The 144,179-nt window shown below is 42.7% G+C and overlaps 2 protein-coding genes across 7 annotated transcripts; one reads left to right on the forward strand and one right to left on the reverse strand.

Annotated features, from left to right (window-relative positions):
- Positions 1–37,349: 37,349 nt before the first annotated feature.
- On the reverse strand, positions 37,350–94,250 carry LOC148020504 (transferases/nucleotidyltransferase). Of its 6 annotated transcripts, none has more exons than XM_087698266.1 (14): positions 93,886–94,250; positions 93,082–93,185; positions 70,377–70,472; positions 70,173–70,250; positions 69,910–69,990; positions 69,579–69,798; positions 39,700–39,758; positions 39,569–39,618; positions 39,379–39,466; positions 39,062–39,295; positions 38,876–38,971; positions 38,230–38,334; positions 38,038–38,154; positions 37,350–37,959 (listed from the first exon to the last, which is right to left on the reverse strand). In XM_087698266.1, exons 2-14 carry the CDS (start codon positions 93,157–93,159, stop codon positions 37,888–37,890), a joined length of 1,374 nt encoding a protein of 457 aa, XP_087554392.1. In that variant the 5' UTR covers positions 93,160–93,185; positions 93,886–94,250; the 3' UTR covers positions 37,350–37,887. The 6 variants fall into 6 exon arrangements, with proteins under 6 accessions (XP_087554392.1, XP_087554390.1, XP_087554395.1 ...); XM_087698264.1 differs by having other exon boundaries at positions 93,082–93,196; XM_087698269.1 differs by having other exon boundaries at positions 70,173–70,276; positions 93,082–93,196.
- Positions 94,251–95,586: 1,336 nt separating this feature from the next.
- Positions 95,587–98,694, forward strand: LOC148020505 (uncharacterized). The gene is made up of 3 exons (XM_087699376.1): positions 95,587–95,790; positions 96,325–96,513; positions 96,604–98,694. The coding sequence occupies exons 1-3, from the start codon at positions 95,587–95,589 to the stop codon at positions 98,692–98,694; spliced, it is 2,484 nt and encodes an 827-aa protein (XP_087555502.1).
- The last annotated feature ends 45,485 nt before the right edge of the window (positions 98,695–144,179 follow it).

Here is a 144,179-nt window from a genome sequence, read left to right on the forward strand (position 1 = left end):
ATGTTGACTCAGGTGCATCAAACCACATGATAGGTCATGCAGAATGGATGGATGATACAAGGAAAATGGAAAAACCAGGATTTGTGGAGACCGGTGATGATACTGCACATCCTATTGTGCAGATTGGAAAAATTCCTTTGTCTATGCAGGATGGGAGAAAGAAATACATGTCCGATGTATTTCATGTCCTGAATATCACCAAGAATCCGGTTTCTGTTGGTCAAATGGTCGAGCAGGGCTTGCAAGTCAGATTTAATCCTCATGAATGCTTTGTTGAGGATATGAAAAATAAAGTTCGCTTGATAGCAAAAGGAAAGAAGAAGGGCAAGATGTTTACGTTGGATGCAGACATGCCTGAATTGAGTGCAGCAATGTTTGCACATGGGACCGGTGTAGTTGCAGATATTGATATCTGGCATAAACGCATTGGTCATGTTAATGTACAGTGACTTAAATCAATGCAAGCCCAAAATATTGTTGCAGGATTGCCTAAATTCAAGGTTGCAGAAATGCATAAGGTATGTGAAGCCTGTCAATTTGGAAAACAGGCAAGGAAACCATTTCCTAGACATGTTCAAGAGAGTAAGAAGCCATTGGAATTAATCCACTCTGATGTGTGAACTACTAAAGCTGCATCTCTTGGAGGCTGTCATTATTTTGTCACTTTTATTGATGACTATAGCAGAAAAGTTTGGGTGTATTTTATGAAAAAGAAAAATTAAGTTTTTGGGCATTTCAAAACTCTTAAAGCTATGGTTGAAAAAGAAACAGGCCTACAAATAAAATACCTAAGGTCAGATGGAGGGGGAGAGTACCTCTCAAATGAGTTTCCAAGGTTCCTGCAAGAGCATGGCATAAGGCAGCAATATTCATGCAGTCATACCCCACAACAAAATGGAATTGCAGAAAGGAAAAATAGTCATATTGGAGAGGTATCTCGTGCCATGCTCAATGAAAAAGACTTGCCAGATTTTTATTGGGCTGAGGTAGTTGCTACAGTAGTCTACATAATGAATAGGACTCCCACTGCAGCAATACATGGGATGACTCCAGAGGAGAGGTATACTGGTAGGAAACCAGATATTTCTCATTTGAAAATTTTTTATTGCATTGCCTATGTTCATGTGCCAGATGAGTTGAGATCCAAGTTGGATCCAAAAGCTGAGAAGTGCATCTTTATCAGTTACTCTTTGCAGCAGAAAGGGTATAGATGCTATAACCCTTCTACTCGTAAGTTTACAGTGAGCAGAGATGTTATTTTTGACGAGATGAGTAGCTGGTATAAACCAGTAAATGTGATTGATAATGTAGATGCACAAAACAGTAATGCTGCACAGAATTCACAGTAGCAATCACAAGATATTAGTGGACCTGGAGCGTCCTCAAGCAGTGGTTTACATTCTTCGCCATGGACAGGCATATTGAGATCAGGAGAATCTTCTCAAAGCAATGCAGATAGTGGTATGCAGGTATCACGAAAAGGAAAAGAGAAGGTAGATCAGCCCATGTTTGATGTGAATGCAGGTCACTCTTATGTGGATGGTGAATCCAGTGGCTCAGAACAGAGCATTGATGATGAGTTGGATATTCCTTCTATTGTTACACCTGGAGTAAGGAAGACCAGGGATGTTTTGAGAGCCCCTGGGAGTGAACCTACTTTGCGCAGGTCTACCAGAGCTAGGTATCCTATGGATAGGTTGAAATATGATGGATTTACAGCCATTCACTATGCCTATATGGTCAAAGTGATATAGGAACCAGAACCCACTTCTTTTTAGCAAGCCATGGGAAAAGAAAAATGGGAGAAAGCCATGGATGAAGAAATGGATGCCTTGGAAGCAAATGCTACATGGGAATTGGTACCTTTGCCTAAAGGTAAGAATGCAATTGGCTGTAAGTAGGTTTATAAGGTGAAGCACAATGTAGATGGTTCTGTGAACAGATACAAGGCAAGATTAGTAGTCAAGGGGTATGCACAAACATATGGCATTGATTATGAAGAAACATTCAGTCTGGTTGCAAGGATGGCAACCGTAAGAGCAGTCATTGCTATGGCTACATCAAAGGAATGGTCTTTACATCAGATGGATGTAAAGAATGCCTTCTTGCATGGTGATTTGCAAGAAGAGGTATATATGGAGCAGCCACCAGGTTATATGCATGTTGTTCATCCTGAGTTTGTTTGCAGGTTGAAGAAATTCTTGTATGGCTTGAAGCAAGCACCTAGAGCATGGTCTAACAAGATAGGACAGTATCTTGTCACTATTGGCTTTCAGATTTTCAAGGCAGATTTCTCACTTTATGTGAGAAAAACAGAGAAATGTATTATGTTGCTTGTCATTTATGTTGATGATTTGATTATCACAGGTGATAGTGGTGAAGATATCCTTCATGTGAAAATGCTATTGAAGCAGAAGTTTGAGATGAAGGATTTGGGAGAGCTGTGTTATTTCTTGGGCATTGAGGTGATTAGAACACCAAGTGGGATACAGCTCTTGCAGAGGCAGTATGGATTGGACATGCTGTCCAAATATGGGATGACAGGCTGTAAGCCTATTTCAGTTCCTCTGGAGCAGAATGTGAAGCTGAGCGCAGATGCAGGTGAGCTTCTGGAAGACCCTACTATGTACAGACGCATAGTAGGAAGTTTGATTTATATGACTATTACCAGGCCAAATTTGAGCTATGCTGTTGGATTGGTAAGTCAGTTTATGCAAGCTCCAAGGAAACCACATTTAGATGCGGCTAGACGCATACTCAGGTATGTGAAGTCCACATTGCAGTATGAACTATTTTATGAGACTGGGGTTCAGATACATTTGCATGGATACACTGATGCGGATTGGGCTGGTAGTATTTTTGATAGACGATCTACTAGTGGATATGTGTTCTCTTTTGGGAGTGCTGCAGTCACTTGGAGCAGCAAGAAACAACCTACAATTGCCTTGTCGAGCAAAGAGGCTGAGTACAGGGGCGCAGCAATGGCTGCATGTGAGGTAGCTTGGTTGCATAAGCTACTTTATGATATGCATCAGCCTACATATGGGCCAGTTGTCATTTATTGTGACAACATGAGTAGTATACACTTGGCAAATAACCCAATCTATCATGCTAGAACAAAGCACATTGAGGTGCATTATCACTATGTGTGGGAGAGGGTTTTACTAGGTCTTATTGATCTAGTTTATGTCAACACAGAGGATCAGGTAGCTGACATATTCACGAAGGCATTGGGCGTAGAGAAGCTGCGCAAGTTCAGAGACCAGCTTGGTGTGCAGGCATTGGGATTGAGCTCGAGGGGGAGTGTTAAGATATCGAGCTCCACTCGTGATATGCCAGGGTGACCATTGTGCATTTATGTCACCGACTTGTCAGTTTTGCAGATGCGGTTGGTACACCGCCCATGAATAATAGCTAGATGACAGCTATCCTTATCTACTCTAGTTCGTGGCTCAGTTAGTATGCTACCTTAGTTAGTTGAGTTTGGTTTGAGACCCATATATAGGGTTCTTCTATTTCTATGTACTAGAGTTCTTTTTGGCTTACACAACTAAGAAGAGGAAAACTGTTTTCAGCCTCCACCCTTGTGTGTATTCCCCCATTGTGCAAGCAAGAAAGCTACAAGTGAGGCTCCTTCCTTCTCTCCCACAATCTTGACAATCCGTGGGAGATCTACATGATGCTGCATGAAGATTTGTTGTGCCTGGTGTTCTTTTTTTCATTGTGATCATATAAAACCTAATAAAAAATCTTGTTGATGTTACAAGATAGATTTTCTTGCAAGAGAATTCCCTTTTCCTTGGTGTTCCTCTTGGGGCTCCATAGATCTTCAATAATCTTGCCAAAACACGACCCCAACTTATCACCTATATTTGAGAGAAAAAACTACTAAAGGAAAACTTCATTATTCAATAACTCCTTGGATTAATCATTTAAAAGCCATAACAAATTTTTAAAGGATATAAGGGGTTCTCTTCATCTTTCCACCATAGGCTTTCCATCCACCAACAATCTTTTGAAAAGAGCGCTCGAACAAGTTATTCCCAATCAACACGAACTCATCACATACAATTAAGACAACACATACACAAACACTAATACAACCATCTGAATGACACCTCCAAAAAGAGATATATCATTAAAAATCTGCCAAGATACATTGCAAAGGCATCAATGAAGACGATCCCTTTTAAAGGCTTGGTGTTTTCGGAAGCGATCCATGGAGAAGGATTCATCTACAAATGTCTTGGCAGGATTTTGAAAAAATTGCAAGCAGCACATCCTTTCTAGCAAGACAAGGTATCTGCTAGGGAGACATAGGACATGAAAGTACAGGACATCCAACTGGTGGGAGTCAATGTTCACATTGACATTCATACAAAGTTTTGGAATGGCCTTTTGATCATTATGGGAATGCCTATGCATGTATGCTAGATACCAAGCAAAATGAGCTGTCAATCTCACCAAAGGATCCAGAGACTGTGAATATTGGTGAGCAAAATGGATATAGTTCTGGTATGGTTGACTGGCAGTGGTCCAATCTCCTAGAATAATTGGCCAGTTTATTTGAGGTCCTATAAGAGAATCATTTGAGCTCCATCCCCTTCTTCTGGGAATCTAATGATCAAACCATTCATATTCACTAACCAACTGAGGGGGTTGAGAGATAGAAGTGGCAGGAGATGGAAGTGGAATAAGTAAAAGTGGATGAAGAGATGGGTAGGAAAAATCATAAAAGGAGGAATAAGTTAAAGAAGGAGTGGCTGAAAATTTTAGGGAATCACTTAGGAAGGGTATTAATTGATAAATAGGAAAGGTAGAAGGTACATGGATAGAGGGAGAAGGGCATGGTGGAGAAGGGGAAAATACTCTATCTTCGATAAAAGAGCAATATGTAAATATGGGAATTTGAGGAAAAGATTGAGGTTGAAAAAGAAGGGGTAAGATGGCTATTGAATTGGTTTGATAGAGGGAAAGATATATATCATAACGATGAGCCATTTGTTGGTGATACAGTAGGGTAGGAACAGAGGGACCTAAGATAGATCTTCTCTGATAGGCATCAAAAAATGTGGAATAAAATGGATTATTTTTAGAAAGGTGAGCTAAGAGATCCACCCTCAGTTGGTTAGTGCTCTGTACATAGGCAAAAGCTGTGTTCTGTCTTTGATTCAGAACCACAGAATCAATCATGGAATGCCAGAAATTATCAGGGTAAGTAGCCACTTCGGAGGAGTAACTCTTAAACATGTCATCTATTCGCAACTCCAAATAGTTGACATACAAAACAGCTTGTAAAAGCACATCTCCCACATACCAGGCCATATCCACTTCATCTGGAATCAACAAGTCTCCTCGTAGATACATATATGATATCAACATGGTATCGGTTGTGACAGAATCTTCAAACACCATGCGGACCACTTCTGTCAGCAACTCAGGAGACCAAGCCCCACTCTAACCATCCTCTGGAAGAGGAAGATCCATCGTTGAAAGCTTCATGTAAAAGGCCAACTTGTGTAGTTGATAGTGGACAAAGAAAGAATGGTCCGGAGGAACATATTCCTGGAATTGCTCAAATGTAGACCATAGCAAATCTATCCTGGACTGCAATCTGTCCACTTTATCTTGGAAAAGAGAAGACAAGATAGCCTATCTCTGAAGAACTGCCAAGTCCTGCTGTGAGAGAGAAGGGATCAAGGGAACATTAGGGCTTGGAGGAACAGACCGTGACTTTGCCAGTTGGTCTTGCAACTGCTTGATTTGGGAAGCTTGTGATTCCACTGTGTCATTAGCAGTCTGTAAGGCTGAGAGTTTTACATCTAAGAGAGTTTGAAACTCTCGCGCTTCTTTGGATATCATCTCCTTCTCCTCTGAGATTCTAGTGACCTCTGATTGAGCCTTTGTTAACTGAATCTTCAAAGAAGATATCTCATCTCTTTGGGTTTCAATCAGTTGGGTTTGTTGCTTCTAAAGGAAGAACGAAAGGAGCTTCATCTACTACCCGCTTCAAGCGTTTGCGCTGTATGACCAGAGGAGGCGGAGAATCCAGATCCTCTATATCAATTGGTTCTGACTCATCTGAAGGTGGAGGAGAAGGTACGGGATCAGATGGAGGAGGTGGAGGCACACTCTTCTGTAAACCTGAATAGGTCAAGAAGGCAGACAAGTAGGATCCATAGGTGACATTTGTAACATTGCCCACGGTTACTTTTATGAAATGTTGATCCATCTTAGTGAGTAGCTAAGTGTTCCAATCAATAGCTACTCCTTTTAACACCATCCTTGAAGCTGTAAAGAGCTCTTTTGACAAGTAATGGGATGGTGTTTTTGCAAGCATAAATCTGTCTTGAAGGAACTGACAGACCAACTTCCACACAGGATCAATGATCATGGAAAAGGAGACTCCTGAAGTGTTGATCACCTTCTTTACATCCAGAATTTCCTTGGTCTGTTTTTGTAACAACTTCAAAATCTCCTCGTTAGAGAATAGCTGGTGAGCTGTAACAAAGGGTTCACCTTTGTAGGGAAGAGACAGAGCCTTCCCTAGGCCTCGAGGTGTCAAAGTCATGGAAGTACCCTGGACCAGTCCTGACTTCTTGCTATATAAGGCCAGGAACTCATCACACATCGAGGGATCCTCTGGAAGCAAAGGAAAGGAGGCAGCCACGAAAGTCGCAAGTCCCACCTTCATGAGAGGCTCAAAAGTGAGTAGGGAAGAGTAATCCCTACTAACCAGTGGGACATACTGGATAGGGGGAGGAGCGTGAGGCGCCATTCAGATGGTAAACACACACACCACAACATAGACAATCACAAAGAATGCCTACAAAACAACCAAAGGGCTATCAAAAAGGAATCAATCCAAAGGACACTCAGACAAATATAGACGTAACTAACCCAGGTACCACCCCAGACAATACACATTCTGGAAAAATTTTGGCATGATCTCTACACATATGCGACCAAAAGCTTCATGCGATGCAACATGCAAGCACCCAAATCCCCGTATCAGGTAATAAAGGAAAAAAACTACACACCGTACCCGTAATCGTAACACATGGACAAACCAGACTACCATAAAAATGGACATTAAGGCTGGACCATAACTTGACCACCATCAGTGTCAACTAATAGACTTTTACGTGCCCATCCCACGAAACGAGTTTATTAAAAAATGGAAAAAAGTACAGTGAGAGGAAAATATTTTAATGAAGGGTTCATTTTAAGAAATTATTAACAATGGGTGACATTTATTAGGTTATAAACCTTAATAAGAAAATGGAGGTTCATTCTTAAAATTTTAATTAAAAATTATTAAGTTGAAACGGTGCGTTAACGCAACTCGGACTTCGATGCCCAGACTAGGTCTCTAAATGTAAATTCCTTAATTAAAAATTAAGAGTGATGTGGAGCACTTTTTTGCCAGTGCGTACTCTTGTGACGACTAGTTCATTGTTATTACAAATTAAAGTTCCTCTTAAGTGCACATAGTGTGTGCAAAGTGAACGGCTAGTTAATTTTTATTATTATGAAATTGTGTGTTTAGCGCAAATGTGCATGGAAAATGTGGGTGAATAAATAATTCATTTTAACAATTAATTTATGATTAAGAAAAAAATAAAAATAAAAAAAGCACATAAAATAAATACCTGGAAGGGGTGTGTATGCAAGGCCGAAAGGTGCACAGAAGAGTTTCCCAAAAGCAATGAATCTAGTAAAACAAAAGGAAAGACCACTGATCGAACAACAAAGACAAAAGCTTAGTAGGTTTGTTGATTTTTATTTTTATTTATTTTTTTAATTATTGTATGATGAGTTATTATTATGCTTTTTGTTTTGGCTTTATTTATTTATTTATTTTTTGTTTTTTAGTTTTTGCTCGATATTTTAGGGGTATTATGTGTGGTGGTTGGAGTTATGTGCGTGGTTCGGGATTTGATTTGTAATAAATTGTATGGTTTGTTTATTTTTTTTAATTGTTTGTGTTTTTGTTTTTTTTTTAATGAACAATAAGGAAAGATGGATATGGGATGAAGGAAAAAGAAAATTACATCCAGTTAGCAAATATCCACAATATAGGGTATGAAAATCAGATGGGGATTTTTATGGTGAAGTTTTGTTTGTTGGTTTTTTTTAAATTGTTTTAAATAGGGGTACCGTGTATAAAAATATTTTAAAGTGAAAAATGAATGAAAAAAGATCATGGGTATGGGTGGAATTTTTTAGAATTTTTTCTGTATTTATTACTAATTTTAAATGAATTTTTTGCATTTTTTAAGGTAATTTGGAATAAATGGACAAATATTTAATTTTTTGAAAAATTAAGGGTGGAAATTTCCAGCTTACAAATTTTCAAAAATTTTCAAAAATCTAAGTTAATTTTTTAGAAAATTTTTTGAACTTTTTCTGAGGGGAAATGAATTTATAAATTAATTAAATCAGGAAAATCAGCTTAGTTGGGTAAGTAATGTCAAATCAATTCAGATAAGTCATGTTAGTCTGGGTAAGTCATGTAAGTCAGACTAAGTTAAGTCAAGTTAGTCAAAGAGAACTAGGTTAGTCTGGGTTAGTCAAAAATAGGTAAGTAAACTAAGTCAAATACTAACTAACCTAGGGTAGACTAAGTAACCTAGGGTTAGTTAGGTTAAGGTGGGGACTAACCTAAGGGGGGTTAGGTAACTAGGGGGATTAGTTTAACTAGAGTAGGGTTAGTTAACCTAGGAAAGACTTAACCTAACTAAATTAGGGTTAGTTGACTAGGGGGTTAACCTAACCAAAGTGGGGTTAGTGGATTAGAGGGGGGGGAGGGGGGGTTAAACTAACTACAGTGGGGTTAGTTAATTTGGGGGGGTTAAACTAACTACAGTGGCCACAGTGGGGTTAGTTGATTGGGGGGGAGGGGGGTTAAACTAACTACAGTGGGGTTAGTCTAACCAAAGTTGTGTTAGTTAACTTAAGTATGGTTAGGTTAAGTTAATTATGGTTAGATTAACTTAATTAGGGTTAACCTAACTAACTAAGGTTAGTATAACTAAACTAGAATTAACTAATTAACTGTAGTAAGGAAGTAGAACTAACCTAAGGAGGTGAGGAGGAGGGGGAGGAGGAGGGAGGGAGTGGCAGCGGCGAGGGCGGAGGCACGGTGGCGGCGCGGCGGAGCCAGCGGAGGCGATTCGAATGCCGGCTGGTGGAGGCGCCGAGGGGAGGCAGTTGGGGGCGGCGCTGGCGGAGGCCACATAGGGGATGGCCTGGGGGAGTCGAGTTATGGGCGGCGCTGGCGGAGGCCATGTAGGAGACGGCCTGGGGGAGGCGAGGAGGAAAGCACCGGGGTGGGAGGGCAGAGGGGGCAGGAAGGAGGGGGAGTACGCCCGGGCAGGAGGGCGAAAGGGAGGAGGAATAGGGGAGGAGGGTGAATGGGGAGGGGATGAAGGGCGGCCCGGTGGGAGGGGCAGAGGAGGCAGGAAGGAGGGGGAGTAGGGTGCAGGAGAAGGGGATGAAGGGGCGGCAGAGGAGAAGAGGGAGTGGGAGGAAGGTGGAGGGAGAAGGTGAGAGGGTGAGGGAGAGGGGGAGGAAGGGTCAGGGAGAGAGAAAGAGGGGTAGGAGAGAGAAATAAGAAGAAGAAGAAGAAGAAGAGAAAGGAGAGAGAGGGAGGGTGGTTAGAAGGCGGGGAGAGAGGAGACCGGTGGGGGGAATATTTAAATAATAATAATAATTAATTAAAAATGAATTAATAAATAAAGAAATAAAAAAAGGAAAAAAGAAAAGAGAGGGAAACATGGCACGCCCCTGTCCCGTGCGCATGCGAGGGGCGGGGGTAAAAAAATTTGCGGTGGTGGGACCCAACGGGACGGGGACATCGACACGCAAGTTGCAGACGTGACGGGGGTGTCTCGAGATGCAAAAAAACAAAAACGCACGCGTTCACGCGCAAGGCGAGGCACGCGAGAACACGAAAAAAAAAAGAAAATTTAATAACCCATAAACCGTTCGACGAAACCTAAATTTGTAAAAAGGAAAAATGGGCCGAGAGAGGAGGGAAAAATGATGGAAAAGTAAGACGGGATGTCCGGAGGAAAATGAGGGCATTCACATGGGAAAAACGAAAAAAAAACAGCCTGAAAACACATACGAGGATTAATATCGAAAAATTCGCTCACCAAAATGCAAGGCAAAAAGAAGAAAAAAGGTGCAAAAGAATATGACCAACAACCCTATCACGTCAAAACACAGTTTTGATCGAGATAGGATGCGTTCACATGGGAAAAACGGAAAAATGGCACACCAAAACGAGGTCGGAAATTAATAACAAAAAATCGATTCACCGGAACAGAGGGTAGAAAAAAGCAAAAATGTGCAAGGGAAGTGGTGGCACAAGGCTGTCACATCAAAACTGAGTTCTGGGGGAACTAGGAGGGGTTCACATGCAAAAAAACACGAAAAATATAGTAAAAAAACGCTCAGAAAAATTAATAAATAAAAATTCGGCAGTCAAAAAAGGGGGAGGAAAAAGAAAAAAGTGGGGGGAAGGTTGGCAGGACACGGTTGTCAAATCAAACTGGAATTCCGGTGAAAATAGGGCAAGTTCACATGGAAAATTGTGAAAAATAAGTACGAAAAAGACTCGACAACCCACAAAATTTAATAACGGATGCACCGTACATCGAAATGATACGGAGTAAAAAGAAAAAATGTCAGGGAGGAAGGGAAGGATAGGGATATCATGTCAGATCACCGGTCCGAAGCAAGCAAGATGCATTCACATGGAAAATGGTCCAATTTTTGTAAAATACTTCAAAAATTAATAACTTGAGAATCGTCTGTCGGAACAGGGGTTGGTAAAAAGGAAAAATGGTCTGTTCAAAGGGATGAACAGGGCTATAAGGTTGGATTGGAATTACGGTGAACGTAGGGTGTATTCACATGGAAGGACAGCAAAATCAGGGAATGAAGGAAAACTGCAAGGGAACGGCCCTAGGGGGGGTTGAAAATGGACGGGTGGGTGGGAAAGGGACCCTATCAGGGTAAAAGTAGGGCAATCATAGATGCATTAGCAAGTTAAGGCAAATGCAGAAGGGTATGCAATGTAGACGCGTAGGGACGCGTCCCCACACTTAAAACCTTAACGGATAGGGTTGACCGAGTAACAGGGACCTAGTTCCACACAACAGACCATCCGCTAACGTCCCCACACTTAAACCATGACCGTCACTGACAACAGAAGGTGTAGGGTTAGAAAAACTTGGCCCATGTTATCGAGAATCAAGATCGACTGTCGATGGCACGTCCACTATCGTTGTTGGTTGCAGGAGATACCAAGGTATCTTCACAGCACACATCCTTCGTGGCAGGGACCACACGGCAGCACCCGGGGAGGTAGCTGGTTGACAGAATCGCAGGAAATTCGTCGATGATAAAAAATATTGCACTCAACTCACGGTCACTCAATTGGAATGAAAGAGCAGTCACTCACCCCATGACTAATATCGCTCAAGGAAATCATGATGAAACCCATAGCTCACACCCGGGTTAGGAATCAACAAAGGAATGGTGCAGAGGGAGTATGCCAGGGTGCACAATTGATGGTGCATCAGTGTGTCCAACCCGTTTGGCATAGGTGCAAGGAGAAAGGCAAGGGAGCCTTGTAGTGCAATGTGTAGAACAAATTGATATGTCATGTGTTGATGGTAGAAACCCAGCCCGTGGGTGCATAGGGAAATGGGAACGTACCTGACTCCAAAGGTCGTAACATCCCTCAATCCTCACCTCTCGGTAATTGATTGAAGAAACTCCAGTCACACTCAACCCACTGTTTGTCTCACGCTCTGTTGAAAGATACAGAAGGCAGCCATGTCCTAAAACCCGTTGATGTAATCCTCATGATCACTTGTGCAAAGGTTGTATGCCTTATGCGTATTTGATGGTGCAACTGTGCATCCCACCCTGTGCCGGCATACAGTGCAAGAAGGAAAGCTAGGGAGCCTTATGGTGCAGTGCACAAGAACAAATCGTGCTTTGTGCATTGAGAGGCCCTTCCCGTACGTGCAACATACCATTCACACTTCTCATCCCTCATTTGATTTAAAGGGAAAAACAGGTCACTCACCCTACCCTCTGTCTCACTCTTTGATAGATATAGAGGGCAACCCATACTCACATCCCCATCCTATTAGGATGAAAGCTCACATCACTCAAGGGGTTGGTGATGAAGATCATGTCGACTGTTGTTGTCATGAGGATCTTGAAGATGAGGCGTACCTAGGGAGGCAGTCTACAAATCTCGTACTTCAATGATTTGTAAAAAGAGGTGTCTGTTAAGAAGGATAAACGAACTGATATTGTAGAGACAGCGCATCAAGGGAGGCGGCTTCAAATTGCTTTCTGAAGAGGTTCTGTTGGTGATGAGTCAGCTATCCTGAACTGCGGGGTGGTACCACCTTTTCCACAGTCAGCTTCTCGCCCAAGGGTGTTTCCACCTTTTCTTGGAACGAGGCCTGTTATGACAGGGAATTTCTTCCTTTTCTCCCATATCAGTTTCGTTTGTTTTTCTTTTCTTTTTTTTTCATTTCTTTTTCCTCTCTTTTTTTCTTTTGGTTTTTCTTTTTACTTTTTTTTTCTTTTCTTTTCTTTTTTTCTCTTTTTTTTTAATTTCTTAATAAAGGGAATGGTATAAATACCATATATCAGGACCAACCTCGGCACCATTGTTGGATCAGACGAGAAGAGAACAATGTCGGGTTGAGATGTTTCTGCAAGGGGGTAGCAAAACGAGACCGCCTCATGAGGAGAATCATAAGGGCTATGAGAAGCACGACAAGAAGGACAGTGCGATGCCCAAAAGGTAGGTCGACTGTGATTGTCAAGATCCCCAGGGAGGGAAATACTTCTTCAGGCAATATCCATTGATCAGGAAAGGATCATCAGAGACATCAATGGTCTGCACCTGAACAGAGCCATTAGGATTGACAGCCAGTACCTTGTATGGACCCATCCACTGTTGTTGGAGCTTGCTAGGAAGCTTGCCAAATCTCGAATCATATGCTAGAACAAGATCACCTTCTTTGAACTCCTTGTGCTTGATGAAACTGTCATGATTGTTAGAATATCAAGCTCGTACATGTGTGTTTGACCGACATGAGCTGGACACAGCTAGTCTGGCTAGATCAGTTAGGTGTATTAAATAAGTCGATGTTACTTCTAGTGTGAATGGTCTTTATGACCTTAGGTTGTATATGCACTATGTGTGTGCTAAATGAATAATAAGAAGAATAGAGAGAGGAAGCATGTTTCTTCACTCTGTGTTGCTCTCCTTCCTGCTTCCATGAAATCTAACATGGTATCAGAGCCATGAATGGGCTCACTGGTGGAATGCACTGAAGAAGAAGACTTGAAGAGTGACCTGTAGAGCTGGAAAAGGAAGAGGACTGACTGTCATTTCCATCAATGGTCACACAGAGGTATGTACTGTGAAGCATTGGATTCCTATTGCTTGAAGGAGGAGTTGTAGCTTGCTGAGGAGTCTTTCAAGGCTTGATTGAGCATTAGTGTGGGCCCTATCATGGTCATTATCAACAAATGGTGCTGCTGTACACTCCTGGCAGACCTACGTGTTTGCGCCTATTTTCAGGCTGAACTCCATGGCTGAGGCTCAGTACTACATGGACTGCTCACCAAGGCTCTACTGAGTATTACCAAGAGTGTGGCTTGTCTGGAGACTCAGCAAAGCTCCATTGAGCATCAACAAGTTGGCAAATCTGATCTGAATATACTCTGAACAGTTTGTGTGGACTGTGCCTATGAACAGGCTGCTCTCATTGGCTGAGATTCAAGAAGTATAGCACTTGTCAGGTGGCATAGAGCTTGGATGCATACCAAGGAAGGTTCTTGAAGGGTATACCTTGCTATTGCTCTTGTGGGAGCTCATGTGGGAGCTGTAATAGAGGTGTGCAGATCTGAATACACAGGGCTAAACTGTCATTGAAGTTACAGTGACATTATACACTTTGGATGTCTGCATTTGTGGATGCTCTTTGGCATGTACATTGAACTTGAATGTAGCACTTGATGCTTGGTAGAAGACATGTCATATTTCTTGGGTATTTTGACATAAACTTGGAGCATGGAATGGCCTAATATGAGAGCTTGTGACAGGCTGAAAACTGAGAAAATTTGCAGACATAAAGCACTAATTGGTTATTTCTGAAGAACTAGTTGGTTTGGTTAGTCCCACAGGTACTTGAAGACCTGGTCTGTGTTGACTGTTGAATGCTTGAGCATTGGAAACGGAAGTGATGCAAATGGTTTACGGGTTTTTGGGACTGAAATTAATCCCTGTTGCCAGTGCATTGGCTGTTTGAAATCTGGGAATTTATTTACGACATTCATATATGCTGGTTATATACTGTTTTGTGGTTCTATGTCTATGCATGGCTTGACACATGTACTAGCAGCTATCTATGGAAGTTTGGGACATGTATGACATGTATACTACTCAGTTTTGGGCTTGAAATCACTGCTGGTCACTCACAGAATTACAGTTTTCAGACTGCATATATGTACCCTGGCAGTGCGATTGCAAGAGTTCAAACCGAAGTGAATACATAGTATTTGCATTGACTGCTTTACTCACAGGTTAAGCCACTTGGTGTGAGCTGTTTTGGACTGTCAATGGGCTGAAATACCCTGGTTTTTTACTGCAATTAATTGCAGAAAACTGTCATAAACAGTTCGGGGCTGAAGTTGAACTGTTAAGAAGATCTTGGTTTGCAGGTAGTCAGGCAAGGTCTACAACATGGCAAATGCTGATAGAACTGATAATGTAACCCAGATTGTGGGAGAAAAGCTTGATAGCAACAATTATGCAATATGGAAGTTCCGCATGGAGAACTTTTTGATAGGCAAAGGATACTGGGACTTAGTGACAGGTGTTGAGGCTGAACCTGAAGTTCCAGATAGGAATCCTACAGCTGATCAAAGACGAGCGCATCGAGCTTGGACGGAAAGAGCTTGTAGAGTTTTACATTGGTTGTCATTATGTATCTCAGATGTTATGGTGATGCAGATCATGAACTGTAAATCCCCAGCAGATGCATGGAATATATTGGTCAAATACTATGGCACAACTACAAGTGCAAGGAAGATACAACTGAAGCAGAAATTCAATAACATGGAGAGGAAGAACATATCCATACAAGATTATGTTACAGAGGTTAAGACCATAGCAGATCAGCTGGCATCTGTTGGCTCACAGGTAGAAGATGAGGATATGGTTGCAGTGACCTTAAATGGCTTGGGTCCGGAGTACAAGTCTTTTGTCACTTCAGTATCTGTGCGAGCTGAGATGCCTGACTTTAATGAGCTGGTTGCATTATTGATTCATGAAGAGGTGAAGCTTGGCTTAGCTACAGGGTCAAGTAGCTCAAAGAATAAGGATGCAGTTTTTTACTCGAATCAGCGTGGTCGTGGTAGCCGTGGTAGAGGCTATGGATCTGGCAGAGGAGGCCAGCAGAATGCATCCTATAGTAATAGCAATCAGCAGTCATCAAATGCAAGAGGTGGTGGAAACTTTCGAGGCAGGGGGAGATCTAACTCCCGTGGTAGAGGCTCATGGCAGCAGCAGCATCAGTCAAACAATCCAAATAAAGATAAGGATTGTCACTACTACGAAAAGTATGGGCATATTGCAAAGGACTGCTGGAAGAAGTAGGGAAACCAGAAGGGCAAGCAGCATGGACATTATGCTACGTCCAGTCAGGCAAATGACTCTGGTGATAGACTGTTTGCCATGCAGTATGTCAAAGATAAGGCTGTTGAAAAATCATCTGATGATGCAGTGTGGTACATTGATTCAGGGGCGTCGAATCACATGACCCCTCACAGTGATTGGTTCACGGATATGGTGGCTGAAAAGCATGGCTATGTATGCACAGGTGATGACACGCAGCATAGCATTGAGCATAAAGGCAAAGTGCCTCTTGTGGTCCATAATGGTAGAAAGAAAAATTTGCATGATGTATTGCATGTCCCTTCAATTACGAAGAACTTGTTATCTGTTGGTCAGATGACGGAGCAGAACTTGCAAGTTAGAGCTGCTTTATTGAAGAATTTGGAAATGGCTACAAGTTGATAGCTCATGGTCACAGGAATGGCAGAATGTTTACTCTTGATGCTTCCTTGCCAGAGCTGAATTCAGCTATGTTTGCCCATGGTTCTGGCACTGTTAGGGATTTGGAAATATGGCACAAGAGAGTGGGGCATGTCAATTTGCAAAGGCTGCAAATTATGCAAAAGAAACAGCTGGTTACAGGGTTACCGAAGTTCCAATATTCAGATATTGGTCATGTATGCGAGGCTTGCCAGTTTGGTAAGCAGTCACGATTGCCATTTGTCAGGCATGTACGACAGAGTACACGTCCATTGCAGTTAGTGCACTCTGATGTTTGGGGGCCAGCTCATAATGTATCTATGGGAGGTTTCAGATATTATGTATCCTTCATTGATGACTACAGTCGATATACCTGGCTTTACATATTGAAAACAAAAGATGAGGTCTTTGCTGTTTTTCAGCAATTTAAAGCACAGGTTGAGAAGGAGGTTGAATGCTACATCTCTTGCTTGAGATATGATAGTGGTGGGGAGTATGTATCAAATGAATTTGATGATTTCTTACCTGAAAATGGCATTCGCAGGCAGCTCACCTGCTGCAGCTACACTCCGCAGCAAAACGGAGTAGCTAAAAGGAAGAATAGAATTCCGATGGAAGCTGCTAGGGCTATGATGAATGAAAAGCATATGCCACTTTACTATTGGGCAGAGGCTATTATGACAGCTGTATACATTCTGAACAGGACTCCCACTACAGGTATTCATGAGATGACACCGTTTGAGAAGTTGTATGGCTATAAGCCGGATGTAAGTCACATGAAAGTCTTTGGCTGTCTTGCTTATATGCATATTCCAGATAAGAAAAGGAAGAAGTTGGATCCCAAAGCACATAAGTGTGTTTTCATTGGATATTCGCAGGAGAAGAAGGCATACAAATGCTATGATCCCTCTACCAGGGAGACTTTGGTAAGCAGGGATGTTATCTTTGATGAGATGGGTTCTTGGTATGTATCACCAATTGCAGTGCCAGTGGATACTCCTTCCACTCATGCCTCTACAATTGATTTACAGCAGAGTACTGTTATGACAGGACCTCATAATCAGACAGTATCCCCATGGACAGGGAGGTTGAGGAGCTCGCCGTCCACTGACACCGGTATGTCAGTGAGGGGGAGACATGATGTCTTGGACAGCAAAGGAAAAGAGAAAGTTATTGAGGATGCATCTGGTATGGTGACACCTGGCAGAATGACTTCGGGCTATGAGTCTAGTGATACTTTAGACAGTGAACTTGGTATTCCGACTGTCTATACGCCTGGCACAAGGCAGAACAGGTATATTCCACCTCATGAGAGAGGGGAATCGAGCAGTGCACCACAGCTTAGACGCTCGCAGAGGGTCAGATACCCTGTTGACAGGTTGACATACAGTGGCTACTCTGCAAAGCATTATGCGTACATGACAAAAGTGATGGAGGTCAAAGAACCAAGTACATATGCTGAAGCAGTGAAAGATGAGAATTGGTGTGCAGCCATGGATGAAGAAATGAATGCCTTGGCTGAAAATAAAACATGGGATTTAGTACCACTTCCTGAAGGGAAAAAGACCATTGGCTGCAAATGGGTCTACAAAATCAAATGCAAGTCAGATGGCAGTGTGGAGAGATACAAAGCCAGGCTGGTCGCAAAGGGGTATGCCCAACAGTATGGACTTGATTATGAGGAAACATTCAGCCCTGTTGCCAAGATGGCAACCATACGCACTGTGATTGCCTTGGCTGCTGCTAAAGGCTGGAAATTACAGTAGATGGACGTTAAGAATGCATTTCTTAATGGTGACCTAGCAGAGGATGTCTATATGGTTCAGCCGGAAGGGTATGTTCACCCTGATTTTCAGCATTATGTATGCAGGCTGAAAAAGGCATTGTACAGGCTGAAACAGGCTCCGAGAGCTTGGCATGCTAGGATCAGTAACTACTTGCAAAGATTGGGTTTTACTGTTGGTAGGGCTGATCATAGCCTATTTACAAAGAAGACTGACAGAGGTTTAGTAGTGCTGGTTATATATGTTGATGATTTGATAATCATTGGTGATGATGACTTGGGCATACAGCATGCAATGAAGATGCTGAAATCTGAATTTGACATGAAAGACCTCGGAGAACTGAAGTATTTCTTAGGTATTGAGGTAATTCCAGCTGACAATGGGTTATGGCTGATGCAGAAGCACTATGCCATAGAGATGCTGAAGAAGTATGGCATGGCTGAATGCAAACCGTTGGATACACCTCTTAATCAAAATGTCAAGCTAGACATGAACACTGGGGCTGAAGTAGAGGATATGACTATGTACAGGCAGATGGTTGGCAGCTTGATTTACTTGACCATCACTAGGCCTGACTTCAGCTATGTTGTAGGGCTCATAAGCCAGTTTATGCATAAGCCTAGAAAGCCGCACTTGGATGCAGTTAGACGCATTATGAGATATGTTAAGTCCACTGTCGAGTATGGACTGTTCTATGTCAGAGATAAGCCCTTGATATTGACTAGATACACGGATGCAGATTGGGCAGGTTGCTCATATGATCGTAGATCTACGAGTGGCTATGCATTTGGATTTGGTAGTGGCATGATTAGTTGGAGCAGCAAGAAGCAACCTACGGTTGCTTTGTCGAGTACTAAGGCAGAGTACAGGGGTGCTGCATTGGCAGCATACGAGATTTCATGGCTGCTCAAGCTTATGGCTGATTTGGACATACAGGTAGATGCTCCAGTGAAGTTACTATATGACAATCTGAGTAGTGTACTCCTGGCTATGAATCCAGTCTATCATGCCAAGACAAAACACATAGAGGTACACTACCATTTCATCAGAGAGATGGTTCTTGCATGACAAGTTGATCTTATGCATGTGAAGAGTGATGAACAGGTAGCAGATATCTTTACCAAGTCCTTGGGTAAAGATAAGTTCTGTGGTTTTAGACAGCTGCTTGGAGTACATATGATGTCTTGAGCTTGAGGGGGAGTGTTAGAATATCAAGCTCGTACATGTATGTTTGACTGACATGAGCTGGACACAGCTAGTCTGGCTAGATCAGTTAGGTGTATTAAATAAGTCGGTGTTACTTCTAGTGTGAATGGTCTTTATGACCTTAGGTTGTATATGCACTATGTGTGTGCTAAATGAATAATAAGAAGAATAGAGAGAGGAAGCATGTTGCTTCACTCTGTGTTGCTCTCCTTCCTGCTTCCATGAAATCTAACAATGATAGGCCTTGTATCGCGCTTGAGTGGTTTCCATGCACTGTAGGGCCATCCGTCGAATCTCATCCAAGCATTCCAAGTGCAGGAGATGGTGTTGCAGTGACTCACTATCTCCCAAGTGTTCTTTAACTGCCACTCGCAAAGAGGGCAATTCCAGCTCAACAGGGAAGACGGCTTCTGTACCATACACTAGCTGGAAAGGGGTCTGTCCTGTAGCTGCTTTATGGGAGGTTCTGTATGCCCAGAGAGCCTCTATAAGTTGATCATCCCAATCGCGATGATGTGTGGCAATCGTTCTTGTCAGAATTGAGCAAAGAATGCGATTGGTGACTTCAACTTGGCCATTGGCTCTGGGGTAATAGGGAGTGGACTTACGATGGCGGATCTTATACAGTTCCGTCAGCTCCTCCATGATTTTGTTAAGAAAATGAGTACCTCTATCACTTACCAGCTCGAGGGGACTGCCAAAACGAGTGATAATATTCTCGTACATGAACAGTGTGACACTATTACCATCGTCCCGCTTCAGGGCTTTAGCTTCACACCACTTTATGACATAATCCGTACATACTAGGATGTATCTGTTCTACTTCCGTCTAGTAGGTGGATCAATGGGACCCAGAAATCAATCCCCCACTTCTCAAACAGCTTTAGGGGAAGAATGGGTTGAAATGGCATGGCACTTGTTTTGGTGGGTTTTCCCATTCGCTGACAAGCATCACATCTCTTATAGTAGTCATATACGTCCTTGTGGAGGGTCGGCCATCAATATCCTGCTAACAGAGCCTTCCTAGCTGTCGCTTCTCCTGCGAAGTGTCCACCACATGGTTCATCATGGCATGCTTTCAATACTATGTCGATTTCATCTCCTGCAACACATCTTCGCAGCACTTCATCTTTGCCTTTCTTAAACAAAGCACCGCCTAGCAAGGTGTAGGGGGTTGATTCTAACAGAAGCTTCTTCCGCTCACGACTTGAGATGCCAGGAGGATATTGTTGAGTTGCCAAGAGGTTGGCTATGCCTGCATACTAGGGAGTAACTGTTTCAACTAGAAACAAGGAAGCATCAGGAAGGTCTAGATCATCCTGTTCCTCTACTTCTGTTTGAGGGATCCGTGATAGATGATCGGCTAGGACATGGGAACGGCCAGGCTTAGTGACTACTTCAAAGTCGAACTCTTGGAATAGGAGCAACCATCTCATCAGTCGTCCTTTAACATCTGCTTTGTTCATCAAGAATGACAGGGCCTCATGATCCACATAGAACTTGAAATGTGTGGACAATAGATAGTGTCGAAACTTCTCCAGTGCAAACACCATTGCCAAGCACTCAAGCTCTGTCACATTGTATAGTTCCGTTCCCTATCAGTGACCTTTCGGCTTGCATAATATATCGGCTGATCTAATTTGGATGGGCCCTTTTGACATAGGACAGCACCTAGCCCTTAAACAGATGCATCTGTGTGCACATGGAACTCCTTTATCCAATCAAGAGGTTGCAAAATAGGTGCTTGGATCAGGCACTGTTTTAGGGTATTAAAGGCCTCTTCACAGTCATCAATCCAAAGGAAGTCAGCTTCTTTCCTTAGAAGCTTGTGCAGAGGGGCTGCTTTAGTTGCAAAATGTGCAATAAATCTTCTGTAATAGCCCACATGGCCAAGAAATCCTCTCAATTGCTTGAGGTTTGTTGGTGCTGTTAAGGCGGTAATCTTTTCAATCTTTCTCGAGTCTGTTGCAATTCCTTGTGCAGAGACAATATGGCCCAAAAGAACTCCTGAGGAGACGCCAAAGATGCATTTGTCGGGGTTGAGAGAAATCCCGTACTCTCGGCATCTGTCAAAACATTGCTCTAGGTGTCCCTAGTGCTCTCGGATCAAACTATAGACATAGAAGTCATCAAGATACACCTCAATGAAATCATGCAAATGGTTCTGGAAGGCAGCCATCATTACTTGTTGGAAGGTGGCAGGAGCATTATAGAGTCCAAATGGCATCACTCTGTAGGCATAGGTCCCCCATTCCGTGGTGAAGGTTGTTTTAGATTGGTCCTCTTCTACAATTTGAACTTGGTTATATCCGCTGAATCCATCCAAGAGGGAATAAAGCTCATGGCCTGCCACTGTGTCTAACAGTTGGTCTGTAAAAGGGAGAGGGAAATGATCCTTCTTCGTCTTCGAATTGAGCTTTTGAAAGTCAACACATATTCGAAGTTTCCCGTTCTTCTTGGGTACTACCACAATGGGTGAAACCCATTCATTGTTAGCCACAGAATAGATGAACTCTACTTCAAGAAGTTTCAATAATTCGGCCTTCACCAGAGCAGAATAATTAGGATTCATCCGTCTTTGTCTTTGCCTTACAAGTTTGGCGTCGGGCTCTAGATCAATGTGATGTTGACATACTGTGGGATCAATCCCCTTTAGGTCTTTGTAGAACCAAGTAAACACATCTAAGTTCTCTTTGAGTAGGTCTTGCAGGACCACTAGTTCTTCTTCTGGAAGATTGAGACCCACTTTCAAGTGACGTTCAGTACCCTCAGCATCTAGGAACGTTACTTGTCTTTCACCTTCCACTTCTCGGATAAATGCCCCACGGATTGCTTCTGGGTAGAGGTCTGACTCTTTCAAGAGAGTCTTATCCTCGTCTGATGTCCCACTAGAACCAGTGTCCTCCTTCTAAACAGATGACTCATTTGTCTGTTTAAGGCACTGGAAGGGTATCAGAGCTTTGTTTGCTTTTGTTTGAGTGGTGACCTCTTCAGGACTCAAGGCTTCATCTTCAGAGGATGCATCCAGGAATGTCACATAGCACGGACCTTCTAGAGGCCGTGGCTCTGAGGGCTTCGGCTTCTGTTGGCAGGGGGCATCATCATCATCTTTTCTTTGGACTGAACAGTCAGGACGACAGGAGCCACTGGTGAACTTAATTTTTATGCTTTTAATCCATTGCTTATACAGATTCTACATACTTTGTGGTCCATTGATCAACCTAAATGGAACCATGGTCATTCCATTGAGTACCCTGAGATATTCGGCCTTTGAGGTCTCTGTAGGGACATCAACCAGATCATCCTCTATCATAGGGAATTCTTCATCTGCCCTTTCATAGCCTACTTCATTTTCTTCCTCATCATTTTCATCCTCATCCTCTGGAGGCTCTGTCTCTGCTTGTTGAGATATGAGCTCCACTCGTGATATGCTAGGGTGACCATTGTGCATTTATGTCACCGACTTGTTAGTTATTGCAAATGCGGTTGGTACACCGCCCATGAATAATAGCTAGATGACAGCTATCCTTATCTACTCTAGTTCATGGTTCAGTTAGTATGCCACCTTAGTTAGTTGAGTTTGGTTTGAGACATATATAGGGTTCTTCTATTTCTTTTTATGAGGGTTCTTTTGTCTTACACAACTAAGAAGAGGAAAACTGTTTTCAGCCTCCACCTTTGTGTGTATTCCCCCATTGTGTAAGTGAGAAAGCTACAAGTGAGACTCCTTCCTTCTCTCCCACAATCTTAACATGGTATCAGAGCCTTGTTCGTGGTAAGGAGCTCAAGAAAGCAAACCAAGTTCGCGGTGTTCTAGTAAGAGGACCAGTGTTGCTTTCATTTTTCTATTTTGGGAGCAAGTCTCTGCAGGTAGCACAGCCGGAAAGTGCAAGAGTGCATTGTCTCAGATTGAGATGCCCTTCGCGGTGTAGCAAGAGAGTAGTATATGCTGCGAGAAAGGCCTTTAGCCCTTGGTTTCTCTGTTTTTTTAATTTGAGACCATTTCGGGGCCTATTTTGGAGGCGGAAGTTTTCTGCACGCACTCAGAAAAAGGCCCTATTTTATGTTGTGCAACCACTGTTCTACAGGTCGGTGAAAAGTTACCGTAGAAATTGCATCGTATGCCTGTGTGCAGAGACATTGGGAGTTACAGAATCATCCTTGTTGCCTGTTGATGCAAATTCGTCGCTAGGAAGTGACTGTGTGGTCAAATACCACTTTCGTCAGTTTTGCAGATTTGCCCTTGTGAGGTTAAAGCTGTGTTTTTTTACAGTGACAGAATTTTTTGCAGTGTTCTGTAATGGCGTCTGATTCTCTTTCACAAATTGTCACTGAAAAGCTTGACAAGAACAACTTCCAAGCATGGAAGTTTAGAATGACGAATTTCCTTATGGGAAAAGGATATTGAAAATTTGTTGCAGGAAATGAAGAAGAACCAGTTCTTCCTGATGTTCCCAATCAACAGCAAATGCAGGCATTTAAAGGATGGCATGAGAGAGCCAGAAAAGTTATGTACTGGCTGTCTATCAGTATTTCAGACTCTATGATTGTGCATACTCAAGATGCAAGTATGCCAAAGGAGGCATGGGATACTTTGTCAAAAATATATAGTACAAATACGCAAGCCATGAAAATGCAGCTCAAGCAAGAGTTGCACAATGTGCAAAGAGAAAGTATGAGCATCAATGACTACCACATGAAGGTGAAGAAGATTGCAAATGCACTTGCTTCCATTGGGTCGCCAGTGGAAGATGATGATTTAGTTTCCGTGACCTTGAATGGTCTAGGAAAGGATTATGCACAGTTCCAAACATCCATTTCTGTCCGTGAAAGATTTCCTGATTTTGAGGAGTTGATTGCTCTTCTAATTTCTGAGGAGCAGAGAAATGGTGGTGCATCTTCTTCAAGAGGAACTTCAAAAGAAACTGTCTTCTACTCAAATGGTGGAAGAGATAGATGCAAAGGTAGAGGAGGCCGATCTGGAGGCCATGGTAGAAATTAGAATATGCAGCAAACTCAAGAAAACCAGTCATATGGAGGAGGACGTGGTAACTCTAAAGGCAGGGGGAGCCAAAGAGGTCGTGGTGGATGGAAAAGAGGCCAAAATGCAAACAGAAATGAGCAGTGAAGGTTGTGAAAGAAGGTGGCTCTGCTATCATTCTCATAGGACTTGTAACTCCGCCAGGCTTCCGATCCCCACCCCACCGCACCCCCCTACGACGCGGCGCCTCCCCCCCCACCCCACCTCGAAAAACCCTGCTCCATCCACAGCACCCCACCACTCCTCCAAAAACCAGGCTCGACCCACCGTGCCCCGCCTCACTCCCCCACGACACGGCGCACCCTCCACCCCACCGCACCCCCCCACGATGCCCCCCGTTGAATGCTACTACTGTGGTAAAATGGGTCATATGGCTAAAGACTGCTATAAAAAGAAGAATGACATCATGAATGGAAAATTGCAACAAGGGAATTATGCATCTTCTAGTAGACAGGGTGATGACAGAAATGAGCATTTGTTTATGGTGCAGCACATGACCAATTCTGTGACAAGTGCAGAAGAAAGCAACGATGTGTGGTATGTTGACTCAGGTGCATCAAACCACGTGACAGGTCATGCAGAATGGATGCAGGATGCAAGGAAAATGGAAAAACCAGGATTTGTGGAGACTGGTGATGATACTGCACATCCTATCATGCAGATTGAAAAAATTCCTTTGTCTATGCATGATGGGAAAAAGAAATACATGTCAGATGTATTTCATGTCCCGAATATCACTAAGAATCTGGTTTCTGTTGGTCAAATGGTTGAGCAGGGCTTGCAGGTCAGATTTAATCCTCATGGATGCTTTGTTGAGGATATGAAAAATAAAGGTCGCTTGATAGAAAAAGGAAAGAAGAAGGGCAAAATGTTTACATTGGATGCAGACATGTCTGAATTGAGTGCAGGAATGTTTGCACATGGGACTGGTGTAGTTGCAGATATTGATATCTGGCATAAACGCATTGGTCATGTTAATGTACAGCGACTTAAATCAATGCAGGCCCAAAATATTGTTGCAGGATTGCCTAAATTCAAGGTTGCAGAAATGCATAAGGTATGTGAAGCCTCTCAATTTGGAAAACAGGCAAGGAAACCATTTCCTAGACATGTTCAAGAGAGTAAAAAGCCATTGGAATTAATCCACTCTGATGTGTGGACTACTAAAGCTGCATCTATTGGAGGCTGTCATTATTTTGTCACTTTTATTGATGACTATAGCAGAAAAGTGTGGGTGTATTTTATGAAAAAGAAAAGTGAAGTGTTTGGGCATTTCAAAACTCTTAAAGCTATGGTTGAAAAAGAAACAGACTTGCAAATAAAATGCCTAAGGTCAGATGGAGGGGGAGAGTACCTCTCAAATGAGTTTGCAAGGTTCTTGTAGGAGCATGGCATAAAGTCACAAGATATTAGTGGACCTGGAGTGTCCTCTAGCAATGGTTCACATTCTTCGCCATGGACAGGCAGATTGAGATCAGGAGAATCTTCTCAAAGCGGTATGCAGGTATCACGAAAAGGAAAAGAGAAGGTAGATCAGCCCATGTTTCATGTGAATGCAGGTCACTCTTATGTGGATGGTGAATCCACTGGCTCAGAACAGAGCATTGATGATGAGTTTGGTATTCCTTCTATTGTTACACCTAGAGTAAAGAAGACCAGGGATGTTTTGAGAGCACATGGAAGTGAGTCTACTTTGCATAGGTCTACCAGAGCTAGGTATCATGTGGATAGGTTGAAATATGATGGATTTACAGCCATTCACTATGCCTATATAGTCAAAGTGATACAGGAACCAGAACCCACTTCTTTTGAGCAAGCCATGGGAAAAGAAAAATGGGAGAAAGCCATGGATGAAGAAATGGATGCTTTGGAAGCAAAAGCTACATGGGAATTGGTACCTTTGCCTAAAGATAAGAATGCAATTGGTTGTAAGTGGGTTTATAAGGTGAAACACAATGCAAATGGTTCTATGAACAGATACAAGGCAAGATTAGTAGTCAAGGGGTATGCACAAACATATGGAATTGATTATGAAGAAACATTCACTCCACTTATTGCAAGGATGGCAACCGTAAGAGCAGTCATTGCTATGGCTGCATCAAAGGGATGGTCTTTACATCAGATGGATGTAAAGAATGCCTTCTTGCATGGTGATTTGCAAGAAGAGGTTTATATGGAGCAGCCACCAGGTTATGTGCATGCTGTTCATCTTGAGTTTGTTTGCAGGTTGAAGAAAGCCTTGTATGGCTTGAAGCAAGCACCTAGAGCATGGTCTGACAAGATAGGACAGTATCTTGTCACTATTGGCTTTCAGATTTCCAAGGTAGATTTCTCACTTTATGTGAGAAAAACAGAGAAAGGTATTATGCTGCTTGTCATTTATGTTGATGATTTGATTATCACAGGTGATAGTGATGAAGATATCCTTCATGTGAAAATGCTATTGAAGTAAAAGTTTGAGATGAAGGATTTGGGAGAGCTGTGTTATTTCTTGGGCATTGAGGTGATAAGATCACCAAGTGGGATATGACTCTTACATAGGCAATATGGATTGGACATGCTGTCCAAATATGGGATGACAGGCTGTAAGTCTATTTCAGTTCCTTTGGAGCAGAATGTGAAGTTGAGCGCAAATGCAAGTGAGCTTCTCAAAGACCCTACTATGTACAGGCGCATACTAGGAGGTTTTATTTATATGACTATTACCAGGCTAGATTTGAGCTATGCTATTGGATTGGTAAGTCAGTTTATGCAGGCTCCAAGGAAACCACATTTGGATGCGGCTAGACGCATACTCAGGTATGTGAAGTCCACATTGCAGTATGGACTATTTTATGAGACTGGGATTAAGATACAGTTGCATGGATACACTGATGCTGATTGGGCTGGTAGTATTTCTGATAGACGATCTACCAGTGGATATGTGTTCTCTTTTGGAAGTATTGCAGTCACTTGGAGTAGCAAGAAACAACCTACAGTTGCCTTGTCGAGTACAGAGGCTGAGTATAGGGGTGTAGCAATGGCTGCATGTGAGGTAGCTTGGTTGCATAAGCTACTTTATGATATGCATTAGCCTACAGATGGGCCAGTTGTCATTTATTGTGACAACATGAGTAGTATACACTTGGCAAATAACCCAGTATATCATGCTAGAACAAAGCACATTGAGGTGCATTATCACTATGTGCGGGAGAGGGTTTTACTAGGTCTTATTGATCTAGTTTATGTCACCACAGAGGATCAAGTAGCTGACATATTCACGAAGGCATTGGGCGCAGAGAAGCTGTGCAAGTTCAAAGACCTGCTTGGTGTGTAGGCATTGGGATTGAGCTCGAGGGGGAGTGTTGAGATATCGAGCTCCACTCGTGATATACCAGGGTGACCGTTGTGCATTTATGTCACCGACTTGTTAGTTGCAGATACGGTTGGTACACCGCCCATGAATAATAGCTAGATGACAGCTATCCTTATCTACTCTAGTTTGTGGTTCAGTTAATATGCCACCTTAGTTAGTTGAGTTTGGTTTGAGACCCATATATAGGGTTCTTCTATTTCTTTGTATGAGGGTTCTTTTGGCTTACACAACTAAGAAGAGGAAAACGGTTTTCAGCCTTCACCTTTGTGTGTATTTCCCCATTATGTAAGTGAGAAAGCTACAAGTGAGACTCATTCCTTCTCTCCCACAATCTTGACACTGCTTCTGTAGAGGCTCTGTAGGAGAAGAACAGATCTTTTGTGTGTATTTCCCCATTGTGTAAGTGAGAAAGCTACAAGTGAGACTCCTTCCTTCTCTCCCACAATCTTGACACTGCTTCTGTAGAGGCTCTGTAGGAGAAGAAGAGATCTTTTGCCTCTGCATCTGCTTCTGCTTCTGTCACCAGTTCTGACTTTGCTTCTACCTCTGACTCTGGCTCTGTATTCATTATTGTCTCTGTATCCGCTTTGTCTCTATTCTGTAGCCGCTCTATATCTACTCTGCCTCTGTACTGACTGTGCTCTATAATGTACTGTCTCTGTACTGACTCTGCTCTGTCTCTGCGACTATCATGTAATAGGGAGAACAGTACATACATGCTTCTATTTCACTGTCAGAGGTGATTTCAAAGGTTAATTCTAGTTGAGGCAGGAGGTATTCACCCATGGACAAGGATTTTACTTCCCTTGGCAGTTGGCTTACAGTGCCCACTGTTAGGGACTGTGCCTCTCTTTTCTTAGGAAAGATTTGCTTAACAGCTTCTTCATCTCCTGATGTACCATCTGTTACCTTGTTAGAGGAGTCAGTTATGACTTCAATGGATGTGGATCCATTGCCTTTTTGCGATCCATACAGCTTTAACACCGCTTTATTGGGTCCTCTTCCTAGGGTTAGGGTTCCTTTGAACCAGTCCATCCTGGCTCTTGCTTCAAAAAGCCAAGGTCTTCCCAGCAGCAGAGGGTATGAAGTCCCATAAGAATTTGGTTTGACCACCAAATATGTCAGCCAATAGTCTCTTCCTACAAGGGTTGTTTTACATATGGGAGGATGCCCAACGGTTTGACTCTATTTTGATCTACCAGTCTGATAAGCCACTGTGTAGGTTGAATTCCTTGCAACCCTAAGTCCTTCATTGTGACATCCGTCATTATGTTTACTTATGAGCCTCCATCAATCAATGCATCTAAAATGAAGCATCCTTCTATCCATACACTAATCTCTGGGTTCCAGGATCTAGGAAGGCATTAGCCACATCTACTTCCTTTACAGGCTCCGGGGCCTTATTGGTCTTAGTTGCTGTTGAAGGAGCGATCCTTAGTCCACGCCTTCGTGTCAAGATGCTTTTGAATCTCTTTCGACAACTGGGAAACAGCATCAACAACCAACTGCCGAAATATTAAGTTTGGTTTAAAAGTGTCTAGGTCCTTGACCAAGTCATAATCTTTAATAGGATCCACAGGCTTCTCCAGCCGGCTGGGGAATGGGGCTACACCCATCTTCATCTTTTCTTTTTCTTCTAACAACTGCTGCATCGGCATTTCTTCTATTTCTGGAAGTACTTCTGTATCATCCATCTCCTGGGCCTCTGGTCCTGTCTCTGGGACTGTCTCTGTATCCCTCTGTGGCACTGTAGTGCTCTATACTCTACTATTCTGTTCTGTACTGCTCTGTCCCTCTGTGTAGGTTGAACTTCACAGTCTTGGCAGGAGAGTTATTTCCATTCTGAACCACTGGTTCCTTCTTCTTGGTGCGCGTAACAGCGGCAACTTCCAACTCGACCAAATTGGAAGCAGGTTCTTGTACCTTCTGTTGGCTATCAGTGGCATTGGCCTTTACAGGGGCTGGACTGGGACAGTCCTTTGCAGTATGGCCTTCTCCTTTGCATCGGCTACATAAGGGCTTGTAATCCACTGATCTTCTAGGGTTTGGACAATTTGGAGAGATATGTCCCTTTTCTCCACACCTATAACATTCCACCTCTGATCTCTGACCAGACTGTCGTCCTCTGTAACTTTGAGAGGAAAACCTCCTTGGACCAAAATTAGGACCAAACTCTCTAGGATTGGGTCCAATATCTTGTGTTGTCATTTTGGATTCTAGTAAGTTGAATCTTGCATTTTCATCCTTCTGTCTTCGTTCATGCATCTCTTTCAAAGAGCAAATATCCTCTGTATGGTTCTTCCGCAAACAGTAGGAACAGAAGGCTCCAGGAATGGTTGGTTTTTGGGTACATTCAATGGCTAAATGTCCGGCTTGATGACACTTTCCGCACCATGTATTAGAGCGCATCACATCTCTTACAGCTCCCGAAGGAGTGGATATATTGGCGGTATTCACCTTCAGCATCTGTAGCTGCTCTGTAATCACATCTAGAAGCTCTTTCTTGATACTTGCAACTGAGTTGGATAAGTAATCCTTTAGATTTTCACCTCCTGAAGTGCTTGTGGTAGGGCTTTGGAAAGCTTCTGTAATTACTGTATACACTGGTTGAGTAGATCCAGAAGGTCCTCTGCTCTGGCTCTAATTCAGAGCTCCTGTTGAGACTTGGGGTTGTTGGTTCCAGTTGATAGGATTCCACTGTTGTTGAGTCGCCATTGGAGGAACTGTTTGAGGCCACTGTTGTTGTGGTTGAATCATCATTTGAGGCACTGTCGTCAGCAATGACCATACTGGATTAGATGCACTATACTGCGGCACCGTTTGCATCTGGGGATAGGGATAGGGAACTGTCCCTGGGACTACATTTGGTGGGTATACTATTCCAGGCATATGAGGGGGTAAGACTCTTCTTCCTAGAGTCATTGACAGCCTTGCTTCAACTTCGTCATACAATCTTGCACCTTCCATTGCAGCTTGCAGATTGACTGGTCTTCTCAATTCCACGAACTTGCAAACTTCTGATATAGGCCCCTGAGAAACACTTCATTCTGGATTCCTTCATCCAAATGATGGTTAGTCCATCTCTTCAGGATGGATTCCATTCGCGAGACATAAGCTTCTACTCTTTCTCCAGATGACTGACTTAGGTTCATGAACTCCTCTCGCATCCGCTCTTCAAAACTTTCACGCCTCAATTTAGTGAGGAAGGCCAACTTCAGGTCGTCCCATGTGCCAAAAGTTTCTGCTGCTTGTTTCTCATACCACTGAAACACTGCGCCCTTGAAAGTGGCGGGGAATATTGCTAACCAATGCTCATGGGTTCTAGCATTGTTAGCCACACATGCTACCATAAACTCTGCTACATGAAGATCAGGGTCTTCATTGTACTCTCCCTTAAAAACTGGCAATGGGACTACATTTGCTGGCCTGTCATCAATATTTCCAAAACGAATCTGACTAGGAAGGGGACCTTGAGTTGCCATGGGGACTTCTGTAAAGAGTGCTTTTAGGGCGTCAAAGGAGGCTTCTGTTGCGAGCTCGTTCTCAGCTTTGATTTTTTCCTTCTCTCTTCTCACGTATCTCTAGACTCGTTCCAATGCTTGCCTCTTTATTGCGTCATTCATCAGGGGGTTGGCTTCAACAAGTTGGTCTGGACTCAACAGGATAGTGTCAGAGGGGGCTTCAGTCTCTGATAGATTCTCTGGCCAACATCTCCTCTACTTCTTTTCAACATCTCTGAATTCAACTTTCAAACCACTACAGAGGGGTAGATATTCCGTTCTGAAAGTATCAAAACTCATTCTTCTTAAGATCGTTGTTGCGTCATTATAATGATGCCAGCTTCTAAGGGTTTCAACAGTGTATGTTGTGAAAAACACTCTGTCTACCAACTTCCAGTGGGTTGCTAATTGGACAAACAAAAGATTATCAGTGCACCAAGCATCCCATGTATCTTGCTGTTGAGCATCCACGAACAAATTCCAACTCTTTCCCTTCTTGTCTTCGTGAACCTCTACAGACCACGACTCCTGAAGCTTCTTCACAATCTCCCACTTGATGATGTCTGGAAACTTCTCAATGAATGCAAAATCTTCCATGGATGGTCATTCTCTCTGTTTCTGCTCTTCAGTTTGTTCCCAAACAGTTTGCCACCAAGATGCAAGTTTCTGCTGCTTCAACAGGAAGAGGAAACAGTCCACCACATAGAGCATGCATCATGATGGTGATATGTTTCCGCCATTGTGGGATGAACTTCTTGTGGAAAGTGGATTTGATTATGAGAAATTTCAACTCTTCAGTGGAAGAAGGAACTTTACGAACATCCATTGAATTCTTCTCTTCTTGGCAATGCCATTTCCTTCATTTTCAACCTCTTCTGGTGATTGTTGATATTTGTTCCCAAACAGTTTGCCACCAAGATGCAAGTTTCTGATGCTTCAACAGGAAGAGGAAACAGTCCACCACATAGAGCATGCATCATGATGGTGATATGTTTCCGCCATTGTGGGATGAACTTCTTGTGGAAAGTGGATTTGATTATGAGAAATTTCAACTCTTCAGTGGAAGAAGGAACTTTACGAACATCCATTGAATTCTTCTCTTCTTGGCAATGCCATTTCCTTCATTTTCAACCTCTTCTGGTGCTTGTTGATAGGGCAAGCTTCCCCGACTGCGCACCAAAAACATGGAGCCCCAAGAGGAACACCAAGGAAAAGGGAATTCCCTTGCAAGAAAATCTATCTTGTAACATCAACAAGCTTTTATTTCATTCTTTTGATCATCAAAACAAATAAAACAACAATTCTTCACGCAGCATCATAGTAGATTTCTCCCATGGATTTGATAGAATCAACCATATTCTTCAATATCTTCACAAAATCCATCAATATAACAAAGAACACAAAGGAATACACCATCTTTGAATGGAAATCAATCACATATTATTCTTCTTCAATGTCTTCATAATTCTCTCTCTCAATCTCTCATATACAGTTACACTGTTTTCATAGATTTGATTATCTTTGACTCTCTCTCTCTCTCTCTCTCTCTCTCTCTCTCTCTCTCTCTCTCTCTCTCTCTCTCTCTCTCTCTCTCTCTCTCTCTCTCTCTCCATCAATAGTACATCATATCCTCACTACAATACTCTCATAATAACCCTCAATAATCCTTCTTAGGTCGTGGATCCACCTCCCAAGAGGTATGTCTGATATGAAAAGTCACCAGAGTCACTACAGTGTCTTTTCACAGCTCACTACTGTCACTGTCACTTAGTCTTCTCTTCAGTCTTCAGCAGCTGTTTCTTCCACTTGTTTTAGCTCTTTCAAACTTAGATTCATCCTTTCCAAAGGTTAGAAAACTTTCCCAAAGTCACACATACATTCTATAGAACACCTACAAAAGGTCTACAGAACAGTCATAGTACAGCACCAGAACAGCTACAGTACAATTACAGTACAGAGACAGAGCAGAGACAAAGGCTCTACAGAGGATCTACAGAAGGTTACAGAAGGTCATCAAAACTCATACTCAAACCATTCTAAACTCTCAAAAACTATTCAATAAGCTTTCACAAGATCTCAATCTTCATCAATCATCAATCCATGCTTCATACAAAAGACAATCAGAACAAAACGGAAGCTATATAGAAGGTATACATAACCAATCAGAACCTATTAGAACATCACAGAACCTCATATCTCCACTGAGAATCATCATGAACTTCTAAAACATAATCAATATCATCCAAAACACTCTCAAATACTTCCCTTACAACCATACATCACTCTAAATCCATCAAAAATCAATCATTTAGACCTCAAAAACAACAAAAATCAGTCAAAAATTCAGTCTTTTTCCACTCTCAACAAAGTTGAACCTCTCTAAGTGCTCCTTGTACACCTGAAGGGCTAATAAATTAATGAACAAATTTGGAAAAGCTACTAGTGAATTTGTTGTTGTAAAGAGAACCCATAAATGCTAAAAGCTAAAATAACACGAGAGAAAGAAAGAAAGGTTTTCATTGGCGTCCAATTAAATGTGTCATCTTGCATAGGACAGAATGGCATACATCAAGTATCAAGTTTCACTTTGAGGTGCCAATGGCATGAACACACAAAAAACATATTACTAAAGCTACAACAATTACTAAAAACATAACAATCCTAAAGCAATTTAGTGCTTTAGCTCTTTAACCTCCTTTATAATGACATTAGAACCTCAATGAATTGCCATTTTCCCTCTTTTCTAACCACCTTCATATTGGCAATTTCACTTGGCCATCCCTTGAGTTGTGCTAGTGTAAGTTCACACACGTCTCAATTCCCTTGAAACACATTGATTGCTTTTAAATTCTTCCACTTTCTATTGTGTCTCCAATACCAATGTGCTTAATTATCCCATGTCTTGGTGATAATCCATTGCACTACCCAATGAAATCCTTCCTCTTCCAACAATGGTCTTATTTTGGTTTCTAAACATGCTTGGCAGTCTTCATCATCTGGTTTCTCTTGTAACCATTAGGAGGCCTCTTAGATGTGCATGGGATGCAATCTTCTTTTGCAATGTAGCTTCATTAACTACAAGAAAGATAAAATTTGATATCTTGTTTAACTTCGTGTTTTCTCATTTTGATTTCCATATGTGCCTCCTCCTACACTCTTAGTATCATTCCCTTGGCATCTTCAATCTTCCTATTAGTTATAGTCACCTTCGTCACACCAATTTTTGTTTTAGCTCAACCAAAGCATCTTCAATCTTCCTATAAGTTGTAGCCACTTGCATGAGAGAGAGAGAGAGAGAGAGAGAGAGAGAGAGGGAGAGAGAGATTTCCCAAGTATGATAACTCTGCACCTTGGCAAGTTGACACTTAATCTCAATGATTTTCTAAAGCACTCTACAACAGAGGTTTATCAAGAAACATGCCTAAAATGCAATCATACAAAGTGGGTTGTAAGATGTAGCAAGATAGCTTGCTTCACTTACAAAATTCATGGACATTGTGTACTTTGTGCTACCTCTCTAGAGACATCCCATCATCTTTTTGTGTCATGCTTGATGACTAGCCAAGCATAAACCTCTAGATCACAAAAACTACTAGCCAGTTGTGGAGCTTGGGAAATTATCCCTAAGTAGTGATTTTTGTTTCAATGACGTTTCCTTCAAACTAAAAAGTGGCTATTCTCCAAGGCCATTGCAACAATAGACTCAAAACATCTTTGCAAAGCTAATCCATTCAAGACAAGATGGTTTCATTAAGGGCAAAAAAGTCATGTATATTTTGAATGTCCACATGGGGATTGACTATGCCACAGCATTCGGTCAAGAGAATGCTATGATCTAGCTAGATTCTTTAAAGACCTTCAAGCTCATATTAGCTATTCTTTACTTCACTAATCAATATCAACCATGGGCACCTAAGATGTGATTATATGTATACAGCTTAGTGGAGGCATAATCAAAGAGATTTGCTCTTATTAGATCCCTTCATCAATGCAACCCTTAACCCTTTGTTATTTGTGTTGGTAATCCATCCAATGCTATATTTATTAGATAAGCTAGTAGTTGATGGATATCTTTCAATCTCTCTTCCTAGCAGGGCTAAGCTTCTTGGACAATCTCATGCGTATGATTTTGTCATGTTTCTCAATGCTAAAAAGTCAAATGTGGATAGAGAAACATAAGAAAAATGGCCATTTGTTTGGTTCAGCTTTGGGCCTCTACATTAATACATAGAAGTTCATTCTATAGGGTGGGATTCTTTCTGATGGAGAATCACTAGGCACTTCAAATGTCCCATTAGTGTCGATGTGGCTCCTAGAGTGCCACTATTAATTAGACATACATTTGTAAGAAATGCATGTGCTATAGGAATAGCCTCTATAGTTCCACCTCAAAGTATCCTAGACAATGATGATTAATATGGACACCTATCTCTTTCCTCACTCCCTTGGACATGATATAACTCATCCATTTTCAGTCATGAAACAAGCAAGGATGCCGTTTTGGCTTTGTCTACATCTCTTGGGAACATTTACTATGCCTAACTAATGGATGAGGTCACTTCGTTGCACATTAAAATACATATGGCAACATTACAAATGTCTCTATTACAATCCTTGTGTATCCGACCACACCTTTGATTAGACACTATTAGGAGTTACCAAGTAGTTTGGGATCTCAAAGGATTGTACTCAAACACAAGTATCCAACGAGGCATGTCCTGAATTCCACTTGAAACGTTTTGCAAACCTAAGTATCCAAGGAGGCATGCCCTGAATTCCACTTGATATATCAAAACACCCCAATCTTTTATGGTCCTCTAACTACTACTTCATAAGAGATGCAACACTAACCACTTGGTTCTACATAACTCTAAAAAGGAGGCTAACTCCATGCAAGATGACAGTTTGGTCACATTCAGTTGCTTGATTAGCCTAAGGCACATGGAACAAGAAAGTTTAATAGGGTGGCACAAGTGGGTTTGAAGATTATCCAAGATTTTGTTACTCCTTGTCACTTCAAGATAATTATTTCTTTCATTCCGTCAATGTGTTTGGATTCCTTGAGGTTATCAACTAATTTCAAACCTACTTGGAAGAACCACAAATTTCAAACATGCTTGAAGTGAATTCCCATTGTTTGCATTAGAGCCTTCAGCTAATTTTCAAAACAATCCTCCAACCAAGTTTATCAAAAGGTGGTTTAAACTTAGCCATGGGTGACTAAAATAACACACAATTTGGTCTAGCAAGGATAATAAGCTAAGTGGTGTGATCCACTACTTCAATTCTGGAGAAATGATCTTCCTTATTGACAAAATGTCTTTATTGGCAAGCTTCTCATAGGGGATCTACCAACCAATGATATATTGATATATCATAAGACCTCTGATAGATGGACTTTAGTGACACGTTATGACAGTAAAAATGCCATATAAAAGTAAGTGCTTTATCGTCAAAGCATCCCTATCTCTCCATTTGTTGTGTTGAATTGGCCTTTGGATGTACATTACTAAAACTCATGCTCCCCTTCAATGTATGGTTGAAAATGCCTACATAATTTCAACATACAAAGATAATTTTGGAGGTGTGGATTTACAAAATTTCTCCAACTGAGTCAAAAGTTTGAACAAAGTAGCTTTCTTGTTCTTAGTGCTATTTGGGCATTTACTTGTGATATATCCAGATTTCTAACATATTGCACTTCATCTTGTGAGAGTATTTTTTCCAAAATTTTCTCATCAACTGTCCTCTTCCATTGTAGAAGAAAACTTTGATGCTTGGACTATTTAGCTTGCTCTATAGGTGCAAATATATAGGCTTCATTAGAACTCACTTGAATATTCTCTTCATCCAACCATGTAACCCCTTCCAAGTGAGAGGTCTACAACATAAGTCAAGGTGGTGACAAGGGCAGGGTACACTTTCTTGACCAGCTTAAGTAAAATAGCAATGGTATCTTCATCACTTACGAGTGCCTGAACTGAAGCAAACTGTCTCATAAATCCATTATATGGGAGATGAATTTGCCCAAAGCATCCCTTCCCTTGTACTTCAGACTAAAGACTTCTATCTTCCATGAAATCTTGGGACTCTTTCCTTTTGCTCCATATAGTCTTTCTAATTTATCCCTTCTTGCCTTAGCAGTAGAAAGCTGGTCTATATATGATGGATGAGGGACTCATCCAAATGCAGCATGTCTTCATCTTTGTTAAGTACATTCTCAATTATGATTCATCCAAACCAATTTAAACTTAAAATATGAATTTTACAGAATGTCCAACTAAAACTATCACAATAAAGAGAAGAGACATTAGGTTGGAGCAACAATAAAAACTCTCCATCTTTTCATTATCTCAGGCCACATTTGTACAATTCATGCTTACCTGCCTAAACAAGTGTAGACAAATGTGTCTGCTAGTAGCAGCTCTTACAACAAATACGGAGGTCAAGTTTCTAAAGCCAAAAGACTATTCAATGAACAAAGTTGCTAGCATGCATGCCCAAAAATGCATTCCTCCCTAACTGCCTAAACAAAGAGAGGCAAATGTGTCCGCTACTAGCAGCCCTTACAATAAATTCGGAGGTAAGTTTCTAAAGCTAAAACAGTTTATAAAAGATAGTCTTGTAACCATACAGCTTTGGCTCATAAATCTTGTACAAAATACAGCAGCCAGTGGAAGTACCACAACTAAAAGTTTGACTTTGGAATGCCAAAACCTGAAGTAGCACCTGATGGAAGTGCATTAGAATCAGCTTGGAAATGGTTACCCAAGCTATTGCAGTAACAACATAGATGCAGCTTCAGTTTCAGCTTTGTCCATCTTGGACAATGGCGGGCATGCTATGAAGGAAAGATTTCACATCTTATCTCGTTTAGTGAGTGCCTCAGACTGATATTCACCTCTTGGGACCTGATAACCTTCCCCTACCTACATATATGACCAAAATGTTAGGCACGAAATTAAAAATCTTAAAACAGACCAAGACTCCGAAAAATCATTACATACCTGACAGTCCTTCAATATAACATGTTCTTGAAGCTTAGCATTGCGACAGATTACTGAGCCTTGAATATGGCAACCATCTTCCATGGTGACATAATCCATGACTACAGAGCTCATAATCTGCACAAGGACCATGTGTTGGGTTAAAGAAAGATTGTGATTCCTGATTTAAGGGCCATTCTGAAAGATTCTTACTTTGACTCCAGATCCAATCCGACAATGCCGACCCACAACAGATCGTTTAATGCTAGATTTATCACCCATTTGCGAACCTTCACCCAGCATACAATGTGGACCAACCTGAAGTGCATGGCGTTAGTATCAGCACTTGGATCATTCAGAGACATTCTCATTAGAACAAACAAATTAGCAGATGCAAAAAATTTACTACTCAGGCAAATCTTCTTTTACCTTTCAATCGCAGTAGTTACAGAAAAACCATTGCAAATACCAGATTAGATATGACCATCAAATCCTCAAAAGATTTATATTTGAACTAGGTAATATGAACTTGCAAGGAAATCTAAGACTGATGCAACAGGCCCATATATCCTACCACAGAAATGTCCACGCTATCTTTCAAATATGTAGGAAAGCAACCCCCCCCAAAAAAAAGAAGAAAAAAAAAGCCATCTGTAATCAATCCTTGTAGTAATTCTTGGCCACAGCTTTATGAGGAAGGAAAGAAACAAGTTTTCTCCTTGCATGAGCAGAGACTCCAACAACCTCGTAAATGACCTCTCCAGTATCACATATCGATGAATCAAAGCAACTCAATTGCACCATCAATATTAGCAGAAGGCACAAAGTGACATAAATACTATATTCAAGCATGCATTACCGTTGATTTGTACCCAAATTGAGCTGTAGGATGAACCACATTATTGTGTTTGGACACCTCATAGCTGGTAAGATGTATAGCTCTCTCCCCAGCAATCTGGCAATACAAAGTTTAGCCACTCAGTTTTGACACACATAAAAGAAACCTACTAATAAAATAGACATCAAAAACCTGGAAATACCATACATCATGATTTGCATCATTGAACGCCTGTATTGAATTGACACGAGCACAATATTTGTCATTTTTTGCAACATATGCACAGCAACTTAGTTGGTTCACTCCACCTCTTCCAGGCAATGAAAGCCCCTTTGATAGCTGTTCGTTAAATAAATAATTCAGTGTTCTGTCATCTTGCTTCCACACACTTTCAGCACTGTCCTCAATCTGTGCATCACCGGTTGTAGCTAATCCACATCTCTACAAAAGTTTCATTGGGTTGGTCAGATAGCTTGACCTAAAGTTTCTAGACAAGATGAGAAGTTGTAACAATTCGACATTACCAATTGTGTCCGAATAAGATAAGGCACCAACTCTTCTTTGATGCTATGAATTCCTGCGCGCTGATGCAAAACTTCTCTAAGCACAGAACTGTGAACTCAACACAAAATGAGAGTATAAGACTTGCAAAGCCACACCCAGAACGACTTCATTGACATGCACGCACAAAAAGCATAAATAGAATCACCAAACCTTTTGAAAATATAGAGATGGCCATCCATCAAATCTGTGTGCAGCTCTATCTGTAAAAAAAAGCCACAAGCAAGCATAATCAGAAAGGGGCTTCTACACAAAGAACAGAAACCATTCATACCCTACAGTACCTTGCCAAATGCACGTACAATAGACCTCTGCACTCTTAATTCCTTTTCAGCTTGGGAAGCTAAAATACAGCAAATATCAGTGAGTAATTATCCAGGTTTCCACAGTGAACCTACTTCAGCATTAACTTCACAAGACTTAATCAACGGCAATGTAGGATACAGAGAAATATAAAACGAAGTACGATGATCCAACAATATAAAGACTGAGTAAGGAAACACCAAAGAAGGTCACTCCCACTATCGGCCATCTCATGGGCTACCCATTGATACCGTTTGTCCCCTGTAGGGCCTCCTAGCTAGCCTAAATTGTCACTTAGAAGGTCAAGACACTTAGGACACGTAAGATAGTTAGGCTAGGGATTGCTAGGAGGTAAAAGACACTTAGTCCTGGGGTTTTCTATATGGACCGATTTTGTGCATTTTTAGCACATCAATGAGGTCATTATTTAGAGTTGGCATTTGATCAATGTACTTTCGTTCATTCACCGAGTACTATAGGTTGTTATTCATACTTGTGACATTAGCATGTGTAAAAGTGCATGTCTAGATGTCAATACCTCCTAGCATTAAGTAAGGGTCAAAGGTGTAGATGGATACTTCAACCTATATATTCAAGCCTTATCACTTGTACTATCATCAACCATTTTATCATCATCTATCTATCTTATTATTTTGGCTCTAGCATACATGCAAGTTCTCTCTCTCTCTCTTTTTTTTTTTTTGTAAAAGGTAATTGTATTAATTACGAAAAAAATACAAGATTACTTGATTACAAGATACATGACGACAATCCAAGCCATCATGTGAAGAGGTTCTAAGTACTACAAGTTACAATGTCATGGCAAGGGTGCGGAGGAAATTGCCATATGCCAGGGACGGAAGTCCTCCGTAGAGAGCAAATCAGAACGATGGAGAAGAGCTAACTGCCAATACAAGAGGCCCTTAAGCCTCACAATATGCCGCTGAACATTATAGGCGGAGTCAAACAGAAAAGCATTCCGAATGGTCCAGTTATGCCAACAGCCCCAGTATCGAAGAAAGTGATACATGAGCTTCATATGGGGGTGTGCGGAAGTAGGGTATTTGGGCTGGCCAAAAACCCAATCAAAGGGGCGTAGGGTTATACCAACCACCCCTCGCCAAACAGCCGACAAAAATAACCAAACTTTCTTAGCGACGGGGCAAGAAATAAATCGGTGGCGGGCGGATTCCATAGTAGTGGTGCAAAAGAAACAGGTGCCATTGGAGATTCGTCGCTTGGAAAGAGCTCTCTCTTTTTTTTCGTAAAAGGGAAAGAGCTCTCTCTCTCTCTCTCTCTCTCTCTCTCTCTCACGAGGACATGTATTTTTGAAACCTCACTTAACATGTGGATTAATTTTTAATCACATGGTTGAGTAAATGTTGCACATGTGAGGTGTAACTTAGGTTAGAGTAAATTTACATGCCCGGGACCCAAGGAAATCACAGGATGTCAAAGGCAAAAGTTGTTATAAGTTATGCCACATAGGTACTTGGTGGTATCTAGTACCAGTTGTTGGCCTAAGTCATTCATTTGACTATAACTGTCAATTGGTGACACTAGAGAAGTGGCACTTAATGGTACCTAACGCCAATCTAATGGTCAAAGATGACACAGAGACACTCGAGAATGAAAGCTGCCTAGCCAATTTAATTATTGGCTAGCCAAATTATTTTTCAAGGCACCGAAATAATTATTAAATTAATTTTTAATATTTCAAGATTAAAAATCAATATTTAATTATGGATAATGCTGAAAAAACATTTGGGAAGGCTGCCACTTCTAAAAAATGCCCATGCAAGATTGAAAAACGTCTTTAGAGACTAGAGAGAGGCATTTTAGTGTATTTAGCCTGCAAGAGAGAGGAAGGAGATGTTACTAGTTTGATTTACAGCCATTGGAGGATCTTCTAAGGCAGCCGGGGGTAGGAGAAGACCAATCAACATCAAGTGACAGCATCTACAGGCTGTTGAGACAGGGCAGCAACAGTAAATGACGGATTTTCTTCAGTTCTTTACATCTACAAGCTGTTGAGACAGGGCAACGGCAGTAAATGATAAATTTTCTTTAGTTCTTCGCGAAGAAAGTCTGAATTTTCTCTCTCCTCAGCATTCTCTCTCGTCTCTTAGCCTTGCTCCAAAGATTACACCATTGAGATCACCAGAGGCTGAGAAATTTCAGATTTCTTTGTTGTAAACCCTAATCTGCAACAAAAATTAGGGTTTATCAACAACCTTGGGAAGCATACCAAAAATTGGAAGCTCCAAGGCTTGGATTCAATAGGGCTAAAGCTGTTTTCAGTCAAATTCAGGTGGAGGAACCAGCAAAACAATGAATTTGGGGCATTTTCCATCTCCATCAATACGAGTGAAGGCCAATTGACTGCCCGAATCAAGGGGCAAATCACATTGAAAACTTGCTAGTTATTTTGAACAGCAAGGGGAGTTGGAATACTAAAAGGGATTGGGAGAATCCCATTGTACATCGACTTCTTCTTCAATTATTGCGATGTATCGTGAGCATAGCACACTTGAGTTGAAGAAGCCTTCTTCAACTCACTTTCCTTACATGTGGTTATTGCTGGAGCGCCTTTATGAGGTGCGGTCTGTCTTGTGCCAGACAGTAGTGTCCACTCTATGGAATGAGTGGGATGAGCACGAGACAAAGGAGGCCAAAGCCATGCAGTGCTTGTGCCTTAATGAGCAGTTTTGGCAAAAAATCCGTGCCGTTGTCATTGTCATGACTCCCTTTTATAGGGTGTTACGTATAAGTGATTGCCAGGAGTCCATCATGGGCCTTCTCGTTCACTTCTTTAGAACAGCATTGGCGGAGGCACGTGCTTATACAGTGATCACAGAGACACAACGTGCACATGTTTTAGAGATAGCAGAGAGGAGATGGGCGTGGATACATAAGCCCGTCCATGGTTTTGTCACATTGGTACATCCAGCCTATAAGTCACTAGCAGTCATGAATGATAGAGAGTTCCGTTCAGACCAGCTTGCTTATTTGACTCGTGTGATCCCTGTTGATGACCACAATGCAATGCTAGAGGAGCTAGGATACTATGCAGATCAGAGAGGGCATGTGGCTTTTGCTTCTCCCACTTGTTGGAGGAGAGAGTCACTTGTGAAGCCTTTATTTTGGTGGCAAAACTTTGGATACGCATTGGAGACTTTTCAGCCCTTAGCCATAAGGGTCCTTGCCCAAGATTGCTCTTCGAGTGCATGTGAGAGAAACTGAAGTGCATATTCTCTCATTCACACAAAGATTCGCAATCGGCTTAGCACACAACAGTTAAAGCAGCTAGTCTATTGCCGCACTAACTTATGCATGATGAGGGCTATGATGAGCATGGGTAGTCCGAAGCAGGTAAAGTTTAAACACTTAACCATAACATTTAAAATTTGTTGTTTTAACTTTTAAACTTTGAACTTTGAAGTTTAAACTTTATACTTTACGATTTAGACTTCAGCATTTAGTATCTACAATGAATCATGATCAATCTTACGTGCATCATTGCATTGATGATTGTGTAGGTGAATATTGATACATTCAAGTTAACGAACGACACTCTTCCGAGTAAACATAAGGAGGTGGACGAGGAGGAGGAGATGATTTTTGCAGAGCTCTATAGAGAGCTTATAGCAGCAGATACTCGTGACACTCGCAGTCAACATACTCGTGGGCGAGGAGTTCAAGTGGGTGGTAGTAGGGTATGGTCATTCGACACTCTCCATCATCAAGAAGGGGTGGTTTGAGTGGCTTGCAAATATATGTAAGGTGGGGCTCTAGTAGCTTACATCCTATGCCTCATAATGACATCCCCCCCTTGCCTACACAGCCGCCACCTAGGGAGCCATCATTTGATGATGATGGTAACCTCATTAGTGAGGATGAGTATGAGTCTGTCTCATCATTAGATACCAAGGAGTCATCTTCAGACTCTATTGATGAGCACTCAGATGGTTCTGATGATGATGATGATAGTGATGCCTCATCATAGATTCATCATTCATATGACATGTCACATAGGCCTCTCTTTTTTTTATATCAGATATACTAGCTGTAGTTGTATCGCATGTTTTATGTAGCCCATGTGACTGCGATGGTGACCCTTATGTATTCATCTTATTCTGTAATGAAATGGCTATTTCCACTTTAAAAATGTTTAGAAAATCATCTCAATTTTTTTCGTACTAATATTGTACCGTACCTTATAAAATCATAAGGTACCAATTAGTACCGTATTTTATCGTATCGTACCTTTTGTACCTGACAACTATGCCGCCCATGTATTCACCTATCCTCGCCTTGCACCTAACCTCACCTCCGCCCTTCATCAAGAGGATAAATACATGATATAGTAACAATGACAAAGACCACAGACTCAACTTAACACAACAAGAGTTTTTCCTCAAAATTTTAGATTGAAATAATAGGATTTTCCTTCAATTGGGTGGGAATGGAACAAATTGAGATAGAGCAAATAATCACAAACTATATCAACAAATTCAAAATGAAAAATGACAACGGTCTGAACACAGTGAATAGGCAGCTTGCTAAGCATATCAAAAAGTTGGACACAGAGTGCGCATCACTCTAGGCTAAAGTTGCAACACAAGATGAAGCAATTCAAAGACTTAGGAACATGTTAAAACAAGGCCCCAAACTAGAGGAAGATGAGATTAAGCCAAACGTTATTGAAAAACTCATCAAAATCAAAGAGGAAGTTCACCAATCGCAAAAAAAAAAAGGAAACAAAAAAGGAGGCAACCTCTTGGACGAAAGTACTCGAGAAGATGCAAAATCAGGTAGAAGAAGCTAAACAATGGATATAAGTAGCCAAGAAGGAAAAACAACAAATGACCCCTACTCCCACTACTAACATCATTAATGACACTTTGGAGGAAGATTCAAGAACAACGTAGGAGAACACATGCACTACACATGAGTGGTGGATCTAAACACTCATGGCACTTTGGAGCAAGACATTAAAGAAATCTATACAAATATGGGTATCAAGGAAATAATACATACATCAGCATGGAGAATAGGCAAGAGGCAAAATGAACAAAATGGAATGGGAGTAAAGCTCAAAAGGTCAAGCCCTCATCACATGCTTCCCCACACCGGTGGCTAGAAAGAATTTCCTCGCAAAGCAAACTACATTAAAGGAAACCCAAGTATTCTTAGGGGATGACCTCACCCCCATCCAACTAGCCCATGTGAGGGAGTGTATACCCAAAATTCAACAGTTGGGAAAGAAGGTAAAATGACTTTCTACAAGGGAGGGCGAGTAGTGATTATGGAGAGATGCACCAAATGATGGTGTAAGACCTATGCCTATGGGACCAGCCTTAAGCTCACCGTTTGGAATTGTAGCGGATCACTAGAATTGGATATAGGGGCTTTTGAGGACACTTTCAAAGACAAAGATATCACCTTTCACTTGAAGGCACAACAAGGCCCACATAGCACATTGCCACAAGTGACTCGATATAGATGGGAGTCATCTGTAATGAAGCATTCAACCAGGAAAAGAAATCTAACAAGAAATCTAACTAAACTGAATTAGACATAAAGTAACAAAGAACTATTGCACCAAGACATCTTGCCATGTATTGATGATGAGAATTCCAAAGAATACATGACAGCCATGGCTGATGCTTCATCTAACAAGAAGGAAGCTAACTTCAAGAAAGTAAACAGTAAGATTTTTTGAATGAACCAAAAAATGTCTTCTCTTAGCCTCTTGCCTTCTTTATCCTAACTCCTCATCTCCAAAGTTAAGGACACATTTACATAGGCAAGGGCTGAATTTACAAAGGCTGGAAATTACAAGGTATGGAATTAGCATAATTCCCAATTACAAAAGTATCAAGGTATTTTCTTTTATGACAAACCATCCCGTCCTAAGATGGTTTTGTCCTCAAAACCAAGGATAAATGGACCAAATCCAAGACAAGGATGATAATAATCATGTCCATGTAGCTCCAATACGATAGGAAAGCACTTTCCATATAAGAGAGACCTTTATGTATACCAAACTGTGAGTAAACTGGCTGCTGTCCAAACAGGGCTGATTTACAAAAACTGTCATAACTTCTTATAGAATGGTCCAAATGACACATATGAAGTATAGAAATGAAGTATACAATCCCTAGTATCACCCCATAACGTCAAAATCAATTTTTAATAACGTCAGAACAGTTTTATTGCCAACAGAAATATCTCACAGCAAGCTGTCCCTGCACAATCTGTCATGTATCATCCTGCAATAACCAACCAAATATAGTCCATAAAATCCGTGAGCAAGCTTATTGTTCCCACCCTTCAATGAAGCGTAGTGTGTCTTGGGCACTTTAAGAAACACCCAATCTCCAACTTTGAAGTCCAAATGTCTTCTCTTCTCATTTGCATAGGCTTTCATTACTTCTTGTGCTTTCCTTATGCTGTCCTTGCATTGTCTCATGAGTGATTCCATCATTTCTAACTCTTCCTTTGCTTGAGGGTTGACATCTTCATGAAACAAAACTAATGGGATTTGGACTTTGTACCCATAAAGTGCTTCAAATGGAAACATACCTATGCTCATGTTATAGGTGTTGTTATAACAAAATTCAGCAAGGTAAATCCAACGATCCCATAAAGCTTGTGTCATGATAATAATGCCTAAGGTACACTTCCACCCAGTGATTGACCCTTTCCGTTTGCCCATCAGTTTGGGGGTGATAGGCTGTACTAGGAGTAAGAAAAGTACCCATAGAAGATAATAGACTTCTCCAAAAGTTGCCCATTAATTTTGTATCTCTATCCGATACTATTCTCATTGGCATACCATGCAGCTTGAACACACCTTCCATAAATTGCTCAGCCACTTGCCTTGCTGAATATTGTATTTTGGTTGGAATAAAGTGGGCTGATTTAGTCAATCTATCAACAACCACATAGATACTATTCCATCCATGACTAGTAGTAGGTAATCCCGTTATAAAGTCCATAGAAATGTCAGTCCATTTGCCCGTAGGAACAAGTAAAAGCTGAAGGAGTCCGGCTGGTAATAAAGTGGAGTTCTTATTTTGTTGGCACTCTAAACACTTGGATACATGCTCCTTGACATCCTTCCATACACCCTTCCAATAAAAACTTTTATGGACTTTGTCAAAGGTCTTGAAAAGACCCAAATGTCAAGCCATTGGTGATGAATGCATCTCATGGAGCACTTTCAACTTGAATTTATTGTTAGGAACCAAATACACTTTACCCTTGAACCATAAGAGTCCATTATGCACTTTGAAATTCGGAAATTCTTCATCATGTCCTTACTGCAATTTCTGTAAAATCTGGACAGCATGCTCATCTAGCACATATTCTTCTTGGATGTCATTTATCCAATCCTTATAAATTGTAGACACTGTAGATAAACTACATACCCACATTCTAGATAACGCATCAGCCACAACGTTATCCTTTCCAACCATATATGTTATTTCAAAATCATATGACTGCAAGGTAGCCAACCATCTCTTTTGCTTGGGAGAAAGGTTGGGCTGTGAAAGGAAATACCTCAACACCCTATGATTGCTTTTGACCTTAACATGTGTTCCATAGAGATAATGATGTCATTTCTTGATCGCATGTAGAATAGCAAGCATCTCTTGCTCGTATACATGCATCTCCCTCTCTTTATCATCGAATTTTCTGCTCTCAAATGCAATGACACCATACTCTTGAACCAAAACAGCCCCTAAACCTCTACCACTAGCATCAACGTAGATGGTAAAAGTCTTGGAAAAATCAGGGCAAACTAGTATTGGTGCTGAAACAAGCAATTGCTTTAGCTCATTAAAGCTCTTGTCAGCAATTTCGTCCCAAAAGAAGGTCTCTTTTTTTAGTCGATCAGTCAGAGGAGCCGCAACATGAGCATAATTCTTCATAAACCTACGGTAAAAAGATGATAATCCAAGGAAACCTCTTAAAGAAGTAGCATTAGTTGGGGTAGGCCATTCTTTGACGCATTGCACCTTCTTAGGATCCACTTTGATTCCATCTTCTCTCACTATATGACCCAAGTATTCAACTTCCTTCGTCATAAACGAACACTTAGTTGCCTTGGCAAACAGTTTGTGCTTCCTCAATATATTGAAGACTTCTTTTACATGCTGTAAATGGTCCTCTTTGCTCTTACTATAGATTAAAATGTCATCAAAGAACACCAAAACTATCTGAAATAGCAAGGGCTGAAGTATCTTATTCATAAGAGATTGGAATGTGGCTGGAGCATTGGATAAACCAAAAGGCATAACCATGAATTGATAGAGGCCTCTTTCCGTCCTAAAGGCTGTTTTGAACTCATCCCTTTTCTTCATGCGTATTTGATGATACCCCGATCTCAAGTCAATTTTGGAGAACACCTTAGCATCCTTCAATTCATCTAACAGGTCATCTATTCTAGGTATTGGATACCTATTCTTGATAGTGACTTTGTTAAGATCGCGATAGTCGATACACATGCGAAAAGAACCATCTTTCTTCTTTACAAGAAGGACCAGAGAGGCAAAAGGCGATTGGCTTGCCTTGATAAGTCCCATTTCTAATAGCTCTTTCACTTGACGCTCTACCTCTTCCCTTTCCACCTTGAAGAGGCGATAAGGTCGTTTGTTAATAGGCTTGGTGTTGGGCAGCAAGTCTATAGGATGATCCACTTCTCTTTTGGGAGGAAGAGAAGAAGGTGGCTAAAAAATATCATCATAATCCTTCAGCAACTTGCAAAGACATGGATCTATGTCATTGGTAGAAGGAGAGGGCTGATCCTCATCAATCTTTGAAAGAAGAATAGTGAACATGCATGCCTTTGCATTTATCTCTTTTTTAATCTTCTTAGGGCTGATCACCTAAAAGTAGTTGAATACAGAAAATTTTGTAGACAGTTTACTGCAGCTATCTGGAAATTCCTGCACCCAATGAATGCTCTATTTTGATCATATAGTGACTTGTACCTTCAATTTTCATGTATCTATCAATCGTGTAGAACTGTAAGGGAATTCCATACATCTGCCAAAACTGAAAATACCCTCTGCAATAACCAGAATGAATGAATAATCCACAGTAAACTACAAGATTAATGGGACCCTGCTTGTATAACCTGTCCCAGAACCTCAATGCTGATCCACTATCAAAATACCATGCTGAAAACTGAATTCTTGTTCCCTTGAGTGGTGCCTGCACCTGAACTTTAAATGCGTGGGATCCGAGACTTGAGGGGTGTGCAAATTTCCCTCTCAAGCCGGTTTATGCTCCCCTTCAGGGTCCTTGTCAGTAGGGGAGGGTCACCTCTCTTTTGTCCTACCAACTCGCCCGGCACCCACTTTTCCTCGTGGGTATATACATGGCTGTTCAATGCTAGGTTCTAAAAATCAGCATGAAATGCATGGAATGAAAAGAATTTGATTGCCCTTTTGATGATATGCAAGAACTTGAATAGAATAGGCTGAAATTGAATTGGGAATAGGTAAGGGATCACCTCAGCAGTGACTCACTGCTTAACAATTCTTATTCCATTTACCATTGCGTAAAATTTTTACTCATGTCAATGAACAAAAGGAGCAAACAATCCAATATCAGGGTTAGGAAAATGAAATGAGAATTTGAGGCACTTGAAAATGGTTATTTCAGTGAATGAGATTGATTATGCTATAATCAATCACTAACATAGCTCTATGGATTTCCTCATGAAATGCATTTGATAGAATGAATGGGATTCTTTATCATTTTAATCCCTCTTTCATCAATTGGACTTAGCTCAGCAAAAGGATTTATAGAGAGATTAAATTTGATTAGAATACCTCTTAAGCTAGTAGAAGAAGAGTGTTGTTGATGAAGGAATCTCCCCAAATAGAACTTGACTTCAGTAATTAAAGCTTGATTTCAGCTTCAATTAATCCAAGAAATCCCCATTTTAGCTTTCCAATGCTAATATCCAGCTTCTTGATCAAGAATCTTCATGAAGAGTGCTCCCATTAACCATTGGAACAAAAATTTGATGAAAAAGGCTTCAATAGAGAAACCACTTGAGTTGAAGACGCTGATTGCTCTTCATTGTATAAAGTAAGCTTCAAGAACTGAAAGAGAATCCAATAATTCCCTTCCTTCTATTGCCATTGGCTGCCCCTTCCATGAATCCTTCAAGAATCCACTCCATTTTTCCACAATGGCTGAAAATCCATGCAATGTTGGTACTATCCTTTGTGTAGAGGCTTTAGGAAGTGATATTGACCAAAAGCCCCATGATCCTGATGAGAAATCTGAGAAAATAAGCTTGCTGTCCAAAACTGTCCCTGTTAGGGTTTTGTGAGAGAGGAAAAGACTCCAGATGGAATAAATATCCTCAAATCTTGGAAGAGACCAACTGCCAAAGGAAGTAGGAGCTTGGTATGGCTCAGCTAGAGCTTGTGAGCTCCAAATTTCACCACGTGATGCAGGAATATGATCAGGCACAGATCACACAGCCTGCATACTCTCATACCACGTTAAAAAAAATGAGTAATACACTCAAGATTGGTACTCCATAGAAAGCTCAAGTGGCAGGGAAGATGCTAGTGAGGTCAAATGGCAAGATAGAGTCCATGGCTTGAAGGTAGGATCAGAGATTTCCATGGTTTCCATGAGAGAAGCTTGTAGGAAAAGTGAAGAACCCCTGTTCTTGAAAAGTAATCACAATTTAAGCTCCACTAAGTCATGTAACACTCGTTCTCTTCAAACTTACCCCAATTTTGGTCCAAATCTTAGTCACAACCTGTCAAAATGGTTGGAGCTCGCCATTGTCCACTGGTTCATGCCAAGAACCTCCATCTTAGTCATGGTTTGTAAGGGTTCTCCATGTCAAACCACGGTTATGGAAGAACTAACTCTTGTGACTGAATTTTAACTACGGTTTTCACTCCCTAATCACTGTAACTAAATCTATTGCATGAAAATGACTTCTGACAAGATCTAAACTAAGCTCTGATACCAATGTAATGAAGCATTCAACCAGGAAAAGAAATCTAACTAAACTAAATTAGACATAAAGTAACAAAGAACTATTGCACCAAGACATCTTGCCATGTATTGATGATGAGAATTCCAAAGAATACATGACAGCCATGGCTGATGCTTCATCTAACAAGAAGGAAGCTAACTTCAAGAAAGTAAACAATAAGATTTTTTGAATGAACCAAAAATTGTCTTCTCTTAGCCTCCTGCCTTCTTTATCCTAACTCCTCATCTCCAAAGTTAAGGGCACATTTACATAGGCAAGGGCTGAATTTACAAAGGCTGGAAATTACAAGGTATGGAATTAGCATGATTCCCAATTACAAAAGTATCAAGGTATTTTCTTTTATGACATCATCATACACGATGTGAGACTTCACAATCTCCTCTGCTGATCCAAAAGCCCATTGCTGTACAACCAATCAGCAAAACAATTCAAGCCAATTGCCCCTTGATCTTCACCTAGGACTTGTACAAATGAAACCACAACTTGCCAAATGCTACCTCAAATCAAATGAGATGGGCTGGCATCTAAAATCTCTGATAATTCCTTGAATTTCAGCTATTAATTTCAACGTATGATGCCTTAGACTGATGGCATGGGTCCAATGTGGCTGTTAGACACTAGTTTCTGCAAAAATTTAGGGTTTACAGCAAATTTCTCATTGCTGTCCACAAATCTGACTGAAAACACCTTCAATTGGCTGGGAAATGCTGAGATATTCAGAGAATAGGCTGTAGAAGGTGAGAGAATGCTGAGTTCAGAGAGAAATCTGAGATTCTTTGCAGAAAGGCCCCAAAACCATCTACTGCCTCTCAAATTACTAAATGGAGCTGTCACCTGCTGTCTTGAGGCCCCCAAAATGATGTCGCCTGCTGTCCTTGCTGCATTAAATGCAGTCGCTTGGTTCCTCGGGCCTCCTGGCAGCTGTGGCTTGCCTCCAATGACTCAATTCTACTTCAGAATCAAACTAGCAGCACCTCCTTCCTCTCCCCCATAGCCTAGATGCATTGAATGGCTCTCTCTCAGCCCCAAACAGCCTTCTCCCCCATTGCGTGGGCATTTTTGCCAAGCAGCAGCCTTCTTATCCCATTTCCCAACAATTTTCAGCCAATTAATTATTTTTTAAAATTAATTAATTCTGAAAATTAATTTCAGCCCTTTCGACCCTACCCAAAAGTAAAAATGCCCATCCACAATTAAATTGGCTAGGCCACTTGCAACCCCGAGTGGTCCCCAACCCTAATCAACCCTTGGACTAGCATTAATTAAATAATTAATGCTAGTCCCTCGTGTCACCACTAACACTTAATTGCCAATTAATTGTCCTAGGACCAAAATTGATACCAACTGACATCCAAAACCCAGTTGGCATAACTTGTCACAACTTTTGGCTTTGGCATCCATTGCTTCCTTAGGGTCCTTAACCTGTAACCATGAAATAACTCCCATGTGCATCACATGTTCCTTGCAACCTCGCACATTTGATTATTAAACTAATCAAGTGTTACTAGCAAGATTAAAGCATCTCAAAAAGTTCAAGTCCCCGTGACACTATTGTCAAAAGTGGTGCAACAATGGAAGCATAGACAAGTGCTGAAAAAAACTGCTAAACGCAAGACAGAAGAGAAAGAAAACAAAAGAACAAAAGAACACTGCAAAGGAAGAGAACTCAAAGATGTGCTTAGGAAATGGAATCCATATACCAAACACGAGAATGACGCGTACAACAGTGAGTCACTGGCTGCGTGGGTACCGGCATTGGCTCCTCTCTCCAACAGGAAGACCACCAAAAGAATGATGATGACTGAAATGAGAGGAGGAGCAGCCACTGAATAAATAGGCCTAAAATGTGCCAAATATGACAGCTGGTTGGCCAGCATTTAATGCTAGTCAGCCAACAATAAATGCCTAAATAATCACTAAGGTGACCACCATAAAATGCCTAAAATACCCAGTAATATCAAACATAGCCCAAACTCACACATGAGTTGACTAGACTAATAACAAGTATTAGCAGCCCCCATGTTCACCCCACACATCCATGATGTCAAAGTATCTCAACGCCCCCATCAGAGTTGCAATTGACCATGCTTACCTCTCATTCACAGTAGATCTCTAACAGTTCTCAAACATCCGAGATACTACTCTAGAGAGATAGTATGCATTTATTCTAGAGAGAGCTTCAAACTACTATATGATGTCAACCCCCACATTCCACTACCAGAGCTTACTCAACATGTTAGTGAGGCTTTACACATGGCAATAGATAAACTTTTCCCCACTTACGACCCACGCAACAAGCTCCTCCCAAGATGATCCCTCAAAACAGATGGTATGATGAGGAATGCAAAGAGAGCAAGACATATCTATAGAGGGAGATAGCATTAGGAGCCAACACACACACGCAAGCAAGGATACTCCTTAGATGCCTCATAGAGTGGAAGAAGAGAGCTTTCTTATACAAAATTGGTGTGCTTAGAGAGCTTACATGGGGGGCATCCTAGCACTATATGAGCAAGTGGTTGGCAGAGTACAAACATTTGAGGGCCTCTCCACTCCACTATTGGAGTGAAGCAAGGATGCCCCATTTCAGTGACACTCTTTGAATTATACTTTGATGAGATCTCTAACTACATTCGTAGATGTGAAGACAGAGGGACCTCACTAGCTGGGATTTGGATACCCCTCTTATTGAGTATAAATGACATTATGTTCATAGTTGACTTCCCACAAGGGTTATCGAGATATCCGAATGTACTCTACTCGTATGCACAGGATAGTGGACTCTTAGTCAACCTTGGCAAGACCAAGGTTATGGTATTTAACACGACATCATAGTGGATCAAGAGATCAACACCGAGCTTTACCTATGGACAGCAATTGGTGGATTATCTTGACTCTTACACATATTTCAAGGTCCTATTTAGAGGACCTACTTTCTCTATGAGAGACACCAACAGAGACAAGACTTACAATGGGATATGCAGTACTTGGAGGGCTAGAGAGAATGTGCTCACACACACAATCCCAGGATCCTCACACAAAGTTATGGCTATTCAATATTTGAGTTACACCCACACTCTTATATGGAGTCCAGATATGGAGACCCAATCTTGACCATAGCACTAGATCAGAATGCGCATACAAGGGATGGAGATTGATGGAGAGGCCTACTTTCTAGGATTTCGAACATGATAAGATGTGAGGCATCAGCACCAAGCTTTACCTACGGATGGCATTTGATGGAGTATCTTGACTCTTACTCATATTTGGGGGTCCTATTTAGAGGACCTACTTTCTCTATGAGAGAGACAACAGAGACTAGACTTATAGGAGGATGTGCAGCACTTGGAGGGCTAGAGAGAATGTGCTCACACATACAATCCTAGGATCCTCGCATGAAGTTATGGCTATTCAATACTTGAGTTACACCCATGCTCTTATATGAAGTACACATATGGAGACCCAAACTTGACAATAGCACCAGATCAAACTGCACATACGAGGGATAGAGATTGATAAAGAGACCTAGTTTCCAAGATTTTCAAGATGATTAGATGTAAGGCATCACTCCTATACGAGATTGTCAAAGCCGAACTCCAAGCCCCCTCAATTGTCATAGAGGCTCTCACTAGATCAGTTGCATTCATAGCTAGCCTATACGAGCTTCCTCAACATAGAAATGCATAACTCGCCCTTGAGTTCTTACAATAGCTTGCCTCAAAAGGGTGAAACATCATACTAGTATGCCCCAATGGCACCATGGTTTGAGCTACATGGTCCTAGTATGCAAAGACAAGTTACCCCCCTCCAATACTCCCTCGATACACTGACTCTCACTTTGAGTCACTTGGATCTTGGCAGGATCATCATGCAAGATCTTATTCAGCTAGAGACCAAAAGGACATGGCTAACACCGTGCAAGAGATGGGAATGAAGATGGCCTTCTATTGAGACCATTTTCTCCACAATATTAAGGATAACTTTATTATACGTCCGAGATACATGCATACTCACCCATCACATGGGATTATGTGCTATCGGCCAAATACACACCTCCTCAGATCACTTAGAGATTGAGACTAGTAGATATACATCCATACCTCTAGCGAAACGTATGTGCCGAATTTATCAGCAAGAGTCAAAGACAAAGGAGCACTACATTTGTCAATGTCTGGCATTCTGTGATATACGAGGCTGCTTTCATTGTCTTTTCAAGGATAGATTTGGACCACTAGCAGGAGTTATGGATTACGCTGACCAAAGATGCCTTAGCCTCTATCTCTTGGAGATACAAGGATTATGAGAGACCATCCTCAAAGGCAAAGCACCAATATGTCGAGGGCCTAATCAAAGGCATCTCATAGACTTCTTTACGAGGAGCACTCAAATAGAGAGTCAATCTACACTTGAGAGGGGTATCAAGTGTTGAGAAACCACTTCTTCACTAGACAGCTTATGCTTATAAATAGACAATCACTTCATCCATTCTTTACCACTCTCTTCAGTCATTCTTCACCATCTTCTTCAGTCACCACCAGTTCCCATCTCTCACCAACCCCCTCCACTGCCCTCACACCCCTTCAAGAGGACATTGCGGTTCATGGCTCGTGGCTGCCTTCACCCTTCTTCTGCTTCAGGTGCTCTATTCCAACATCAAGCCTTGCATCTGAACTTAGTACCCCGAAATGGCATTTCGGGGCTGCCGAAACGGACCGGCCGTTTCGAACCAAAACAAAAACGGCAGATGCACTCTAGCTCCCCCCCCCCCCTTCTTCTTCTTCTTCTTCTCCTCCTCCTCCTCCTCCTCTTCTTTCGGGGCTGCCGAAACGGACTGGCCGTTTCGAACCAAAACAAAAACGGCAGATGCACTCTAGCTCCCCTTGAGTTCTTACAATAGCTTGCCTCAAAAGGGTGAAACATCATACTAGTATGCCCCAATGGCACCATGGTTTGAGCTACATGGTCCTAGTATGCAAAGACAAGTTACCCCCCTCCAATACTCCCTCGATACACTGACTCTCACTTTGAGTCACTTGGATCTTGGCAGGATCATCATGCAAGATCTTATTCAGCTAGAGACCAAAAGGACATGGCTAACACCGTGCAAGAGATGGGAATGAAGATGGCCTTCTATTGAGACCATTTTCTCCACAATATTAAGGATAACTTTATTATACGTCCGAGATACATGCATACTCACCCATCACATGGGATTATGTGCTATCGGCCAAATACACACCTCCTCAGATCACTTAGAGATTGAGACTAGTAGATATACATCCATACCTCTAGCGAAACGTATGTGCCGAATTTATCAGCAAGAGTCAAAGACAAAGGAGCACTACATTTGTCAATGTCTGGCATTCTGTGATATACGAGGCTGCTTTCATTGTCTTTTCAAGGATAGATTTGGACCACTAGCAGGAGTTATGGATTACGCTGACCAAAGATGCCTTAGCCTCTATCTCTTGGAGATACAAGGATTATGAGAGACCATCCTCAAAGGCAAAGCACCAATATGTCGAGGGCCTAATCAGAGGCATCTCATAGACTTCTTTACGAGGAGCACTCAAATAGAGAGTCAATCTACACTTGAGAGGGGTATCAAGTGTTGAGAAACCACTTCTTCACTAGACAGCTTATGCTTATAAATAGACAATCACTTCATCCATTCTTTACCACTCTCTTCAGTCATTCTTCACCATCTTCTTCAGTCACCACCAGTTCCCATCTCTCACCAACCCCCTCCACTGCCCTCACACCCCTTCAAGAGGACATTGCGGTTCATGGCTCGTGGCTGCCTTCACCCTTCTTTTGCTTCAGGTGCTCTATTCCAACATCAAGCCTTGCATCTGAACTTAGTACCCCGAAATGGCATTTCGGGGCTGCCGAAACGGACCGGCCGTTTCGAACCAAAACAAAAACGGCAGATGCACTCTAGCTCCCCCCCCCCCCCCCTTCTTCTTCTTCTCCTCCTCCTCCTCCTCCTCTTCTTTCGGGGCTGCCGAAACGGACCGGCCGTTTCGAACCAAAACAAAAACGGCAGATGCACTCTAGCTGCTGCTGCTGCTGCTGCTGCTCCTCCTCCTCCTCCTCCTCCTCCTCCTCCTCCTCCTCCTCCTTAGCCTTTACTTCTTACTCTTCTTCCTCTTCCTCCTCTTCTTCGTCTTCTTCTTTCTCTTTCTCATCCTCATCCTCATCTTCCTCTTCTTCTTCTTCTTCTTCTTCTTCTTCTTTCTCTTCCTCTTCTTCCTCTTCCTCTTCCTCTTCTTCCCCCCATTAGCCTTTACTTCTTCCTTTTCTTCCTCTTCCTCTTTCTCTTCTTCTTCCTCTTTCTCTTCTTCTTCTTCTTCTTCTTCTTCTTCTTCTTTCCCCCATTACCTAAAGGCTAATCATGGCGTTGGATCCATATTGGAGACACGTCACTCCAATCAAGGGATACAAGGGCTCCGGCGGATCAAAGAAGTGGTGGTGCAACTATTGTGGATTGGAGAATTCAGGGAGCGTAACACGCGTGAAAGAACACTTGGCATGCGTTCCCAACAAAGACATTGGGCCTTGTTGTCCAAACTACAATTCCCAGTCATTCATTGATATTGATACTTATTACTTAATAGTTACTAGAGTCTAGAGACTAGTACACAGTGCTCCGTGCTCACTGGACTTTGGAGTTTTAATTGATTATTCACATGACATAGTTACATGTATCATTGTATCTTGATTTCACTTATTATGCATCTTGATTCTTGTTCCATTATTCTTGATGTCAGTCTCCACTGTTCTTGATGTCAGTCTTCACTAATCCTTAGATCATAGATGATTTAGGAGTCATAAATTATAATTCATTTGTTGCCTTCAGTTTTGAAAATTGAGTCTTAATTGTGTTAAGCTGTCTTAAGTTTCAACCATTGAGTCTTACCTTTTCAATCTTCACTCGTGAGTCGTGACATGTGTAATGAATCATGATTTCAATCATATAACATGGACTCAAAAGTTTTGTATGAAATTTGGGTACATGTTATTGTAGGCATTGATATATTTACATACCCACATAATATTGTATTTATTTTAGTGTACAATCTGAAATGCCGTTTTTCCATTTCCAAAATTTGGCCGAAACTCCGGTTTTTCCCTTTTCCGTTTCCCCCGTTTCCGAACCTCCCCCGTACTATGCATCTGAAGCATCTTCCATCTAGTGTCACCATCCTCTACTTGGCATCAGCACCATTCTCCTTCACACTCCACCTTCACCTGCGTTTTTTAGTCTAGAGGTCTTCTCCTTGCCTAGAGTCATCTCCTCTAGCTTGGCCTCAGCATCCTAGCCTCTAGCAACAGTCTACACTCCCTAGCATCAATGATTTCATCATTCGTCTATCATAGGGGCTGTCGAGACCTGCGTTTTTGTAGCCTAGCTCCTCCTCCATCACCTGGCATCACTCTCTATTACAAAGACTATTGGGACCTACGTCTTTGCAGCCCAGCTCATCCTCCATCATCTGGTATCATCATTATCCACCTGGCATCAATATTTGGGCTACTCTCCAAACATTTGAAAGCTCCAACACTCTGGGATTTGCATTTTTGTCTAGGTCACTCCCTGACGTTAGAGGACGGTTCCCTCCCTCAATAGCTGGTAATCACCTTCCACATCTCGAACAGCATCAGAGGACTGCGGTCCGCTCCCTCGACAATTGTCTTTCACCTTCCAATGATTACTTCGATAGCCCACTACCCAAAGGACTACGTTTCGCTCTCTTCACTATGCAGATTCCCATAGCTACTGCTACCTAATTCAAACAGGATAGTACACCTATCTTTTGAGCTTTGGCTCCACTGTATCAACTTTTCTTCTCATAGCATGATTCAATGTATCCTCATTGTGTTCTTGTGTTTCTGAGTTTCTCTTCTCTCTCAATGTTTGCCGTACACAATCTGTGTTACTCTTCGCAAACGCTACTGTCTCTCTACACTGTTGCTTATTTTGACATGGTATCAGAGCATACATGTTATTTTTGACATGGTATCAATGCATACTTATTATTTTGGCATGGTATCCAAGCATATTTATTGTTCTGATATGGTATCAGAGTACAAGAGCTCAGAGAGCTAAAGACCATGTTCATCAAAGAAGGCAAAGATAGGTTCCGGATTCAACATCATCTACTAATTTCCCCCTTCATTTCTGCTACATCACTAGGAGACAGAGATACCCTTCACTTCCTCTTCCACCCACCCACCCTTTTACAGGTTAAGTCCGGTGCTATGACTTCTCCACAGGTAGATGGACAGACCATTAGGTGCTCCTCTTCTAGTATTACCGGAACCCCCAGCGGTGCTTGCTGCCATGGACCTCTGCTCCCTACCCCGCTAGAGTATATCTGTCTACACCCAAACACTCGTTGTGCCACCCCTCCCTTCTGGGCCACAGAGTTTATTCTACACGGACTCTCAGATTTTTATACTCAAGGCAATAACATACATTCAGTGCGCACTATGCAACCGGTCTATGACTCACATAAAGCAGTATTTCCTTCAATTAACACCTGGACTTTACATACACACACATAAACAGAGACCTCTCTCCCTTGCTCAACACCAGATTGGCCCCGAAGACCGGCGCCCCTCTCGGTAATTCTTTATCAATTAAAAGATAGAAAATTACAAAAATGGTAATGTTCCAAAATACATAACCTGTGAACAATTGGTTTTCATCTCTTGTAAGTAAATCTCAGCTGCATAGGAATAGTACAGCATGTCCAAATCAACATCCCTTACTGTCCAGCATGTGCAAGATTCACTATTCTTACTGTCCAACATGTGCAGAATTTATTGTTCTTGCTGTCCAGCACACTATTCTTACTGTTCAGCATGTGCAGAGTTCACTATTCTTACAATTCAGCATGTGCAGAGTTCGTTGTTCTTATTCAGAATGAGCAAAGTTCACTGTTCTTTGTGCAGAGTTCACTGTTCTTATTCAGCATGAGCAGAGTTCATTGTTCTTATTCAGCATGTGCAGAGAAAACACAGAATTGTACCTTCAATGGAATCAATCCATCATGCAAAGCATTTCTTCTGAGAATAGAGAGAGAGGTGATCAGAGGGAGCAAGCTCTACCTCCGTGCTTGAGTCAGAGACGTAGAAGTACTCTCCATGGCTGGTTTTCTTGCAACAATCTACCCTCAGCTCCTCCAAACTTAATTCTCCCATCTGCCCCTTATGCCTATTACGTTTTTTTTTAAATGCTCTCTCTCTCTATTTTGGGAATTTGTGCCACATGGCATACATGTAACAATTTTACCGTTTAAACCTTCCAATCTAAAATTCTCCATGATCGATGAAAAATTTGACCTCGGCACAGACCAAAGAATTAATCCTCGTGTAAAAACGAAGACAATGATGCAAACAGATTCCGGGGTCCAAAAATAGTAACTCTCTAAATTTTAGGGATGGTGACCCCTGCATTCCTTAAGTTGTTCTGTGCAACTTTTATCATTGCGACCACATCAAAAGTGTAATGTGGCTCAGTTATAGTGACTTTTATTCCGTGAGTATTCTCACACGTGCATCTTCTATCTTGGCCAGGCTTATTGTCCTGCACCATCTCCAGTGGCTAAGCACACAGTCCCAAACCATTGGCATTCTATTCCTCAATGCCCATTCAATATGAAACTGATCCTAAGGCTCAAACAAACCATTAGTCTAATTTGTCCCAATAGCTGTCTCTTCTGGCCATGCAAAGATCCTGCTTAATCCAAGAGAACTCTAGGGGTAAAAAAGCAACAGTAACAAAAGAAAAGAAAAAAAATATTTATATAAGTAAATAAGAAAAGCAACTGTAAAAAGTATCACCACCTGGTGACACACTAAGACCTTATAGCCACAAGAGGATCCACTAGTACCACGGCCTCCTCACGACTACCACAATGTGGTGGCCGAGGTGCAGTGAAGGTTCAATATTCAGCAATGGCAATGGCAAGAGAAAGACAAAAAGAGTGAGCAACAGTAGAGAGTGAGAGAGAGTGAGATGCACATCATGTGGGTACAAAGAGTTATACCTCTTTTAGGCTTTTTATGATAGTTATATGTAAAGTACTAAAGTACAAGTGCTAAGGATGCGTTCATACTCGAGCACATATAAAAGGCACGGTGGTTTTTTATTCCCAACAACCTCCCACCTAAAGGCAACGTGCCTTAAGGTTGGAAAAAGAATCAACTAAGTCTAAGTATGTGCAAAGCTGAAATACCTATAAATAGACATTCACTTCATTCATTCTTAACCACTCTCTTTAGTCATTATTCACCACCTTCTTTGGTCACCACCACTTCCCTTCTCTCACCAACCCCTTTCAATGCCCTCACACCCCTTTAGTAGAACATTGCGGTTCATGGCTCGTGGCTATCTTCACCCTTCCTTTTCTACTTCACGAACTCTATTCCAACATCAAGCCTTGCATTTGGAGCATCTTCCACCTGGCATCACGATCATCTACTTGGCGTCTGTTATGAGGACATGTATTTTTGAAACCTCACTTAATATGTGGATTAATTTTTAATCACATGGTTAAGTAAATATTGAACATGTGATGTGTAATTGGGTTTAGAGTAAATTTACGAGCCTAGGACCTGAGGAAATCACGGGATATCGAAGGCAAAAGTTGTTATAAGTTATGCCACACATGTACTTGGTGGTATCTGGAGCCAGTTGTTGGTCTAAGTCATTCATTTGGCCATAAGTATCTAGAAAAGTGGCTTTTAATGGTACCTAACGCCAATCTGATGGTCAAAGATGACGCAAAGACACTCGGGAATGAAAGCTGCCTAGCCAATTTAATTATTGGCTAGTCATATTATTTTTCAAGGCACCGAAGAAATTATTAGATTAATTTTCAGTATTTAAAGACTCAAAAGTAATATTTAATTATGGATAATGTTGGAAAACCATTTGAGAACGATGTCACTTGTCAAAAATGTCCATGCAAGACTGAAAAACGTCTTTAGAGACTGGAGAGAGGCATTTTAGTGTATTCAGCCTACAAGAGAGAGAAAGGAGATGCTGCTGGTCTGATTTGCAACCATTGAAGGACCTTCTGAGGCAGCCAGGGATAGAAGAAGACCAATCAACAGCAAGTGACAGCATTTACAAGCTATTGAGACAGGGCAACAGCAATAAATGAGTGATTTCTTCAGTTCTTTGCATCCGCAAGCTGTTGAGACAGGGCAGCAACAGCAAATGAAAGATTTTCTTCAGTTCTTGCCAATAAAGTCTGAATTTTCTCTCTCCTCAGCATTCTCTCTCATCTCCCAGCCTTTTTACAGCCTTGCTCCGAATATTACAGCATTGAGATCACTAGAGGCTGAGAAATTTCAGATTTCTCTACTATAAACCCTAATCTACAACAAAGATTGGGGTTTAGCAATAGCCTCGGAAAGCATACCAGAAATTGGAAGCTCCAAGACTTGGATTCAATAGAGCTGAAGCTATCTTCAGTCAAATTCAGGCGGAGGGACCAGTAAATCAATGAACTCGGGGCATTTTCCATCTCTATCAAAGAGGGTGAAGGCCAATTGACTGCCCAAATCAAGGGGCAAATCAGATTGAAGACTGCTGGTCATTTTGGAGGGCAAGGGAAGTTGGAATACCAAATGGGATTGGGAGAATCCCATTGTACATCACAGCTAGTTTTCTTTTGTTATCAACATTCAAATCTAGATTTCTCTTATTGTAATGTTTACTTCCCGAACACTTGTATCATTATATAGATGGTTACAACTTATGGTCTCATAGGTCATTTTGGCCTCTTGCAAACATTAATAAATCATTTCATTTCTCTCTCTTTTTTTCGTAAAAGGTAATTATATTAATTACGAAAAAAATACACGATTACTGGATTACAAGATACATGATGACACAAAGCCATCATGTGAAGAGGTTTTCTCTTTCTCTCTCTCTCTCTTTTTTCTGATTACAAGATACACGAGGGCCCTCGGCCAACATGTGGGGAAGCCCCGGAGTAATGCACTGAAAAAGTTACACCAATCATGGCAACGACCCAGAGGCAATTGCCATATGCCACGGATGCAAATCCTCTCGAGGGAGCAAGTCGGAGTGTCGGATGATATCCAACTGCCAATGCAAGAGCCCTTTAAGCCTGGCAATATGTCGGGGTACATTAGAGGCCGAATCAAAGAGAAAAGCATTGCGCGTGGTCCAAATGTGCCAGCATCCCCAATATCTGAAAAAGTGAAATAAGATCTTCTCATGCAACTGTGGCGGTGCGGAATACTTCGGGCGCACAAAAACCCAATCGAAAGGAGTTAGCGAGGATCCCACCACCGCGCGCCAAATGAGCGACAAGAGTGACCAGATATTCTTGGCGAGCGGGCAAGAGAGAAAACGATGTCGGGCCGATTCCGCCGGTGTGGTACAGAAGAAACAATTGCCATTCGAGATGCGACGCTTGGCAAGGGCCGAGGCCAGAGGAAGACCACCAATCATTACCCGCCAAAGAAAAACCTTGCATTTGAAAGGTGTCTTATTTTGCCAGCCCTCCATCAGCGTTTTGTGCCACCATGACAGCGATTTCCGCAGTCCCCAAACAGTGTTAGCTTTCTCTCCCAGCCATTGGTGATCTTGAACAAGAAGATGATACACCTGATTAGTGGAGGCCTTTTCCAGACTCAGGCGGCCTGCAAGATCCCAGTCCTGCCAAGGGCGATCCACCGTCAAGGCAGGAAAGGGTTGCCGACCCTGAAGCTTCGACGAAAGCTGCTCCCACAAATCACGGTATCCACGCGGGATCTTAAAGAGTCGCCGAGCAGTCCGAAATGAGACAAGGACATTGCGAGTAGCAAGGGTAGCATCCGCAACCGACATCACACCTAAACGGGCCATGCGATTAAATCTTGGTCTGAGTTGATGTTTATCTTCCCATGAAAGGAGTCTCGATACTGCCAACAATTCCAGCTGAAAGGAGTTAGTCTGCAAGCGGTCCCCCACTGGGTGCAAGCGGGCCTTTTGGAGCACCACTTTCCAAGAGCCGACCAAGTGCAGTAACAAAGAGGACGAGGGACTGGAAACACGAGAGTCAGCATTAAGGACATGCCACCAGGAGGCCCGAAGCCGTGTGTTGCCATGGCGGAGCCCGCTGTCCTCAAGAAAATAACGGGCTATGATGGACCAAGGGTGGCGATCCACACACATGGCACGAAAAAGGGACCAACGGAGAGCTAACATATGAGTGTGTGCATCCAAAATCGCTCCGCCACCCATGCGCTTAGGGGTACATGCGTGTGACCAAGAAATCCAGGAAATGCCGGCCTGCAGTGAGTCCTTCTTCCATAGCATGAAACGGATGGGATGAGTGAGGGCCTTCAAAGTAGTAGGAGTCCATGGCAACAATGGCAGGAAATACGTTAGCATTGGAAGCATGATTGTCTGGGCCACTTTGAGGCGGACATGGAATGGCCACGCTTGCGACTTCCAATACATAAACTTTGCTGCCAATTTTTGTGAAATCCACTCCAGCAGGGCTTTTGGCCGTACATCCACCCCCAATGGGTATCCAAGATGCCTGACAATGGAGCCACGGGAAACCACCTGGCCTTGCCAGCCTAAGGACTGCAAATCAGGCTCCGTACAACTGAGAAGGGCTGACTTAAGGGCATTGATGTGAAGCCCAGAGGCCTGACCAAAGAGTGTCCAAACATCTAATGCCCTTCGAATGTTGTCCCTGTCCGCCTGCAAAATCATAAAGGTGTCATCCGCCAAGGATTGGCTAACGAAGTGCTGACCCAACGGAAGAGACAGACCGGCCAGCTGGGCAGAGGCTGCCATGGAGGATAACATTGAAAGGACCGGGTGAGTCGCCAGGGCAAAGAAGAGGGGGCTCAAAGGACAACCCTGTCGGACCGAGCGTGCAAGGACAAATGGCTCTGTAACTCCACCATTAAGCATAACTCTGGAGGAAGCCTCAGCACTGATGGTGTAGATCAATCGGGACATTCGGGTACCAAAGCCCATGGCCGACATGAGGTCTGCAATGAAAGACCAGTCCACATAATCAAATGCCTTTTCCAAGTCCAATTGGATCAATACCACTTCCTGACCGGAGTGCCGCGCATAGTCAATGGCCATTTGCACATTTAAGATATTATGCAGAATGTTGCGGCCCTTAATGAAACCATATTGGAGAGGATGCACAATAGCTGGAAGGTGCTTGTGGAGCCGATTCGCCAGCACTTTGGAGTAGATTTTATACATGGAGCCCATCAAAGAGATTGGTCGCCAGTGTTGCAACTTTGACGGCGAAGGGACCTTTGGAATTAGTTTGATAAGGCCTTCTTTCCATGAGGAGGGCATGACCCCCGTTTCCCACACCTGCTGAAACATGGCCACCAATGGCTTCGCCAACTGCGTGGCCGAGGTCTGAAAGAATTCATTAGTGAGACCATCCCAGCCAGGGCTTTTATCATTCGGCAGGTGCAACAAAACGTCCATAACCTCGTCCTCGCAAATATCCGTCTCCAAAGCGGCTTGCATATCAACTGGAACCTGCTGGCGGACCAGATGATAGAAGACCGCACGGGCATGCGTAACCTGGCTAGAAGGCGAGGAAGAGGAACCAAGAAGATCCATAAAATAGTTTCTGCACATAGTGACAATGGTCTGCGGATCCGTGACCATGCGACCTTCCGAATCCTGGAGTCTGGTCATATTTTCGCGGGGCGGAGATGCATGCAAGGCGCGAAAGAACTTATGAGACTGGCAGGTGCTATCTTGCATTGTGTCCATCAAGTTGTGCAGCTTGGCCTGTTGATAAGATTTCAACTGAAACACTTGAATAAGATGGGCCAACCGCCTCTCCAGAGACAGCAGAAAATCATCATCAGGGGAATCCAGGAGCAAGGAACGGACCAAGGCCAGTAAGTCTTCTGCTGCATGTCGACGCCGGCGGCAAAGCGAGGCATGATGGATCCCATACTGGCGAGCAACCCGCTGCACATTAGAGAGCAGCCTTGCAAATGAAGGCCAGCCCTCAGAGGCGAAGTCCAATAAGAACCTCTCAATCAACTGCTGCATATAGCCCTGGAAAACTGAATGCTTCAGATAAGAGGAGTTGAAGCGTAAAGGGAGCCTATCCAGGAATTGCACAAAAGGTGCAATAGAGTGTGCCCGCATCTCAAGCTGGAGGGGGAAATGGTCCGACAACGCATATTGCCGCAAGACCTTCATTTCCAGCATGTCGGGAAGAAAGTCATCGCCCTGCATGATATACATTCTGTCCAGCCGCGACCAGGTAGTTGCATATTGTGCGGAATGAAAAGTAAATCCTGAAAAAGAAGGGTGAAGCCACGACCAAAGATCTTGCTTGAGCACATGCAAAGCAAAAGAACTCCACACCCGGCTTTCCGGCGTATCCATTACCGAATGCCCTGAAGTGGACTGAGAAGAGTCGACACACATATTGAAATCTCCCATCAAGAATCCCCTTCGGCCGAGTGACATGGAGCCCTGCAAAGTGGACCAAAGATCCCGCCGGGATGCGGGATCATTCGGAGCATAGAGGCCCAACAGCCATAAAATCTCGCCTTCAAATAAGACTTCGATCACCAGAAAGCGGCCCTGCACATCATTTTTAACAAGGACAGGCTGATATTTCTCATGGACAATCATCAGCACGCCCGAATAGTGCGTAGCATGGGTCCCTGCATAAAACAGGCGGAATCCATGACAATCCATCACTTTTCCTGCTTCACCGTGACTTTTGTGCTCAACTGCACACAATACATCCCACTGGTTCTCGTGCAAGACGGTCCACATGGCATGTTGCTTATGGCGAGAGCAAATGCCTCGCACATTCCACGTGGCTATCTTCATGTATCCTCAAAGACGGAAATCAGGAACGAGGCACCTGCTGCCTCGATTTCACCTTTTCCGCGAGAGCATCCAGGACACCCTCATCCAGAAAATCAGCCAATACTGCAAAAGAATTCTGGCGACCTGCGTTGGAGGTAGAAGGGCAATCCACTGCCTTGGGAGAGGGGCGGGGATAACGCCGATCCCAGGGTGTAATAACATTTCCTTTGGCATCGAACGCCAGCTTGGCAGGTGGGCCTCTGGGGCCGTCGGTATAGGCTCTCCTTGGAGACTGATTGCGGGGGCCCGACGGGGCCCTAGGACGCGGAGCCTGCTGTGAAGTGGCCATTTCTTTCTGGCGCGTATACGTGCGCACAGAATCCTGGGAAGCGGGAGGCCCAGGATCCGCCAAGCCTGTATCCAACTTTTTACCTTTTTGAGGACGTGCCTCAATCCAGTCAGTACGACGGGAATCCATACTTCGGACCTGTTGTTTGCCTTTGTCCATGACATGAGGAGACTGAAGGGCTTCCTGGGGCGTGGCATCAAGCACCATGTCGTCCTTGGGCAGCACAACCTGCGCATCATCCGAAGACGAGTGCTTTTCAGGGCATTCGGCCATGAAATGCCCCAATTTTCCACATGAAAAGCAGTGGCCCACAAAGTTGCCCCATTTTAAGCGAAAATACAAAGGATGCATGCCCGAACAATTGAGGCGAAGCCACGCGGGCCTTTTCCTGGCCGTGTCCCATAGCATGCATAAACGGTTGCGGTTCATCGCCCTGAGGCTTGGGGGAACCAGCACTGTTCCCACAACTGCCATCGCATCCTTCAACATAGGCCAATAGACCGCCGGGCAGTTTTCCACCTCTACCCACACCGGGCATTCGCGTTGAAGCAGACGCTGGAAGTCGGCCATGGGGCGCCATGGCACAACATGAACCAGGCGGCGATCAAAGAATAGCGGCAACTTGGACAGGAGCTCAACACGATGCGTTTCCGATTTCAGCAGGACCTCATAAAACCCGCGAGGTCCAAGGAAAATCTCCTCAACCGACTCCCCTTGCAATAGATGGTGCAGCCACTGGCGAATATGCGAAAGCATTGGGATCCTACCAGTGAAGAAAAGAATAACTGCACGGTCATAGAACACCGAGAAAGATCGCAAGACTGATTTGGGGTCCACCGTGGCTTCCAGCACATCATCCGTTCCCGCAACAGAAAAAGATTCGGTATTATGCTGGACATAATCGCCAAGTAGAGTATTGGCGAAGTCCAGCAAATGCTCCCAGTCGATTTCCTGCGAATCCACCGGATCAGAGGCCACTTGCGCATAGGAGCGTTCCGGAGGACTCATTGGCTCATCAGGCGTAGGCTTGGAGCGTTTGCCGGCAGGTGGCTGTTCAGAACTCGGCGGCAACTCCTCCGTGCATGGCACCATATCTTCCGGCTCCTCTGCATCGGAATCAGGGCCAAGGGCTGCCACCGTCCGGTCAAGAAAGTCCAAATCCAGGCCAGCCATACTGCTGTCTTCACACAGAGGACGAACTCTCTCTCTCTCTCTCTCTCTCTCTCCCTCTCGTTGTCTCTCTCTCTCTCACGCGCTGTGCAGGTCCCGCAGTCCTGCAAAATCAGTGCACCACCCGGCTGCAGCAACAGGACTGCAACGACGAACAGGACAGACACGCGCCGATGAACCGGGGCGCCGTGTAACGGGTCAAACACAGGAGGCGTAAACGGGGCTGCGTCAGCCCTGCACGCTGACGCAGAGCGGTCAACCACAGGCGGCGCACTCTGCACAGGTCAGACATCGACAGGGCAGGTGCCACGGGGTCAGGCCCAGGGCAGGCGTCGATGGTGCAGCAGGGCAGACGTCAGACGTCGACGAAGGCGGGCACACCCAGGCGCAGCCGACGTCCGGCGAGCAGGCGTGAGACGTGGATGAAGGCGGGCGCAGGTCCAGACGACGGGCAGAGACTGACCGGCGCAGGTACCAACGGGCGGGCGTACCTGCGACAGGCGTGGCGACGGCTGGAACAGGCGGGCGCAGCCGCGGCAGGTACCGACGGGCGCAGCAGCGGCAGGCACGGACAGGTATCGACGGGCGCAGCACGGCAGGCAGCGGCAGGCACGGACAGGTCCCGACGGGCGCAGCACGGCAGGCAGCGACAGGCGCGACGGTCGCTAGGTCACGGGGGTTGCAGGCCCGCCATCGATCATCTTCTCTCTCTTCATCCGCCTCTCTCTCTCTCTCTCTGTCTCTCTCTATTCATTTCTCTCTCTCTCTCTCTCTCTCTCTCTCTCTCTCTCTCTCTCTCTCTCTCTCTCTCTCTCTCTCTCTCTCTACGTTTATTTATTTATTTATTTATATTTATTTGTTTGCTTGTTTGTTTGTTTGTGTATATATTGATGTACGTGTGTGTGTGTGCGCGCGCGCACACGTGTGCGTACCTTGATGCTTCAGCTTATCCAAGTTAGATAGACCCATGAGATATTGACCCTCATATAAACTCCACATTGTATCCGATCCCTACCGTTTTTAGTCTTTTCAAATATTTGTTGTTTCCTAGCTAGGTGTTTCCTCTTAAATTATGGTTTCTCTGTTCTACTTGGAAAACATGCAGACCATCCCTGATTTGGTTTATCTAGTACTTTAGAACAGCTTAAGAAACACTTGGGCTAGTTCTTTTTGTAAGTGGGAACAACATATTTGGGATTTGTGACACTTATCAAGGATTTTTGGCATGTAGGAGCAACACATAAATATTTCTCTCCTCTAAAAAGACCAATGTATTAGGACATTTCAATTGTTAGTCAAAACCACATTGTTTGTCAGAAGGTAAAATATCCCAGATAGAACACTCCCAAGTCTTTTACAGCATCAATTCCAATACAAAAGGAGGTAAGCAGATCCCCTAAATGGAGCCATGTCAGAGAAAGGAAAGGTAGGAACAACACACCTGAGGCCATAAATGTCAGGAATTGCTGAGTTGGATCAAGGCCAACAATATCACTTATTTGCTGTTTTAGTTTGTCTTTTCCTCCAACTCCCGAGCTGCCATCAGAGACACCAGCTGATAATCGTGGACATAAGAGTGCTGTCATGGAAGCATTCAGTCTAGAGTGTGTAGCGGCCACTGCACCAAGTGGGACATCACACACTAGATCCCCACTCACAACCTGCCAAAGACGATGTGTCGAGCAGCAACCAGATCATGAAAGGTTTAAGGACCCATACAAACATAATTTGTGCTGAAATTTAACATATAGCTGTGGCAAATGTTCTAATACAAGAATGTGTTTTGCAGTAAAGTCATTGGCATGTTTCCTCAAAACATCTGCAGTTCCTGAATCCTCTTCAGATGCCTGGACCTGTAATTGGGGAGAAATAATGTAAGCACAATTGATCTTTGGGGGGAGATGGAATCACAATGGCTAATATTTTCTCTGAAGGAAAAATCTTATGTATGTTTTTTTACTGGACTGACATCCTTCACAATGAACTTTAACCCCATTCTGTGAGTGTATACAAGAATTTGCAGTGAATTCTTGACCTTTATCCATGCCCGGCCATCATATGTTCCCTCCATCCAACTCACAACAGCTGATTTAGCATCCTCACCCTCAACAAACTGCACCATAGTCCATTGAGCAAAACCTTATAAAATTCAGCAGTATTTCAGGTTTGTACTGACAGTGGTGAATTGAGTAAAGGTACTGATGGAATGCTCTTTCAAGATATGATTGTTGACACTTACGATTGTAATTCTCTTAAGATTGTTTTCTTCAAGAAGATTCAGCACATAAGACAGAAGAGGCCGGTTTCCAACAGGGAGCATTGCTTTAGGAAGCTTCTGCAAAGACCTAGCTCTTTTAGAAATGAACGGACCAAGTGAAAGCAGCAATTATCTTTTCTAAAATAACACCATATACTCAACACATGAACTCTTTAATTATCAGATATACATCTTGATAACAATATGAAGCATTGCTTCAGGAAGCTTCTGCAAAGACCTAGCTCTTTTAGAAATGAATGGACCAAGTGAAAGCAGCAATTATCTTTTCTAAAATAACACCATATACTCAACACATGAACTCTTTAAAAATCAGATATACATCTTGATAACAATCTGAAGCAACATTCAGACATGTAGCAATACGTTCCGATCATTTTACTATCTGAAAATATTGTTATCTTTGCCCCCCCCCCCCCCCAAAAAAAAGGGTGCAAGTCATCTCTCTTCTCCCTTGCATGTATTGCTAGCCCACCCCCTCCACTCACTGTTCCCTTCCCCCCCGCACCCCGCCCCCCACATGCTGCCTCCTAACCCCCTCCCTCTCCCCTTTCATGGCTCATCCCCTCTCTCCTACTCACATCATCACCCTCCCAGGCTGCCAATCTCAATCTCCCTTGTTAAGCAACAGGAAATTGCCACTTGATTGATGGTTTGCTGCACTTGAAATCCATACTTTGAGGATGGCCACCTTCTCTTACCACATTCCCATGAAAGATAGTGGTTGTTGGACAGCCTCCACAACTTGAGCCGACAATTGTATCTTTCTCTCATTGTAATGTACCCAGATTTCAATAATGAAAACCAACATTTCAAGACCATGCAACTCAAGATTTTCAACTTGTACTTTGCCCAAGATCTGATGGAATTTGTTGGTCAAAAGAACGGATTTGAGAAGCAACAGATACCACTTCCTTAGTAACAAGCCTTAATATAATTAATATATGCAAAATGGAGTTTTAAAAAATCATAAGTCTTAATGAAGAGGTTTAATGCATTAAAGATTAAGGCATATGCAGTCGTCAAATGGGGCAATTAATAGAAGAGGAGGCTGTCTGTCAAACAAGGTCGCCATTGTGACCATTGAATAGAGAAACAGCATTTATCTTGCCTCGAATGCAATGCCAATCTACTCATGGCCTCGTAAGCATCAATGTAAGTCACCATTCTTTTGGATCAAGAACACTGCCATAAATCTGCAACCTTATCATTTCATCATAATCAACATCAGTTACGTAACAATCATCCCCATTATACTCATAATCGACTTCCAGGCAAAAGGCATCTCAAATCAATCTTGGTAGGCTGCCACAAGTAATCTCTCTCTCTCTCTCTCTCTCTCTCTCTCTCTCTCTCTCTCTCTCTCTCTCTCCCCCCCTTGAAACTTCCATGCACACCTAGGGCTTGCCAATCAATAGACTCTCTTCTAACTAAAGGCATCACCTCTCTCGTTCATTATTTTAACAGCAATAACCCTTTATGCATTTTAACTTGGATTTTGAGACTGCCAATCAATGCAAATAATTCTCTCTCTCTACCTTTAAAATTTCCCATCATGCATGTGCCTAGGAATTGACAACCTATTACTCTTCCCCTTTTGCCCCAAAATTCACCTCGAAATTTACCCAACTAAAGCACTCTCTTCTCAAAACTAACTCCTAGGACTACATGCACCTGTTCGAGTTCTGCCCCTGCTGATCACAACCCCTATACAGCTCGGTGACCTGATTTACAGCCAGCCTACAACTGCATTTTTAGTTTACAGCTGCTGCCCTGCTAATTTGGGACTTCTTGCGGTTGTCGAACATCACCTGCTGTCTGACAACCAGTTTCTGCAGTAGAGGTTATCTCAGAGCTGCTACACCTGTGTTACACACTCCCACACCCGCTCCTTCTATAACATCCTTGGACATCCAGATGGGCACTAGTAGCATTAGTCACAATGGTCATGAAGTGACTAGTGCAAATGCACTAAGGGCACTTCGGGGTTAGGGTAGCCATGTCCTATTTATAGGACTCAAAGGCCCTATTGTCCATATCATTGTGTGATCACCACTCTTGGACAATTGAATGCAGAGACCTTTTACATCATTCTTTTGTTATTGGACCTGATACTCTCCACTCTCGAACACTTTTTGTCAATTCAAAACATAATAAAACAATCTCTTACTTACTCTTTCACTCTCTTCAACCTCTCATATCACCTTCACTCTCCACATTGCTCTCTTCTATTGTTGTTATGGCTCCTCACAGTGTACCTACTGCCAACGAACCTTGGCACCTGGAGGATGCCCAACGAACCCGAACACACACAAACATCATCCTCAAGGATCTTCTTCCATAGAGTTTGATGCACACTATCCCTTGTGGCAGTTTTGCAAACTCAAATTAAAGACATGCAACGGCAATTGACTGAGCTTTGCAGTCCTCACTTTCCATTTGTGCTTGTAGCCATGAGGATATTGCCTCTCCAGTTCCAACCCGATCCCTTTAAAGGGGAGAAGAAGGAATACGATGAGGCCAACATTGACTCATGGCTAGCCAAGCGGACAGCTTATGAGAGAGAGAGAAATTCTATTGCAGGGGAAGGCAACGCTTGGTGGGCAGGGCTACGCCCCAAACTAGAGACATGGGCGGATTTTTACTCCATTTTGGGAAAGTAGTTTGTGGCCAATAATCGGATTTAAAAATTTTGCAAGTTGTTTGAGCTCAACATGGGAAAGAAGACCTTGGACATATATTCACAAGAATTTAAAGACCTTGCACTATCTCTTTGGATTGCCACTAGACTACCCAAATTAGGTGCTCCGCAACCCTTTATATTCCATCTACAAGTTCGACATAAACTTTGACAATGTTTGAATTGGAAGTGCCTAATGTTTTAATGTGTGGTATGGACGCAACTATGTTAATAAGTTGTGTCACTATTTCTAGAGTATTTAACTCCAATTGATTTAGGGATAGGTCTAACTTACTTAAGACCTATTATACTTTCATTTTATCATTCTAGTACTTGCACCTATTGACTATGGAATTGCTACCCACTCTTACTATCTTCCATTGTGTGTGTGTGTGTGTGTGTGTGTGTGTGTGTGTTCAACAATTGAGCTTGGTACAAGGCTAAACACACAGGTGCCATCTCACCACCGCTCAACCGGTGTCACCAACTCGAAGTCCACCTAACCGACAAAGGAAAAGAAGTAGTTGTTTTGGAAGAGGAGCTATTGTTTTGGAGAAGTTGTTGTTGTTTTTAGCTTGAACGCAGTTCCATATGCAATTTCACATGCAACCCTGCACATGCAGCCTCTCTCAACCCTACCTACCATTTTCTCAACCCTATCCATCGTTTTCTGTAAATCTAGAAGAAAACAAAAAATGCATAATTTTTGAATTTGGGGTTTTCAAAATTTTGGGCAATTTTCGGTCCATCTTGCCCATCTTTGCCATTTTCAACTATGCAAAAATACTCAAATGCCCTAAAATTGTAGAAACCCTAATTTTAGAATTTGGAGCTTCGAAAAATTTGTGCAATTTCTCATCCATCTTGCTTGTCTCATCCTGAATTTCAAAAAAAAAATCAACTTCTCACACTTATAGCCAAGAAATTTGGGGGTTTTTTACGGGCTTTACCCAATTTCTAAAACTTCTTGAAATTTCAATCAAAAAATTGGGGCTTTTACTCTCTGCCTTCAAAGGCACATTGTCGGTGGCACATCACTAAATCATTGTTCTGATCAGTTTGGGCACAGAAATGGAGGCATTCACAGCCATTGTTTGGCTACACAACAGTGATTCAGCTCTTGACAGTTTTAGTATACCAAGTACCCTTGTTTGCATTGGGATCCCAAGGAGGATTCATTTACGCCTCTTCTGTGTTGAAAGTTTTGGTTACAACTTCCATTCAATTTTTATTCAGCTATGGCAAGGAATAACAATGATGTTCTTGGCATCATTACTAGTGAGGACTAATTGGAATGTACAAATTACTCCCTCAGGAGTTTCATTATTCGAAACCTCCTTATAGAAAAGAAATTATAGGATTATGTCACAGGTGATGAAGTTCAACCTGCAACAAATGCTCCTAGCACACCTCCTCCTAGGCAAGGGAGAGGTGGAGGACGGCTTGTTACTACCCCCGTAGTTGTTACACCTAACCAAAAGAGATGGGATTCTAGAAGTGCACAAGCCTTTTCTTTGATAGCTCTATCAGTAAAAAGAGACATCATGCCTCACATTCAGCCATGCAAAACCTCACATGCAACTTGGGTTGTTCTAGAGCAGAAGTATACAGTCAAGACTAAGGCCCGCATCTCTTTCTTGTGTAGAGAGTTGGCCAATGCTCACATGAATGAAGGTGATTCTATGACAGATCACATCACATACATCCAAGATTTGCATGAGCAGCTGCTCAACATTGATGAAGTGATTCAAGTTGCTAAGATAGTGAACATCACTTTGAACTCTCTTCCAAAATCATAACTTGGTTTTCACGCTTCACTGAATTTGTCATTGAGGAGGGCAACTGAGCCCCTCACATTCGTGGAGTTGACTGGTCTCTTGCTTCAAGAGGAGCAAAATCTAAAGAATATGACCCTACATTCAAGCGATTCAGCCATGCTTTCTAGATATTGAGGCAAAGGGAAAGGGGAGCAAAATGCAAATCAACCCAAGACTGATATTGGAAAGTCTTCAAATAAGGGCAGCAATGATGCAGATCAATCTACAAAGAAGAGAAAATGCCAAGCCATTACATTGACGAATGCAAAAAATGGCTTGCAAAAAAGAAAAAAAAGGATTGTGGTATAGCTGTCCAAGAAACATCAACCAGTTGCACAACTAAGGGTGATGCTTCAGTCAACATTGTGGAGAGGAACTATGCTTTTCTTACATGCGGTTGTGATTCTCCTATGGATGGGTCAGCCTTTAGTGCAAGAGAAACTCAACATACTTGGTGTTTTGATAGTGGTGCACCACAACATGTTACTTCTAAAAAGTGTTTGTTCTCTTCTATACATTCAACCCCTTTTGGCAAGAAGGTATCTTGCACCAACAACACTTCTCATGCAGTTTAAGTATTTGGTGAGATATTGATTACGGCAGCAGATGGCACAAATTTCCAACTTTCGAATGTTCTGTATGTGCCCAGAACTTGCCTTCAGTGTCTGCTTTTTATTAGAAGTGGATTTCAAGCCGTCTTTGAGAATGATAAATGCACTGTTCATCACAAAGAGCATGATTATGCATCGAGGCTTTCTAGCATTTTGTACAAAGATATCTTTCTTTTGAATGTGTTCCATAAAGGCACCTATGCCTAGCCGCCCATGTATTAGTTACACTGACAGTACCTGCACACCTATACACTGCAAGTGGCCGAAGCCCATCACTATCACTTCATTCTTCATTCTTTCAATGACATTTGAATAAAGGGAAGCCGGTCACACATTGTGACTGTTGAAGTTCCCACATCTTGTGTCTCTCTCTCCCTTGCTCTTGCTCCTTCCACCATAGCTCTTGCTTCTGCTCCAAGCTTCCACTTCAAGGCTCACTCCCTTCAACTCGTATCAAGCCATAGCACCGGCATTGAGGAGCTCAACCCAAAATTGCTTCAGCTTGTGAAGAAAAGCTTTAGCTCAGAGTTTCAATGGCAGCCATGGATTCTTCACCCCGAGGTATGCATTGAGCTCTACCTTCTCCCCCAACTTCTTCCCATCAGCTGAGACTTGTCCCAAGGCTTCCCTTGGACCTACTGAGCTTCCTCGAGCCTTCAATACCATCAGCAATGGCAGCCACAACAGCAAGAACAGCCAACATGATTTGCGCATGGCTATCCTGCTTCTTCTCCAGCTTCATCCCACCTCTCCCCAATTGGAGGCATTGCTCCCCGCACCAAGCAATCATCCCCGACACTCCCCGGCATCCTTGCTGTCATAAACAACAAACCTACTATTATACAAGTCTGAACATAGTTTTCTTAGACATTGGAGCTTGTATATGCTTCCCGGGATGTCCATATTCCTATGTATTGATATCAGATACTTGGGGGATAATATGGCATTGATGTGAGATGGCATTGGACTGATTTGATCACTCTTTTTCTCAGTTTTACAGAGGTTTTTTTACTGCTGTAATAACCAGATCTGAAAGTTATTTTAGTATAAAACCGTATGCCTATAGCTCCCGAGTGCTTACCAATTATACCGGGTGATGTACCGATGCTTATGGTTCATATTACATGCTTTGTTATGCTTCCGGATTGCCTTTGAGCTGAGATTGGAGCTTTGAATCTTGACATTGGTTATCATTCACTGTTATGTATGGTTATTTGATGCTCTAGTACGAGCTTTGCAAGATACTTGAGTCCAATGTTCTCAGATGTATGCTACTTGAATCTTGGATGTATGGATGCCTTCCACATGATGTTTTGAGCTTTGTTTGCTCGACTAGCATTAGCACTTGACTTTCATCCTAGTGGGAGCCACTTCTTAATATTTGGAGATTACATTGAGCTTTTGGTTACACAGTTGAGATTAAGGGTCTTACAGTGAGACCATGGAACTTGGTGACATGTACATGCTCTTGTCATGCTTTATGTACGCAATTGATACTTAGTGAGCTGATCTAACATTACTTTTGGGCCAGCACCTATCTCTGTCACGATGTTGTCAGTGATGGCTCGACTAATAGTACTATCTTTAATATTGACAAGTTAAATGCACCAACTACAGCTACTGGAAGGCCCAAATCTGGCAAGTTTTAGTGTAGAAAATGCAGGTTAGACCCTTGAAACGTAAGGGTGCCAAGCCCAAACTTATTGATGCAAAGGATTGGGCTAAATTAGATTAGCTATATAGGTCCACCATCATATTATCCCTATCTAAGAAAGTATTCTATAATGGTGTCTGTAATGAGCAGTCCGCATGGGAATTATGGGAAAAGATTTGCAATGTCTATAACAAACAAAGCCTCGCTTCTCAAATGTATTGGCTGAAGCAACTCATGGACCTTCGCATGAAGGAGGGCACTTCTATGTTTACTCACTTAAATGAGATTCATTCCATTATCAGTCATTTGTCTTCACAAGGGATTGAATTCAAGGGCACTCTTCTTCCCTTGTTCCTCTTAGTTACATTGCTTGAATCATGGGATACATTTCGTACTGCTATGTGTGCCAACATACCTGCTAATGGGTTACAATTGCAGGATGTAGAAGGTGGGTGCACTCTTGATTGAAGAGGTTAACAAGAAGAATATCGATGCTTCCCACACCTCTCATGCTTTGACAGTTAGAGGCAATAATGGTAGGGGCGGTAATGACTGCCGTGGTATAGACTCTCAGCAATCCTACTCTCACTTGCGTGGACAGTCTCGTGCACTCTTGACTGAAGAGGTTAACAAGAAGAATATCGATGCTTCCCATACCTCTCATTCTTTGACAGTTAGAGGCAATAATGGTAGAAGCGGTAATGACCGCCGTGGTATAGACTCTTAACAATCCTGCTCTCACTTGCGTGGACAATCTTGTAGTAAGTCACATGGCTATAAGTCCTCATTGACTTGTCATTACTGTGGAAAAGCAGGGCATATTCAGCCGCAGTACCATAAAATGCGCAAGGACAATCGCAAAGAAAAGGGTAAGGGTAAAGCACATGACAAAAATGATGATCGTAGCATTGTCCCTAACAAGTCCAGTGTTAAGATTGAAGAGATTAATGTTGTGTAGACTAATTCTTTCTGATGATGATTTCATACTTTCAGCTTTTTCTCTTAATACTTTACAGCTCACTAATGCTTTGTCAAGGTATACTCAATGTAGGTTGATATATTCAAGGGCTTCTTTTCGTGTGACCCCTCATAGAGAGTGGTTTCACTCCTATCGCAATTTGATTGGATCTGTCCGTTTGGATAATGACTTGGCATTGCAGATAGTTCTTTGCTAGCACTTTGGATAATGCAAGTTATCTAGTTTCTTTTGGTGATTCCTCATGAAAATTTACCTGTGGGAATCTTCTCATTGCACGTGGTGCTAAATCCAATACTCTCTATTCCTTGCTTATATCTAACTCAATTAACCATGTTTGGGCAGTGCATGCAGTTCCACATGTATCTCTGTGGCATCATTGCCTTGGGCCCATGCCCTTGAAAGAAATAAAAATGCTTACTCGTTTACACCATCGTCCGCCCCTTGACTATAAGTACTTTGAGTCTTGTAATCATTGTTTATATGGCAAGCTGATATGTAATATACATAAAAAGTATGATATGACACGCATGGATCAGCCATTGGCTCTCATTCATTCGGATGTCTACCTCTACTTGTCACAAAAGGAGTACATCCGAAAGGTCCTTGAGTGGTTTCATTTGTAGGATGTTAAGCCTATTGGCTGTCCTTTACCTTCTCGTGTAAAGGTTAGTCAGACCAATTGTCCACAGCCTGGTGAGCAGAAGGCCAAGATGACCAAGATACCTTATGCATCCGCAATGGGCAGTTTGATGTATGCCATGATAGCCACTCGTCCTAGTATAGCATTTGCAGTGGGAGTTATGACACGCTATATAGCTACACCTGGCAGATGGTATCCCAATGCTGTCAAGGGTATCATGAAGTACCTAAAGGGCACAACAGTTATGTGCATATGTTATGGTGGCCAAGATACAAGAGTCGTGGGGTACACTGACTCTAATTATGCAGGACATGAAGACCGTAAGAAGTCCACCTCTCGCTATGTTTTCAATTTTGCTAGAGGTGATGTTTCTTGGATATCCAAGGTGCAGAAAATGCACGGCCCTATCTACTATAGAGACCGAGTATGTTGCAGCCACTGAGGCTTGCAAGGAGGCTCTCTGGTTAGGCCATCTGGTAGCAGACCTTGGCATTATTGATATGGTCCCTACACTGCATTCGGATTCTATGAGTGCTATTCAGTTGGCCAAGAATCCAATCTTCCATATGAAGATCAATCACACTGAGATACGCTACCACTTTATACGAGAGGCCGTTGAGGACAAGTCCATTGAGCTTGTCAAGATCTCAACTAACCAAAATCATGCAGATCTGCTCACTAAAAGTCTCTCAAAGGAGCGTTTTGCCTTCCTTAGGAAGTTGATGGGTGTTGGATGACATGACGTCTTTCCTCATCCTATTATACTTATGTACATTTATACTTTGTTGCTTTTTTATTTTTATTCTCTCCTCGCTAGGGACACATTCGCCTTTAAGTGGGAGGATGTTGGGAGTAAAGGCGCGTGTGCCTAGCCGCACATGTATTAGTTACACTAACAGTCCCGCATACCCGCACACCTGCACACTGCAGGTGGCGGGTATCCATCATTGTCACTTCATTCTTTATTCTTTCAGCGACATTTGAAGAAAAAGAAGGCCGATCACCCATTGTGACTGCTTCCCACATCTTGTGTCTTTCTCCTCCTTGTTCTTGCTTCTTCCACCATAGCTCTTGCTTCCACTTCAGCGCTCACTCTCTTCCAAATGATTATCTAAAGAGATCCGACATTGCATTTTCAATTGATACACTTACTCCATCATATGGTATGTTAAATATGGGCACATGAGTTTTGGCAATCTCATGACTCTTCAAAGGTGTGACATGATTGATACTTCACTTGCTTTGAATACTCCATCTCTCCATGCTTGTGAGGGTTGCATTCTTGGTAAAATCCAAAGGTTTGCCTTTACGAAGGATGGCGCACTGCGTGCTGTCCAGAAATTCCAGCTCATACACAGTAATATATGTGGTCACATGAAACCATCCTTCCTTCTTGGGAAGGCTAGCAATGACTTGATTAACATTTAATTACAGCAAGAAGCAAATTCACATAAAATAAAATACACAATTTACCACTTAAACTCATACAATCGACACCTAATTGGCCCAAAAACTTGGCAACCCTTGCAATATATATTTAACTTGTATTGTAAATGGATGGAGTACAACTGAGATTCTTCAACCTTCTACCCTAATCCAAGGGCCTCTTGCTGTCATAAATGAGCAACCCTTCAAATCAATTTGCCCCTTGATTTGTTAGGGGATTAGCCTTCACACATGCTCCTTCGGAAGTAAATTAGTCCCAAATTCAATGATAGCTGGCTGGCCTCTTGAATCCTCATGAAATACATTGATTTCAACTCTAAAAATTCAAGTCCAAAACCTCCAAATCTTGGCACCCTTCTCGAGGTAGTTGCCAAGCCCTAATTTTTGCCATAAAATTCATAGATTTGTCACCAAAAATTGGTGAAATTGACCTACTACCCGGTTTTCCAGCCCTAAATGGATACATCAACAACAAACAGAGCATCAGAGGCTGTACTCTTCAAGAGAAATATATCAGCCACAATTGCCTATTGAGAAACCACTTCTTCAGTTTACACACTTCATTGAGGGTTTTGCACTAACAACCCCAAAAAGGGTTGGTGTCCACATTCTAGTCACTTTTTTAGTGAGCAACCACTTAGTGGTGCACCAGCCTAGACAACTTATGCATGTAAATAGGCCGTGACTTCATTCATTCTTCACCAGCACCACCCCACTTCAATCGTTCTTCTCCCCCACATCCGCCAATAGGTTCTTGTTTACATTTTGCATTCCGAAGGCTCTTCCCCATCAAGCGTCAACTTCCATCAGCATGGCCGGTGTCCACATTCTACTCACTTTTTCAATGAGCGCCCACGCAGTGGTGTGCTACCCTAGACAACTTGTGCCCATAAATAGGCCATCACTTCATTCATTCTTCACCACCACCACCCGACTTCAGTCATTCCTCTCCCCCACATCTGGCAACAAGTTCTTGTTTGTATTTTGTATCTCTGGAAGCTCATCCCCAACAACTGTCAGCTTCCATCAGCCCGGTGTCTTCCTATGACCTGCATTTTGCATCTGGAGGCCTTCCCTCAGCCTGGTATCAACTCTCATCACCTGGCATTAGCTTTCTCCACCTGGCAATAATCATTTCTCTCCTAGTGTCACCTCATCCAGCCCCAAGTATTTGCCTTGCAGCCTGGGGGTTTCCTACACATCCAATATCATCATACTACATCTAGCATCAGCGTTTGGGCTACTTCCCCTGCATTTGATAACTCTGACACACTTTGGGATTTGTGTTTTGCTGCCATCTCCCCAGCATCTAAGGACTGCAATTCACTCCCTCAACAGCTAGAGATCATCTTCCTCATCTCTGAGGGCATCTGAGGACTGTGGTTCGCTCCCTCAACAGTTGTCCTTTGCCTTCCAGTGATTACTTCAATAGCTGACTACCCAAAGGAATGTGTTTAGCTCCCTTTACTGTGCGGATACCCCATAGGTGCTATTGTTTGATTCACATAGGACAGTGCAATCATCTTCTAAGCTTCGACTCTGTTGTTTTCTTCTCATAGCATGATTTGATGCATCATCAACATGTTCTAGTGTTTTTGAGTTTCTTTTCTCTCTCAGTGTTTGCCATGCACACTTTGTGTTTCTCCCCTCAAACCCTATTGTCTCTCTAGTCTCTTAGTCTTTTTTTTTTGGACATGGTATCAAAGCCAGAGGCACTCAATGAGCCACAAAGATCCTTTGCATCAGAGAAAGCAAAGACAAGTTGCGAATTCAGCATTATCTGCTGATTTCTCCCCTTGCGTTGCATCACCGCGGGACAAAGACACCTTTCTCTTCCTCTCCCACCCACCCTCCCTTTTACATGTTGCCACTTCAATGCTATGACTCTTCCACAGGTAGATGGACAAACCACTGGCTGCTCCTCTTCTGGCATAATCGAACCTCCCATCGATGCTTGCTGACATGAATCTTTGCTCCCTACACCGCCGAAGTATATGCGTCTACCCCCAAGCACTGGTTGTTCCACCTCCCCCTTCTGAGCCATAGAGTTCATTCTAAATTGACTTTCAATTTTTTATGCTCGAGGCAATAAGACACATCCGATTTGCACTAAGCCCTATCGATTAAGAGAAGGATCATCAGGCTCCAGGATTCCTTGCAACCACTGCAACGGGGTACGAAGGTTGCTTCTACTTTTTCTAGGGCTTCAAGAATTCCACCTCGACAACTTGTGGTTCTGCAATCCACTGCCCCGAGAGAAAGTGATTGTTGGATAACGGCCCCTTGACAGTTCGCTCCTTCAAGAGACAGTGGTTGTTTGACACCTTCCATTACCTGGACTCCACAATCCACTCCATTGAGAGAGACCTACTATTGCCCACCACCCCTCGCTCAACACGAGCCTCACCTTTCCCCACCCTCGACTACTCAGGTTCAAGAGGCTATCTCTGAGAGTTCTTCGACATCTTCGACACCCCATATACCTTCTTCAACACAACCAGCAGCACTTCCTTCATCATCACATTATTTCAAGTCTGTGATATACAAGATTTTAGATTCCCTCTCTCACACAAAGGAGGATTCAGAGGGGAATATACTCTTTGCCCACAGAGGGGGCTCCAACTTCTTTGGCTTCAGTGGGGGCCCTGCCTCTCCATCCTCAAAGGGAAAACCTCATTTCCTCATTCATAAGGTTCTTCACCACCCACTGTTTACTCTTTGGGAATGGCTGTCTTCAAGCAGTCATTTCTCCTATTGATACCCAAGATCTTCAAAGACCACCTAGATCGGGGCTTGGAGGTTCAACTGCGAATTGGTGACACGACCTTCGACTTTCTTCCAACATGGAGTTGCAAAGCAAGTGGCTTCTTTCGCAAGGTGGAGTAAGGTTATACAATTCATCCTGTCTACTATTCCTTGCTAGAGGTTACCTTTCATGTGGAAAATTGGAACTCCGAGCTCCTCTACCTCTTCTTCATAACTCTCTTCGCTCCTCTTTCTTCATCCCTTTTTGGGCATGAGAGGAGATGTTGAGAAACCACTTCTTCGATTTACACAAGTTATTTAGGGTTTCACACTGATAACCCCAAAAAGGATTGGCATCGACATTCTAGTCACTTTTTCAGTGAGAGCCTACGCAGTGGGGCGCCACCCTAGATAGCCTATGCCTATAAATAGGCTACCACTTCATTCATTCTTCACCACCACCACCCCACTTCAATCATTCTTCTCCCCCACACCTAGCAATAGGTTCTTGTTTGCATTTTGCACCTCTAGAGGCTCTTCCCCAATAGCCATCAGCTTCCATCAGCTTGGTGTCTTCTTGTGATCTGCATTTTGCATCTAGAGCCCTTTCCTCAGCCTGGCATCAACTCTCATCACTTGACATCAACTTCCTCCACCTTGTGATAATCATTTCTCCCTTGACGTCAACTCATCCAGCCCTAGGTATTTGCATTTTGCAGCCTGGGGGTTTCCTACACATCCAACGTCATCATACACCATCTAAGGTCAACATTTGGGTTGCTTCCCCTGCATTTGACAACTCTAACACACTCTGGAATTTGCATTTTGCTGCCCAAACCATCTCCCCGGCATTTGAGGATTATGGTTCGCTCCCTCGATAGTTGGTGATCATCTTCCTCATCACCAACGGCATCAAAGGACTAGGTTCACTCCCTCAAGAACTATCCTTCACCTTCCAGTGATTACTTCAATAGCCCACTGCCCAGAGGACTACGTGTCTCTCTCTTCACAGTGTAGATTCCCCACAAGTGTTGCCACCCGATTCATACAAGACAATACAATCATCTTCGGAGCTTCAACTCCACTGTGTCAGCTTTTCTTCTCATATTATGATTCAATGCATCATCTATTGGAAATAAAGGGTCACCGTGCCTTATATTATGTTCGGGTGTGAACGCACCCTTACACTTTGTACTTTATATATATTCAAAACCTAAAATGTGGTACACAAGTCATTGTACCGAACATCAAGTGTCGTGCTCACTCTCTCACTCTCTACTGCTCTCAACTCTTCTCATCTGCACTCTCAGCTCAGACTCGTTGTCTACAAACTGGTATCAAAGCACATAGGTTGTGCACGTTTCACAAAGCTTGTGACAGGCGAGCAGGAACTTCAAGCATCAATTGTCAGTGTCTGATACGTGCAGAAGAGACGGCAAGGGTGACAAGCCACAAACCACGGAGCAGGTTCGACAGTAGTCAGCAGGTCGTAGGCCGTAGGAAACAGTCGCAAGTGACCAAGCTGCAATCGCAGGCGCCCAGGCTACAGGCAAAGCGACCAGACGCAGGCGACACGAAACAGCACGAGAAACGGAGCACGACTGGTGAAGGCTGCGGGCCACACCGTGCAACCAGACGGGACGGGCTTCAGGGGGCATCCGACAAGTCACACGTGAGGGCCGTGACCAAGCGGGTCGTTACAAACCTGACGGTCAACATTTTTTTTCTCTAAAATTTAAAAGAAAAAAAGGAGGTTTCCTTTCCTTTTCCTACCGGACGTTCGCGCGTACAAGCACAAAATATAAATCCTTGCACAATTGCTCCTGAAAGTTTGGGGCTTTTCCCCGACTTGGGGATTTTAATACAAAAGTGAAAAATCTGACTTAGAAATTGCAAAATCAGTGCACAATTGCCCGTGAAATTTTGGGGTTTTTTCACATTTCTGTGAAATTTCTTCAATTTCAATGAAATTTATGCACATTGAACCCAAAAATTTTGGGGGTTTTGCAGAATTTCATCAATTTGTGCAAGAATTGCCTACTCTATGATTTTGGGTACTTGTGATGCAATTCGAACAGATTATCTTCTGAAAATTTGGGGCTTTTAACCCAAATTGTCAAATTTGTACTCAGGAATGCCCTTGGAGCAGAAATTGTAGTGAAAATTTGGGGATTTCACATGTAACTGGTGGCTTCGTCTCTAATTGTGTCAGAAATTGCTTGAGGAGTGCAGCAAACGACTTTTTTTTAAATTCTGAAAATTCATTTGCAGATCTGAAAATCTCTGCAATCTTGGGATTTTCATTGTTGGTTGGTACTCTTGTGCATTGTGGTCACTTGTCATATTTGGACTTACCTTTGGTGACTGGTTAGTCAAATTGGGGCTGCAAATTATGGCTGGAAACAGTGACAGCAGTAATCTTTTGCACATTAAGAAGCTTGAGGGTGCCCATAATTTTGCCATCTGGCAAAAACAATGCTACAATATCTTGATGCAGAAAAAACATGTAAAGCCCATCAAAACAAAGGGAATCAAACCAACAGACATGGAACAAGACGAGTGGGATGACTTGAACGAACTTGCTCGCTCTACCATTGAGCTCTGTGTCAAACAACTTGCTCTTCAACATTGAGAAGCTGAATTCAGCATATGCAATGTGGCAAAGGCTTGAAGAATTGTATGCTCAGAAAAGTGCAGCTAGTAAGGTTTATTGGCTGAAAAAACTCATGGACTTTCGCATGAAAGAGGATACAGCCATGTCTGTACACTTGCATGAGTTTAACTTAATTTTCAGTCAACTGATTGCTTTGGATTTTCATATTGATGAAGAGTTCAAAGCTACCTTCTTGCTATGCACCCTACCTGGAAGTTGGGATACTTTCAGGAGAGCTTTGAGTAATTCGAATGTTCATCTGTTATACTCTAATGTGGAGAGTACTTTGTTGATGGAAGAACTCAATAGGCAAAACAACTCAACAAACAAGTCTTCAAATGCATTACACACACAATGGGTTAAAGAAACGATAGTGCACACTTTCACCTATATGACTTGATTGGGTGCCTGTGATCGGAACTCAAGTATATTAGGGTCAAGCTCACACACAAAAAAGATTAATGCCTTGGAATGTGGGCTAAATCTGCCAAAACAAACAACTACAATCAGCAAAATGGCATGATCGTGAAATGTTTGTGCAATGTGCATGTGTAGACTGAAAGCTTAAAATGCATATATCTTTGCATAGAAACTCCTATGAAGATTTCAACATTGTTTTTGTAATGTACTAGTAAAGAGCTTTCACCTGACACCCATATTGGAGTATCCCTCAATTTTAAGGGATCCAAAATTTTTAGAAGCCTCGGATTAGTCTAAAAATGCTAGTCCTAAACAATAGAGATAACATTTTAAAAATAGTAAATTTTATGTTCAAGCACTGCTTACTGAATTTGATTGTTTCTATTCTTGACAGTACTCTACCCAAAAAGAAAAGCCATAGAGAATAGACAAGTGTCAAGACACTTGTCTAACAAGCTCCCAAGTATTCTCCCACTTGTTACACCTCATAACATGTGGCTGGACACTTGTCTTATGCTACTCCAATTTTCCTTTTTGCACTAGCTCTCCACTGTTCAATGTAGTATACTTTGATTTGCCACATTGTAGTGCAATAGAGGATGATTGCAAGGATTTCAAGAGGGAGGTCTATCCCAAGGACGTGAAATTTGAATGCTTTGATTACTATTTGATTAATTTAATAATCAAATGTACAATTGTTTAATGTGAAATGCACGTGATGTGCAAGCAAGTTATTTCACAATAGCAAGTCAAGGACCCCAAAACATCAGCCAATGCCATAGGCAAACATTGTAACAAGTTAGGTTTGCTAGGTTCTAGGTGGTTTTGGTGTCAAATATTGACCTAGAACACTTTAATTAGCCATAAGTGTCCGTGGTGACAGTAGAGACTTGGCATCAATCAATTAATCAATGTCAGTCTAAGGCTAATAAGTGCTCCGAGATACTTGGGAAAATTTTTGATATAGCAAATTTATTATTGGCTAGTTAGATTATATTTTTAGACACAAATATAAATATTAAATTATTTTTTAGTATATATATACTATAAATTAATTTAATGGGCTAGATAATATTGAAAATTCAATGTAGATGACTACCACTTGGCAAAACTTACCCATGCAAGTTGGGAAAAGCTGAATTGGGACTGAAGGGAGAAGGAAATCTCGGTTTTGCATTTTGGGATTGTTGGAAAGAGGTGTTGTGAAACCAATCTTTCTTTTTGAAAATGGTGGTCCATTTGAGACTGGAAAACTGGATCAGTAGCTCAATTTCACCAAATTCTCGCAACAAATCTTTGAATTTTTTCTCTACAACATTTTTCTCTTTCACCAATCATTTTTTAGCTGTACTCCAAGTTTTATGGCAACTAGTCATTCAAGGTGGAGATTTTGGTAAATCGATACTGTCACCTAGAGAAGCATGCCCAAATTTGAAGGCTTTGGACTCGAATTTCTAGAGTTGAAATCAATGTATTTCAAGAGGATTCAAGAGGCCAGCCAGCAACCAACCAGCATTGAATGTTGGGCTACTTTATTTTCCAAGGATCACCAATAAAGGCCAATCCGCTAGCAAATCGAGGGACAAATTGATTTGAAGGCTTGTTAGTTATTTGTGACAGCAAGAGACACTTGGATAAGTGGAGGAGCTTGAAGAATCTCACTTGTACTCCATCCATTTAAAATACAAGTTAAAGAAATACCGCAAGGGGTACCAAGTTTTGGGGCCAATCGGGTGTCAATTGTCTAAGATTAAGTTGTAAAGTATGTATTTCATTTTATGTGAATTTGCTTCTTGCTGTAATTAAGTGTTAATCAAGTCATTACCACCCTTCTGAAGAAGCAAGGCTAGTTTCACTTTGGTAGTGAAACCAACCTTCCTTTAGGGAAAGGGTGATAGTGGCATGATTTAACTCTAATTACAACAAGCAAATACATTTACATAAACTGAAATGCAAATTTTACTACTTAAGCTTGGACGTTCAACACCCTATTGGCACCAAAACCTATCGCCCCTTATTGTATTTCTTGGACTTGAATTGCAAATGGATCGAGTGCACTAAGATTCTTCAACCTCCTTTGCTAATCCAAACATCTCTTGTCACAAATAACCATAGCCTTCTTGTCAGTTTACCCCTTAATTCACCCAGGGTTTAACCTTCAATTAACCATTGGTGGGTCAAATGTAGTCCCAAATCTGATTGGGATTGGCTGGTTTTCTAAAATGCCTACCAGTTACTTGAATTCTAGCTCTTGATTTCAATGTACTAAGCCTTCAATCTTTGGCACGAGTCCCAAGGTGGTTGCTAAAACCCAATTACTATTGTAGACTAGGCTTTACAGCAGTAATCATGTAACCAGCCTTCCTTTCGTGGATGTGTGGTAATTCCCTAATTATAACTTAGTTATAGCAGTAACATTTATTACAAAACATGAGTGTCTCTGCGCCATCTTTAACCATCAAATTGGCATTGCCTACTATTAAACGCCACTTCTCTAGTGTCACCAACTCACACTTATGGCCAAATGAATGACCTAGGCCAACAACTAGCACCAAATACCACCAAGTACATGTGTGACATAACTTATAACAACTTTTGCCTTTAACATCCCATGATTTTCTCGGATCCCGGGCTCGTAAATTTACTCTAACCCCAATTGCACCTCACATGTGCAACATTTACCTAATCATGTGATTAAAAATTAATCCACATATTAAGTGAGGTTTCACAAATACATGTCCTCATAGCAAATCACTCTATTATCCACCAAATTTGGCCAAATTCTCCTACCAATGGCTAAGAATTGTTGAGATATGTTAAGGATAGACTGGAGAATGAGCGAGAATGCTGTAGAGAGAGAAATTTCAAAGTTCCATTCCATCACAAAAAACTGATCAAATCAGTTCCTCGTATGATCATAGCCTACCCAGCTGGTGTCGCCTACTACCAAGAATCCCCAAACTACTGTCACTAGCTCAAAGGCTGTTGCTTACTGCTAGGCACCCTCCTGGAGCTATCCCTTGCCCTTGGGCAGCCTCCTGCTAGCTGGAATCACCCTACAGCTGCTCGCACCTGCTAATACAACCTCCCCTCCCTCTCTCTCTCTCAACCTCCGCCAAGCTGAAATGACCGTTCTTCAGCCTCCCACAACCTTCTTCCCACTTGCATCGGTAAGTTTTGCCAAGTGGTGACCTTCCTAATCCATATTTCAACCCTTTAATTAAGGCTTTTAGAATTAATTATTTCTAAAAATTAATTCAACCCTTTGACCTTGCTCATAAAATAGGGTGTGTCCATCCATGATTTAATTGGCTAGGCCATTTTGACCCCCAAGTGAACCTACGCATTATTTAACCATTGAACACGCATTGATTAATTAATAAATGCCTAGCTCCTAGTGTCACCACTAATACTTATTGATCAAATAATTGCTTTAGGTCCAAACAGACACCAGGCACCACCTAGTATCTATCAAATATTACTTAATATAACTTTTGCACTAACTGATATCTTGTGGTCCTTGGCCCAATGTCGTAAAATAACTTGCTTGCACATCACATATACACCTCACATTTGCACATTTGATTATTAACTTGATCAAATGCCAAACAAAGCATAAGCAAAGCATCAAAATTTCACACCCCCATCACAGGTAGTCTTCTTCTCCTTTTTCTTGGTATCCTTCTTATCCTTATTAGGACAATCTTGCTTTCAATGACCTATTTTACCACAAATGTGGCAAGTGGACTCCTTGTCCTCCTCCTTGTTGTCTTCCTTTGTTTGCTTTTGCTTTCCCTTATTTTGGGGAGCTTTGACCTGTAAGAGCCTCAGATTTCTGAGAATTTGTACCATTTACTTGCTTATCTTAGTCCAAGACCATAGAAACCAGCTCCTCCCACTTAAGGGTCTTTGTCCACCTTGAAGCAATCAAGGCGGAATAGAATACACTAAATCTAGGGGGCAACTACGACAACAAAGTAATCACCATGTCTTCAAAGGGAATGGCCTTGCCTACATTCTAAATCTGCATATGTAACTCGTTAAGCTTGTTCACATGCTCACACATGGAAGCGAACCTGTTTTGGTTCAAAGTTTATATGTGCACCTCCAAAGATACCCACTTCATGAGAGTCGTCTTGTAATAAGCTAATCTAACTCCAGTTATATCTCATGAGCATTGGTCATATGCTCGATGTGGGTAATGGCAGCTAGTGTGCAAGAGAGAAATAAGAATGAGTAAATGTGGGCATTCAACTTATCACAGTAGGCCTATACCTTCACCAACTACGCTTTCTCTACCGAAGAAAGTTTGGAAGGATCATTGGTCGTCGGACGGTCAATGGCCTCAATCACAAGCTCTACCAAATCATAAGACTCCATGATGACAAGCATCACCACCCACCAAATGTAGTAGTTCTATCCATCTAGCTTTTGATCCTATGTAAGAGCCGGTAGCACCAAGACCTAATGATCCATGATAGGCTAAAACTTCATGTCAATTTCTAAAGACATGGCCGCCTAAATAACCTGCACAAGTCAATGGGTAGTCCCCCTTTGACTTCGAAAGGCAACCTCCTAGGGCTTCCTCCACTTGTCCCAAACCTTCTATAACCATTGTAGGTAATTAAAATTTGAAATCTGCTATGAAAGACTGAAAATGCAGCCTTTCCTCCTTCTAGGTCCACAAATACTACACAAAAACAGCAAATAAACTTCTCCACACAGCTCCACTCATTTCAGCCTTGTGTTGATGCAAGCCCTCCCACTCTCCCTCGAACACTAAAAACACAACTTTGGTATCGCACTAAAATCTGCTCTTTAACTCTGCCCACGATCAATTAGCCCTTCAAAACTGCTTGGATACCTTGTTAGAGTGCAGTGAATGTGGAAGCGAATGACTGGACTCAAAGAGGGAAGTGAGCATGCATAGAGAGAGAGAGAGAGAGAGACAGTGGAAAGCCGAAGACTACAGAGAATGAAATATGAATACTGAAAGCAAATATGTAAATGGGTTGCGTGCGTATAACCAACCAGAGATCTCTTTCAACCTGCAAACTAAAGTGATTGTGACCGGAGGGCAGGCCTGCCTAAATAGGAAAGAAATAATAAACTAATATGATCAAATCGGTCAATTTTGGCTGCTGCATTAAATAGGGTGACTAGACTAAAATGATAAAATAATCAAAAAAACTGCTGTGAAAAATGCAACCTGCCACATGGAAAATCTGTCCATCCTATCCAGCCTGCCCGGAATCCTGTCCAAACTGCTAGGGCGACTGCTAAACTACTGCCTAAACACGATGCAACTACATAAACTGCCCTAATCTTCCCTGTACATGCTTATGCCCATCCTAGAGGTGACCGAATCTCTAACATCATTTTTCCCACTTCATTCTTGAGAATATTGCTGAGGACAGCAATCATTCATAAGGGGGGAAGTGCTACATCCTTGGACGCCTAGATGGGCACTAGTAGCATTGGTCACAGTGGTCATGAAGTAACTTAGCGCGAATGCACTAAGGGCACTTTGGGGTTAGGGCAGACGAATCCTATTTATAGGACTCCGAACCCTATTGTGCATATCATTGTGTGATCACCATTGTTGGAATCTTGGCCCGTAAGCAGATGCATCTATACACAGAGATGGTGCAGACTGGTGGTATGGGATGCTAGTCCTTGGGACGTGGTCGCGTCCCAGAGTGCTGCTAGTTACCACGCTCTAGGGAAGAGCTCGTTTGGCTCTATGGCTGGGATGTGAATCAGATGTCCAGTCACCTTATATTAATCAATATAGCTTGTGTTGCCCCATGTGCAGGTTGGATCCTTGGTGGATGTTTCACACAGTCCTAGAGACACTAAGGTTCAAGGCCCATTGATTGTATTATCTTCATACTCATTCCTTAGCATTCAGCATTCTACAAATTGTGTTCTCCATGTTTTCATACACTCTTGTGTTTCGGTGTTTTCCATTCCATTTTCTTACACCTTCTTCCTTGCCATTTTAATATGGTATCCTCGCCAATGAGATTTGCTAAATTCTAGACAGCCACCTACGCTTTGTTGCACACCTCATCGCCAGCCCCTGGAGATCATCCCAGCCCTCACACCATCTTCTGGAACTTGTTCAGGACCAGACTTGATATGTTTTCTAATGCTGCACCTTGAAGCAGTTGCATTGTTCTTTGCTGCTGCTGCATTTTAGCAATGCGCTGCCCCCTCCAGCTTTGTGTGGCACCTGTGTTGCCATTTTCTGATTTGGAGAGCAGCTGTGTATTCTTTCAGTGAATAGCCCAAGCCTGCCATTTCATTCATAGCAAATGGGCTACTTGAAGACACAAGGGATTATCTTATATAGAGTGAAGCAGGAGCCAGCTATACTAGCCAGATCATCACTTTGCATCATTAGCATACAAGTCTCAGATAGGCCTACAGACCCCATACTTGCAACCATCTGGATTAAGATCATCCATACCCTGACAGAAGATGGAAAGAACATGCACTGCACTTCCCGATAGTGACAGTGGCAGAGACATACATTTTCCATGTTCATTGGACACAAGCAACTATTTTTCAACCCAGATATGCAGCTTCACAATGGAATTACTTTTTGTTAGCTTTTTTATATAAACTTCACTTAAATAGTCTCAAGATGTCACAAAACTGGCTATCTTGTACTACTTGGATAAAATCAGATGAATCTTTTTGTTTGCAATAAAATGCTGCAAGTGGCATCAACATGCCTACAAGCTCCTTGATGAACCTTTTGCACTTTCTACAGAAACAGCAAATAATCAAGACACACACATGGCGTGCTATTTATTGTCATGATTCTTTACTTATGACACGAGAGAACATAGGAAAGCATAGGAACCTCATAGGAACTTATACTAGCTCTGTTGAATCTTACGATTACATAAGCAGGCAATAATTCACAACTATCAACATTGTCAAATTGACAAAGATAAGGAACAGTAAACAAAACAAAAATTCACTCCTAAAAAGGGGGAAAAGCAGAGTCAGTTACCTTGCTCACAAGGGGAAAGAATCGTTTTGATATTCCACCAGCAAGCACCACTGCTTCAAAGTCCATGGTGCAATCCATGATAAGCTTCTCCTTCAAAGTAATTTCTGAAAATCCTCTAAAAGAGAAGGGACCATATTCAGTCCTGGTCGAACCGTCCCGGCATTACAAAAACCGAAACCAAAAACCAATAAACAAACAAAAAACAAGAAACTTTGAACGTACACAAAATCAGAATTAAACAAACCAAAGAAAAAGAAGAATAGTGGAAGCAGGTCAATCAGGCAATTAAAAAGGATTATTCTGTTGCTTTGAAAACAGGATCCAGCTTCTAAACGAACGCAGACAATCAGAATGCCTCTGAGACGAATTTAAATACTCTCAACGTTTTACAGAAAACAGACCAGCTGGATCCTGTTGTTTATGACAAATTTGATTGTATGACAGCTCCTGCCTCTTCCGTTCCTACTGAGAAACTTCTAGAGAAATCTGGCAGGACATGTTTGAGAGAGCGGTCTGATCACGCATTGCAGTCAAAATCTCACTGATGGAGGTTCTCCTCTGCTCGTGCTGTGGGTGTATATGTGTTTCTCATGGCATCATATGTTTGAAATGGAGGAGAGAGAGAGACAGTGAACACAAAACAGTGAGCTGGAATGGGCATCAGTCCCAAACTCATATAAAACGGATACGAGCTACCACTGTAGCAGAAACGCGGACTGCAGACGGACCTACCACAGTTACAAAAAAAAGGGGTTGAACGCACAAGACGAAAGGGGGTTCAATGCACAAGACCAACGGACCTACCGCCGCAGTAAATGGTTTTTCTAGTGAAACCACCCCTCTTGCCCCCCCCAGCCTGCTCGTTGTGCTGTTGACGCTCCCCTCTCTCCTAAGCCTTCACGCTCCTGCCGCCTTCACGGCACTCCTTCGACTATCTGTGCACCATATCCCATGTCCTCCAATTGTTTGCACAACCTCATGCCTTTCTTCAAGGACCGCTACTGTAAATCACGCCCCCTAATATTTTCTTTGGCCACTCAATGGAATTTTGAGACGTTTGGCTGCCATCGCTCGATTTTCTTCCTTTGCATCTTCGGAGGTCACAACGTGAACATGGACCAGTCTATGCTCTTAGACAGGGTTTTTTTTTGAGGGTTGCAGAGCCCTTCTAGAAGCATTTTGACCTTCGAGAGAAGGTAAATATTTTTAAAACCTTGTTATCGAAGGGCAAGGAAAAAAATTTGCCCTTCCTAGAAAAGGGCATGATTTTACAAGCGTTGCTATAGAAGGGCAGTTTTTTATTTTAAAAATTAATATATTTATATATTTATATATGTGTAAGGTATACGGTATACCTCCTGAGTCCTTGTGGCCGGCCGCCCGCGAGGTGCTATTAGCTTAGAGCTAGCTTGCTAAGACTAAAAACCCTAAATTCTAAACCTAAAAACTGGTTGAAATATTGACAGCGACCTCCGAGTCCCGACTCCCGACTCACATCGTGAGTCGACTCACATCGTGAGTCGTACCTTACTACCTAGTACCTACAGACTGCAGAGTCCAGACTGCATCGTGAGGCTCCAACTTCCAAGAGTCCAAGCTCGTGCCTTCAGGCTTCAAGCGCTCGAAAGACGGGTCATGACTCACGAGTATTCTGTTGAGGTATGTCCATTGTCACCGTATGAGCATTGAGCCTTGAGGTAGGCTGTAGCATAGTAGCAGTGTAGCGTTAGTTAAGCAATATTTAAAAGTCTGAGCCTGGCACGCTGAGGGAAAGGTAACAAGGTTGTGAATCGTGATAGGGCTCGTAGTAGCCCGAAGCGTGGATGAGAATCGGCGACATGGAGGTTGTGCGAATCGAAGTGCTGAGTAGTTTGGTGACAGGCGGGCTGGTGGTGCTATTGTGCTACGTTGTGTTACAGAATAGCAAGCGATGGAGCCTGGAGGGGATTACCGCCAAGACCATGGCCAATATGGCCAATGATACTGCACCTATGGGCCGAATCCCGATGCTGCACCTGCGCCGCCTGGGGTACGTCAACACGGTGGTAATCAGCAGTGCCAGCCCGTCCTTGGCCAGGGTGGTGCTTCAGGAATCAGCACCAGGGTCCAGGACACCCTCTTCATGGCTGACCTCGGCCCCGCCTGGCAGGATCTCCGTCGCTTTGCCAACCTCCACCTCTTCAACCCCGAGCGCCTCCTCTCCTTCCAGCCCGTCCTAGACCAGGAGATCAACCACGCCATCTCCAAAATCCAATCCTCCGCCAGCACCTGCCTCGACCTCACCTCCCACATCGACTCCCTGGCAGCTCGAGAACCTCGTCTATAGTTCCTTCCTGAGCGCTTCCTCCTGTCCGGCGATCAGGGCAGTGCATTGGACTTTCAAGGCCAGCATTTTCAATTCCTGCCCTTCCAGTGTCAACTGAGCGGAGACTCGTGAACCTGCAGGCTGCAAGCCACGGCCAAGGGGCCAATGCCCACTACTCATCTGGGTAGCTGGTGTGCACTATGGAGGCTGGAGCACTGTGGCATGACGCGTCTGGACAGTGGCGCGTGGGCACTAGGTGCCACTGGCCAGCGGCGGGGTCACCCATGGGCAGGCAGCGGGCATTGGACATTGGGCAATGGGGTTGGCCTGTGGCCATTGGGCAATGGGGTTGGCCAGTGGCCGCTGCGGGCGCCGGGCTTTTGCAACGTAGATATTTTAGTCATGTAAATTGTAATAGACTATTGTTACATTTGAGTAGCTACTAGCTATTAGACAATGCTTATATGAATTCATGGAGAAATATAACATTGTTAATTGTCCTTATTAACTAATGTCTATGGATTTGATGTGGTTTGAAAAGGTTCAATGGAGCATCCTTGAAGTTTGTTGGAGAAGTTGAAGAGTGCAGACTTAAGCCATTGTAGATCCAGGGTGAAAGTTTACTATCTTCCAAGACATTTAGAATTCACTGCTGGTGAGTCATCAAACTTCAACAAATTCATTCAAGGTTAAATATTTAAACAAGGTTAAGGTAGTCTTGATTAAAGCTAGTTGAAAAATAAGGCATGTATTTCAAGGTTATGGCTAGAATGGATACTAGATTGGTTAAGTGCGCCATGGTCCATATGGATGTGGAAAGTTTCTAAGTCCTTAGAACTAAGGAGCTGTAGATCACTTTCTAGGATTGTTAGAGAGAGTGGAAAGTTTTTATACATATTGTTGGATGTTTAAGCTCATGATATTATTGTTGTTGACAGCCATTAGCTACATTTGGGATTATGGCCTTTTCAACAAGAATTGGTCGTCCCAAAAAGGATTCTCAACAATTAAGCCTCTCAATGGCTTTTATGAGAAAGAGAAAGTCAGGAGATGATGTGTCTACTAGTAGTGCGGACATTGATGTTCCACATGCAAGCTCTTACACATGTACCCATCCGACAAGGAATGTGAGTGTGGACCTCAATGTGAGGTTAGAAGATGAGGAAGATGACAATGGCATGATGGAACAAAATGTCAATGTGATGCAAAATATATAGGAAATCAGAGAACAATATGAGACACATGTGGATGCAGTTTTGGACTATGAAGGATCCATTGCAAAAAAAGTAAAGGGCCAGCGTATGTATCAAGAACATTGGAAAGTATACTTTCCATGGAGTTATACCATACATGATGCAGATGGAAAACAAAGAATCCGATGTAAGATGTGCACGCATTTTAAGATGAGCAATGTTTTTGGTAATGTTGGTAGCACAGTTCTTCAACGACCATCATTGGAGGTGCATGAAAAATCTAAAGAACATTTGAAAGCAAAGTTCTTATGGGCAGAGAAAGAGCAAAGAACAACTTTACCCCTTGATACACATATGCAGATCATGGATCAAGCAGAGGTGGATAAAAGGGTTGCACGGATCAAGGTGCTACTCCAAGTCATGTACTTCATTGCTATTAGGAATAAACCACTTTCTGACTTTCAGAAGAATGTTGAAGAATTAGTGTTTTTTGGGGCACCATATGTTCCTAGTCAAGCAAGCTATGCATCATATCTTTCTTCAAGTTCAGCTCATATGTTTTTGGAGGCATGCTGCAAATACTTGCATGAAAAGGTAAAGGCAGAGATTAGTGAAAGCCCTTTTTATTCACTAATGGTGGATGAAAGCACAGATGTGTCTAATGATCACCACATGATCATATGTATCACATATTTATGTGATAAGGGAAATGGACATGTATGCAATAGATTTGTTGCATTGTTAAAGACACAAAATGGAACAGCACAAGGATTGTATGATGGCCTTTCAGAGTTCTTACAAAGCTTTGGTTTACCAAAGTCAAAGCTTGTTGGATTTTCGACTGATGGATGTAGTGTAATGGTTGGGCAAGAAAATGGCCTAGTTACCCGATTTTCTCGAGAGGTACCACACTTAGTTGGGGTCCATTGTATAGCACATAGAGATGCATTGGCTTCTAAGGATGCATTATCTACATTACCTATCTTTGAGGTAGTAGAAGCAGCAGCTCGAAAGTCTTACAAATGGTTCAATAGTTCTTATAAGAGGAATGCAGAATTGAAAGATTTAGCTGCTGAATTTGAGCTACCAGTTCATGAGCTTTTGAAGGTGCATGAGATTCGCTGGCTCTCTAGAGGACAAGTGGTGAAAAGGCTTGTAATACTTATGCCGATTCTATTGCGCATATGGATGAGGGAAAGTGTAGAGTTATATACACTTTTCACCTCATTTAAAATTCAATTTTTCCTTCATTTGTTAGCTGATGTGCTACACTATTTAAATCTTTTGAACAAAAAATTCCAAGTTGAGCAAGTCGACATTACTTCTATAGGAACTGAGCTTATGGTTACTATAGATATCCTTGAGGCACGCTTCTTATTGGGGGACTTTGGTCATGGGACACAATATCTCACAAAGTTTTATCAGGAGGTCAAAGATGGATATGCGTACTTTTCAATCAACAATGTAGGAGCTATGGAAAGGCACCGTCTTCATAACAACCAATTGGGACCTAAGGATAATTGTGTGCAATTGGTGACTTGGGATAGCTGCATTCAAATTGGCAAGCAATTTGTACAGAAGGTTATATTTGCACTATATGCAAGGTTTACTGATATAAAGTTGTTTGAGGCTGCAAAGATATTTAGTCCAAAGGATTATCCACATGATGTTCGTGGATGCTTTACAATGGGTGCAATATGGATAGATGCCTTATTAGAAAAGTTTGGGACACTTGTTGATGTTGATGCATGCAAGCTTGAGTATGGAGACTTCATGGTGAAGTTAAAAAGAACATGTCCAGGGCAAAGTATGCATGCTGCTTGGCAATTGTGTGGGCATGATATTGAGTTTGAGCAAGTCTTTGCGGAGATGAAAAAGTTATGGCGTGCATGCTTGGTCATTGTTGCAAGCACGGTTGATTGTGAGAGAGGTTTTTCCAAAATGAATCATATCAAGTCCAATGATCGCAATAGATTGTCACTCGAGAGCTTGAATCAACTCATGTTCCTTTCATACAATGGTGCTAAGGACCCGACAGATGTTGATTGGGATGCCATCTATGCTACATGGGATGGATTAAAAGCTCATCACAATGTTAATGTGGTGGCAACATAGTTGATATAAGAGAGTTTAAGTAATGGTGTACTTTGATTGTATTGCTATTTCATTCGAGACTATGGATGATTGTAGAACTATCTTGTTGCCTTTCTAGACTATCTCAATTGATTGAGCTTCAACCTAAACATGGCATTGCAATTTTATTTTTGGTGTTGGCATTATACATTTTTTAATTCTTAAGTAAGTACTCATATCATATATGTTATACTAAGTTTTGAATATTCTATCATCATATCATACCGATATTAGATTTTGGTAAATTAATGGACATGAAAAACCAAACAAATGGCTTATATAAATGTTACAGTTATTTTTTTTTCTCAAATACTATTCTATTAGCTAGAAATGCGAATTTTAGAATACATGTCTATCGAAGGTCAAAATTTTGAAAAAGCCCTTCCACAAGAAAGGCACTTGTTCATGAGCCCTTCAATGGAAAAAACCTAGGGGACTTTCAAAAATGAACACTGATGCTCTATGGCTGCGCTTTTAGAGTTTCGTACAAACCTGTGAGTAGAAGACGGTGGGACCTTGGCCTTTCCTCTAGGTGCCCTTATGTATTTCTTCCAATCTTTCCAGTTCTCTCATCGCAAGCGTTGTTCTGCGGCGGCGGCATGTTGGCAGCCCACTACGGTGTGTTGGAGTTCCCAGCTCACAAAAATTAAAGTAAAGACATAAAGCCAACGGTAGTGATTCAAAACATTTTGGTGGCTTGAAACTATATTTGAAGGAATAGTAAGGGGTTCCAAACTCTAGAGTGCATCCGAATTTTCAAAATAACTCTAATTTTTAAACCTTCTCTTGTCGATCTTAGTTTTGTCATTTAATAAATATTTTAAACATAATAATGAGAAAAATACATTTAGTATACATCTATAGCAAATGCAAGTCTGATAACTTCAAAACTTAACCATGTCGATAAAATAAGTGTTTTATTTTTTAAAAATTAATAGTTCATGACTCTTAAATTTTAACACCAAAACTTGATTGGCAAAGACTTCAACATTGTAATAACTTGGGATCGAATTACTAACCTTTCATGTTAATATGAAGCTTTAAGCACCAAGCTAAGTACTTACAAGTGCATACTATTGTGTTCTACTCATAGTTAAGGTATTGTTTTTGGATGGGCAAACTTGTCGCTCGATAAATCTCTCCATTGACTAATGCCATGTATAAAGGTGGTTTTGTTCTCGCACGGGCCCATCACACTAAACGACAATAGTACCCACTCTTGAGATCTATCCAAAGCCACCCTGCCGTATAACTGGATTTATTGCATTTTCCTTTTTCCTTGAATTGCAACATGGATAATAGAAGCGGCACCTGCAACATTGCTAAGGTATCACCTCCTTCTTGTCAACGAGACAATTAGACCTAGTTGGTGGAGATAATTCCATGTGTTGGGTAGGAAGCTAGCCTCTCTCTCTCTCTCTCTCTCTCTCTCTCTCTCTCTCTCTCTCTCTCTCTCTCTCTCTCTCTCTCTCTCTCTCTCTCTCTATGCTCCGATGCACTCATCTCTCACCTCAATCAATCTAATTAAAGTTGAGAAGCGAGTACCAAGAGTCCCATACATCATTTCCAAGCTTTTTGCCATGTGCCCTCGCTCTAGCTCCTAAGGAAGAGGTCTCCCAAATGTGATGGGATCATAACCCTTACATGATGTGCACATAAGTGCAACAAAAAGGTTAAAACGCTTTTTAGGTTTAGGATAAGAGATTAAACATTGAATGTTGATGTGTTGGCATGGGATTGGGTGTGGTAGGCTTTGTGAGTGGCACTACACTTAAGTGGGTGGCTATGCTTCTAATACATAGTGCATGCAATTCTAGTTTAGTATTGGTTAGTGATTTTCATTAATAGCTAAGATGGATAGAGTTTACCTAGCAAATAAGGCAAGTGTAGTGGGTCCACTTGCCTTCGAGAATGTGATGATGAGCATCTCTACACTTTGAGGTGAAGTCTAAACTTTCACTATCCTTAAATTGAAGTAGCTCTAAGCTTTTCAAGATCAAGATGGTGAGTATGACAAATTATATTGGCCATCAAAAAATATGCTAAAATAGTTGTTAATGAAAGAAAATATCAATTAAAACTAATTAGTATTGTCAATTTAAACCTTTATGGATCTATTTTGTTTTTTAGGCAATTAGACTTTACATTTTTTGCATCAAAATTGATACATTGACCCTGTGAGTGAGCTCTAATCATATCCTTTATTGATCTAGCATGCAATGCATTGCCATAGGTAAGGAATCAATAAGGTTTGTTAAACAAAAACTACTAAAGCATAGTGCGAGCTATTCATGTATTACAATAAGCAATGGCAACCAGTATAAGTATTCTTGAGTATTCTCATAGTAGCTAGAGGGTCTTGACAACTATAATGTATCAAATGTACAGAAGCTCTCGACTTAGTGAGACCACCTAGCCTAAGGGAGGATTTGTTAGGAATCTCACCCTTCCACTTCTCTCAATTAGATAGCTTTAGTTATCTACTTGCCTAACATATTTATGTTGCAAAAATAAAATAAACTCTCTTAATAAGCTCTTTTAGTCACAGTGTTTATTCACATAACTTAAGTCACAACACATAACCATGAAAATAATCCTTTGGAATACAAATTTTTTATTTATTAGAGAATCTTATACAAGTATTCATCTTTTGTCGATATGGAAGAATGACCCCAATGCCTTTATTTTACCAACATTTAGCCCTAACTAGTAACGCGGTCCCTCAAGAAATCCATATTGAGTCACACAGTAGTTTGGTGGATGGTTCTTAGGAGCTTAAGAGTTTATTGGCTAGAGCCCTCCTCCCAGTACCCTCAACTCCTCCTACTCAACGATCCCCTATAGAGTTATCTCTCACCATTGATGTCAGCCCAAACTCTCCAAGGCAATAAAAACCAATCCCCCTTGCTAAAGGGATCCTTAGCTAGCCTCGTGGGAGGTCTAGCACACTTTCCTTTTATCTTGTTGTAAATTTGGCATATTAGGGTTTTGACTTATAGTTCAATCAAACCTTCTAGCTACATCAAGTAAACTTGTATGCACCATTGCAAGCACAAGCAATTCTTTTCATACAATATTTCTACCCAATAGGGAGGCAATCAGAGAATGATTTTTAACTTAGCAAAAAAAAAAATCTAACTTAGTCTATTCCCTTTTGGATTTTTCTAGGCTCCCTTTGAAATCTCAATTCTAATTAGTCTTCTTTATTCACTTGAGTAACAATTAGTGTGTCTAGTCTCAGTCATCTTGCTTCTTGTCATTGACTTTGGTCCTGCATAGCTAAACCTTGCTCAATTCTTAACATTTTTTTCTAATTTTTAAAAAATATTTACTAACAATATTTCTCTAGCTAAACCTTCACTGAAGGTTGATTGATTGAACTTATTAGGAGTCTTGAGTATTTTTCTAGATTGCTATACGTTAGGATAGAGCTAAGATTTGTCTTAACTTGTGAAAACTAAGTTGAACATCATATTAGAGAATGTGAAAATTTTCAACTTTTAATTTCAAATAAGTGATAAATATTTGACCACGTGACTAAATCTTGATCCATATTTTTGAAAGTGGAATTTGGAAAGGTAGCTTATATAACATTTAAGGTAGACTCCACCTTTAAGTAGTAAGACAACAATATTTGACCATGTGGTCAAATAATAAACGTATTAGGGATTACCAAAATGCATGGAAATTCTCAAATTCCCTAATATAGTGTTGTTGGAAATCTTGAAATCTTGATTTTTTAATCTTGGAAGCTACGTAAGCTAACAATTCAAGTATTTTCCTTAAGAATTTTAAGCTTCTATTCTCTCGAAGGAGGATCGTATTGGCTTTTTGATTGCTTCATGAACTAGAATTTGTACTTCACTTTGTTATGTTGGCAAAGCGAGTCGATTCAAATATACTAGGATTCTAATGGCTATGAACGTAATTCAATAAATTTGACTTAACTGATAACAATGGGATTTTTTCTATCAAAGAGGGCACTTTTTCTCAACAAATTTAATTACCTACTTTTAACTATCTTAATTCACTTTTTTTATATTTACATGATTTATAAATGACAATAAAAATATTATTAATGCAATTACTTGAATTTTAATTCTTATTGAACTTTATTGTGGATTTTTTAATGGACCTTTTTGAATGAAATTTTGATTTTTCTGATGCGCTTTGCTTATATGTATCTAAACTAAGAGTTTAATTCAATGTATTGTGATGTCATGCAATTTATCCTACCTTTCAAAATTTATAATCTAAATAAATAGTTTCCTACTTTATTCTAACATTCCTTTCTTGTCAAAATTTTAACTAGCCTTATTTTCTAATTACAAAAATTTCATTTAAATTTTGTGGGATATTCAATAAGCCTATGAAAGGAGCCTAGGATGGTATTGCATGAGATGCTATGTTATCCACATTCGCGATCGCATTTGTAACTCCTGCGCTCCTCGCTCCATAATATTGCCTCTTCGGGGCCATTGTGAGTAAGGGGTCTTTGTATGCTAGCCTTCCAAGCTTCATCAGTCTTGAAGGGATATAATTGGAAACTTCACATCGAGATATCATTTTCTTTGTAATTCTTCTCTTCTATTTTCTTACTACACTCTCTCTAACTCTTCTCTCTTCTTTCTTCTCCTACTCTCTTCCCTCTATTATCCTTCCATTCCTCCTCCCCCTATCTCTTCCTATCTCTCTTTCCTACCTCCTCCTTCTTCTCTTATTTTTCTACTATCCTCCTCCCTTACCTTCTTCTTCTTTCCTCCTACCTTCTCCTCCTTCTTCTCTTTTTCTTATATTCTCCTTCCTTACGCTTTTTCTTATTTCCTCCTACTTTCTCCTTCTTCTTTTCCTCTCACTCCTCCTATATTCCTGTGTGTGTGTGTGTGTGTGTGTACAATGGCAACAATTGGCAAGTAAAAAGAAAATCAACTTCATTTAGGTTAATATTAAGGCTCTTTATAGCCTTAACTACTAAGGCTTTGTGGTTAATGATTGTCGCAATGGGGAGATGAACATATGGTTTTGATTATCATCAAGATAAGATTATTAATCAATGATTACGATGCACATTCTTGATGTACAATTTCTCAAACTTCGAGTTAGCACCAAAAATGAGGATGATGGTGGAAAATTCGAGGGAAGCTACCAGCGTCCATTAGTCCGACAATCAATCCATCAGCAAATTCTTCTAAGTTTCTCAAAGACTAAGGTTTTATAGCTTTGTGAATTTTCCTTCCTCTTAAATCCCCTTCATGCAAGGGGACTACTAAAGGTCGGGACATTACAAATGAATCTCATTCAATGAAGAGCTTTTATAAAAGGAGGAGTATTACTTTTTATAGGATCTCTAGGGTATAACCTTCCATTCAACCAAAGATCAATATTTCTTCAAATTGAAACACATGTTTTATGGACTTTGATGATACATTGTTTTCTTTTGTTCTCTTTGTGATTGGTTCGTACTCACATTCTACCTCAATGTGAAGATGATAGAGAGCTAGTTTACCACTGTTATTTGATGCAGGATTGAGATGATCAAACTTGAGTAAAAAGTGTGACTCATGATCAAGATGCAGATATTTAACCTCTAGATATGTTCTATACTCAAGGCCCTTAGACTTGGGGTAGAATCTACATGGAAGCCTTTTAATCATAACAAGCACTAGGAAATCTCTCTAGGCTTCAACATGCTTGCCAAACATTTTCTTCACTTATTGAGATACATGCTCCATTGACTTTCACATCCTCTCAACATCATCAATGGATTACATACTTGATTTTGAGATGCCTTGCAAAATGAAACTAGTATTCAAGTGTTTCATGCAGTGTTAAAATCCGCATAAGAATTTCCAACCTGCCATTGTGGTGGTCACAATAGGAACTCATGTTATCAAAGAATTTGCTTCAACTAGTACTTTGCCTCTACAAATGCTAGAAAATTCATGGTTTCCAGAACTTATGATCTAGGTTTGTGGGTGTAAGAGAATTAGATATAAGATATTAGGAAGTGTTAAGGGAAAAGTTAAGGTTGTCTCATATATTTTGTTAAGGTTAAGGTTAAAGTGTGATTAATCTTATAAGATCAATATTGGCTTTAATGTACAACATTGATTGCAATCCACACTCATATTAGGAGATGATAAGAACACTTGTGATAAAAATGGACCTAGCTCTAAACACATCAGAACATTGCCTAATGAAGATTATGTTGGATAGTACATTGGAACCTTGCAAAATGAGAGAATATTGATGGTTAGATTATGCTAGACCTAGCGGCACCCATCAAAGAGATGGGGGGGGGGGGGGGGGGGGAGAGGGGGAGGGAGGGAGGGAGATTCTGAGTCATAGAGCTTGGACTCGGTTGTGGGCCAATAGCTTGTATCCTAAGAAAAGAGCCTTTATTGCAAATAACATCAAATTTGTTTTTCTACATAAAGATTCTAAGGTTGTTCTAAAGAATAAAGCTCTTAAGCTTTTTCTAATCATCTTCACCTTCTTTATATATCTAACTCTTTTAACTAAAATCTCATCTTAATGGTCATATTTTTTCCTTCTTTAGTGTATTACTAGATTAATCTATTTTTAATGGATCTAACTTCTTTTAATTACAATTTCATCTTAGTAACTCTGTTTTTTCTTCTTTAATATATTAAGAGATCCAAACTTTTCCTTTTTTAGTATGTCAATAGATCTAACCTTTCCCCCCCTTCCCTTAGATTGCACCTTATACTTTCAACAAAAATTGCCAATTTCATGTGAATACTCTTCAAATCAAGTCATTCATTATACACATCTTGTTAAAAACCATCAAATTCTATTGAATCGTCCTACTAGAATTATGAGAGTGAGTTAGGGAGTTTAGAAAAAATAATATTACATATATATAATATCACTAAGATATACCATCTTTTGATGGTTGATACACATGTGATCACACATTTTCGACGTATTATCGTATAAAGGTATATGTGATCATGTCCAAGACAATATGTTGTTTGAGTTTATATATTAAAATCATATATGAATGCATGCAAATGAAGGACTTAAATCTTTGTATGCAATGATAATCCATATAACAAATCTTACATATGTGCTCACGTATATATAAGTGTCATGTACCTTGATGCGCACAAGATCGCCTAAGCATAGTGGGTAATAGTAGAGCAATAGCATATTATGTGCAAAAGCAAAATAATATCATGCACTACATAGTAATTCAAAATTTATTTAGTGTGAAGGAGAAACTCCAAAATCTAACGTAATGTGAACAAGGAAGAGAAACTCCAAAATGTGAAACAAGAGAATCAATGTTAGTGCATCCCACACATATTGAACCCAAATTCTTTACTTTGTTACATAGGCATCCAAATGCTAGGTTTTTTTTCATTCAATGATAATTTTTAATTGGTTAAATTAAATCAAATCTCTATCATCCTCCATTGGCTCATGATGTGGCTAAAAATGGACAGCTAGCTTGATGGGACCCGCATGGTGTCACAACTCGCCAATAGTCATTGTAAGTTGTAACATGTGCATGGGCCCTGTACATGAGTGGGGCCCATGCGTATATGTATCCATAGCAGTTGTAGAGTGGCATGACATCAAGAATATAAGGCTGGTTACACACCAAGTAATGGACGGCCAACCCCCGCCCAGAGTGTGGGCATGCACTTTTTGAAATTGGGCGCAAACATGGGCGTCATACCTTTACACACCAAAGGGACACAGTTTGTAAAAAATAAAAAAGAATAAACTTATAAATCTTTTGATTGGTTGCAAATGCAAAAAGTACACCCTTGTCCGCCACTTTATAAAGTGGGCAGGGGAGACTCCCCGTCCAAAAGTGGGCGGGGAGTTCACCTGTTTAATAGGTAAACAACAGGTCATGTCCTCTCCAGTGTGTAAAGGACTGCGGACGCCAACCTTTAAATAAGTGTTTTGATTGGTCAAAGTTTAAAAAGTGGGCGGCCCTTTTTTGGTGTGTAACCGGCCTAATTGTAAACAAAATCTTGACACATGTTGCTTGTCACTCGCCACCTCCTCGGACGCCATCATGTGTGGCACAAGCATGTGCAAGGTATATTCTCATTTTTGTTGTGAGAGTGTAGCTCAGGATTAATAGCGTCGAGCAGGTTAATATTAGGACTGTCACTGCTTGCACTCCGCATGTCATCTGGGCATCAAGCCTTCTCATATTATTACATGCTCGCGGATCTCTCTCCAGCCTAACAAACCTTTATGGTAATTTAAAAAAAATTAAACTAATTGCGTGAGACTGTATGTGTGTGTCATTTGGTCATCTGGTTGATCACACTTGGCAAGCCTGTGGTATGGGTTGCTTTGGGACAGAACTCGTGTGCAGGGCAGAAGTGACAGAGCAACAAGAATCTGCAAGGCTAAAAGTGATGCACAGGGGCCAGGGCAGTTGAGTACTCCTGCATTGTTGCTGACCTACAGTCGTGATTTGGCAGCATCAAAGAGAGAGAGAGAGAGAGAGAGAGAGAGAGAGAGAGAGAGAGAGAGAGAGAGAGAGAGAGAGAGAGAGAGAGAGAGAGAGAGAGAGAGAGAGGGAGGGAGGGAGAGAGGTCCTGCACTTGAAAGGGTGCAACCCTCTTTTTCTAACTATTCATCTTATTTTAGATTTATTGTTTTATTTTTAAACTTCAGTCATTTTATTTTAAATTGTCCAGACTCCACAGTGCCCTCCCACAAAATACCATATAAGAAATTATTGGCAAGTGTTTCCAACTTCTTGAGTCCAGATTTTGAAGGTCTCCAGCAGGCTAAGAAATATATTGTGGAGGGTATCATAATGTGTTTCAGAACCACCATTCTTCCAGCAAAGGAGCACTGAAGTCCATTGAGATATTCCAGCTTTTTTTTACCGTTGGTCAGCACCCATTCCCATCTTTGTTTCATTGAGACCCCAAACCCCATTGGGATTCCCAGCAATCTGAAAACCTTACCATCTTCCAGCTCCTTGCATCCTGCATCAACCAGCCATAAAGGAGGGGGATTAATTAAAGTTTTAATTCAAAATTCCCAAGGTTGTTTGGGAAGATTGCACTCTTCCAAAGGAATTGGGAGGACTAGGACTCCCAAACTTAGAAAAGTTAGTCAACACGAGGTCAACCAAATGGATCCCAAGGACTTTTCAACACGAAAATGAAGACTAGGATGTACTCATAAAGGCCACTTGTAAGACTTTCTCTATCTTAAACTTTCCAAGATGGAAGGAGATGGATCCCCTAACGGTTGCTTTCAACCAAGTCAAAGTCAAAGTCAAGATTTGATGAGAAACATATGGCTAGCATGGCTTACCTTCAAAGATCAGGTTGGCATCTCCCCAATCAATAACTTCACACTGCCATGGAGTGCATCGAACTCTATCTGGCTTAGCATATTTCATGGCTTAGTGGAGGAAGAGCAAATTCCTATAGCATTTAGGATGCTAAAAAAAGGAATTAAATCATGGTCAGACATATGGGATTGCTCTCAAGGGGACTGGAAAGAGTTGGATAATCTAAATAACCCTGATATTGCAGAGAATAAACTCTTGGGGGCCACACATTTACCGTACAATTCAGTTGATATAATGAATTTAACTTCAAAGGGATCTACTGGTCAATTGATAAACCACTTCTACCCATTTAAGAGAGAAAAGAGTCTCCCAGCAAGCTAGTCAATAAATTGAATAAAAGATGGCACATCAATTGGGGTCAACACCAATGGTTATACAGATTCCTTATGATTTGGAACTCTAGCATTCAGCCAAAAAAAGCCAGTCTTTTATGGCTGATTCAGTTTAAAGCAGTTTGGACATGCTCCAGAGCTAAAAAACTAGGTATTGCACTGCTCTCTGCCCACGGTGCAACAAAGACGAAGAAACCATCCCCCATCTCTTCTTCTTGGGTCAATCTAACCTAAATGCCCTTAAGTTTCTACAAAAAATGATTGCCCCTTTTCACCCCTCAACCATTACATGGAAAGAACTATTGCTTGGAGAAATCTATGGACTGCATCCAGTCATCTGGACTGGCTACACAGTATACTACTGTGGTAGATATGGGTTTCACGTAATAAAAATTTATTTGAACAAGTCATTGTTGATCCAATGCATAGTTTTAAAGAGGATTTTTTGTTTCAAGTCAAGTCCCAAAGGAAACGACTGGCTAAAGACTGCAGCAAGCACCCCTTAGCCAAGAAGAAAAATAAGATCCGTACGAAGGACTGTGTATTGAGCTTAAGAAGTTCCTCATTCATGAGGAAAGGAGAAAGAAAATGGAGCACATGGAAGCTTGGTTTATTGCAATGTATGCGAAACCTATTGACAACACCCTTGATGTAATGGAAGCTCAAGCAAGGAAATGAAAAGGATTTCAAATGTAAATAGAATGTAGTCTAGCAACTACATAGACTTCTCAGGTGGACCCCTACTTATGTCCACATCATGTAATACTCCTTTTTTTAACTTACTAATACAACTTCATGTTTCATCAATAAAATAAAACAAATAAAATAAAACAAAGTTCAAATTTGTTCTAGTCCCGGACAACAGAACACTGCAAGCATTTAGCTTGTCTCCTGAAAGAGATTTTGTAAAAAAATCAGTTGCATTCTCTGCATCTAATTTATTACAACACCCTTGGTGTAATGGAAGCCTAAGCCAGGAAATGAAAAGGATTTCAATTGTAAATAGAATGTAGTCTAGCAACTACATAGACTTCTCAGGTGGACCCCTACTTACGTCCACATCATGTAATACTCCTCTTTTTTACTTACTAATACAACTTCACATTTCATCAAAAAAATAAAATAAATAAATAAAACAGAGTTTAGATCTATTCTAGTTCGGCCAAAACACTGCAAGCATTTAGCTTGTCTCTTCAAATAGATTTTGTAAAAAGATCAGCTACATTCTATAGTTGGAACTTGGAACATATTACAGCTTTATCTAGTTTTCCACTTGTTGTCAAATGAAATGGTCTTGATAGCATGATGCCTATTTCTACAAGGGGAGAGAGAGAGAGAGAGAGAGAGAGAGAGAGAGAGAGAGAGAGAGAGAGAGAGAGAGAGAGAGAGAGAGAGAGAGAGAGAGAGAGAGAGAGAGAGAGAGAGAGAGAGAGAGAGAGAGAGAGAGAGAGAGAGCATGTGCTCATACAAGGGTGCCAACCATGGTGCTCCGTTGTTTTATATTATAAATAGCAAGGGCAATATGAAATAAAGATTACCATGCAACTCGCCAAGCCATCAATTTGACATCTTTACACATGGCATGTCACTAGCTCACTACGTCTTTACACGCGGCAAAGTGCGACAGGACAGTCAGAGAGACATGCACTCACTCACTCACTCACTCCCTCCCTCCCTCCCTCTCTCTCCTCTCTCTCTCTCTCTCTCTCTCTCTCTCTCTCTCTCTCTCTCTCGTCACGTAAAAACTATTCTTCTCCCCCTTCACATCCCGTTTCCTCCAAACAAATGCAAAACATAAACAATGCGACAGTAACATGACAAAAGAAACCCATACACTGTAGAAAATGCATCGTAGCCTGCCAAGGGAAATTTAGCTAGTAAGGGAGCGCTAGTTTTTGTCCATGTTGCACACATACCCTTACTCCCCGCCCTTTCTCGCTCTTCATGAACAAAGTGTGATATGGATGTCGGCTTCGGTTCAGTCTATCTAGCAGAAGCAAATGCGTGAAGTTCAATGCTAGTTAATCTAATAGGTGGCCTTAGTTTAGAACTTGAAATTTAGGTTAATTCTTGTGGTAATGGCCGAGACTTTCCATTGTGAAGTGGATTTGAGAGAGTCTAGGTAGCAAATCTCATGTAATTTGAAAGAGTATCGAGCATGACTAGAAAACATCTTGATGGACCACTAAATCATGCCCTTGAGGATATCTCAAAGTGGGCACGCCACAGGTGGTATGAAAGAAAAAATTGAAGTAATACATAAAAATATTTATTTACAACCTTGTTTAAGAAAAAGTTGGATGCAAATAAGATTCAACCTCTAACAATCGATGGAACCTCTTTTAAAATAACAAAGAATGACAAAAAATCTTTGTGTTTCAAGCAATGTTTACCTCTGCAATGCATTCCCTTGATTTTGATTAGCATGATCGCTTCATGAGAATCCTAGAGCATATGTATAATCCCTTGCCATTGTATTAGGAGCATCAATTGATAGGAAGCATAGTCTAATCTACTACTTCATCAATGCTATACAACTTGGGTATCTTCAAAACAATCTCAAAAGAATCAAGTGGATGGAAAACCTTAAGCTCGTTAAGCTATTTATCTTTAAAGAGTCGTGCCTAAATCCCATCCTCAATATAGGTGGTCAAAACTATTATCTTTATGACCATGTACTCCGCATTCTCCCAGCCAAGCACATTGCCATTTTAGAGTACTCATGTCTTAATAATTATTGTAAAGATGGTTTCTCAAATCTCCCCCAAAAATACAAAGTCCTAAATAGATTTGATTAGACTCCAACCTACAAATTATTAATGTATCTGAATTTCATAATTAGAATGTTGTAATAACAAATATTCTCACCTTGATCTCAACTATCATTACTTGATGTAATAAAGAAATTTGGCTAGCATTATTGTAGTTGTGAATAATAAAAGAGTCTCAAATTCATTGCAAAGATCATGTACTTTCATCCCAGACTTATGTTGTAAATTTGAAAATAGTGGATTCAATTATGAAAAACCTTAGAGAGAAAAGTTGTAGCATATAAAATGTACAACTAATCTTGCGAATAGGATATTATACTTTCCATGCCTATGCTTAGCTCAGTTGAAGGGCAAGAGAACCAATTTCTTCTCAAGCAAATCAAACCACCCGATTTTGATGGCAAAGGAAAGGATGTTGAGTCTGAAGTAGAAATTTGGATTGAATCTATGGAGGATTACTTCGCTATTACAACTGTTGTTTCTCCTAATTAGGAAATGATAGCTAAGCTAAAGTTGATGGGTGAAGCTCGACTTTGGTGGAAGCAATGGTACAAGGATCAAGGCTTTTTGGAAGCAATTATTACTTGGGAAAAGCCGAAGAAAGCTGTATGTGGGCGATGCATCCCATCGACATATTACACCTTAAAGATGAATGAATTCTTTAGTTTGAAGCAATCTAGTTTGAGCTTGGAAACCTATTATTCTAGATTTGTATCCCTTTTAAACTATGCCCCGCCCTTGGACATCACCCAACATGTGTCAAAGTTTTTCCATGAACTAGATGCTCCATTGGATACCCCTCGTGAATCAATGTTCCCATCTCACTTACAAGGTACATTAATTTGAGTAAACCCCATTATCTTGGAGTTTCAAACAACGTCCAAGAGTGGCAAATTTTGGGGATAGGATTCTCCATACAAAGGACCATGTGGATATGTCAAAAGGATCCAAGGATAATACTAGACCAGTCAAAGAAAAAAGGCCAAGACAAGTGCAGTTGGAAACTTTGTACTTGTAGTCGATAACATAGAGGTATCAAGGTGTTTTCATTACAACAAACCTAGCCACTTCAAAAGACAATGCCTAAAGTTAGGCCAATCAATCTGCCAAGGACAATTTCATGGCAAGAATCGAGCACTTTTAACAACAAAAAGAAAAGTTGCTAGAGTAACCTTCAAGGGAAAGGATAATGGAATAGACAAAGATGAAGGCCCCACTTTAGAGGCGAAGACCGAAAGAGCAATAGTACATGCTACTCTCAACAAGAAGGGCCCAAATTGCTAGTTCTTAGTGATCCAAATCCCCACAACCTATCAAGATAAAGCCTTTAAGGTTTTTATTGATTGTGCAAGTACCCACTCATTTATCTCACCAAAGTATGCAAAAAGCCTAGACATTGCATATATATCTAAGTTATTAGTAGAATTATCAAATGGGAAGGAGGCAGTGCTAGAAACAGACTAGAAGAGTGGAATTTAACCTAGAAGGCAATCTTTCCAACAAGGGGTTCAAAGTTATGAATGTAGGAGCTTACGAGTATTTGCTAGGGATGGATTGACTAATCCACAATGCTCATATTCATTGCGGGAAGGGCCAGATCACATTCCAAGATAAAAAAGGAGAGTAAGTAACCACTCAAGGAGAAGTTGACCCTAGAATCCAATTAGCAAAAGCTTCTCAAATCATGAAGGCACTAAGAAGAGGATTGCCTATCTATCTAATTAAACTTAATAAGATTGAGCAAGGGAAGAAAGATGATGAAAAACCATCTTGGTTAAAGGAATACACAGATGTGTTTTTGGAAGAGCTGATAGAACTTGCTCCACCAAGAGAAGTTGATCATGAGATTAAGTTAACACCAAGAGCGAGCTACTCCAATAGTAAAGGGACCCTATTGTATGTCTATTCTAGAAGCCATTGAGTTAGAAGAACAACTTAAGCAACTCTTGGACCAAGGATACATCAGGCCAAGTAATTCACAATGGGGATCTGTGGTGTTGATCCAAAAGAAGAAGGATGAAGCTTCTGTCTTTGCATCAATTATCAAGGACTAAACTATGTGACGATCAAGAACACGTATCTAATTCTAAGAATATACAAATTACTTGACTGTCTTCGAAGTACAAAAATATTCTTAAAAATTGATTTACGATGATGTTATTATATCAAATAAGGATCAAAGAGAAGACATTCCAAAAACTCCATTTAACACAAGGTATGGCCATTCTGAGTTTATCACAATGTCTTTTGGATTAACTGATGCACCTACAACCTTCAAGAGGCTAATACATCTTTTGGCCCTATATTGACTACTTTCTCCTTGTCTTCTTTGATGATATCCTAACCTACTCATATAAAGAGGAGGAGCATGAGCTACAACTCTAAGTTTTCCTTGAAATAATGAGGACGCACAAGCTTTAAGCCAAGAAGAAGAAATGTGCACTCTTCAAGAAGCAGATTGAGGATCTTGGATTTATAGTATTTGACGAAGGGATTGTGGTAGATCCTATCAAGGTTAAAGATGTGCAATAATGGACATCCTCAACAATGGTTAAGGAAGTCCGAAGTTTTTGGGGCTTAATAGGATGGTATAGGATTTTTATTAAGGAATATGCCTTGATTTTCGCACCCTTGACTAACTTATGGAGCCCCAAGAGGAACACCAAGGAAAAGGGAATTCTCTTGCAAGAAAATCTATCTTGTAACATTAACAAGCTTGTTTATCATGTTTCATATGATCACAATGAAGAAAAGAACACCAGGCACAACAAATCTTCATGCAGCATCATGTAGATCTCCCACGGATTTTAATAGAATCAACCATATTCTTCAACATCTTCATAAAATCCATCAATAGAATAAAGAAAGCAAAGACATACACCATCTTTGAATGGAAATACATCACATAGTATTCATCTTCAATATCTTCATAGTCTTCTCCCTCAATCTCTCATATACAATCACTCTATTTGAGTAGAATTGGCTATCTCTGACTCTCTCTCTCTCTCTCCATCAATAATACATCATGTCCTCACTACAATCTCTCAACAATCACTCTCAATAATCACTCTTAGGTCGTGGATACCCCTCCCAAGAGGTATGTCTGATATGAAGAGTCACCAGAGCCACTACAGTGTCTCTTCACAGCTCACTACTGTCACTTCACTCTAGTCTTCACTTGAGTCTTCAGCAGCTACTTCTTCCACTTCCTCCAGCTCTTTTGCACTTGTATTCACCTCTTTCCAAGGCTAGAAAACTTTCCTCAAAGTCACACATACATTCCACAGAACACTTACAGAAGCATACAGAACAGTCTACAGAACAGTACCAGAACAGCTACAGTACAGAACAGAACAGAGACAGAACAGAAGCAGAAGCTCTACAGAAGACCTACAGAAGGTTACAGAAGGTTATCAAAACCTCATAACTCACTCTCAAATCATTCCAAACTCTCACAAACCATTCAATAAACTTTCACAAGCTCTCAATCTTCATCAATCAATACTTCATCCCTCCTTACAGAAGACAATCAGAACAAAACAGACCAAAACAGAACAAAACAGAAGGTATACAGAACCAATCAGAACCTATCAGAACATCACAGAACCATCAAAAAACATCATGATCTTCCAAAACACAATCATTATCATCTAAAACACTCTCAAACCACTTCCAAATCAATCAATCATCTCATAAAATCAACCATTCAGCTCTCAAAAACAACAAAAATCAGCCAAAAAACAAGTCATTTCAACACTCAACATATCCCCACACTTAATAAGGAAGCGTCCTCGCGACCCAGGAAAAAGGGAATACAAGTTTAGGGAAAAGCTCCACTTTGATCTTCAATATCTTCTCACAAAGAATCCATCCACCACGACCCCAACTTATAACCTGTTTCTGATATAAAAAATATAAAGAAAGGAAAACCCTTTATACATTAATACCTCTTATCAAACTAAAAAGCACAACAAATTTGTAAAGGATATAAAAGTTTTCTTCTTCTTCATCTGCATCTTCTGCAATTCGCCATCCACGACCCCATCTCTACAAATTTCCAAAACATAGCTCGTACACGAAATCCAATAGGAAACTACCACGTTCGTTTGACATAAATGAACTCACAACACAAACACTAATACACAACACAACCATCTGAATGACTTCTTCAAAAAGAGAGGTGTTCATTAAAAGCTTCCACCATACATTGGAAAGGTATCAATGAAGATGATCCCTCTTAAAAGATTGATGTTGTCGGAATCGATCCATAGATAAGGATTCATCTACAAAGTTTTTAGGAGGATTTTGAAAAAATTGGAGACAGCACATTCTTTCCAATAGGACCAAGTATCTGCTAGGCAAACAGAGGGCATGAAAATACAGTATCTCCAGCTGTTGGGAATCAATGTTTACATTGACATTCATGCACAACTTTGGAATAGGCTTTGAATCAGTATGAGAGTGCCTATGCATATACGCCAGGTACCAAGCAAAGTGAGCAGTTAATCTCACTGAGGGATCTGCAGACTGTGAATACTGCTGGGCAAAATGAACATAGTTTTGATAAGCTTGACTGGAAGCTGTCCATTCTCTTGGAATTACTGGCCAATTAATCTGCGGTCCTGTAAGGCAATCATCCGAACTCCATCCCCTTCTTCTGGAAATCTGATTATCAAACCCGTCACAGTCACTAACCAACTGAGGTGGTTGAGATATGGAAGTGCTAGGAGAGGGTAATGGAATAAGGGAAAGTGGATGAAGGGAAGGATAGGAAAAATCATAAAAGGAAGAAAAGGTTAAAGAAGGAGTGGCAGAAATTTGTAAGGAATCACTAAGGAACGGTGTTAACTGATAAATAGGAAATGTGGAGGGTACATTAATGGAGGGAGAAGGACAGGGTGGAGAAGGGGAAAATACCCTATCCTCAATAAAGGAACAGTAAGTGAAAATAGGAATTTGAGGGAAAGATGAAGGTTGGAAAAGAAGGGGTAAAATTATTGTGGAATTAGACTGACAAAGGGAAAAATATATAGCATAGCGGTGAGCCATTTGTTGGTAATAGAGGAGGGTAGGAACAGAAGGTCCCAAGAGAGATCGTCTATGATAGGCATCAAAGAAGGTAGCATCAAACGGATTATGTTTGGAAAGATAGGTTAAGAGATCCATCCTCAGTTGGTTAGTACTCTGGGCAAAGGTAGGAGCTGTGTTTTGTCTTTGATTTAGGACCACCGAATCAATCATAGGATGCCACGAATTATCATGACAATCAGCTACTTTGGAGGAATAACTTTGGAATATATCAGCTATGCGCAACTCCAAATGATTGACATATAAAACAGCCTGTAAGACCGCATCCCCCACATACCATGCCATATCTACCTCATCTGGAATTAACAAATCTCCTCGGAGATACATGTATGACATCAACATGGTATCTGGCGTGACAGAATCTTCAAAGACCATTCTGACTACCTCTGTCAACAACTCAGCAGACCAAGTCCCACTCCAGCCATCCTCTGGAAAAGGTAAATCCATCGTGGAAAGCTTCATATAGAAGACCAACTTCTGTAAGTGGTAGTGGACAAAGAAAGAATGGTTTGGTAAGACATAGTCCTGAAACTGCTCAAAGGTAGACCATAACAAGTCCATTCTGGACTGCAATCTTTCCACTTTATCTTGGAACAGAGGGCACAAAGTAGCCTGTCTCTGTAGGGCAGCCAAGTCCTGCTGTGAAAGAGAAGGAATCAATGGAACAGGAGGGCTTGGAGGAACAGAGCGGGACTTCGCAAGCTGATCTTGCAACTGCTGGATTTGGGAGGCTTGGTTAGCCACTGTGTCATTAGCCATCTGTAAAGCTGAAAGCTTGTCATCTAAGATAGCTTGGAATTCCTTCGCTTCTCGGGACATCCTCTCCTTCTCTGCTGAAAGGCTAGTAACCTGTGACTGAGCCTCGAATAACTGGGTCTTCAAAGAAGAAATCTCATCGCTTTGGATGGCAACCAGTTGGGTTTGTTGTTCCATTTGCTTAAATAAATCTGCTAGGGTATCCTTAGCAGAAGCTAACTCAAATGTTGCCTTATGCAACTGGTCCTTAGACTGCATGAGCTCTTCATAGAAAGATGCGTACAGCTGTTGAACACAGGCTGTCACTGACAACTCAATGGAACTTTGAATATCCTTGCAGAGGAAAGGAATGGCATCTCCTGAAACAAGACTGTTCAGGGAAGGAACTGAGATCTCCAAGGATCCTTCTCGATATGCTCTGAATAGGTTATTGCAAGTGAGATACCCAGGGAGTTCACTGCTAGAAGTAGCAGGGATAGGCACTGAGGGAAGTACAGTAGGGGCTTTATCCGCTACCCTCTTTAAGCGTTTGCGTTGTATGACCAGGGGAGGTGGAGAATCATCATCCTCAATGTCAATGGGTGCTGACTCTTCTGAAGGTGGAGGAGGAGGTACTGGATCTAATGGAGGAGGTGGAGGCACAGTCTTCTGTAAACCTGAATAGGTCAAGAAGGCAGACAAATATGATCCGTATGTAACATTGGTAACATTACCCCTGGTGACTTTAACAAAATGCTGATCCATTTTAGTAAGGAGGTATGTGCTCCAATCAATAGCAACTCCTTTCAGCACCATCCTGGAAGCTGTGAAAAGCTCTTTGGACAAATAGTGGGATGGCGTTTTGGCAGGCATAAACCTGTCCTGAAGGAACTGACACATCGTCTTCCATACGGGATCAGTAATCATAGAAAAAGAAACTCCTGAAGAGTTTATCACCTTCTTAACATCAAGGACTTCCCTTGTCTGCTTTTGCAACAGCTTTAGAATCTCTTCATTAGAGAAGAGCTGACGAGTGGTTACAAAAGGTTCTCCTTTGAAGGGTAAAGACAGAGCCTTCCCTAAGCCTCGAGATGTCAACGTCATAGACATGCCTTGGACTACGTCTGTCTTCTTGCTGTAAGAGGCCAGGAACTCATCACATAAGGACGGATCCTCTGGAAGTAATGGAAAAGGAGTGGCCACAAAAGCAGCAAGTCCTGCCTTCGTGAGGGGCTCAAAAGTAAGTAGGGAAGAGTAATCCCTACTAACTAATGGGACGTACTGGATAGGGGGAGGAGCATGAGAAGGCGCCATTCAGATGGTTACACACACACCACAAACACAGACAATCAAGGAGAATGCTTGCAAAGCAACATACAAAAAACCAAGGATAAGAGAATTACCAATAAAACGTGACACGACCAACTAACCCCAAGCAAACCACATCCTAGAAAAAATTTGACATGACCTTGAGACAAATGCGACCGAAAGCTTCATGCGATGCATCAGACAAACACCCAGAATCCCGTATCAGGCAATAAAAGAAAAAAAGCTGCATACCGTACCCTTAACCGTAACTAAGACAGGAAACCAAAATAAAACCACATCCGACACATATCAATACTATATCTGTGATAAACCAAGACTGGACCATGGAAAATAACTCTAATGACTGCGCATACCCATCCCACGAAACGGTTCATTAAAAAGGGGAATTAAGTGCAGTGAGGGGGGATTAATTTAATGAAGGGTTGATTTTAATCAATTATTAAAAATGGGTGAATTTTTATTAGGTGATAAACCTTAACAAGAAAACGGCGGTTCCTTATTATAAATTTAATTACCAATTATTAGGTTAAGCGGTGCAGTTATTTGATTCCCGGACTTCGATTCCCGACTGGGTCTCTAAATGCAATTCATTGATTACAAATTAAGGTGATGTGGAGCGCTTTTTTGCCAGCGCGTGCTCATGTGACGGCTGGTTGATTTTAATTTAAAAATTTAAAGTGCCTCTTTAGCGAACGTAGCGCGTGCTAAGTGAACGGCTGGTTGATTTTAATTTAAAAAGAATGTGTGTTTAGCGCGAATGCGCGTGCCATGGTGGTAGTTAGGTTTGATTTAGGTTAAATATTGGTTTGTTGGTTTGTGTGTTTTTTGTCTGGTTGTTTTGTTTTGTTTTTTTTTTTAAAAATATTAACCGTGGGTTTTGGGGTAGCTTGTGTGTATGTTTTATGTTGTTTTTTATTTTTAAACAAATAAAAAGGGAAATACCTGGTAGTGGGTGTATGAAAATGCAAAGAATGCGCTTCTCCGCTATCCAAAAATATCTGGATTTTTGCTCTAGACGGTTAGTTGGTGTGTTGAAGGAAAAAGGTTTGACTGATTATGGTATTGTATTTTTAAGGAATTTAGGGGGAAAATTAAATATTATGATAGCTAAGAAAAAGATACCAAAAATAAATTAAAATGTGAAGGGAAGTGTTAGGAATTTTTTTAGAAATTAATTTGAAATTTTTTAGCATGTTAAATGAATTTTTAGCATATGTTTGGGTATGCTGAAAGATTTTGGAATTTTAAAATAGGCAAAAATATTTTTGTTGAAATTTACAGGTTGAGAAAAAGAGGGCCATGGATTGCAAAAATAAAAGGAAAGGTTTCTAGATTTTTTGTAATTTTTCAGAATATAAAGTGGTTTTTTAATGATTTATTTATATTTTGCAATGTTTTTGTGTGTTTTGTAGTTGTTATTTAAACGGAAAAAAGGAGTTACGGGTGTGTTAATGAAAAATGTGGGAAAAATACCCAGCAACAGGCTGCGTGGCAGTTGCGTGTCAGCAAACAACGATCAAAATCTCGCACTCGCGTACGAACAACCGCACGATCAACCACAAGCGCGTACACACCCGCACGCGTGTCGACAGCTCAAGGGTGGTTGCAGGTGGGACTGGGGTTGATGGAGAGGGTTGCGGTGGTGCCGCCGTGGAGCAGAGCTGCAGCGTGGGACAGGGGACTGTATAGGGGAGTATGTGTTAGGGGGGCACGTGGGTAATGGGGGGAATGAGGGTTTAGAAGGGGGGAAAGTGAGGGAATGGTGGGAATGGGGGTTTAGAAGGGTGGGTTAGTAGGTTTGCAGGTCCGGTTGCAGGGGGAAAAGGGGGTGTAGGTAGAGAGGTTCAGCGGGTTGGGAATGGTGAAGGGGAAGGGGGGCTACTAGGGGGTGGGTTAGTGGGTGGGAAAGGGGGTTAGTGGGGGTTAGGTGTGAATTTGGTGTGCCCGGGGGTGAAGGGGGGCTTGGAGGGGGGTGGGAATGGTAGGGCACGTGGCAGGTGGCAGGACAGAGGCGCAGGAGGCGGGGGCAGCAGGGTACCGTGGCGGGACGAAGGCGGGGCAGGCGAGGCAGAGCGCTCGACAGGGGAAGACAGCGAAGGGGCAGGGGCTCGGCGGCGCTGCAGTCGAGGACGAGGGCGGCGCCGCGACGTCGAAGGAGCAGGGGCTCGGCGGCACTGCTCCAGGGGGGCGGGCAGAGGCGGAGAGGAGGGCGGCAGAAGGGCGGGGGGAAGGAGAACGGCGGCGAGAGAGGAGGAAGGCGGGGGACAGCAGAATGGCGGGGGGCAAGAGGGGAGAAGAAGGCGGATGGGGGCGGCTGGGGGGAGGGAGAAAGAAGGCGATGGTGTGGGGGGAGGGAGGAGCGAGGGAGGAGGAGGCGACGGTGGGCTGGGGGAGGAAGAAAGAAGCGACGGCGTGGGCTGGGGGAGGAAGAAGCGAGGGAGGAGGAGGCGACGGTGGGCTGGGGGAGGCGGAGATGGCGGGGGGGGGAAGAAGGGGCTGCGGGCGGGAGTAGGCAGAGATGGCGGGGGGTAACGAAGAAGGAGGGGAGGCTGGCGCTGCTGCGGGGGGCAGAAGGGCGGGAGGGGAAGGCGGTGGCGGGAGGGCGCTGGCGGGAGGAGGGGAGAAGGAGAGGGCTGGGCACGCAGGAGGGAGGAGGTGGAGAAGAGAAGAAAGGAGGGAAGGAGAAGCACGGACGTCGGGGGGGGAGGAAGGAGAGAGAGAGAGGAGAGAAAGAAAGAGAGAGAGAGAGAAAGAAACGGGCGGTTGGGGGGAAGGGGTGGGCAGTTAGGGGAAAGGGGTGGGGGCCCATGGGGGGGCCATGGGGTGGGCAGGTGGGGGGAAGGGGTGGGGGGCAAGGGCGCGTACCCCCGTCCCGCGCTCGTGCGCGGGGCGGGGTAAAAAAATTTGCCGTGACGGGAGTGAAATGGCGCGGGGAAGACGGTACGGGTTACGCGGACACGACCGGGACGCGTGGAGACTCGTAAAATCGAAAAAGGGCGCATTCACACGCAAAACGGGCGCGAGAAAAAAACGTAAAAAGAAAGAAAAATTAATAACTCCCAATCCGGACGTCAAAACGAAATAGCGTAAAAACAAAAAGTGGGCAGGACGACAGGGGGAAAACAAGGAAAATATGCGATGGAGGTTCTGGGAAGGGGAAAGGGCGGTCACGTGCAAAAAACACAAAAAACGAACTAAAAAACGCAATTAAAAATTAATAGCGAAAAATCCGTGCATCGGAATGAGGTGCAGAAAAAAGGAAAACTATGCAGAAAGATGTGCCCGACAATATTATTACATCAAAATATAATTCCGACGGAGATAAGACGTGTTCACATGGGAAAAACCCAAAAAAAAACCCGAAAATGGGATCGGAAATTAATATCGGACAACCCATTCACCGGAATGACATGCAGTAAGAAGGAAAAATGTCCGCAAGAAGAGGTGGCACAGGGTTATCATGTTAAACCGCAGTTCTGGTGGAAATAGGAGGGGTTCACATGCGAAAAACTCCAAAAAGACTCCCGAAAACATATTTAAAATTTAATAAGTAAAAATCCGAAAGTCGAAAAAGGGTGGAGGAAAAAGGAAAAAGGTAGGGGAAGGCACCGGGGACACGGCTGTCAAATCAAATTGGAATTCCGATGCAAACAGGGCAGGTTCACATGGAAAAATGTCAAAAATACACACGAAAAAGTCGTGAAAACCCAGAAAATTAATAACGGACAAACCGTGTATCGGAATGATGCAAAATAAAAAGGAAAAATGTCAGGGGAAAAGTGGTTGGCCGGGCTATGACATCAGATCATGGTTCTGAAGCAAGTAAAGCGCGTTCACATGGAAAACCGACTAAATTACGCAAAATGCTTCAAAAATTAATAACTCAAAAACCGTGCACCGGAACAGGGGTAGGTAAAAAGAAAAAATGATCAGTTCAATGGGAGGAACAGGGCTATAAGGTTGGATTTGGATTTTGGTGAACGTTGGGTACATTCTCATGGAAAAACCTCATAATCAGGGAATGAAGGAAAACTACAAGGGAACAGCCCCAAGGGTGGGTGGAACATAACCGGAAGGGTGGGAAGGGATCCCATTAGGGTAAAAGTAAGGCATGGTATGCATGCATGAACAGGTTAAGGCATATGCAGAAAGGTATGCACGGTAGATGCACAGGGACGCGTCCCCACACTTAAGACCTTAACGGATAGGGTTAACCGAACAACAGGGACCTAAGACCACACCACAGACCATCCACTAACTTCCCCACACTTAAAACATGACCGTCACGAAGAAACAGAAGGTGTAGGGTTAGAAAAACTTGGCCCGTTTCGTCAAGAATCAAGGTTGAGTATCGATGGCACGTCCAGTGTGGTTGTCGGCGCTGGAGGGACCAAGGCCTCTTCTCGGCACACGTTCGTCATGGCAGGGACCACGCCACAGTACCCAGGGAGGTAGTTGATGGAAGGAATCGCAGGAAATGCATTGTCGATGATGAGGGATATTGCACTCAACTCACAATCACTCAATTGGAATGAAAGAACAGTCACTCGCCCCATGACGAAGAAGAATGATTAAAACCCATATCTCATACCCGGTTGAGGAATCAACAAGGGGGAAATGGCACAGAAGGAGTATGCCAGGGTGCACAGTTGATGGTGCATTAGTGCGTCCAACCCGTCTGGCATAAGTGCAAGGAGGAAGGCAAGGGAGCCTTACAGTGCAGTGTACAGAACAGGGTGATGTGTCTTGTGATGACAGCAAAGACCCATCCCGTGGGTGCATAGGGAAACGGGAACATACCTGACTCCAAGTGTCATAACGTCCCTCAATCTCACCTCTCGGTAAATGATTGAAGAAACTCCAGCCACACTCAGCCCACCCTCTGTCTCACTCTCTGTTGATAGATACAGGAGGGCAGCCTTTTCCTGAAACCCATTGATGTAATCCTCACAGTCACTTGTGCAAAGGTTGTATGCCTTGTGCGCATTTGATGGTGCAACTGTGCATCCCACCCTGTGCCGGCATACGGTGCAAGAAGGAAGGCCAGGGAGCCTTATGGTGCAGTGCACAGGGACAAATTGTGCTTTGTGCATTGAGAGGCCCATCCCGTGCGTGCAACACTTCATTCACACTACTCACCTCTCATTTGAGTTGAAGGGAAAAGACTGGTCTCTCGCCCCACCCTCTGTCTCACTCGTTGGTGATAGATACAAGAGGGCAACCTTACTCACTTCCCCATCCGGTTAGGATGAAGGCTCACATCACTCAAGGGGTTGTCGATGAAGATCGCTTCGTCAATTGTTGAAGAGGCGTACCCAGGGAGGTAGCCATCAAATCGAATATTGTATTGGATAGGAACATGTCGTCTGCTCGAGGACAGGTAGTCACTTTGCAGAGAGACCCAGGACACAGCGTACCAAGGGAGGCAGCTTCGGAATTGGATCCTAGGGATATCAATTAATGAATCCCTTTCTGGACTGCTGGGTGTTACCACCTTTTCCACAGCCAGCCTCTCGCCCAAGGGTGTTTACCACATTTTCTTGGCACGAGGCCTGCTATGACAGGGAATTGCTTCCTTTTCTCTCATAACAGATTTGTTTTGTTTTTTTTTTCTTGTTTTTTTTTTCTTATTTTCCCCTATTCCCGAGGGTGTTTCCACATTTTCTCGAAGAATAGGTCGGCATGACAGGGACCTAAGTCCTTTTCTCCCATGACTGATATGTTTTGTTTTGTTTTTTTTTCGTTTTTTTTTTCTCTGCAAATTGAGCAAGGGAATGGTAGAAAAACCATGTCTCAAGACCAACCTCGCCACTGTCGCTGGTGGAAAATAGAGGATAAGAGATCAAGGCTGGAAGGGGGGTTTGAGGGGACAGAGGGTTGCGTCCACTTCATCAGGAGTGATTGAAGAATGACTAACATAAGTATCATCATAAGAAGTACAGTGCCACGCCAATGAGGGAAAGGATCAAGTGTCCGTAATTGTCAAGATCCCCAAGGAGGGAAGTACTTCTTCAGGCGATATCCATTGATCAGAAAGGGATCATCAGAGGCATCAACGGTCTGCACTTGGACAGAACCATTAGGGTTGACTGCAAGTACCTTATAGGGGCCCATCCACCGCTGCTGGAGCTTTCCAGGAAACTTGCCAAAGCGTGAATCATAGGCTAGGACCAAATCACCTTCTTTGAACTCCTTGTGCTTGATGAAGCTGTCATGGTAAGCCTTGCGTCGAGCTTGCGTGGCTTCCATGCACTGTAGAGCCATCCTATGAATTTCGTCCAAACATTCCAAATGCAGGAGATGGCGTTGCAGTGAATCATCCTCCCCCAAACGCTCTTTGATAGCCACTCTCAAAGAGGGTAGTTCCAGTTCCACAGGAAAAACGGCTTCTGTACCATACACCAACTGGAAGGGTGTCTGTCCTGTTGCTGCTTTATGGGAGGTTCGGTACGCCTAGAGGGCCTCTGTAAGTCGATCGTCCCAATCACGACGATGTGCAGCTATTGTTCTTGTCAGAATCGAGCAGAGGATACGATTGGTGACTTCGACTTGGCCGTTGGCTCTGGGGTAATAAGGAGTGGACTTGCGATGGCGGATCTTATACAACTCTGTAAACTCTTCCATGACTTTGTTAAGGAAATGAGTGCCTCTATCACTTACCAGCTCTAAGGGACTGCCAAAACGGGTGATGATATTCTCGTACATGAATAGGGCCACGCTGTTACCATCGTCCCGCTTTAGGGCTTTAGCTTCACACCACTTTGTGACATAATCCGTACATACGAGGATGTATCTGTTCTGTTTCCTTCTGGTGGGAGGGTCGATCGGACCTACGAAGTCAATGCCCCACTTCTCAAACGGCTTCAACGGAAGGATAGGTTGCAATGGCATGGCAGTTGTCTTCGTGGATTTCCCCATTCTTTGACAAGCATCACATCTTTTACAGTAATCATAGGCATCCTTATGAATGGTAGGCCACCAATATCCTGCTAGCAGAGCCTTCCTAGCTGTAGCTTCTCCTGCAAAGTGACCTCCACATGGCTCGTCATGGCAAGCCTTCAGAACAATCCCAATCTCTTCTCCTGCAACACATCTTCTGAGCACTTCATCTTTGCCTTTCTTGTACAGTGCACCGCCTAGCAGGGTGTAGGGGGCTGATTCTAACATGAGCTTCTTCCTTTCCCGACTAGAAATACCAGGAGGGTACTGTTGGGTTGCCAGCAGATTGGCAATGTCTGCATACCAGGGAGTTACAGTCTCTACCAAGAATAGGGAAGCATCAGGGAGGTCTGGGTCATCCTGCTCCTCGTCTGCAGTTTGTGGGATACGCGACAGATGATCAGCCAGAACATGGGAACGACCAGGCTTAGTAATCACCTCAAAGTCGAACTCCTGGAATAGAAGGAGCCATCTCATCATTCGTCCTTTCACATCTGCTTTGTTCATCAGGAAGGACAGGGCCTCATGATCCATATAAAATTTGAAGTGGGTAGATAGGAGGTAATGACGAAACTTCTCTAGGGCAAACACCATTGCCAAGCACTCCAGCTCTGTCACTGTATAGTTCCGTTCCCTATCAGTGACTTTCCGGCTTGTATAATAGATCGGTTGATCCAGCTTCGAGGAGCCCTTCTGGCATAGAACTGCGCCTAAGCCTTCAATAGATGCATCAGTGTGTACATGGAACTCTTTCGTCCAATCAGGAGGTTGCAGAATGGGTGTCTCTATCAGACACTGCTTCAGAATGTGGAAGGCTTTGTCACATTCTTCCGTCCAAGTAAACTCTGCATCTTTTCGCAGGAGCTTGTGCAAGGAAGTTGCCTTTGTCGCAAAATGGGCTATGAACCTTCTGTAGTAACCCACATGGCCTAGGAATCCCCTCAACTATTTGAGGTTGGTGGGTGCTGTCAGAGCTGCGATCTTTTCGATCTTTGCAGGGTCTGTTGATATCCCTTGTGCAGAGACAATGTGGCCCAACAGGACTCTAGAAGAGACCCCAAAGATGCATTTGTCGGGGTTGAGGGAAATCCCATACTCCCGGCATCGGTCAAAGCATTGTTCCAGGTGTTCCCAGTGTTCACTGATCAAACTATAGACACAAAAGTCATCCAAATATACCTCAATAAAGTCGTGCAGATGATTTTGAAATGCGGCCATCATGACTCGTTGGAAAGTAGCAGGGGCATTGCAGAGTCCAAATGGCATCACTCTGTAAGCGTAGGTCCCCCATTCTGTGGTGAAGGTTGTTTTGGATTGGTCTTCTTCTGCGATTTGGACTTGATTGTATCCACTGAATCCATCCAGAAGGGAATAAAGCTCATGTCCTGCCACTGTGTCCAACAGTTGGTCTGTGAAAGGGATAGGAAAATGATCCTTCTTCGTCTTGGAATTAAGCTTTCGGAAATCCACACATATTCGCAATTTTCCATTCTTCTTGGGTACAACCACGATGGGTGAAACCCATTCACTATTTGCCACTGGATAGATGAACTCGGCTTTCAGAAGCTTCAGCAGCTCCGCTTTCACCAATATAGAATAATTCGGGTTCATTCGCCTCTGTCGTTGCCGTACTGGCTTGGCATCCGGCTCCAAGTCAATATGATGTTGACATATTGTGGGATCAATCCCCTTTAGGTCTTTGTAAGACCATGCAAACACGTCCAAATTTTCTTTCAACAAGTTGTACAAGGTTGACAACTCCTCTTCTGGGAGGCTGCTACCCACCTTCAAGTGGCGTTCAGTGCCTTCTGAATCCACAAAGGTTAACTACCTTTCATCTTCTACTTCACGAATGAAGGTCCCACGGACTGCTTTTGGGTACAGATCCGACTCCTTCAAGGGAGTGGTGTCCTCGTCTGATGTCCCACTAGAACTCACTTCTTCTTTTGGTGGAGACTTAGGTTGCTCCTTGAGATGTTGGAATGGGATTAGAGCCGTTTCAGGTTTGGTTTCAAAATTAATTACCTCTTGGCTTGAAGACTCCTCTTCTGAAGATGACACATCCAGGAACGTCACATAACAGGGACCCTCTGATGCCTGTTGGATTGGTGGAACTGGTACTTGTTGGCACGGTGCATCATCATCATCTTTCTTTGGCAAGGATGGGTTAGGACGGCAGGAGCCACTCTTGAAAGACGGCTTGTTCTTCTTAATCCATTTCTTATAAAGGTTTTGCATATGAGATGATCCATTTACTAGACCAAATGGTACCATCACCATTCTGTCCCGTAGCATGAGGTCGTCTGTTTCTGATGCTTCTGGAACTTCTTCTTCAAATATATCCTCTTCAGGTGGGATAGATTCTTCTGGCTCACTTTCATAATCTTCTTCGTCCATATCATATCCATCCTCTTCTGTCTCTGTCTCTGTTTCTGTTTCTGCTTTTGCTTCTGCTTCTGCTTCTGCTTCTGCTTCTGTAGGAGCTCTGTAACAGAAGAACAGATTCCCTGTTTCCTCTCCTGCCTCTGTCTCTGCTGTGGCCATGTAACAGGGAGAGCAGTACATCCATGCTTCTATCTCACTGTCAGAAGTGATTTCAGAAGTCCTTCCTGGTTCAGGTAGGAAGTATTCACCCATTGATAATGGCTTGGCATCTTTTGGAAGTCGGCCTACAGTATCCACTGTTAAGGAACGTGCCACTGTTTTCTTGGGAACGATCTGTTTGACAGCATCTTCGTCTGCTGACGTTCCATCTGTAGCCTCATTAGGGGAGTCAGAAGATAATTCCAAGGAGGTGGATCCATGTCCTTTTTGAGAACCATACAGCTTTAGCACCACTTTATTGGGTCCTCTGCCCAAGGTCAAGGTTCCTTTGAACCAATCCGTCCTTGCTCTGGCTTCAAAAAGCCATGGTCTGCCCAGTAACAGGGGATAGGATGTACCATAAGAGTTTGACTTCACCACCAAATAGGTTAGCCAATAATCTTTTCCAGCCACTGTAGTCTTCACATATGGGAGAATGCCCAAAGGCTTGATCCTACTCTGATCCGCCAGTCTGATGAGCCATTGGGTGGGTTGCACACCTTGTAAGCCTAGATCCTTCATTGTCACATCCGTCATAATGTTTACTGATGAACCTCCATCAATCAGTGCATTTGCAATGAAGCAGCCTTCTATCCACACACCAGTCTCTGGAGTACCTGGATCTAGGAAAGCATTAGCCACATCCACTTCTTTTACAAGCTCTAGAGCCTTGTTGGACTTTGTCGCTATTGAGGGAGCAATCCTTAAGCCATGTCTTCTTGTCAGTATACTTTTGAACCTTTTCCGGCAACTGGGAGACAACATCAATAATTGACGGAATGTGAGATTTGGTCTAAAGGTATCTAGATCTCTGACCAGATCGTATTCCTTAATAGGATCCACTGGCTTCTCTAACCGATTAGGGAATGGGACAACACCCATTTTCATTTTCCCTCTTTCTTCCAACAGAGGAATTACATGAGCTTCTTCTGCCACTTGTGGCACTTCCTCCTCTTCTGTCTCCTGGACCTCTGGTCCTGTCTCTATAACTGTCTCTGTAACTCTCTGTGGCACTGTAGTGCTCTGTACGGCACTGTTAGGCTCTGTTCTGTTCTGTTCTTCTGGTGGAAGACTGAACTTCACTGTTCTGGCAGGAGGGTTATTTTCTTTCTGGATAGGTGGTTCCTTCTGCTTTGCACGCGTGATGGCAGCAACTTCCAATTCCACTAAATTGGAGGTAGGCTCTTGGGCCTTGGCCGGACTATCAGTAGCACTGTTTTTCACTGGGGCTGGGCTTGGACAGTCTTTTGCAGTGTGGCCTTTTCCTTTGCATCGAGTGCATAAGGGCTTGTAATCCACTGACCTTCGAGGATTTGGACAGTTTGGTGAGATGTGTCCCTTTTCTCCGCATCTGTAACATTCCACTTTTGATCTCTGACCACCGCCAGACTGTCTTCCTCTATAACTTTGAGAAGGAAATCTTCTGGGTCCGAAATTAGGACCAAACTCTCTAGGCTTGGGTCCAATATCTTGTGTTGTCATTTTGGATTCCAGTAAGTTAAATCTTGCGTCTTCTTCCTTCCTTCTCCTATCATGCATCTCCTTCAGAGAGCAAATGTCCTCTGTATGATTCTTCCGCAAACAGTAGGAACAGAAGGCCCCACGAATAGTTGGTTTTCGTGTACATTCAGTGGCTAAATGGCCTGCTTGATGACACTTACCATGCCAAGTATTTGACCGCATGACATCTCTTCCTGCTCCTGCAACGTTGGATATACTAGCAGTATTCACTTTCAACGTCTGTAGCTGCTCTGTAATCACATCCATCAACTCCTTTTTGATGTTTGCAACTGAGTTGGATAAATAATCCTTCAAGCTTTCTCCTCCTGACGTACTGGCAGGAGGGTTTTGAGGAGTTTCTGTAATCACTGCATAAACTGGTTGGGCTGGTACAGAGGGGTCTCTGTTTTGGTTCTGATTTAGAGCTCCTGTTTGAACTGTTGGCTGTTGGCTCCAGTTGGTAGGGTTCCACTGTTGCTGCTGATTTGTCATTGAGGAAATTGGTTGGGACCATTGTTGTTGTGGTTGAGCCATCATTTGAGGCATGGATTGTGGCCACTGTGGATTTGGTGCACTGTACTGTGATACTGGGGGCATCTGTTGGTAAGGGTAGGGAACAGTCCCTGGAACTGCATTGGGTGGATACATCATTCCTGGCATCAGAGGAGGTAGGACTCCTCTTCCTGTATTCATTGCCAATCTAGCTTCCACTTCATCGTACAGTCTTGCACCTTCTGCTGCAGCTTGCAGGGTGGCTGGTCTTTGCAGCTCCACAAACTTATGGACTTCTGGTTGTAATCCTCTGAGAAACACTCCCTTCTGAATGCCATCATCTAGATTATGATTAGTCCATCTCTTCAGGATGGATTCCATTCATGAGACATAGGCTTCCACTCTTTCTCCAGAGGACTGACTTAGGTTCATAAATTCCTCTCTCATCCGCTCTTCAAAACCTTCACGCCTGAATTTGGTGAGGAAGGCCAACTTCAGGTCGTCCCATGTGCCAAAAGTTCCTGCTGCTTGTCTCTCATACCACTGAAACGCCGCGCCCTTGAAAGTGGCGGGGAATATTGCTAACCAATGCTCAGGGGTTCTGGCATTGTTAGCCACACACGCTACCATAAACTCTGCTACATGAAGATCGGGGTCTTCATTGTACTCTCCCTTAAAAACTAGCAATGGGACTACATTCGCTGGTCTGTCATCAATATTTCCAGGACGGATTTGGCTTGGAAGTGGACCTCCAGCAGGAGGAGGAAGGGCTTGATGTGCCATTGGGACTTCTGTAAAGAGTTCCACAAGGGCGTCAAAGGCGGCTTCTGCTGCGAGCTCGCTCTCGGCTCTGATTCTTGCTTTCTCTCTTCTCACGTACCTCTGGACTCGTTCCAATGCTTGCCTCTTTATTGCGTCATTCATCAGGGGTGTGGCTCCACTATGTTGTTAGTGCTCCACAGAGGGTTAACAGAAGGCTTCAGTCTCTGGAGGACTCTCTGGCCAACATTTCTTCTACTTCTTTCTTTTCAACGTCCCTGAATTCTGCTTATGCTTTGGCCATGCTCAGTTGCAATATGTGCTTTCTGTAGAGGTGTCCTTGGGTTCTCATCCAGTGGCGTTTCCGTCATGGCTTTTGTTTCTTGGTATTCATGTCACTTCCTCCATAATGGTGAAAGGTGAGAAGGATCGAAGCTTGCACGCGAGCTATGGCGGGAGAGCAAGAGCAAGAAAGAGAGAGACAAGAAATGGGAACTCCAACAGTCACAATGTGTGACCGGGCCTTCCTTTATTCAAACTGTCACTAAAAGAATAAAGAATAAAGTGACGTGACGGGCGCTCGCCACCTGCAGTGTGCAGTGGCGGGTACTGTCAGTGTAGTAATACACGGGGCGGCACGGTGGAGGCGCCTTTACCCCCAACAACCTCCCACTTAAAGGCGAATCTGCCCTAGTGAAAGAGAAAAGAAAAAAAGAAAAGACAGTACAAATGTACATAGGTACAAGGGATGAGGAAAGGCGACATCTCATCCAACGCCCATTAACCTCCTGAGGAAGGCAAAGCGCTCAGTAGTGAGGCTCTTCGTGAGCAAATCTGCAGGATTCTCGTCAGTGGAGATCTTGACAAGGTCAACAGACCTGTCCTCCACGACACCACGTATGAAGTGATACCTCACCTCAATGTGTTTCGTCTTCGCATGGAAGACCGGATTCTTAGCCAACTGAATGGCACTCATAGAATCCGAATGCAGTGTAGGTGTAGCATCAATCCCAAGGTCAGCAACTAGACGGCCTAACCATATGGCCTCCTTGCAAGCCTCAGTGGCTGCAACATACTCGGCCTCAGTGGTAGACAAAGCCGTACACTTCTGAACCCTGGACATCCAAGAGACAGCCCCTCCAGCATAGGTGAATACATAGCCAGAAGTGGACTTCCTACTATCTGCATGTCCTGCATAATCGGAGTCAGTGTACCCCACGATCCCTGTATCCTGGCTGCCATAGCAAATACACATATCTGCTGTGCCCTTCAGGTACCTCATGATACCCTTCACGGCATCCCAATGTCTGCTGCCAGGTGTAGCCATATAGCGTGCCACAACACCAACTGCATGTGCAATATCTGGACGAGTGGCTATCATGGCATACATCAAACTGCCCACGGCTGATGCATAAGGGATCTTGGCCATCTCGGCCCTCTGCTCATCTGTCTGCGGACAATCGGCCTGTGATACCTTCACATAAGAAGGTAATGGACAGCCAATAGGCTTTACGTCCTGCATGCGGAAGCGCTCAAGGACTTTATGAATGTACTCCCGCTGTGAGAGATACAAAAGCCCCTGATGCCTATCGCGCTTAATGTGCATCCCAAGTATATGTGAGGCCTGTCCCAAATCCTTCATCTCAAAGCTCTTCTTCAGCTGAGATTTAAGAGCATCTAGCTCATCATGAGCTTTCCCTACTATCAGCATATCATCAACATAGAGTACCAAGATAAGCAAACTGCCATCACGGGCTTTCTTCGTGTAAAGACACGGATCCATAGCACTCCTGCTGTAGCCTTGTGACTACATAAAGGCATCAAACTTATGATACCATTCTCTAGGTGCCTACTTCAAGCCATACAAGCTCTTCTTCAACTTGCACACTAGGTGCTCCCTGCCAGGTTCTGCAAAGCCCTTAGGCTGATCCATATAGATCTCATCATGCAAGTCCCCATGTAGAAAAGCCGTCTTGACATCCATCTGATATAGATCTAAGTCAAGCTGTGCAACCAAAGCCAAGACTAAGCGCAGGGTGGTCATCTTAACCACAGGAGAGAAGACCTCATCAAAGTCCACACCATGTTCCTGCTTAAAACCTTTTGCTACCAATCTAGCCTTGTATGCCGGCTTGGGGTGTCCAGGGGTACTTTTCAGCTTGTACACCCACTTGCATGGCAAAGCCTTCTTGCCCTTAGGCAAGGCAAATCCCAAGTCTCATTCTTATGCAGGGAGTCTATCTCAGACTGCATAGCCCTCTCCCAGGAGTGACTGTCACCCCTGCGCATAGCCTCATCATAAGTGAAAGGCTCTCCTGCATCTGTAACCAAAACATAATGCATAGAGGGCTGAAATCTGTCAGGTGGACGTCTGTCTCTAGCAGACCGTCTCACCGCAGGCTCTGCTGCCTGTCTAACTGCCTATCCAACATCCTGGCCCTGTGGAGGAACTGCTGCAGGCTGTACTACTGGCTGTGCTGGAGCTTTAGGCTCCTCCTGAAAGATCACTCTGCGGATCTCAACCACCTTCTCAGGCTGCCTGTGCATCTTGTCTTCATGGAAGACGACATCATGGCTGCGTACTATTTTCCGCGCCTGCGGATCCCATAGGCGATAGCCCATCTCTCCTGACTCACCATAGCCAAGGAATATGCATTTAATGCTCTTTGGATCCAATTTACTCCTCTTGTCCTTGGGCACATGGCAGAATGCCTCACATCCAAAGACACGGAGATGCACATAAGAGGGTGGCTTACCAGCCCAAACTTCCTCTGCAACCTGGAAATCCAATCCACTGGAAGGCGATCGGTTTATGACATGCACTGCCGTACTAACTGCCTCAGCCCAAAAACTCTGTGGTAGGCCTGCATGGCTAAGCATAGAGCGGACACGCTCCTGAATAGTTCTGTTCATGCGCTCAGCCAAACCATTCTGGGCGGGGGTGTAAGGGGTGGTCAACTGACGCTTAATACCCCTGTCATCACAAAACTGCTCAAAAGCACGTGAGACATATTCTCCCCCATTGTCAGTCCTAAGGCATTTCAGCCTATACCCAGTCTGGTTCTCAACAAGAGCAAGCCAACGCTGAAAGACTGCCAAGACATCGGACTTTTGCTTTATGGGATAAGCCCACACTTTCCTAGAAAAATCATCAATGAAGGTAACAAAGTACTTCGCGCCACCCATAGACATGCAAGGCATAGGCCCACAAACATCGGAATGCACCAATGCTAAGGGCTCACTCATGCGTGGCCTACCCGATTTCTTATGCGTAGACCTATTCTGCTTACCATAAAGACAATGATCACACGAGTCAAAATGTGCATAGTCCAAAGGCGGAAGATACTGCAAACCAGATAACATTTTCATTCCCTTCAAAGACATATGCCCCAAACGGGCATGCCAAAGTGATACATGTGGGATAGAACCCACTGCCAAAACATGGTCAACTGAGGACCCAGATACAACAAGAGGATAGAGGCTGCCAGACTTGGCGCCTCTAGCAAGCACAAGTCTGCCACGAGTAATTTTCCAGGCAGAATCCCCAAAACATACATGAAATCCTGCATCATCCAACTGTCCTGCAGACATAAGACTGCGCGTAAGCGCAGGTACATGACGTACATCCCTAAGCAAAAATGAACTGCCAGTGGAAAACTGCAACTGAATATCACCCATGCCCACAATGTCAAGAGACCTGTCGTCTCCAAGTCTGACTGAACCAGATATAGTGCGGTAAGAGTGGAACCACTCACGATAAGGCGTCACATGGAAGGACGCACCTGAATCCAATAACCAGCACTGTGCATACATACTAGGTGTCTCAGTCAAGTGTGAAGCATCAGAAGAACTAGCTGCAAGTATAAACTCATCACCACCATCGGACTCTTCAGTCTGCGTGACATTAATTTCCTCAATCTTGACGTTGGACTTCGCAGGTACTATGCTGCGATCAGAGGACTTCTCCTGCACTTTATCTTTCCCCTTATCCTTGCGCTTCTCATTGCGCAACTCATGACACTGTGGTCTAATATGGCCCTTTTTCCCACAATGATGACAAGTGACATTTGCATTGCGTCCACGCGACTTACTACGCGACTTGCCACCACGAGATTTAGACCGACCCTTCTGCGAGTCACGGCCTCGGCCATTACCACGGTCATACCTGTCATTCCTGCCTCTAACTGTCAAAGCATGACTACCACGAGAGGCATCCAAGTTTTTGCGATTCACCTCTTCCTGAAGAAGAGCACTCTCAACATCTGCCAATTTTAGAGTAGCACTAGAGGCACAAAGAGCAGTGCGGAATACATCCCATGACTCATTCAGAGTTCCAAGCAAGAAAAGAGGAGTTACTTCCTCTCCAAAGGTGATATCCTGCGAAGTCAGGTTCTTCAGTATAGCATGGAACTGGCTCAAGTGAGCAGACATAGTCGCATTATCCTTCATGCGCAGATCCATAAGCTGCTTCAACCAGTACATCTGACTCGCCGGACTTTTCTTATCATAAAGATTCTTGATCTTATTCCATAGATCCCATGCACTCTATGCTTCCTCAAATACATTATAATGTACCTGTTCAGTGAGAGACAATACAATCGTGGACTTGCATAGCTCATCAAGTTCAAGCCAGTCGTCATTGTCCATAGTTTCAGGCTGCTCCCCACTCAACCGAAGTGGCTTAATCTGAGATTTCTGCACCAAAACCTGCCATATTTGACTCTTCCAGTAAGAGTAGTTGGTACCATCCAACTTTGTAATGTTAAAGATGGCACTATCATGCGAAGATGACGCCATTATGCAGGCTGGAAATGCCCAAACAGTCCAAAACTGCTTGCTGTTTTACTGCAGAAACTGCCCAAAAATGACCAAAACGGGGTCCAAAGGGCGAGCAAAGTGTGCCAAAAGTGGCTGCCCACTTAGTACTAGGTGCGGTACACCAAATCAGGATATTTCAGCATGAAAAGTACACCTCAGTCCACCAATAACTGCTTGCTGTAATAAATTGCAGGTATGCAGTCTAGAGAGCAAACTGTCCCAAAATAGGATCCAATGTCAAGCAAACAATGCTAGGTCCAAAGCCGGCATGAAATGGACATAAGCAAGGCCAATGACAGTGAAAAGAACATGAGCTCAACACCAAGCATGTCAAAATAACATCTGCCAGTGAAAGGCACACCCCCAGACACTCTAGGCAAAGTGTTCCTATAACTGCCAAAACCTGACACAAATAGGTATCTGCTCAAAGAGAAAGATCCAAATATGAGACTCAGCTCATAAGCATCCTGTGAACCAAGAGTACATCAATGCATATCCATAAAGATCGGAGTATGATCCCAAAGTCTCAATGTGTATGTAGCTGCTCAAGACATAAACTGCTCCAAATACATGTAAGTGCTCCAATAGCATGCAACTGTCAAAGGTCAAGAAAGCATGTAAAATGCTCCCACTGGCACAAAAGGCGTACAAAGCGAGCTCAGAAGCTCAAACAACCCAAGAGAAAGCACCAGTGATAAGTGACCCTGTCAATGCATCAAGCGCATCCGAGAGAGCATGACATACATGAAGCACCGGTTGTATTAACCATGAAGCAATACATAAGCCCAAATAAGCTCTCGGTCAACTCAATGACATCCAAATAGCAACCAAGATCAGTGATCAAGTAAGCCGGGAATGCTCAAATACATCCAAATCCAAGCTCCAAATGTCGGTATGGCATACACGAACCAAATAGCATATGTCACGAACCAAAGCATGTAATGCAAAAGCCTAACTGTCAAGCAGAGACATGAGGCATAGGCGGTCCACGAGCATGCCAAGTCGGTCCAAATGCCAGTGAAGACGGAGCTAATGCGAAGCTCAAAAGCATCCCATAATCTCATACATATGCTCCAAGTCGTCCCCAAATGTCAGAGATATCATGCCAAAGCTCAAAGCATACATCCGGTATCGGTAGGTAAGTGCCAAAGCATGTAAAGTACCTTCAGCCCACTGTTATTCCAGCATGTATTTACTGTTCTAAACAGTAGATTTCAGCCCCAAATTCAAGCCAAAATCATGGTCAAACCAAATGCATACATCCCCAATACATCCGGGTAGGAAGTAGACCGCATACGGGCATCAAACAAGGTAACCGGAGTAGAGTATAAGCATTAAATGCCAATGCCAAGTGTGGCTGCCCTGTTTCCAGCACTGTATAACAGTAAATAACAGTCCCAAATTAGCCAATATTTCAAGCCAAAATCATGGCATAATCATGTGCATACATTCCCAAGGCACTAGGCATCATGTAGACCGCATACAGGCATCAAATAGCACAACCGGAATGGAGTATAAGCAACAAATGCTAATGCCAATGGTGCTGCCCTGTTTTCAGCCTGTTATGACAGTTTATGACAGTCCCAAATCTGAAGAAATCAGCCCCGAAAGATCAAGACCAATGCCCAAAGCTTGAATGACATCAAACATGAAGTCTATAGCCCTCTTGATCAAGGTAGAGAGCAAGAAGCAATGGCCAAGTGTGGAGCTGAAGTAGATGAGTGCTCACAGCCTGGAAAAAATGATGCAATCTGCCCTGTTGGTGCTGAACTTGCTGCTGCTCCACATGGGCTGAAAAAGGGGGTAATGGGGGGCTCAATGATGGCCCAAGGTAGGCACATACCAAGCCATGAAGGCCCAATGCAAAGGGGAGGGAAGATATGAGCTATGGAGCTCAAGAAGAGTGGCTGCCCTTTGTTCCTGCCCTGTTTCAATCTGAGAATACACTCAAATGCCTGCAAATGCTGAAGCAATACCTCAAGGGCAAGGCCCTGATGAAGCTCAAGAAGGCCGGGATGGAGCTCGGGAAGCCGGGGAGAGTCGGGAGCTCAAGAGGTCGGCTATGGCTGCCGGGATGGAGACCCAATGCGTGAAGCGAGTCGATGCGAAGGTCGGGAAGCACCGAGTCGAGCTCAAGCAAGAGAATGCCAAGCTCTGATACCAGTTGAAAGGTGAGAAGGATCGAAGCTTGCACGCGAGCTATGGCGGGAGAGCAAGAGCAAGAAAGAGAGAGACAAGAAATGGGAACTCCAACAGTCACAATGTGTGACCGGGCCTTCCTTTATTCAAACTGTCACTAAAAGAATAAAGAATAAAGTGACGTGACGGGCGCTCGCCACCTGCAGTGTGCAGTGGCGGGTACTGTCAGTGTAGTAATACACGGGGCGGCACGGTGGAGGCGCCTTTACCCCCAACAAATGGTTCTTTGTGGGGTTGGTGGTCTTGTGGTGACTTGGATATTAAACGCTTCTAGACATTGACCTGTGTCATTCTGCATTCACTTGGAAAGGCGTGAGAGCACATGCAAGTCACATGCTTCAACCATAATGAAAATGTCTAGCTAAACAAGAAATCACCAACGTGAATCCCTTAGTTTTGACTTGATGCGTATCACTGCACTTGGTCATCATTGCTCATGGGGTGTGTTGGCCTTTGCTTCTTTTGGCATTATTTACACAGTCACAAAACACGTTGTTTATTTATGTACATGTTCATGAAACCATGTCACTCCGTGAGGATAAAAACCAATTGTAGAACTCAGGATTGTACTCGAGTGTGGCACACATATCTAGCTTCTGTGGTAGCCTACTTAGCAACAATAAATATTTGGCAACATCAAGTAGCATGGTGCCTTGTCCGAGTCTACTAGAAACATGTAGCTCCTCCTCAATGAGAACTTTGTCAATCAAAGGGCTCTCTAGGCTAGTTCCGGCTAGGTCCATACCTCAAACTGTAGCTAGAACTCGAAATGAAGTTGGTGCGACATAGGTCGGGTCTCATTGGGGCCGCCATTTAGCCAGTCGCTCCTCTGAGACTGTCATGATTTGGGCTCCAAGTTCAGCCATTGTAGCGCGGTTTTCAAACCAACGTTTTCCAAATTGGCTTCCACCCTCTGATTGTCCTTTAGTTGCTCTATCTCTAAGAGATTTGGCTGGCAGAGCATTTCATTAAATGTCACGATTAAGTGTAGTTCGTCAGCTTCCTCGTCGGAGATGAGTCGCATGCATTCATGTAAGATCTTGTCATAATGTCCGTCAAGATATTATTGCTCTTCCCACGATAGTGGATAAGGCAAATATTCCTCAAGCTGCTCCCTAGGGAATGTGCCCATGTCTGCATGAACATAGACACGTGCGAATAATTTTAGTTTAGTGTCCCACTCGGTCAAGCACTCTGTGACATCTCTATGTTCTATGGGGGCTTGCTCGGTTGCTATCTCATGCAAAGTTCTAAGGGTTTCCTTAGGCTTTAGCATAGCTGGGGGCTCAGGCCTAGATGAGCAAGATTGATCAATGCCAGGATTGCTTATGCCCTTGGGGTCTCCATGTTTCCCTTGAGGGTTTGTTATTGTGTCATGGTTCCCATTAGATGTGACTGGTATAAATTTGTCACCCTGCTGTGACAGCGTTGTATCCACTCTTGATTGGTCAATGCGAGTTCTGTTGTCGGTGGATTGAGTGTTGCAAGCAACTGTTGATGGTAACAACTGCTTTGATTTTTCAAAACACACGGATGTGTCTGAGGTTTCACTGCTATTAGGAGAGACATCAATGGGTTCATTGGTGGATGGATTCAATGCTTTATTCCTCAGCTCTCTAGCACTCTTGGTCTCAATGTTCTTAGGGTCCACAACCACTTGTACCTGTTGTTTTTTTTGCTGTTTTCTCCTCTTTTTCTTGGTCAATGAAGGTGCATCTCTCAACGACTCAAGACCCTGGACTAGGTCAACCGTTGATGTGCTTGGTTGGGCCTCAACATTCTCTTTCTCTAGTGTGTCCTCATGGGACATAGCCGTGGCCTACTGAATAGCCTGGCTAGGTTGAGTGGTTCGATGCGCCATCTCCTTGGCCACACCTTTGAGAGGTTTCTCCTCAAGCCTAGGCTTTAGGTGCTTTGGAAGGGCTGGAGTTGTCAAGGATACTGGTGGAGGCACCTCCTCCACAGGTAGACTACTAACGACATGCTCCGTGAGGGGCATTGTCACAACCAAGGGCTGTGACTGCTGTGATCCCTGATTGGAAGTAGTGGTGGCTAGTTCAGTGAACTGGCTACCATTGGTAGACTGCAGTGTCAAGCCCTTAGGCAGATCAGAAGTAGTCGTGTCTTTTGTTGCCCTTTGCGCATTCACTTGTGCAGGTTGAGCAGCGGCACGAGGCTGCTGTGCTGCCGTGCTTCACGTGTCCATTTAGGTGAAGAGGATGTAGGAGATTTGGGACTCCTACGTGGGCTTGGCATTGATTGGAGAATTTGCTCGTGATTGTTAGACGATTCTGTCATTAGCTTTGTTGAGCAATCAGCCTTATCTTGAGCAATGTTGTGCTTGTGGTGCTCATTATCCTCTTGGGAAGTCAAAGGCTCCTTGGGCACTAGTGGACCTTGTGCACGCTCGACAGTTACCTTTGATATCTGCTTGCTACACATGCTAGGCTGAGGATCTACTTTTTGATAGGTCATATTTGGTTTCTTGATTTCAATCGTGAGGGGCTCAATCACTCTAATATTTTTGGTTCGAGACTTGTATTTTCGTTTAGGTTTCCTCCACCTCTTTGCTTTTGACATAATTTGGGCTTCTGACAAAGGTGGTTTAGCAGGGGGTTTTGGTACCAAATCCATCGGTTGCCTGCATAATACCCCTGAGCACGAAGCAATGCCTTGGATATCCATCGCGGCGTTGTGCTAGCTCTCCATCGATGCCTTCGTCTATAAGGCTTGGGCTTCTTTCGTGGTCTTCTATGATATTTGTAAGTCCAAACCCTATCCTTGGCCTTGTCTCCTAACCTTTTTGTTTCAAGTATGGCCTTACTCACTGGTTCTCTCTGCTCAACCTGCGCTTGTATCAACTCTTTCAATAACTCCTTGCTCTCATTGCTAGGCTTGCTTGGTATGTCAGAATGCTCCTTGCCCTTCCCTCGAGGTTTGGTGAGGTCACCCTTGCTAAAAGTCGTGATTATCCTCACACCTGGTAGTGTTAGGTGTATCCTCTGTGCTATATAGTTGGCTTCACACTTTGTTGCCTTTTTGAAGGGCCTTCCTAGGAGGATTTCCTTTCCACAATTCTCGCTATTTGGAGGAACATAGAACAGGACTGGCAAGCTTTCTGTTTCAATAGTTACAAGGATTCTGCACTTCCCTTGTGAGTGTTCCCCGTAAGGATTAAGAGTTGCATCAGTCGGTTTGAGCTCTGGTTGACCTAGTAGAGTCCATGCTTTGTAAGTCAAGATATTGAAATCTGCTCCTTCATCAATGAGAGCATCAACACTATGCTCTCTTTCTGCGGTGAGTTTGAGCCTAAGATAAGCAGGTGGCACTATGTCCTCATCTTCCGGGTCTTGGTTTACAGCTTCAAGCCTTCTGATACATGCCTTTGAGTCCCTAACTGCACAGTCAGATGTGGATTCTCCACCGATGTATTGGCTTGTCAGTGGAGTGCTATTCAAGGAGCATCTATTGTCAGGACTGTCATATCTAGTCATTCTCGCTATTATAGCTTGATGTTGTTGCTTTTCACTTTGACTAGATGTAGTCCGAATGCAACACGTATGTGTTTTTGTAGTGTGGCCTTTTTGCCCTTGTTGGCTAGATTGGCCCATTGAGGTTCTAGGGTCTCTGTTTCTCTCGGTTTGGGTATGGGCTTTTGGTTGCTCTTTTGTCAGTGAGAATCCCTGTTCGTATAGAGCCATTACTACACCAGGGTCTAATTTGGAGGACCTGTCACGGGGCGTGTTTTCTCTCCAACCTACTTGGGGGAGGTGCGGAGGGGCGGAGCCCCCTCTGGGGGGATCCTCTCCTACTGGTGGGGTCCTTAAGTGGTTTATCTGAGTGAGTTCCTTTATTGAATACAATCCTCAATTTATGGCCACTCAATGTGTGTCTTTTCCTGTGCACGTGCTCAATCAGGCTTTCAGCTTTCTTTAGTGTACTTCAAGTGCGGAATTCAATGTGAGTGCGGCTACCAATCTCTATATGCCTTACGCCCTCTTGTCTCGTCTCAGGTTTGATAAGCTTCGTTGCTCAAGTCCTGGCCATTCTAGCGGATTCTAGGGTCTGCGCTGCTTCTTGCTGTTCTCTCGGGGGTCGATCACAGGTCCTATGATTGGATTTCCGTTCTCAATGCATCAGGTCGTTGGGGAGTGCTCTAGCACTGTCCCCCTGTCCCTTGGTCGTGACTCCTACGTCGGGAACTGCCTACAAGGCATTCGCTATGTTGTCCTGGAGCGGATTGCACTTCCAGTAGGTCGTGGGGGTCAATTTTTGATGTTTTCTTTTTTCTACCTAAGGGTGTGTTCAATTTACCAGTGGTTCGATTCTCAGAATCAGACCAGGTGGGTCAAGTGTCCGATTTTCAAAAATCGGACAAGTGGTCCAACCACCTGGTCCGATTTGCTGATGTGTCCTAATCCGTGGGTCCGATTCTACGAATCGGACAGGGTGGGTCTGATTGCCTCAATCGGATGAGGAGTCCAATCGGACAGGTGGGACGAGTGGTCCGATCGGATAGGTGGTCCAAGTGGTAGTGGGCCGAGGGCCAATTCTAGGACTCGGCCCCGAATCGTATCACTCGAATATGCCGAGCGCGGCGCGTTTTTTGCCGGCGCAATGATAAATCACCTGAATCACACGATTCAGGTCACGGCCTGTCGTACACACCTTCAGATCAAAGCTATGGGTGAAGGGGAAGAGTTGTATATACCTGGAATAGCCAATAAACTCCCAAATGCAAATCGGCAAATGAATCAAACCCTCATGCCCTGTTATGACAGTAGAAACCCTGATGCTTGTTTTTCTTCATTTTCTTTGTTTTTTCCTACCCTAATGCATCCACTTCACAAAGTAAATGCCTACACTACTTCATTTCACAATATAAATCTCAAAAAAGCAAAAAACCTACTTGCCAAGGAGATCGAATACCATCTTCAACCCCCTCACTTCCTACCTATCTCAAACACCGGTTCAGGGAAAGCCCTTACTTTGATGCTCGATTCAAAGCGCGCAAGCGCTCAAGGCTTGAATCCGTTGGTCCCGGCAACGGAACCAAAATGTGGGAGCCTTTGCTCAACCGCCAAGACCCACGGACCGCTTATTGTTTCAAGCATTCCAAGCCGAGCACTAATGGCTATCTCTCACATAGCTGATGCGCCATCCGTATCTATGGGTGTAGTGAGCTTACCTCCATGCCGATCGAGTTACCTCCTCTCCCGCGCACTCCGGTAGCTCCACGATCCAAGTCAAGCTTCAAGCAAGCTCCATCCTCAAGCTCCACGCTCCAAGCTCCATTGCCACGAGCAAGAGAAGAGAAGAGAAGAGAAGAGAAGAGAAGAGAAGAGAAGAGAAGAGAAGAAGAGAGGAGAAGATGGAGAGCTTCTCCTCCTCGGTCCCTCACCCTCACAGACTCACTCCCTCACACTCTCACACTCCGCCTCTGAAGCACAAGCTCAAGCAAGCAAGAAGAAGAAGAAGAAGAAGAAGAGGAGGAGAGCTACTTTTTGCCACACACAAGAATGAGCTTCTCATTCACTTTTCAACTTTATATACAAAACCCTAAATCCCTTTTGGGCTGTCATCCCCATTTCCCCCTTTTTTACATGGCTAGCCGTAGCCTAGGCCCTTTTTCCCATTGTCCTTCTATCTTCCTAGCTTTCTTTCCACCACCCGTCTACATTTACAAGTTGCACGGGTGAGAGCCCAGCGCTCCTTGAATTAAACCATGATGTGCTTGCACTCTTTTACCAAAGTTTGACTTGCGCTTTTCCTTGTGCGCCTTTGCCTTCAATTTCTCTTGCCTTGGCCCTTGTCGTTGTCCTTGCCTTTTATTTTAGGTTTCTGGATTTTCCACCGCCTGGTACTCTTTTAAGAGATTTCAGAGTGCGCCTTTGTATTTTAAAATGCACCTTTCCCCTTTTGCAGCTGCCTTGGACTTTTAAGGTTGCCCTTGCACTTCGGGTTAATATTAACCTATCTATTCTTGAAGATAATTACGCTATCATTTCCATAACCACATGACTTATTGTCTACGCATAAGTTGATTTTCAAATCCTAACTTTTCGGTTTAAGATCAAGCATAGGTTAGGTTATAGCCTAATTCCAATTAATCATCCTATAACTTGTGAACAAGATTCATGCTAAAACATGCAGCCTTTTACTAATAATTATGCAGTTGAAAAATGATATTTATACCAATTGACTAGAGTTATGCAACTCAAGAATCATTTCATGCCTTGCAATTTCCTATGGATTATTAGCAGTTTCCATAATGACTCATTGCAAAGAAGATATGTCCTAATAATGCGACATGCAATTTATACTCCCATGCCTAAACGGAGTGCACTCTCTTAATTCCATTTTGTAAATATGAACATTAATCTAAGTTCAATTCATTGAAATGCACAAAAACTACTTGCTAGAAACGCATATCAATCTTCTGCTCACTTTATTTTGTTCGTTTTATTAAAAATACTAATGGCCGAACTCTTTCTTCGTGAGCTAGTTCTTTTAAATTAACCAAGGTATTTAAGACGAAAAAATACATCCTATCTCCAAAAA

Source organism: Lygodium microphyllum, chromosome 18, assembly GCF_053477565.2.
Source record: "Lygodium microphyllum isolate KBCC chromosome 18, Lygodium_microphyllum_v1.1.10, whole genome shotgun sequence".
Taxonomy (NCBI): Eukaryota; Viridiplantae; Streptophyta; class Polypodiopsida; order Schizaeales; family Lygodiaceae; genus Lygodium; species Lygodium microphyllum.

Bases quoted from the DNA above. Each gene is read 5' to 3' on its own strand.
- LOC148020504 (XM_087698266.1), bottom strand. From the start codon at position 93,159: ATGGATTGCACCATGGACTTTGAAGCAGTGGTGCTTGCTGGTGGAATA. The intron at 69,799-69,909 runs GTATTAGAACAT...CGTCTTTGGCAG, and splicing joins TTACTGCAAAACACATTCTT to GTTGTGAGTGGGGATCTAGT. The intron at 39,467-39,568 runs GTTTGGTGATTC...TTGAGTTCACAG, and splicing joins CATCTCTATATTTTCAAAAG to TTCTGTGCTTAGAGAAGTTT.
- LOC148020505 (XM_087699376.1), top strand. From the start codon at position 95,587: ATGGAGGCTGGAGCACTGTGGCATGACGCGTCTGGACAGTGGCGCGTG. The intron at 95,791-96,324 runs GTAAATTGTAAT...TGTTGTTGACAG, and splicing joins AACGTAGATATTTTAGTCAT to CCATTAGCTACATTTGGGAT. The intron at 96,514-96,603 runs GTGAGTGTGGAC...CAAAATATATAG, and splicing joins GTACCCATCCGACAAGGAAT to GAAATCAGAGAACAATATGA.